This window comes from Xenopus tropicalis, chromosome 6 (assembly GCF_000004195.4).
Source record: "Xenopus tropicalis strain Nigerian chromosome 6, UCB_Xtro_10.0, whole genome shotgun sequence".
In the NCBI taxonomy this organism is placed as follows: domain Eukaryota; kingdom Metazoa; phylum Chordata; class Amphibia; order Anura; family Pipidae; genus Xenopus; species Xenopus tropicalis.
Genome location: NC_030682.2, coordinates 50,506,603 through 50,650,781, shown reverse-complemented (window position 1 = coordinate 50,650,781; position 144,179 = coordinate 50,506,603). Strand labels below are relative to the sequence as shown.

Here is a 144,179-nt window from a genome sequence, read left to right as displayed (position 1 = left end):
TGGCTTGGGGGCAAGTTTTGGTTGAATAAAAAGCATGTGTTCTTCTGTATGCTCCCAGCTCACATAGGTGCTACCAAATAGCCAATCACAGCCCTTATTGTGGCACCTCTGGGAACTTTGTGCATGCTTGTGTTGCTCCCTAACTCCTTTTACATTTGTATGTGGCTCACGGGTCAAACAGGCATCCCTGCTATAGAGCATGCAAAAATTTAAAAAGTTTTGTAACCCATAGCTACCAAGCAGATGACCAGTAAATGCTACTTGCTGTGTAGTTGCTATGGGTTCCTAGACCTGGGGAAAATTTTGTGACTTTTATTACCACTTTGTTTTTGCATAATGAATAAAAATTCTAAGCAGCTTTCGCATGTACATTAATTGAACATTTTAGCTGGTTTAATGTATGTAAATGTACAGCAATTGCTAAAGTAGTATTCTCTGTACTCCTGACTCTTACTCATAAAACAATATAGCAGAAGCCAGCTGAAAAATTGACCTGGAGGTGGACTAATTCTGATCATCATTCTTATCATCTCTGTGCAAAGAATACTGCTTTAGCAATTTCTGTACAATACATCTACATATAATATTAAACTGACTGAAAATGTATATAGCGGCTTGAGGTTGCATTTTCTTTCACTATGCAAACAACAAAGTAGTAATGTAATAAAAATTACAAAGTTTGCCCCTGGCCTAGAAACACATATCAACCACTCAGCAAGTTGCATTTACTGGTCATATGATTGGATTTTTTTCATTACTGTAACAGATATGGGACCCATTATCCAGCTGTAAATTATAGAAAGGCCATTTCCCATAGACTCAATCTTATTTAAATATTTTTTTAAAAATGATTTACTTTTTTTATCTGTAATAATTAACAGTACATTGTACTTGATCCCAGCTAAGATATAATGAATCCTTAATGAAGGCAAAATAATCCTAGTAGGTTTTTTAACATTTAAATTATTTTTTTAGTAGACTTAAAGTAAACCTATACCCCCAAATACTTACCCAACAATATTTTATGCAATATATTTTTATAGAGACCTACATTGTTTGGGGGTATAGAGATCTCAGGGACCCCTGGTCCCAAGCATTCTGAATAACAGGTCACATACCTGTATATTTAAATGTTTAGTAAATTGCTGTTGTAAGCAGTATTCTCTGCACTTCTGACTGACTTTTATTTTTAAAGTGACTTTCTGCAGAAGCCATATGATTAATAGACCTGGAGGAGGAACAACGTATGCAACTTTGTAGTAGAACCAGAGAACAGAAAAGGATACATTGATACTGGTTTCAATTTGAATTACATTTTCAACTAACTTTAAAACCATTGAACTAACATTAATGTATAAAGAGAATGTAGAAGATCTCATTCCATGACAATTTGGGGTATATTTATGAAAAAGTTCACCTAATATCAACAGAGGGGAATTTTCCCAGCACTATATTTACTGTTACAGGTATAGGACCTATTATCCAGAATGCATGGAACCCAGGGCTTTCCAGATAAGGGATCTTTCTGTAATTTGGGTCTCCATACCTTAAGTCTACTAAAAATCATTTAAACATAATTTATACCCAATAGGATTGTTTTACCTCCAATAAGGAATACTTATATCTTAGTTGGGATGAAGTACAAGCTCCTGTTTTTTTCATTACAGAGAAAAAGGAAATTATTTTTAAAAATTTGAATTATTTTCTTATAATGGAGTCTATGTGATATGGCCTTTTCATAATTTAGTACTTTCTGGATAATGGATCCCATACCTGTATAGGATTGTTTTACCCCTAATAAATATGCCCCAGAGCTGTAAACTTTCCACCTGCAGAACTGAGGTTATTTTCATCCTTAGATATATGCCCATATCTTTCAGTTCTTTGTGTATTTTGACAATGAAAACAACAAGGCATTTGTCAGAATGAAGGATAGACAGGCTGATTGAAAGGGCATTTTGCCACTTAGTCATACACACAATATTAAACAAGCATATGAACCATAAAATGGCGTTCAAAAAATCATTATCACCTGATTGCATTATTGACGTCCTGCTAGATGCCAGAGCACAGCAGCCATATTACACTTTCCAAGAGACCATTTTATTTTACAGGAGTCACATTACATCAGTTGGTGTGTGCAAAATGATTGGCATTACGCAAATAGCTATTGTTTAGCTTGTGACTTCAGCCTAAAGTTACTGTATGATCCTTCTGCTACATTCTTTCTTATTTGTGACAGATCAATAAATCTACATCTACAATCTAATATTAGATCTAAACATATAAATATCTGTATAATGCAAGGAAGCAGCTATTGTAGCAGCCCGTTCTTTGCTTAATGCAGCCACATTTTGTCATGTTTTATGCAAATATGGAAATTGCTATTACAAGAAATGTCATCAACTGTAAAAATACATTTTTGAGTGTTGAGTAGTCAGAGTCTAGAAACAGGATAATGACCCTTTATTAGAATATATTATTTGACAGGCTCTTGCACTTGCACGCTAATCTTCATGTTTTAATAGGTGAAATTTTTAATTATTTACAGACTAATTGAAATGACTGATTTCACATCATTTTCACTCACATTTCCAAAACAAAAAAAAGAGATTAATATAACAGATATAATATAATTTAGGCCATAGATGGTGTTTTTGATGCTCCATGTAGCCCACACCTAATTTGGATACATTAAAGGTGATAAAGGTAATATACCGTTCTGCCTCATCCACACCTTTTACTGGCTAGGGGCACACATGTACATTGTAAACTGATTGGTGAGGGTCAAGAGCAAAGATGCCTGCTTTTTGTATTTCGAAGGTCCACGTCTACACCTGGGCCCTCTTGAAGTGTTTGCTGCCCTACTGTTATGCCACTGTCTGTGGTCTACTTTTGAAAGCTTATTTACACACAAAATCACAATTGTGACATGCTAGAATGTCCAAAAAAATTAAGCATGCACTGACGCCTGTCATGAAAGGTATTGCTTTTCAGTTATTGAATTTTTTGTTCCTGTTTGTCTTTTGTCTTCCTTTTTTTACTCCACCCCTCTTTCTTTTCTCCACATTTCCTTTAAAAACTACCTGTGATTTTACTGCACCACTGACATCAACAAATGTTCTATGCCACTGAAATGCGAGGAAAAATGTATGATGTATACATGTATAAGGCATTATTGTAGCATATTTAGTGGAATGCTTATACTCCTTTCTGTTTGTTAATAACTGCAACATTTGTGTCAGTAAAAACTATTAAAGCATAAAAACCTCAGAACCATAAGTCATGGACCTGGGATGTAAAAATATGCTTATACCCTTAATGGGACTGCACTAAGCAATGCCAGGCAGCAGCAGGAAGGGCCAGAAGGTATTGTCCTGTATTAAAAACAGCATAGATGCACAGGAGGAGAGGAAATGCTTGGTTTTGGATTTGACATGCAGTTTTGAGGCCAGTTGTTAAAAAGAATATTACTCCAAAGTACGAAGCTGGGCAGCGGAGCTTATAAAGTGTATGGAAGTTCTTAGTTATATTAAAGTGTTCTTATACTTAAGAAGAGGTGCTTAAAGGACAACTACGCCCCCAGGATGAATGGTTAACCAACAGAAAGCTTATGTCATAATAGCATATTAAATGGCCTATTTAAGGAGAAGGAGTCATTTTGACATGTTACTGCCAATAGATTCGCCACATTAGTGCCACCTAGAACATTATATTTATTCTGCAGAAAGCGTTATCATACCTGAATAAACAGCCCTAGAAGCTTTCTCTGTTTTCTTTAGATTGCAGCTTCCATTTTTGCTTGGTCTTCATAGCTTCATGATGTATAGTTCTAGCCCTTATGGCTATTATACATTCCTAAGGGGGGGGTGGAGTTCTTAGCATTCTTGTGGGAGGGGGGAACAGACTCTGGCCCCAGGAATGAAGGATTTTTCTGAGAGAAGAAGTCAGATACCTAAGGAACATGTTTACAAAAAAGAGACAGGAAATCCTGCATTTCTTTTGATTAAGCATTCAGTTCAACATTTCGGTGAGTGCTTATGGCTGTATTTACTTACTTACTTACTTAGTTTTTACCTTTCCGTCTCCTTTAAAGAATCTTACCAAACCGCAATATATATCAGGAAACATTGCCCTTTTACTTCTTTTTCCTTGAGGCACCATTGTGGTTGTGTGCTCCTTCAGAGATTACCTGACAGGAAATAATGCAGCTCTAATTTAGTAGGAAGAACTGTGGGAGTAAAAGGCAAAACTCTGTCAATTAATGATCCAAGGAGGTGGCTCTTAAACTAAATTCACTTTCCTTTTCACTTTCCTCAGGCTAAACTAGCAGTTATTATTTTAAACAAAAAGGTTGACATTTTTGGACATCTATTTTTATCTATAAAATTGAGATTCATTGCATTTGGTCATACTATGTCCGACCACATAAAAAAGAACAAAGCCACAAAAGGACCTGCTCTGACCCTAATGTTCATCTTAACATTTATGATATATATTTAACCTTTAAAATGTGTGCTACAATTTTATGCACCTTGTTCCATTTTGCCTTATTAATATGATGATCCATTAAATCCTGTGCTGAAAATTAAGTTTGTGATAACTTCCTTTAAGATTTTTTACTTCTTTACATGTCTCAAATTGCACAACCATCCTGCCAATGTTATTAAATAGACTTTCCAATTATAACCTTCCATAGCTGGACACAGTTAAAAGAAGGAATTATATACACAAAAAGGAATGCAGTACAAAGAATGCATCCTTTTAAATTATCAGGAAGAATTTAGAATGATTAATTTGTTTTTTTGATTAAAATGAGGTTTAATTATACAGGTTTTGACAATTTGTACCAGTTAAATATGAAAAAACTTTGAACTTGGATAAATTGTTAGTTTATTTCAATATATGGAAAGTCATTGTATTAACTTAAGTCTGATTCTTCTCGTTTCTCACTAATATCACCCAACAAAACAGCTTCACGTAGCCAATTTTCAGTGCTAATTTTACTGCAAAATTGAATTATATTGGTGTTTATGAAGAGATCCCTCTTAGTGATCATGGATGTAACTGAAACTCACAACAAGGCCTAATTTACAATATGTGGAGCAGGGTGCAAGGTGCAAGGTGCAAATCACCATGTATTTTACTCCCTGCACCTTGTGCTGATTTAGCACAAGGTGCAAATCACAGGCTGTAGAAATCCTATGGACCCCAGTGCTTTGTGAATAAGTCCTGCATTTGCTCCCTTGGGATATATAAATAAGGCTCCCTAGGTTTTACAACAATATATTGGAGGGGCTCTTTAAAGATATCAAAATATGCAATAAGCATAGCTACTGTTCGAACACCATAAATATTTAATGAGTCTCATTTGTTTGTTAGCAGTGTAGTAATGTTTTAACATATGCAGGTATAGGATCTGTTATCTGTAATTCTTAGAACCTGGGGTTTTCTAGATAATTTGGATATCCATACATTAAGGGGCATATTTCTCAGACTGTGAGTTTAGAGCTTAATACATAAAAACTTACCCACATTCTATTTATTCCTATGTAATTATAATAGGGATGCACAGAATCCAGGATTTGGTTCGGGATTCAGCCAAGTTTTGGCCTTTTTTTTAGCAGGATTCGGATTTGGCCTATCTATTATCCTGGCCGAACCAAATCCGTCAGTCAGTCAGTCAGTCATATACTGCCTGCCCCACCGCTATGCCTTAGTCAAAGAGGCGGGGTAGACAATATTTTAAACTTTCCATTCAGCACTCACATTTCCCCTACCTTCTCATCATCTAATTGTGTAACCAGTGCATGGGCAAGGACATCAGGTCCCCCATTCTGGCACATACACAAGATTTTGGGGTGATACAAAGCTTGCCTTAATAACAGTGCCCACAAATTGCCAGCTGACTGCTGGCTGTGATTGTATATTTCCAAGACTGAAGGAAACAAGATTTATATAATTTATATGATATGTGAAGTTAATTTTGCTTAACAATCACAATAGAAAAGAAATTGGAATTATTTCTTAGGGTGACAGGTCCCCAGATTTTGATAATTCTGCCCCTTACTTGAACATGAAATAAACCCAGTAGGATTGTTTTGCTACCAATATGGATACATGCAACTTAGTTACCATCAAGTACAAGGTACTGTTTTATCATTAAAGAAGAAGAAAAGTCATTTTGGCATTTTACTGCCAATAAATTTGCCACATTAGTGCCACCTAGAATGCTATATTTATTCTGCAGAAAGCATTACCATACCTGAGTAAAGAGTCCTAAAAGACAGCAGCTGCCATTTTAAGTAGCTTCCTGCTACAGCTCTAGCGTTATAGCTCAGATCACACATTTCTAAGGGAGGGGGGAGGGCGTTCTTGGCATTCTTGTGGGAGGGGGGAGCAGGAGAGAACTGCTCAGACTTTGGCCCCTGGAATGAAGGATTTTTCTGAGAGAGGAAGTGAGATACCTGAAAAACATGTGTACAAAAAAGGAGACTAGAAATCCTGTATTTCTTTTGACAGAGAAGTCAGTGCAGTGTTTCTGTGAGTGCTTATGGCTGTATTTACATAGACCTTTCTGATAAAGCTTACTTAGTTTTTACCTTTCCTTCTCCTTTAAAGAGAAAAAAGAAATCATTTTTAAAATGTAGAATAATTTGCTTAAAATTAAGTCTATGGGAGATGGCCTTCCTGTTATTCTGAACTTTCTGGATAATGGGTTTCTGGGTTACAGATCCCATATCTGTACTTCAAAATGAATATTTTATCTTTAATCTTTATGTAAGGTTTCATTTTCACGGTTCAAGTTCTTTTCCAACTATTGAGGCTTGCAAGAATTAAACAAGCCTGCAAGTTTCTTTCATTTAAATCCAGTAAAATAAGTTAATTTAAAAGTTTTGAAACACTGTTAAAAATAAAACTTGTTTTAAAGTCTTTTAGTAAAAATTTTTTGTAAAACTCATTTCATGTTCAAATGGCAGAATTGCTGTTTTCTCAATATCAATGACAATCTCATGATACTCTCATGATAAGACGACCACTGATGTATATTCCAGGTCAGGCAACTGTCAGTGAGATAGTGGAGGAACATCATTATATGGTTTTTTCACTGTGACCTCCCCTTATTTGGGGATGTTAGAATTTTGCTGCTCTGGAATGCCCCCATTTTTAAACTTTTTTCCCCTATAAATAACATTGGCATCAAGCATGACTTTTACTAGCCAGGTGGCAACCCTAGTTGTAGAATGACAGTAATCTCTTTGAGGCAAGAGACATAAATTTTGATCCCACCAGGATAAATATTGTGAATAAGAAAAGGAAGATGGGGTCTCTGCACTCCAAGACTTAAGTTAAAAAGAGAAAATCTTTATTGGAACACTATAAAAACAGACACCTGATGCGTTTCGAGTGCATCTGCCATTAATCATAGGCATGTTAGGACAAAAACAGACTGCCCCTACCTTTAGTATAAATATCGATAATGATGGGTCACCAGCATCGCAGGCATACATGCCTTCATTTTTAATGTTACATTTTCTCAACTGACAATTCATTTAACACAAAGAACATGTAACAAAAGGACCCCTGGTGTAAAAAAAAAAACCCCACTCGTTTATTATTATTTGACTTCATTGTTTCATTGTTTTCTTTGTTATATTTACTGTGTTGGTAATGAGATTGAGAAGAAGAGTTTGTTACTGCCTGAAAACAAGTAAAAAAAATGTCGAAATCCAAAAGTGATGTTTGCTATAGTGTTAGTTATTTTGACAGGGCTAAATTGCCTTTAATAATGTGGGGAAAATAATATGCAAATTCCCCTGCAAAACACTGACTGTTTTTTAACAAATATTTGTTTTAACCATTTGTCGTTTGAAGGCTTGCATGGTTACCTGTCACGAATGAGGAATTCTATTGCCTGTACTCCTGCTTTAAATGCTAATTTGTTGACATTCATGTAGATAAGTATTATCAGGTATTGGGAGCAATTTATTTGGTAGCCTGAAACAGGCTTCAGTTCATTTTTTATATGTATTGTTGTTAAGTTCTTGACATTTTTTTTGAAGATTTTATGTGTCAGGTTTTTTTTAAAAATCAAAGTGTAAGGCCTTCAGACACGAACATGTAGGCATGGAGTACAAAGAAACCTTTCTGCTTCATAGCAGAAAGAATCGTGACACAGCCTTATACTCGGAATGAATATAATCAGCTATTTCAGCTAATCAAGACTCTTTAAAATAATCATGATCGCAGCAAACATCCAAATCTAAAACAAACGCTTTAGAGTTGCTTTGTCCTGTGAATTTTGTGACTATAATTTGAGACTAACCACACAATTGTGGGCAGATTATTCTGCCCAAGTAGGTTGCAATTCCTAAATGTACAGTAGTGATTATCAGAGTTTCATTTTAAGCCCCTCTGGAGGTCTGACTATTAGTCAGGTCCCCTTAGCTCTCTCTGCTTTTCATATAGACAGAAACCTGAGGTCTTCTGTACCCCCTATTATCAGTATATAAAAGGAAAGGCATTTCTTAGTTGCATAAAGGAAAACTATACCCACAAACAATATAGGTCTCTATAAAAATATATTGCATAAAACAGCTCATATGTAAAACCCTGCTCATATAAATAAACCATTTTCATAAAAATATACTTTTTTTGTAGTATTTGCTATTGGGTACTCCTAAATAGAAAATTGCCATTTTAAGAATTAAAGGAACAGTAACACCAAAAAATGAAAGAGCTTTAAAGTAATAAAAATATAATGCACTGTTGCCTTGCACTGGTAAAACTGGTGTTTGCTACAGTAACACTACTATAATTTATATAATAAGCTGCTGTGTAGCCACGGGGGCAGCCATTCAAGCTGGAAAAAAGGAGAAAAGGCACAGGTTACATAACAGATAAGTTCTGTAGAATACAATAGTGTTTTATCTGTTATCTGCTATGTGCCTGTGCCTTTTATCCTTTGAATGGCTGCCTCCATGGCTACATAGCAGCTTATTTATATAAATTATAGTAGACTTTCTAAAGTAAACACACAACTTTTACCAGTGCAGGGCAGCAGCACATTATATTTTAGTTACTTTTATACACTTTCATTTTTTGGTGTTACTGTTCCTTTAAGGGTCACCTCCAGGAATCCTATGATTCACAGTGCACACAAACGAGCCAAGGCATACATACATGCTAGGCCCCATCAGCCAATTAATGGACAGAGTTCTGTCTTTTACTTTCGACACCTCTTTCTGTTTCAGTTAAAGCTGAATTATTTCTGGTCATGTGATCTCTGAGGGAGCACACAGCCCTCACTAAATGATGGATCAAGGGAAAGGATGTAAAAGAGCAATATTTACTGATATATATTCCAGTTTGGTGAGATTCTTTAAAGGAACAGTAACACAAAAAAATAACTTTCAACATATCCATTCTAAATACTTTATTAAGATATGTAGCGTTTAAAAAAATGCAATATTCTACATGGTTTTAAAATAAATTGCTTTACTGTGCAGAGCTTGAAAAGGCAATACGGCGACTTCCAGTTTAATCCGGAAGTTAAATGCCGCATTCTTAAGAGTCTATTTTGAGTGATTTATGGGCTGTTAGCAGTTGGGGCATGGAGAGGGAGAGGAGAAGGATCAGAGACATACCGTTCCTTCTGTCCAGCTAAGTCTGCATCGCTGTTTGAAGTAGCGCTGTGTGTGCCTGCATTAGGACAGGGAGGGGGTGGAGGGGGGAGCGGAACGGAAGCGTGGTGCGAGACTTAGGAGTGAACTGCAGCCTGTTCTCTATAAATCAATGCTAAAGTAAGATTTCTAAAAAAACCACTGCTGCTATTGAAATTTTTGTATGATATATTTGATAATCAAAGTGTATAGAAGGGATATTTTGAATGTTAAAAAATTGTGTTACAGTTCCTTTAATAGGTCACTTAACATTATATAAATTGTTGGTTAAGTATTCATTCTGAAGGTTTTCCTTTAAGGTGGCCATACATGGATTCAGCAGCTTATCTGTATGGGCACCTCCGGCGGGCCTACCTGACCAACATCTGGCCTAAACTTAGCCAGATCTCAAATGGGCAGGTTTGATATTTGGATTGGAGGCTGCATAGGTTGGTTGATGTGGCCCTCAGTCCGATGGTGCCTATAGTGAGAAATGATTTTGTTCAGAAGTGAACTTTACACCCTCTGATCTGTGTGACAGGGCTTAATATAAGAAACAAAGTAACATTTCTGTGCTGTGCTCTTCCTATAACAATAGCCACCCTGTTTTTGTTCTTCCATATTCACATACATCTATGGGTATCTCATATACTTTTATATTTTGTCTAAGAAATGGGTCCAATGTATAGGAAAATATTACAATGTGTGAAATTCTGGAAGTTCTGTGTGTTCTTTTTAAAAATAATATCAGCTTCAAATTAAAATCCATGGGGGGACGACCTTAAAAAACAACCAAAAAACCAGAACCCATAAGGTTTCAAGAGGGGTTTAAAAAAGTTAAGTTGTTTTTAAGGTAACCCCCTTGTGGCTTTTAATTTTTCTGCAATTGATGGAAAGACTATGCATTTGCTACAAGATCAGTGAACATCATGAACATAATTAAGCTACAGGGCACATTAAGGCAATATGAGGCTGATTTTCAGCCTGCGGAAAATCAAAATATTGTCTCCGACTGGGTGCAGGCGGCGTGGCGGATATCAGCTGAAAATCGTGACTTCACTGTTCCAGCTGGTATCCACCATGTCTGCCTGCACCCAGGTGGAGACAGTGCTTCTGGGTGCAGGCAAAGTAGCAAACTGGTGCCAGCATAGGAGCTGATTCTCGGTCCGCATTTTCCGCAGGCCAAAAATCAGCCCCATGGGGCACTAGCCTTTTACAGCAGATATGCAATATGCTGTGTAGAATACTGTTGTTTTAGCTGTTACGCAGGAATTAAAACAGGGGTCCAATGCCATTTATTACGCTTCACAGGGCTATAGAATACAAAACATTTCTCATATAAAAAAGATATTTGCTGCTAAGAAACTGTTTTTGGTGAAAAAATGCCAAACTGCCTATATTTTTACTTTTCTTCCTTATTATTAACTTCGACATCAAGCATATAGCAGTTGTTACAGGCAATGGCGGGAATATACCAGCCAGGTTTGTAGGTGCTTGATGAACTGATTCAAACTTTAAATGTTAAAGGTCTATTTATATGTTTTCTTTTTCATTCATTAACAGTGTTCTTTTTACTTTTTTCCACCAGCACAGTAAATCTTGCAACCAATCAGTTATGGTAAAGCAACAGAAGATATGGACAGCAATGGCTTGCTTTCCCAAGATCCATGGCAGGCAAGTATTATATACCTAACTTTACTTCTCCATTCCTTATACATTCCTTTAAAAATCCATTACTCCTGCCAATTAAAGGGCATATATTGTGTCAAAAAGAAGAATGTGTCAATGCATTATAATCCTCTAAATGTAGAAGGAATGTGCTGAGAAAAGTTGTGATAATTTATTGAAAATTTCTCCAAAAACCTTACTATTGGGAGCAATTTGGTAAAAAGTAAATGTATAAACAAGGTATATTTACGCTAAGGCCTTCTTAATAACATTAAACTCATCAGGAGTCTAGCTAGTCCTACTCTCACTTTCATTGACTACATTTTCTTTCCAAGCTTAAAATTACCAAATGGTTGGCCTTTTTATGGACATCACATGGATCAATGGACAGAAGTTGGGAATGATGGAAACTGTGTTTCTTTTAAATTTTGACAGAATTGCAAAGGTCAATTAGGACGTAAAATAAAAATGTATAAAATCATATTTATTGAAGTCATATTTTAGGTTATACAGCTGTCACAAATTCCTCATTTCCCGCCTACAGAAAGGAAGAGAGCATATGAAATAAATGTAATAATAATAGCACATGAATAATGCATCATTTACATCTGAACATTTACTTAAAGTCTAATAGATGACAAAGCACAAACAGTCACACTTATCATGAAATATTTTTTCTGAGACATTTCTGGTATTATCTATTATATCTATAATCCAGCATTATTACACTTACCAAACTCATGCAGCATTTTCACCTTTCACCAAATGCTCATGATACAGGGATAAATAGAATAGTCATTCTTTTACTTTGATTTTCATTGTTTTTATTTTGTCATGTTGTTTGCACAGTGTACAGTGTAACGTAAAGCTAATCCCTGGCATTCAAAATTCTCTTTGGAGTATTGCTCACTTGTGGTTGGAGAGTTTTGTAGAAGGTTTGACTACTGTGTACGTAGTACGGAAGCAGATATAAAAAGATTAAAATATTCATAAATGACCACCAGGAAATTGGAGACCATAGCATTTACCCTTTAAAAATGTGGAGAGAAACTGCCCTTAAAGCTTTCAATTGATTCTGTGTAAATAGCTTGCTGATCGCTGAGAAATGACAAGATAATAATGAATGCCCAGTGTTGCTAATTATTTAAAAAATTCAACAACAAAGCATAAAATGGTCATACAGAGTCAGTTACAAAAATTCCCAATAGCTCTAAAACCCAGCATATGAAAGCCCTTTAGTGCTACTTTTTTGGTGTTCAGCTTTACCTTACGTATTTTGTGAAGTCTGGGCATTTTTTAATGGGAAGAAATTCTTAAAATTCTACTGGTCCCTTAAAGGACAAGGAAAGGTAAAAACTAAGCTTTATCAGAAAAGTCTATGTAAATACAACCATAAGCACTTACAGTAATGCTGCACTAAGTCCTCTATCAAAAGAAACACAGGATTTCTTGTCTCTTTTTTTGTAAACATGATGTTCCAGTGTCTGACCTCCTCTCTCAGAAACATCCTTAATTCTGGTGGCCAGAGTCTGCGCAGCTCTCTCCTATCTCCCCTCTCCTGCTCCCCCTCCCACTAGAATGCCAAGAACTCCCTCCCCCCTCCCTTACGAATGTGTGATCTCAGCAATAATGGCTAGAGCTGTAGGCAGGAAGCTCCTTAAAAAGGCAGCTGCTATCTTAAAACCTGTCACCCATATATAAAAAGCTGAATTATAAAAGTCTTTTTCAAGTTAAACATGAAACCCAAATTCCTTTTTTTAAATAACACATCCATACCCTTTATAAGGACATTTAAAAATCCCAGCTGTCAATCATATATTGCCTGCCCCGCCTCTATGCCATAAACATAGAGGCGGGGCAGACAATATTTTTAGCTTTCCATTCAGCACTTCCTAGATATCACTGCACTTCACACTTTTCCCCTCCCTCCCCATCACCTAATTATGTAGCCAGTGCATGGGTATGGGAATCTGGTCTTTTAACAAGATTTTGGTGTGATGCAAAGCTTGCCTTACTAACAGTGTCCACAAAATGGCAGCTGCCTGCTTGCTGTGATTGAATAGTTCCAAGACTGAAAGCAACAAGATTTATACTATCTGTATAGTGCACATAAGGTTTATTTTGCTCGACTAGCATGATAGAAATTTGGAGTTTTTTCTCAGGGTGGCAGGTCCCCTTTAAGCAAAGGGAGAAAGCTTCTAAACTGTTTACTCAGGTATGTTAATGGTTTCTGCAGAATAAATATACAATATAAATTAACTTTTCTTCTCCTTTAAATATTATGTAATTATTTTTACCACATTGCCATTTATTATTTTCAAGCTCTAGTCATGAAACCCAAGGTAACTGCAGTTCCTTCTTTCAGTGTGCATTGATTAAGCTTGAGTAAAATATACAGCAAACTATGTTATTGGGTTATTCAAAAAGATAAGATTGCGGTGTATGTGTTTTTTGTGGATTTGTTTTTTTAACTAGGGGTATAGATTTCAAGGGGGCATAATGAAAGGTTTTCAGGTCACTGCATTTAAAGCTGTTTTTGTCCAGAAAAGGTGGCAACCCTAGTTGCAGGTAAACTAGTGCCTTTACATCTAACTCAGTGCTTGCAAGTATTGAGAAATGTATCTACATACAGCAAAGGACTCACTGCAAGAGAAGGAAAGATTAGCCTAGAAAATGAGTTGCAGACTTTTTAGGCTTGTGTTTGTACTTCATTAAAGATCTATTAAAAAGCATCCGCTTGCTTGCAGGCACATGAAACAGAGAGGATAGGAGGTTGGCCTGAAAACTCCTGCTTTCACCAGGCTGAGAGCAGTGGAGCCAACGCCTTACCCTAAATGGGAATTTCAGCATTACACTGACTTTAAGGAGCAGATTTATCACTTTCTATTTATTCCTCTGGGATTTTTAGAAGTGTATTTATCAATGGGTAAAAGTCAGAGTTCACCATTTGATAAATGCACTTCTAAAAATCTCATAGGAATGAATAGAAAATGAGTTTTTGTGTGCTAAATTCTAATCTCACATTTTGATAAATCTGCCCCTAAGTATCTTGTAGATGGACCTATTCTAGGCAAGTTTTCAATTGTTTTTTATGTTGTATGTTTTTGAATTATTATAATTTCTACTGCTATTCCTAAGAAGCAAGCATTGCTTTCCGTTTCCCAAGTGTGGGTTCATATGTATCCTAATTTTCCAGCATTTTCACTTTTATTTCCAGTATGGATTTGCATGATTTTTTCGGAGGTTTTGGCTGGTACTTTAAATTGCACTTTAGGACTTTCTTAGCAGGCATCAAGCTTTATGTTAGGAGTTCAATATTTTATAAATAATGAGTTTGGAAAGCTTTCAAAATGGAGCTACAGCTGCATACTGGGAATACTGTTTTTTAAGTAAGATAAAGCCTTAGCCAATTACATTTTATTTGAACATAGCAAACATCCTTTTGGTGAAGCATTTCATGCTGGCATCGATCTCTTCATGAGTCTAAAATTGCAGATTCGGCCATTAAAATGGTAACTGATGATACGATAAAACAAATTCATGCTCACAACTGAACTTAGAGGAATATCTTTTTTCCTATCATTTATAATAGTCACATTACAGTGTTCCGAAATAACACTGGTATATTGTGTATTTAACGATACACTGCTTTTGAGTGCTAGCAGCCCCAACAGGAAAAATATACAGTCAAAATAAATTATTATAATCAACAGATAATATACATCGCAAATAAAGAATTTTATTATATTTCTATTATTATTAACAGATAATATAGATCATAATAAAGAATTTTATTATATTACTACATACTGTATATATACATATATTTTTGGAAAGTACACGTTTCCCGAAATCTAAAATGGGTGCCCATGTCTTTCTACTCCAAAGTACCAAGCCGCAAAGGTTTTCTAAGTTTGTCGATTTTATGACATTTCCAAAAATCACCTCAACACTTCCAATATGCAGTATCTTATTTTCTATAGGACATTAGGTACCAAGATTAAACACCCTAAATATGAACCCCGGGGGTCTACTGAACAGTTTGATGCCCACTACACATAGGTTTATCAAAGCACATGGCATTTAGAGACCCCAAAATATACCACTAATTTCATGGCTTACCTTTACCTAATTCATAAACACATGGCAGTTTTATGTGGGATAGAAACTGCAGAAATGTAGGGTAACCCCTGAAAACCACATATTTTTGGAAAGTAAACGTTCTGACAAATCCAACATGGGTAAAGAGTCCTTTCTACACCAAAGTACCAATCTGCAAAGCTTTCCTAAAGCTAAGGGTTTCTATGACATTTCAGAAAATCGCCTAAAAATGCTGCAATTTGCCGCATTTATCTCACACAATTTCTTGCATACAAAGGAAAATCACCCCAAATAGGAACACCAGAGGTCTACTGAACAGTTTGATGCCCTGTATGCATAGAATTACCAAACTATGCAGAGTACAGGGGCACCCAAATAAAAATAGTGCATATGAATTTTCACATATGACGCTCCGGCTCCTGCAGTTTTTGCACCCGGTATGTGTATTATGTGCCATATGACCCCCTAACAGTATGGAGACCCTAGAAAACCATATATTTTCCAAAAATACACATTCGGACAAAACAAAAATGGGTAAATACATCTTTCTTCTGCAAACTACCAAACTACAAAGCTATGCTAAACAGAACTGTTTTTATAACACTTCTGAAAATCGTCACAAAGCTTGCATTTTGCCCCATTATGTACCCCACATTTCATAACTTATCAACATAAAACACTCTAAATATGAACGCCAGGGATCTACTTAACAGTTTGGGGCCCTATACGCAAAGATTTACCAAACTATGTAGGGTACAGAGGAAGCCAAATTAAAATAAAGCAGACAAAATGTCCATGTGCAAAGACAAGTAACAAAGAACAATGTGAAATGCAGCAAAATTGCTAAAATCCAAAAAAAAATCTAAAATCAATGGGTTTTTTTTCTAGGGATATCTGCGGTCAGAATCACAGTTTGAGTATTTTGGCTTGGGCAAATTAGTTTTACAGACAAAGTCAAGCGGACAACAACTATGCATAACTGAAAATGCAATAAAATGGCTAAAAATGCAATAAAATGACTAAAAATGCACCAAAATCACAGAAAATGTAATAAAAACACAAAAATAATACACAAAAGATATTGCGCAGTGCGGTTAGCGAAGATGCTATCCGCAATGGCAATAAAACATTTTTTTCAGGCAAGAAAAAAAACGATGCTATAAAAAAAAAAAATACAAAATTGCATAAGTGTGTAAGTGTGTGTGTAACACATGGCAAAATGTGTTTTGTGGGCATGTGTTTGAGTGTGCAAGTAAGTGTGAGTGCTGTAACTGCTGTAAATGTGTTAAACCCCCCAACCCCCCCCCCAAAATGTAAGAGTGTGTGTATAAGTGTAAGACTAAGGGGCACATTTACAAAAGCACGAACGCTCAAGCGTTCATGCGAACGCTCCGAGCGTATTTTCGCCAATTTTTTCGGGCGTCCGCACAACTTTTTCGAACGGTGCACGACTTTTTCGGACGGTGCACGACTTTTTCGGACGGTGCACGACTTTTTCGGACGTTTGCACGAAAAAATTGGAAAGGTTTTACCGCTGTTTACAATTGTTCGGTACGAAAATTTCGTGACTTTCGGATCGCCAATACGTTATTATCGTGACTAATACGATTTTTTCGTAAGCATTTTCGTGATATTTGCGATCTTACTAAATTTTCGTTTCCAATACGATTTTGTCCCATTCGTGATTCGGATTCGTGGATTAGTAAATGTGCCCCTAAGTGTGTATTAGTGTAATAAGTGTGTGATTGTGTGTTTGTTTGTGCATCTGGCACTAACCTGGGCACAAACAGCTGGAGATTGTAGGAGGGACAGAGAAGATCACAGGCACAGCAGTCGGGTCCATGTGTGGGTGGCACAGGAAGTGAGGGGGGAGCTCAGGAAGGGGGGGGAGAGCAGCAAAAAACCTGACACATAGAATCTCTGTGTCAGGCTTTTTCCATGGGGCCCCTGGGTGATCGCGCCCCAGGGGCTACTATTTACCCCCCTCTGCTCATTCCCTAGGAGGTTCTTTACCCTGCGCTCCCTCTCTACACTCGGATTAAGCAGGGAGCGCAGAGAACGAGCGCAAGATAAAGAAAACGTAGCTCCTACGTGCTTGGCGTTTAACATCTTTTTATGCCAGCATGTAGGAAATGGTTAAGGCAGGATTGTCAACCAATTTAAAAGATCTACAGTAATTGGCAGAGCTGTGTAAAAGGTAGATCTATCCTTAGATCAGTATGCTTAGTATTTACTATATTAATATTTTATTAAATTTGTTTGTATTGGCCTTGTAGTCTGTATTTTTGCCAACACTTCCCAATAAAAATATATTTTAGCACTAGAGGTTGTGAATTAAATCAAAATGATTGGACTATATGACTCTTGCAACATAGTCCCAGTTATGCGTATTATTTACAAAGGCAGGGTATTATTACTTCCTCTAGCACAGTGCTGTCCAACTGGCGACCCCCCTCTGTGTGGCCCCCCACCTGTCTGGCTGCTTTGATGGCTTACTCTTGTGTAACCTTTAATTGGTATCAGTACTGAGATTAACTGGCCCCCTGCATGGTTCTCACCTCAGATTCAGGCTGTAATCCCCCTGTATTGTTTAATCATGTAATCCCCTGTACTGTTCACACCTTTTAATCTATGCATTGTTTACCCCCTGCAGTGTTCACACCTCAGGCTCAGGCTGTAATCACCCCCATTGTTCAACTATTCACACCTTAGTTCTGTGTGTAGGCAGCATAGGGTAGGCAGAGTATGGCACATAGGCAGCATGGGGCAGGGAGGGTATGGCACAAACAGGCAGCATAGGACAGGGAGGGTATTGAACACACAGGCAGGGTAGGGCAGAGTATGGCACACACAGGCAGGGTAGGGCAGAGTATGGCACACACAGGCAGCATATGGCAGACACAGTATCATAGGGCAGGCAGAGTATGGCACACACAGGCAGCATATGGCAGGCAGAGTATGGCACACACAAACAGGGTAGGGCAGAGTATGGCACACACAGGCAGCATATGGCAGACACAGGCATCATAGGGCAGGCAGAGTATGGCACACACAGGCAGCATATGGCAGACACAGGCATCATGGGGCAGGCAGAGTATGGCACACACAGGTAGCGTAGGGCAGGCAGAGTGCTACCCTATGCTGCCCATGGGAGGTGAACCTGGCAGGGGTTTGTTCTGGGAGTTTGTTAGCTGTTGGAAATAGCCATTAAATGGTCCCTAAGATGTGTAATTATGTACTGGGGGTTGCTGTGCTATCCACAGGGGAAGAGTCATATGGATTTTAGGGTGTGTCTTAATATGACATAATATAATTCTTTCACATATGAATGATGGTTGATATCCCTGCAGTGAGGACCAAGCATTTCGTTTTTTGCTGCACTACCACCATTGTGATAAAATGGGTGTGGTTTGAAGTGGGTGTGGTTTAAAAGGGGGAGTGGCTTCCATTAGCGGCCCTCCACCATGTATGCGCGAGAAATTCCGGCCCTCGGCACCGCAGAAGTTGGACAGCACTGCTCTAGCACATTTAGGTACTGGTACTGACCAGTATACACTTGCAATATTCCACATAGAATAATGTTCCAGGTTTCTGCATTGTTGCATTACAGTAACATTAATATTTTAAGGCCACTGCAATATTTTGGGTTCCAAATGTTGTTTACTTTTGGACCCTAGTGTAGGCTGCTTTTGCTGTTTGAATTTAAAAGGAACCTGCCACCAAGACACAAAAAACTGTATAATAAAAGTCAATGCTTTTCAAAATAACATTAAACCCAAATTCCTTTTTTTATTAGGCAGAGGTGGGTCAGACAATAACTTAACTTCCCATTCAGCACTTGCTAGATGTCACTGCACCCCTCACTTTCCCCCTTCCTCCTCACCATCTAATTGTGTAGCCAGTGCATGGGCCTGGCCATCTGGTCCTCCATTCTATCACTTAAACAAGATTTTGGCATAATGCAAAGCTTGCCTCACTAATAGTGTACACAACTGCCTGCTTGTTGTGATTGTGTAATCCCAGGACTGAAGAAACAAGATTTATATTATTTATATACTGTAAGTAAAGTATATATTGCTCAACTAACTTGATAGAAATGCATTTGGAATTGTTTCTTAGGGTGACAGGTCCCCTTTAAGTTAAATGTTTGTGCCATGTGTGGGCTACGAACTATTGTCCTGATAATTTTAATCGATTGGACAGGTTGGAAAATTTTGGTCAGATAACGATGAAATCTGCGCGTGTATTATCTTTACGGGGACCTACAATGCATTTCCAGGAAGTCACTGTGTTACGACCAGTGTCAGCCAACTATTTCATGTGCAGAACATCCTCCGATTTATCCTACAATTTCAGTCTGAATGTTAGTTTTAGATCATTGCATTTTAACATACAATCGATTTCCAAATGTTCGTGGAAGAAGACTAAAATCTGAACGTGTATCGCCACCTTATGTCTATGTAACAAACTGACAGTAAATGGCCAATAAGACATTCAGGGAGCTTCTATCGTATGCTGATTATTAAAGGACAAGGAAAGGCAAAGTCACTTGGGGGTGCCAAAATGTTAGGCACCCCCAAGTGACTTTAATCGCTTACCTTGTACCCCTGGTGCCCCTGTTAGGAGAAAACAGCACCAACCCGGGGTACCTGTAGCGGAGCACTTCCTCCTTCCGGCTTCGTTTTGGAAGGACTAAACGACAAGCGAATGCGCTGTAGAGTGAAAAGCCAACTTCTCTGTCTAAGTTCGGCTTTTCACTCTACTCCGCATGCGCGCCGCGCACAGAACCAGGAAGGAGGAAGCGATCCCAGCTTCCCCAGGCTGGTGCTTCTTCTCTCCTAACGGGCACCAGCCAGGGGTAGGCGATTTAAGTCACTTGGGGGTGCCTAACATTTTGGCACCCCCAAGTGACTTTGCCTTTCCTTCTCCTTTAAAACAATGTTTATATCTGTTTAAGTGTATTTCATGTAAAAACATGTTTAGTTTGGAATCTTTGTGCTTATTGCATATGGGTGCCTCCATGACAGTAAGCTTACAGGACAGGTTGGCTTCCTGCACACATGCCTGGATATATCTGAACAGTTGCAAACCAAGCAGAAGCCACTCTAATGCATTAAAGCTTGCCTTCAGCAGAAGGCAAACATTTGTAGCACTGGGGGTTGTAAAAGCACACATACTGTATGTAATACCAATATGTAATGCATAAATACACTGAGCCAACAAAGAAGGATTACCTTACACACATCAAACATCCAGGTAGGTTCATTGGTTCCAAATAAATTTGATTTGAAAATATATTTAATTAGATATAAAGATTTATAGGGTTTACACGTTACCCACAATAAGCACACACTAGATATCCTTTAATGTTCGGCTTGATGCTTAATACATACTGTAAACCTCATGGAACACTCACCGCAGAAAGGAAATGATAGGTTTGTAACAGACTGCAACTGCAGGATTGTAACCATCTCCCAGAACCCTTGTTCAGTTGGAGGGCATCATCCTGTTTTAGTGTTACAAGCAAGCTGCTCTTAGACCTCTTTGAGTGCCAGATGGGTGTGCAAATCATTGCAAGGCAGATGCCCGGAGTGCTAATTTCCCTTTTGGAAGAAGCCCAAGAAAGAAATAGGAGACAGCAGTGAGTCTTTTAATTGTATGATTGTAATAAATTAATAAAGTCTTATGCTCAGCGCTCTTTTCTGCTGTAGAGTGGCTTTTTTTATACAGTGCCTAAAGAACCAGTACAAGGATCAGACCTGATCAACCATGCCTGCTGCTTCTCAAGGGAATTGGCTTGAATATTGTTAAATGTTTTCATCATCAGAAACATGATCTTTGTTAAATTATTTTTTTTTTTTTGCTTATCCTAACAATGACTTTTCATGTGGCCCCTTTAGCGCTGTGCTGGTATGATACCTCAAAGCCATACTTACCTGTCTTTAATACATGCAAAAAAGCTCTGCTTTGAAACCTGTACATTTAGCCCTCTACTTTTGTCTTCAATTTGCAAGGAATGTACAATATACACAATACTTGATATAGCTATTGGCTAAAATGCATATCTCTATAGAGTCATGCAATGCTGTGGGTAATAACAAATGTGTGCACCTTAGAACAAAAACAAGAACACATGGGCAGGATATGGCAATGCTGGTATCCAGTGGCACAGCTCTGATCCTTTCTCCTTCTATCTTTTCCTAAATTGGTCCATGTATTTTTATCACCTTATCTTGTGATGTACATCTGCTTTTTCATCCATCTGTCTACCAGAAAACCAATTGTTCCCTGCTAACTATCTGTGACAGGACTCACTCCCTCCTTCTATATGTTTTGCGCATCCCAGTAATACATTTTGTATCTCTAACAGAATATAAACTTGTGGTTGCTCAAACTATTATTTGAGTACAAGCTTCAGAATAAAGGTGCATAGTGTGAACATCCAGCATAAACATGTTCTGTACTCCAGATTAAAAATACAAAAGTTGCTTGAAAATGCTAATGCCTTTGTTTTGGTAAGCCAGTTATATGTGTCATACATATAGGAATTCCCATTAACTATAATGGTAAGCAATCTGTGATTGTGACAATTGAGACAAAAGCAAGTGTTTACTACTGATCTTTGCATGTACGAGCATGGGACCTGTTATCCAGAATTCTCAGGACCTGGAGTTTTTGGTCTTTCCGTAATTTGATGTAGTCAAAAATAATTTAAACATTAAATTAGCCGAACAGAATTGTTTTGCCATGCAGCTTAGTTACTATCAAGTATTGTTTTATTATTTAAAAATGTTATTAATTTAATTAAAATGAATCAATAGGAGATGGCATTCATGTAATTTGGAGCTGTATAATGGATCCCATATCTGTATTAATTTTTTTATTGACAGTATCCTGACATAAATCAACATTGTCTAGCCATACATTTGTCTAAAATAAAGAAGTACCTAGTATAAATGTAAATGGCTTCCCATCCTGCATTTATAAATTTGGCTATTTAAAACATTCCAGCCAAGTAATCTGAGTGTAAATATGGGCATTTTGATATCCAGTGTAAATCCCATTTATATAAATAAGCATAATGCAAATCTGCCATTCTAATAAAACTTTATGCAGTTCCTTCCTCAGGGTATAAGTTTTTTCTTTTTTCATTAAAAATCAGAATAGTTCATCTTAATCCTCCTGCTGCCAATAGACACAGTGTAGTAGCCTTCTGCTTATGCAAATCAGGGTAACTCAGTGCAAACCTTTTACGATAAACAAACATGGGTCAAAGTAATTGCTGCTGCTGCTGCTATAAATCAAGATAAATACGCTCTGTCCTGTAACTATAAATCACTGCTACCCATGTTATTTTTCATTGACTCAAGAACTTCTCACTCAACCATACAGTAAAGCAGGATGTTTCAAGTCAGTCAAGTCAGTCATCCTACAGTAAATGAATAGGATCAGGCTCAGCAGGGTACCACAGCAGTTGCTGTAAATCAGAGCAGACCAACAGTGTCCTGCATTCAGTCTGGTGATCCACTGCAGTCCTTTTAATTCAGGTAATAGCCAGGAGTCCAGTTATGAAAACAGAAAAAGGGTCCTTTGCAATTCATAGCAAATTTTTTGACATACTGTATTACTATGAAAACATGAAAAGGTCAAAATTTTACAGAGTAAGGACCTGTAATTTTTAATCTAATTACTAAAGCAGATTGGAAAAGTTAATTTCTGTTTTGCCAGTATGCATTTTTGGTGGGACTGTTTCCCAAATTATGCTGATGAACCCTTTGATGGGTCTAGGCAGAGGGAGGGCTCAGCTTAGAGGAAAGTTAGGGGGGCATTTATTAACATATTTTTTTTTCCATGATTAGTTTTTTCTGTGGCACAATTTTGCCATCTAAAAGCTTTGCAGGTTATGTTGAAGTCCATGGGAGTTGTCCTAGGCAAATTGTAACAATCTATTTAATAATGGTGTTAGAGGTTTGCAGGGCTTTTTCTATTGTAAATCCACAAAGATTTGTTGAAAAACGTAAAAACTATAAAAAATGTGTAGTTTTTGTGTACTTTTTGTTTTCTTTCCATATTTTAATTCGTTCATGCTTTTTCATTTCAGATCATTTAATAAATGACTAGACATTCGTGGTTTTCGTGGAAATAAGTTTATTTTCAAAAACCTACCTACCTACCTACTTATTTGCTCCCCAGATACAGGCCCCAGATAGAGACCCTTCTGGAAGGCTGCATCAGGGTAAAAACTTATTTGCTGTCCGAGATATTCTTTGGTCAGATAGCCCTGATCAAAGGCTGGACTTTCAGGCAAGTTTGAACTAAAAACTCTGACAAGCACTGTTCTATGGAGAATGTGTCAGACAAGGCTAAGAGCACCTCTCAATCATATGGGGATGGGCTCATCAACCAATTTAATTCATGTGGATTTGCATTTATTAATCCAAAAACTCTACAAATTCATTCTCTCATCTATACTTGTATGTGTATGCATTCATAAGGAGAAAAATACGGGGGCCTCATTTACTGCTTCTGGGTCATTTTCCAACTTTATTTTTACATCCTTTATATTAGCAGTCAAGACTTCGATATTGGTTTAAACTCAGAACTACAAATGTATTTTATAAAAGCTTAGAAAAAAAACTTTTCTTAATGTTCATCATGGAAAACGGTTTTGTTTGTTGATACATATATCGATAATATCTTACTCATCCCTGTAGCTATCTGTGCAAGTGCTAATACTATATTTTCACCCAATATGGATTATATATATCTTGATTAGAATCAAATGCAAGTTACTGTTGTATTATTACAAATACTTTATAAAAAAAAGTGTAATTATTTGAATAAAGTGGAGTCCGTGGGAGATGGCCTTCCTATAATTCAGAGCCTTCTGTATAATAGGTTTCCTTATAATGGATCCCATACCAATATCTGCTTTCCATATTGCTGCCTGCACATTTCCAAAGGTGTTATTAGCTCCCCTTAGTGTGTGGGCGATGTGCCTTGTTATCGTCGTATAGTATTTTAGCGCTTTGGTGGCCGTTTCTTCCTATGCTAGGCATGCCACTTACCAGCTGCTAGAACTTTAAGAAGGACATTGGGACTTGTAAAGAATAAAGTCCAGTAAGCTGCACAAAACTAGCTGAATTCATCCAGGTAATAAAGCCTTTTTTGTTATGTCTAATCCACCACAAAACAAATTAGTGATTAATTATTAAGAATAATTTAGAGGGTTTTTTTGTTACAAATACTTTGATGTTGTATGTAACATTGAGCTGGCTTACTAAGTGGGCTTGCTGAAAGGGTTTGAAGGCCTACAGCATGTAATTAAACGTCTTGGCATTGTGTCTGAAGGGCACTGGCAAAAGTCCAGACAGCATTTTTCCCACTCAAGTGATTTAATTGAAACCATAGGGAAGAAGAATTATTATTGGCAAAAGAAAGCAAGAACCTACACCAAAGGTTTTATGCTATTGGATATGAGCAGACAAGGCGACAAAGCTGATAAAACAGGATTAGCAAAGCAGTTTAGTTGGATGACACACACTGTGTGACAGTCACTACAGAGATGGAGTTTGGCAGGATTAACTTGGAGAGCATGGAGATGAAACAGACAAGAGGACTTTAACCCCTCGCATGCTGACTTTTTTTCTAACTAGTGCAGCTGAATATAATATGGTCATTCAGTCTGTCCTACTTCAGACAAATTAAAATAATGCTTATATATTCTAATGTGGGTCAGTTATGAATCTAGCTTGACAACACAGTGGAATTAGAGTGATGGTGGCAAGAGAGATGTAAAGCGATGGGATTGGGATGCTTTAAAAAGACCATTGGTAAGCCATACAGGATTAGTTTCTATAGCTTCTATAGAGTGCTCTACAGAAATTGGAGATAATTTGTTAAATAATTCCCTGAGCATTTGGTTATACAGGTATCAGACCCCTTATTCAGAAACCCATTATCCAGAAAATTCTGAATTACAGAAAGGCCATCTCCCATAGACTCCATTATAAGCAAACAATTCTAATTTTTCAACATGATTTCCTTTTTCTCTGTAATAATAAAACTGTACCTTGTACTTGATCCTAATTAGGATGTAAATAATCCTTATTGAAGCCAAAACAATCCTATTGGGTTTAATTACTGTTAAAATCATTTTTAAGTAGACTTAAGGTAGGAGATCTGAATTACAGAAAGACCCCTTATCTGGAAAACCCCAGGTCCCAATCATTCTGGATAACGGGTCCCATACCTGTACAGCTGCTGTTCTAGTATTATGGAGATAATGGAAAATTTTGAGTAAAGTCAGGGGTTTCCAATTCAGGTAGAACCAAGTAATATAAAATCACTCTCTACCATTGTCTGTACTGATGTTATCTTGTGTGCAATGTCACCTTTGCAATTTGATATTATCCCATTGAAGTTAGGGTCACTGGCAGTTTTGGTCTTGAAAAAGAGCTGCTGAGCTAAAGCTTGCTTAGCAGTATAAAACCTCTAAAACTAGAAACTGAATAACTTGCAAAAGTGCTCAGAGAAGAGAGTTGCTCTCACTCTGCTTAAATACAGTTAAATATTAACCATTATGCAACTGATAAATGTTACTTTATTCTGTGTTTATTTATTTTAGTCATTGCCTATCTTTCTCTCTCTCTTGCCCTATATGAGGTTGTGTTGGTTACTGTGGCTTCCTTGTCTGGCTGCACAGATTGGTAACACTAACAATTTGATATGGATGACTTGGTGGCAGTTTTTGTTTCCTCTGAAACCACTTACTTACTGCTTTGGTGACTTTTTTTTCCACTTTCTAGGTATTTATGGAGGGTGGTTGCTTTGCATTGGTCTTCAGAAAGGTCACTGTGAGGACCCAAATACTGACTTTATATGTAGTACTCTCTACATTATGAAGGCCCTGGAGTGCTTCCTGCTTGTTGTATACTTTATTATGGTAGTGCTTTTTTTCATCCCATGAACCATATATCATATATATAGAGAGAGAGAGAGAGAAGTACTGCACTTTCTGGGCTTATTTATAATTATCGAATTCAACATTTTTAATGTTACGCTGTGTTTTATGTATTGTATGTGCTGGGCTGCAGATGGATTTTCATGTATGTGTCCTGTATCTTTGTGGTTTAATGTAGATCAGTGTGAGAGGAGACATGTACATGAGACAGCGCAAGAGTCACATAAGCATCTCTTTTCCCACAGCCATAGCTCATTCATATGTGCTTGTAAGCTTGCCTTTCTAATGGTATTAACATAATGAAATGTCTGTATCCTACCAGATCTGCAAGAATGCCCTGGGGCCACACTTTGCCAGTAACCATGTTGTAATTCAAAATTGATTTTGTATGATTGAAATCTATTTGCATATTGCTAAGATGTCACAATACTTCCTTTCTTTTCACTCTTGTACTTTGATGCTTGATTAAAATGGCTGCTGTACACAGGTGAACTATGCCAATACACGCACGCTTGTTGGCTGTAAAGCAGTGGCACATACAGGGTAAGGGAGCAAATTCAGCTAGATTAGAATGAAGAACCTAGTTTTCAATTAAATAAGTTATTGTATGTTTTAACATCAGCGTATAATAAGATAGAGTGCTGTTGAATATGTTGTCATATAACTACATCTTCATAATAGTATTAGTAATCTGACGTGGGTAATATTAAATTGGCTTCTGGCCACCTGCAACTGAAATGCCTGAAAAAGTCATCCAAACTAGACCATTAAGGGATCAGTTACTATGGGTATAGCAGTAAGCGCTAAGGGGTACAAATTTATGTGTTAAGGATCTTGACCATACCAGCAGAATGGTCCAATCTGAGCTCAGTGGAACAAAGGAAATCTGTACTTAATTCTAGCCTTTGAACAGGAGTTAGGCTTTGGGCTCCAGATGCAATCTGCCATTGCAGATATACCGTGAATGGATAATTCTAACTGTGGTAAACTTTAGTCACCATTTAAGATTCCTTATAGTGTTTCTGCCATGCCCTACCTGAAATGAGATTGCTTCAGAGGCATGGCTGCTCAGTGTCAGACTGGATTGACAGGGGCCCACCAGAAAACCCTAGACCATGGGCCCATTCTCCACATTTTCCATTCACCTCGCCCCTGCACCTTCATTGCGTGTGCACAATGCCGTGGGAGGGGGGTCATACCCTACAGAAAACTTTCAGTGACTTCGGAAAACACAAAACTAACTATGGGCTACTAATCTTCCTGTGGGTCATTGCCCTTGCAGTGTTTTAGAAATATTTATCATGCCACTATAAAGTTATATGAATGTATCATGTACTTACAAAGAAATATCAGAATAGCCACACCTTTTTTCTCAGTTTCGTCCCTGCACTGTACATTTGGTAAGGTGGACAAAAAATAAACACAGAGATTCTTAATGCAGACAGAAAATAATGAATCTAAATAGTTTAGATTAAAGTTTTGTTGTTTTTTTTTTTTAATGAATACATCATACTACATAATAGGCATATATTATTTGTTTGTTGCAAGGATTTCTTATATTGAAAATGCTAATCTTTTAGTTTGTGTTTATAGTATGAGAATGTCTGCTGCATGTGCCTCAGGTACAACAGGCAGAATTGGAAAATTATTTCAATGGCTGTATGCTAGTTTCACACCGTCATTTATTACATACAACCATTTTTTTTTTGTTTAAGTTAATAAGGGAAACTGTTGTAGATATAGATGCAAAGTCTTAGGGGGGGGCATTTTCGTTTGTATTTTTTAACAATTCGTATTTTTTGTGCAAAAATTTGTGGATTTTTTTGCAGTGTTTTTATGTGTCAAAACTGTGACAATCCAAAAAAAAGAATTTTGTCCGAATCCTGAACCAAATCTTGGATTTGGTGCATCCTTAACAGGTTTCTGGATAATTGATCCCATACATGTGTACTTCCTTTTCTGTTATCCAGAAAGCTCTAAATTATGGTCCAGCCCAGCTCCCATAGACTCTATTTTAAACAATTTAAATTAAAAAAAAAATTCTCTGTATGAATAAAACAGGAGCTTGTACTTGGTTGTACCTACGCTGCATACATCCATATTGGAGGCAAAACAATCCTATTGGGTTTATTTAATGTTTCATTGATTTTCAGTAGATTTAAACCCTGGTCAGAAGCATTCCAGATAATAAATAAATTCAGGACCTGTATTGGATGGAAGCATTTATGTTCTATAACTTTAGGTTTTGTTAATAGATAATGTCTGTTATTAATATTTAGTAGATATGTGATTAATTGTGTCATCGTTTTAGAGATCACACAGGTGACAATTGTGATCGTAGAAGATATGCTGGTAGATGTTCTTTCTCACTGAATACTTGTTACACAGCATAAACTCTAGCTTATTCATGTCAACAGCGCTATTGACATATATCCCACAGCCAAGGGACATCTTATTGGTGGTAATTTTGAAAGTCGCAATGTAATGTTTAATTGATGAGAAGCATTCCTATAGCTGTTGAATGTTTTTATTCAGCTATCATTCATACACAGAAGAGATTCTGATATGCAAGTGGCTTGTTTGTTCTAAAGGCCATAATTCAAAACTAAAAACACAATAAATTAAATGAATAGTCAGAGCAATATATAACAGCTGTTCTTCATGTTTTATACACAGATTCTGCTCATCAGCAAGAGTAAGACTTCAGCAAGGAAATGGATATTTTCAGTGTATTATGGTGGATGCCAGTGCTTTCAGCTTATAAGGATCACGGTGCGGAGCAGCAGCTGGTGTTGTGAATCAGGCCGTGACCACTCAGAAAACGGCTACTTCACAACACCAGGGTTGCTTCTCACCTCTGCCAGCATTTGGACATTTAAACTACTTCGCAGTGCCTGTAAAGGATGGATATCGACTGTGTCATTTTAATTAGCATTGTGCATTTATATGATTTACTTTGTTTTAGTAAGTGCTTCCATGTGCCAGACCACCCTACATCTCTACAGTTAGCCTGGACATTATTATTAACATTTATTTATAAAGCGCCAACATATTACGAAGAGCTTTACAATAGGACATCCTATCTGTTTCTTATAGGACAACCGCCATGCCATAATACCAACCCAAGCTTCCAATTATTACCTATGCCCTCTTAATTTTAAGTACCAAACTATAATTCTTATTCGCTAAACACCTTATCTGCCAACATTTTGCCACTTATGGACCAATGCCTCCAGCACTGTAAGCTGCAACCAATCACTTGTTTCCATAAGGGCAAGGGTACAGGCCCTGCATTTTTCCCACTTCTCTACCTGCCCGTGTGCCTGCACTGAAAACTACAGTAACCTACTCTCGCCCTGACAGAAAAACGCAAGGCTGAGAGAAGCAGGTCTACGCTCTGTGTACCCTTGCCCTTAATAGCTGGCTATTTATTTATTTAATCACTTTATTCTGTATCTCCTTCCTTATCTGTGAGATAAATGTGATGTTGGAAAATGTAATTTAGGTGGCAGTAATATAAAAATTATGATACAAAATACATTAAAATATATAACCAGGCTGGATAAAGTTTTTTTAAACATTGTAACAGAATAGCAATTTGAAAAGTTTCCAAGAATGTTCTGTAGGATATTCTCTGTGAGTAGAATATATTTTCACTCATTTTACTGCAAAAATATTATGAAAATTATTTCTTCCAAGTGTTGGTAAATCTTGGTACTTAATATATCATATTTTTTATGGTGTGTAAAATATTTATGCCAAAGTGTTGTAAAAATAAATTGTTCTACTATATAAAGCTTTGTTGTTCCTTCATGTGAAATAACCCTACGTATCCTGATCATAAAAATAATCCATCCCAAAGAGCAAATTTGCATATTTAGAAAAGTGTGAATTTTTGTAAGCCAGGATAATGCCTGAAATGGCACCATTCTGGTGTAACCCTTTGGGGCAAAATTAAGGTTGGAAAGTATTTCTAGTGTAAAAACTGTTTTTTGGGTCAAAATTGTAGAAATTCACAGGTAAACCCTTAAAATAAAATAATGTCAGCATTTGAGCTTTCAGACAGAATTGATATGTTGTCAGCTGCCTTTTCCGGCAAGAATGCTGGAGAAGAAATAAACCCTGCACACTATAAAAAGAACATATACTAGAGTAAAAAGCCGAACAACTTTAACTTAAGTCGGCTTTTCACTCTACTGCGCATGTGCCCACCGCATAGTCGCAGATAAACGAAGCAGGAAGCGCATCGCTACAGGTACCCCGGGCTGGTGCTGTTTTCTCCTAACAGGGGCACCAGCCCGGGGTACAAGGTAAGCGATTAAAGTCACTTGGGGGTGCCTAACATTTTAGCACCCCCAAGTGACTTAGCCTTTCCTTGTCCTTTAATAATTGTCCCCCATACTTGAAAAAATCCCACTGCCAAGTCCATGTTGTGTTGCCAAAAGTTCACAAACCACAATTTTCTATAATTACCGCCTGCCCCAAATAGGTGTTAATTTTCGCACAGACTAATGCGATATTTAGCACGTCTATGTTTTGTGAATCATGTGTTAGTATTATTTCTGCGCGAGAATTAACGCAGTGCATTAAAATTAACGCCTTGCGATCGTGCGTTATTTAGCGCATGCCATATGCGACTTAACCCATGCGATAATACTTTAGCAAATGGCGCAGGGTTTTTTTTCACGTCAATTTTAGCGCAAGAAAGCATGCGATAATGTTCCTTTAAAATGCCAGTTATATCCCGTTGAAAACAACCTCAAAAATACTGTTTAGCATACTGTAAGGAAACGTTGTTCTAAGCAACTGCTGGTCCTGACTGCAGTACCAATAAAATAATGTTGCATTCATCAGCTTCCCTTCCATTTCCCACAATGTAGCGCGTATACTTCAGCCTGATACTGTAACAGAGATAAGCAAAGCTGTTGTGTAGATTTAATTCCATATATGGGATGAAAGTCTGGCTAGAGACTCACCTCACATCCTGTTGGAATCATGCAAATATAGCATGTGTGAAGTATACATTTGCATTTCATCTAAAGGGAGGGGAGATCTGTGAATTCCAGAAATAAATCTAGCTAATTATTTGATGTTATATGTCGCAAAGCAGTTGTTCCCAATCCTTTCGCAGAGTAAAAGAATCACAGGCATTTCAAATTCTAAGCTTTAATGTAATAATAATCTTTAGAAGAACACTTCAGGTGCTATATTTCTATCTCTGGTGCGGTTTATTTCTTTTCCAAGTAGCAATCCCAAGGAATTCACTTAAACCAGGGCAAATATTTAAAGATGCAGTACCACCAAAAATAATAGCACTTTATACAGGCTATTTCTAAAAAGTTTCAAATCAGGCAGGGTCTCTCTATTATTTACCTGATAGGGAGCTTTTTTCTGGTGAGCGTGGTATTGGGTCACTATGGAGTTGTTTGCATGAGGGGCAGGTTTGACCCATTTCCTGCCACTGAGACTCATTACTGGTGAGCGTGGTATTGGGTCACTGGGGAGTTGTTTGCATGAGGGGCAGGTTTGACCCATTTCCTGCCACTGAGACTCATTACTGGGGAGTGTGGTATTGGGTCACTGTATGGAATGTGTGTGGGTTTGATTTGGTGTGTTTTCACACATTGATGGCAGGATCTTTTAGCCACTTTTTTAGATAGTGATATCTGAGTTATAGTGGTTCAGGAATCTAGTATATAATCCAGCATTCCACGTGTGTTATAACCCAGTACTGCAATTGTTTACTGACTTTAGGGATTTTTTTCTCCCTTGGGAGTTTGATCCCCCTTACCAGGTAACCCTGCGCTGTTTGATCATTTTAACATTTTATTTTTTACATTTTTCTGTTATTACACATACTCATGGCATGCATTTTATCTATACTGAATAAAAGTTACATTTTAATGAGGAACTTTGAGGAATTATCATACAGAATATTAGGTTTAGCCATAGTAAAAGTGATGCTACAGGGCTGACTATTACATTTTGATGCAGAATGCACTGGTAATCAGGTCACCACATCATGTGATGGTAATTACTTTTGTATGGTGACTTATTTATAAATATAACAGTATATTTTGAGTCAGTCCCTAAACTCAGGCAACTAACAGCAGCACAGAGCATGTGCTGGAAATTAGAAGGATTAACTGGGGCATCTACAGAGGCACAGACCTTCCCTGCTACAGGGCTGTGGTGGTTGCCTTGCTTTTGTAAATAAGTCCAAAACATAATGTGCAGAGTGGAGCATTTCTAGCTATTTGTAAAGGGTTAGTTTCCCTTTGATCTTTATTTCATAAAGATTTTGAACATTTTGTATTCCTATGCTCTGAGTATTTTTTGGGAGGGAATTTTAAATATATATCATTTTATATATATATATATATATATTTTTTTTTTTTTTTTTTTTTTCTAAATCTGCCTGATTTGTTTTACCAAGATATATGATTAAGCATCTAGTACCTTTAAGCAAAGTAGTAGAAGTCTTGAGAACGGTGCTTTTGCTTTTGGAAGAACAGAATAGTGTGTACCACCCCTCTTTCTTCCCATCTAAGTGGATAGCACATGTGGTCAAGTGGTTAGCGTGGGGTGCACCTGTTAATAGTGAAGGAGGAAGTTCAGCTGGTGGCAAACTGTGATGTGGATTCTCACAGTGCTTGCTGCATGTCTGTGTATGCAGGTCCATCATCAGAAATCTTGGTACCCCCAATGAACACAAGCTGGTAGTACCAAATTCTTTTTACAACACCCCTTATATGCATAATGCAAAAGATCAACTAGCAGTTATGTATGTTTTGCTGGGATTATTAGTATAATTATTAAATATATATATAAAATTTCTATTTTTTTTTTTTTTTTTTTTAAATGTATGAATTATATAGGCACCCATGGGCCATCCTGCTAATACTGATATTAACTAATACTAGATATGTAATGCTTAGGTTGCAAAGCTGCCTTCCAAGCATAATGTTGGTTCCATCTATAAAAGTCTCTGTGTACACAATGAGAATAGTCACAAAGCTGGGGGTAGGGTTTGCACAAAGAAGGAGGTAAGGATACAGGTACCCAACACACCACTAATACAACATTAAGTTAGTGGGACTATGTGAAATGCATCTGTGTAAGATGAACTTGTCAAATATCATAAATTTATTTGTATAGCCAGTGCAATTGTTCTCCTGCCAAATACCATTACTCCTATTAATTAATTAATACTGCTGCTTTCTGGGGATCTGTTATTATTGTAATATCAATAATATAATCAATAAAACTGGATATATATAATATCCAGTTTTTTAACTGGATTTTAATTTCTCCTTTGCCTGGTTGTACAATGGAAAAAAAATGAGAGAAATGAAGGCATGTTTGTAATTTATAAAGAATGTTATACATGAAACTAAATGCCTCGGCTTGTCTCCAGCCCACTGGTAAGCTGGCATTCCGATGCAGAAGGAAATGATTAGACAGCATGGCATTGTGCTGCAAGGGAATAGTAAAAACCCAGAGGCTGTGTGTGCCAGGCTGGCATACTCCAATCCAAAAAGCTGGTCTGTAGCCAAGTGCATTCTTCCACAATGACTGTTTTTCCTGGCATCACTCAAACAGAGTTCTGGAACCCCACCATGCTCCATTGGCATGAAAACCTCTACACTGTGTCTGCTGCATTTCGGCAATGAAATGATACACACCCTGAAGCTGTGAAGGTTGAAACAGTGCGTCTAAGTGTAAATTGCATAAAGCGATCAGTCTGTTCTGGTATAAACCATAAAAGCAAGACACTGTGCAGGGGTATCACAGTAGAGAAAGTCTCCTGGCTGCGGCACAGTTAGTTTTGGGGTCCCTTAACATGCTTGCAATGCCTCCTAATGTTTGTGTGTACAACACAAAATATAAAGACTTTTAAAAAAAAATGTATAATTATTTAACAGTGATTTTGAATGTAAGGTTAAAATACTGGACCAAAGCCTTAATAATGAGTCTGTTGTTGGTTGTTTTGCTCTTCTGTTGCTTTCAATACTTACTTACAACAGAGCCATATTTATATATATAAATACTGTATATATATAATAGTCTCTCTAGTGCCTGCAATCAAATGCCAAAAACTCACATAGTGGGGTGCTCAGTTAAATAAATTGTATAGAAAATATATTTTTCAGACCGGCACACCCTTTTTAAAAAAATAACAATATCTTTATTGAGAGCACATTGCACAATGATCCGACATTTCGGTCCTTCTTAGGACCTTTCTCAAGGATTAAATACTGGTATATATATATATAATTTGTGCCTTTCTTGGTACCTTGTGCACCACAAGCAGCAGCACACAGTATCTGCTCTCCATTTGTGTTAGAATGGCATCTTTGCCAGTACACTGCATTATCATCCTAGTTTTTCTTTTAATATTTGGGATGTTCCAGGTTGGGTTGGTCTAAACCATTGGTCCACCTCGGCAGAATTGATAATTTGCCCCATGCCTTTTAAACTATAAGGACACTGTCACGCATTGCTGTTTAATTTCAGCCACCCCATATTGAATGCCTTTATTCTACCTCTCTCCTACAATGGGGAGTAGATATGGACAGCCCAAATTAGTTGACCAGTTACAGTAGGCACTGCCACCCTTAGCAAAATGCATATTATTGTTATTTTCTTAATATTTCTTAGGTTCAAAAGGATTGGTTTATCTCAGTGAAAAACAAGTAAGCAGTGTACACATGGCTAAATCACTACAACAATGATTATTTTAATTGAAGCAGACATTGACAAATGATATTTCAATGACCATGCTTTCAGTCATATTGTCTGGCATGATAGAAACACTGGAAGGTTAGAATTATACTTGAATTGCTGCCACTGATGTCCCAGATGGGATGTTACCAGTCAGAAGCAAAAATGCTGGATCTGATTGCTGGAGATATAACAGGAAATCAGGTCAGAATAACGCTGAATTTCCTCTGCGCAGAGAACCTTGGTGGCCCTTTAACACAGGAAGGTGAAATTGCGGGGTAAGGGAACATTTTTTTATGAAACATAATTTTTTATGAAATTAGAGAAGTTTGAACATGTAAGATTATTTGGTATAAGAATTATTTTTACGTATATAGTGTGTCCTAATACATACACAACAAAGTCTGGCTTGGGTGTATAAAGAGTTAATGGAATTTGGGAGGGGTGTCATTATGGCTTCTGAGGAAGTGGCTAGTATTGGCATGAATTGCATCAAGGCTACTCTCTACCATTGTTAGCAAGAAGTCCGGTGATTTTATTGCTATTTGTCATTTTTGGTGTGGGTTTTTCCTTCCTGCTGACATTTTGTTTTTCTGGAAGTTGTCTGGTGCCACATCTGATTTCTGATTTTGACCTACTATGTGTTTTGCTGGGTAAGCTCCCTGAGATAATTATAGGATTGGTCTCTTTGTCAGCGATTTAGAATAGAGACGTGACCTTTGGCTTAGGCAATTTGTAACTTTTCTAATAGAAGATCTTCTGACAAAGTATATTGACAACTCCCTTTGGATTCCTTGTCAATCTAGATTCTAATCCTGTAACTAAAGTTTCCCCATACTGGCTGTTTATGCGTTCATTGAAGCTAAGAGCTGCTATTTATGCTTCTTTGCTAGTAAGACTAAATCAGTCTGTTTCACAGGTCTAACCTCAAATGGTCTGCCCCTAACTCTTTTTTTTAAGGGGGATCATAAATTAATTTATGTAAACTTCTCTAAGCACTTTTGCAGTTTTCATTTATTATCTTTTTTTAGCATTTTTAGACTGCTAATGCCACAGGAAGTGCATAGAAAGGACAAGACACTTTGTGCCATTAAAACATTTATGAAAAATGCAAAAGTGCACTGAGGACCTTCACACTTTACCCACCTTGATACTTACCTTTTTCTGGCATTTGAAAGGGCAGATTCTTGATCTGCAGCTTCTTTACCATCAGCTTCCCACCAACACAAAGCAGGATCAAGAGAATAGCTCCATCTTTTACCTACCCATATATGACATAACCAGTCTAACCCCCTCTGAATTTCCCACAAATGATCTATATCATTTATATACCCAGCTCTCTCACTGGATACAGGTAACACTCTCTTGGTATATGACTACACCTTTTCTTGGTAAGACATGACAAGTAGAGATTCCAGTTCTTAAAGGAAAACTATACCCCAAACAATGTAGGTCTCTATACAAGCTCATTTTTAAAACCCTGCTTCAACTAAATATATTTTATGTAAATTTATATTTTTTAGTAGTTTGTGCCATTGGTTAAACCTAAATAGAAAAATAATGGGGAGGAGACAGCATCTTCTGCTAAATTAGGAAGTTTTTTAAGTGGCATATGTATCCATAGCAGTTTGGCTCACTATAATCTGTCATATGACATATTAGCTAATTTAGTTTATTTACAGGGTTCTTCCTGTTACAGTTAGAGCTGCATTATTTCCTGTCGGTGATCAAAGTAAAAGCTGTAAAAGGGGCAATATTTACTGATATATATATTCCAGTTTAGTAAGATTCTTTAATAGGCCACTTAATATAATATGAACTATTGGTTAAGTATTCATTCTATTATATTCATAGTTTATAGTGGGATGCTCATCAGAGGTCCTTTTGCATTTTAATGGTGTTGCGGGCCCTGGAGCACAGCAGAAATGTTTTAGTAAGCATTATTTGTTTAAAAATACAACTAAGCTGTTGTTGGACTGCAGCTCCCAGCATGCTAACTTGATAATATGTTAAAATATGCTAGAATGATTATTAGTGTGGTTTAGATCTGCTTAAACATTTCATATTAATAGCAATGTCCCTAGTCATTTTACTCCTCCATTATTAATATCGTTATTAGAAACCCTGACCTTAAATTGCACTAAAATTCTCTGTTAGTCTGCATTTTGCCAGCAGCTCCTACAAAGACAACTTCAGGCCACTTCACTATTTTGCAATTCCTTTCTGCCTCCTGCTGATAATTATGGTCTCTCTTGTAAAGACTAAAAATAGAACGTTAGATCTTAAGGTCTCCTCATAAAACTGGGACACCAGAAAAATTCTAACAATAAATACAGCATTGCACCAAAAGAAAAAACGATGCCACACCTCAGCAAAAGTGTCAACAGAAAGTCGTGTACAACAGATCCCAGCAACCAGCTCTATGGATGACTGCAGTGTCTCTCTATCTGATCGGATGCAGAGTAGCTTCACAGGACCAAAGATGGAGGCATAGTGCTGAATTGCAGCATAGAAATGCTATTTATTATTAGTTATTTATTAGGAAGAAATGAATGTTTTCAGCAGAATTCAAGACATTTATATATGTTCAAAGGGTGGAAAGGATTTTTGATGATGTAAAATATATGACTTGATTTGTGAGTGGTTTAGGTGCAGAATTAAAAAGCCAGATTCATTCTGACTGGAGGCTAGAGAAGAATAAAAATCTAGTTCCATGTAAATATCAAGTAAAGAATGTTGGAAACGTGAATATTTTGGTCAAATTGTGTAAACTATTCAAATAAATTTATAATAGCAGCGGTTTCAGCTATGTTTCTTTTTAAGGTATTAACTGAGTACAGGAAGCAGCACCTTTTATGGATTCTCTTCCCTTTTTCTGTATTAAATTCTTGTATTATCATATTAAGAGCAAAAGAATAAACAGCTTCATCGTTTCAATACAATTAAAGGATATTTAAAATTTCTATATATTGTAAAGCCATGCGCCTTTACAATATATAGAAAGTTTAAACATCCTTTAATTGTATTGAAACGATGAAGCTGTTTATAAGACAAATACTCGGATCATGTAGCATGAGACCCATGTTAACCATGCGGCAATAAAGTTGGTGTGTTTATTGTTTAGGGGTGAAGACATTTCTTCCATAAGCTTTTTTTCTATTGTCTATAGTGTTTTGGTATCAAAGAGCGTCATGCCAACAGTAATTGGAGGAGTACGTTTTGTTGAAAGCGTTTCTCCTCGTATGAGGAATGTAGTAGTATAGTTAACAATTGGGGTTAAGTTAATTTGGCTCCCAGTGATCTCCTGACATATTTTACTGATTGCTTCCCAGAATGGTACCAACGGATTCATTACATCTCCAGCATAAATCATTGGGCATTAACTGTATGTTCTGTCATTTTTCTGGTGTTCTATACCATCTAGCCAGTAATTTGTAGAAACTTTCCTGGTATCGGATTCTCTTCCCATTTATATCCCAGGGCCCAGGAAATTAGGGTTTGATGATATTTACTCTGACTACCTGTCAAACATAAAGTACTGCTCATGCATTAGATATGGAAAACTACCCAGTATAACTGCTTTGCAACATACGTATATGCCTCTTGGGGGTCTGTGAGGTCTGACGTCACTATTTATATGTGTTATCTGACCCATTTAGGGTGAAGACACACAGAGCTTCTTAGTAGCAGCTACTTGTCACAGCTACCAAACTCCAGAAATACCCTGCCATAGACAATACTGAGAATTGCCTCTGCTAAAACACGCATAGAGACAATTATCAGTAAATGATCAGCATTGTCTATTTTAGTAGCCGTGACAAGTAGCTGCTACTAGTAGCTCTGTGTGTCTTCACCCTTAGAAGTGACAAAGTCAATGCAATGTCTGCAGGTACTGTATATTACTAGCCCCCACCTTCCTTTTTTAAATCAGTAAAAAAATACCTCACTAATACTAAAGGTAAAAATAGTTTTTAATTTTCATTTGGTCTTTATTTTAAACTTTATTTTTAATGTTTCAGCATTACAGCATTCCGGCATTAACAGTGTTCAGCGATAGGAGATATGACAACGTGTGTAGCACGCCCTGCCTATAGAGCCAAATATGCCAAACCTTTTCAGATTTATTCAGGTTACTGTTTAGTAGAGTTGGGAGCATTTCCATTTGTGCTGTCCACCATAATCTATTTTCTATAGTGTAGGAGGCATGCCTGTCCAATTTTTATGCTATCAGGCATCTTGTGGTCTGACATAGATGTACAAACCAATATGAACTATTTGTAAGTTGGTTTGCTTTTTAACATTTGCTCATCATTTGTTATTAAACACTATCTGACTAGCGTGAAGTGAGAGATTATGGGATTTGCAGTTTAGCTAAAGCTTTCTGAAACTACTTTGTTTCAGGCCAACAACCAAAGGACAGGAAGTTCTTAATAAAGAGACAGAAGGACTGATTTAACAGGTATAAACAAAGCTTTTACAGTTGCCTTTTTACTTTTTTATGGAAAATGGATTTTCTAACATGCTGAGAGCATTTTGATGGTTTAAAATTATTTGGACATTGAAGGTGAACAACTATTTTAAGTAATAATTTCAAAACCTTTTCTATCACATTAGTTGAGCATGGAATGTGTATTGCGTATTGGAATTGTGTATGCGTGCCTCTTGGAAAACAACTGAATGGTCACGTGCATGCTGTCAGGCTGGGTGTGTGAATAAAGTTGTGCCACATGTTTGACTGGAGTCTGTATGACCTTCATATGCGTAAGACGTGAACTGCTGGTTATCCTTCCTACATGCCTAGTTTTAGTCTCCATTAAACAGGCAATTCATTATTATTAGAACTAGTACCATGATGTATGCAGACCTTCGGAATTATAATATATTAGTTACATAACTCTAAAACCACACACAATGATAAAGATAAGAAATTTCAAATTTCATATCATAAAAGGATATTGAAAAATTAAAGGATATTAGAAGTCAACAGTACAATAAGCTGCTTGAAACTGAATCCCTGTCCTTTATCTGAGAGAGTTTATTAAAGCTTGCTGAGGTTATTAAAGTTTACTATTTTAATTGGAAATTATATTGATTAGTTGCTTATTACCTTATAACCTCCCTTGTTCATCACCCAGATTTGTCTGTTATTCTCATAAGCACAAAGCAGACCAAGCCCTTTTATACAGGTCACAATATGGACTTTGTATTATAATTGTAACTTAGTTCACCTTTATACTGGCTACAAGCAGATTTAATATCTTTATCCAATCAAAATTTCAGTTCACATAAGGCGTTGCATAACTTGATAAAGTGCCTGATGGTAAATGTTTAAGGACTTAACACCGCCACTAGAGGTAACTACAATACTGGATAGTGACAATGGCGAAGAGGAAAAAACTTTTGGAGCCTCTTCTTGTACAGTGCCTTGTATGCTATCCCTCTGAAGAACAAAAAAAGAAAGGCCATTGCAGGATTAGCTGAAAATGTTGTATGTTTATTGGCACCATATGTTTTGAGCCTAAATGACCCTTTGTCAGAGGTTTCCCTTTAGTGGCACGCACAAGGCATTATTTATTATTTATGGTTAAGGTTCAAAGTGTAAAGGTTCAAAACTGATGCAAACTGGGAGTATTTTCTGTACTTGGCACCAAGCTTATGCTGATCTTTCCCTCTAGACTACAGACCATCTGTACATGCAGCACCAACCACATTTGCCAGCACCGTATATACAGTATGTAGGGTTGGGTGGGAGGCAGGACATAGTCCATTCATACATGCAAGTTGTATGTACAAATTGCCAATGCATTTGTGGTATTAAAGAGAGGGGGGGGGGTAACTACTTTGTTCTGCTCTTTTGAAAAGCATGGGGTAAGGTGAAGTGTAAAGGGGCCTGGTGATATGAAGGTTATATGATACACCGTTACTTTTATAAAAGATTTATGAGGATTACCATATATCAGTTCATTACTTCACCTCAGCACCCACTAAACAAGGGGGTGTTGGACACCAACTACTTTGTTTTTGTAAATTTATCTATAAATCTTACCAGCATGTGAAAATCTCTAGATTCAACTCTTTATCTGAGTTTTTTGTGAAAGTATGCAGGAGGTTAAAGTTAATTTTCTTCTTGCATTTGGAAATTATACTCATTAGTTGCTTATAGCTCCAATTTACTCCCTTGTTAATCAGCCAGAATTATTGCCTGTTATGAGTTTGTTAATTGCCTGGTAAATGATTGATAACTAATACTAAGGAATGAGGACCATAATCTTTTCTAAAAGCTATTAGGAATTTTCAGTTAATAGGATTTTCTTTATTCGCAGGCCTGGTAAGTATTTATGCACAGGCACAAATTAAAAGTGCTATGAATCCAGATAAATGGGGGAAGGGAAGCATCTTATTATAATTCATCTTAGCCTGGACAATTTACAAACCCTTCCTCTCCTTTTAGTAAGGCTGGTAGCTTTGTGATGTCTTTTGTTCTTGATAACACTGAATAATTCCACTGCTAAAAGCTAAGTATATTCAGCCAGATGTGTATAAATTGTATGGCATTTCAGGATACGCGTAGTGTTTTCCTAGATACTTACTGAAATTTCTTTTTCTACAAAGCACAGTTTATACTCTGACCATTCAAAGCCTGGTTTTTTTTTGGTTGTTCAAGAGGCAATTTATCCATGCTTTAAGTGCCTTTTACATCTTTTGACACAGTCTCAAGTCATAGAAACCATGTGAATAAAAGTGTGTAACGGTTTTTGATGCTGAAATATTTGGCATCATAATATATGGACTTAAATAAAAACAATATCTACAGATTTTGTAGATTTTAAAACCGGAGACATCCATGCCACCCTTCTCCAACACAACTGGAGTATGCTGGGCTCAAAACGCATCAAGATATAAAGTTCTTATTAAGGCATATCCTTACCACTAAAACTGTGCAGTGAGAAAGCCCATAGAGCCTTGAATCACCTATAAATTATAGCTATATAATAAATAAAGGTCATGCATAATCTGCAAAATATATACAAGCAGATATCACAGATTATAGCTTGTACTTTTTATACCCCCCCCCCCCCTTTTTTTTTTACATGAGCCCATTCAGCACAGTCCTCTCGGAAAAGAAGAATGAACTTCAGAACAGCCTACCTTACCTTACCTGGTTTCCATTCAAACAATGAAATAAACTATGGTTGTGTTGCTATGACTTTGCTATAAACAATGAATTTTTATGGCTATTAAACTTCTTAGTGACTACTAATATTATAATAATAATATTTTATGACAGAGGGTAAATTATTCCCTTTATCATAGAGTGCTTAGTGAAGTCACTGTTGTCATTTTATATATATATATATATATATATATATATATATATATATATATATATATATAAAAATACATATATGGCATACCTGCCAAAAAAACAGCCTGGGGAGTACTGGAAGCTAGATCTAAAAGGGCTCTGGGATTCTCCTCTACTTTAATTATATTAACGCATTTACCTTCCATTGCAAAGGTATTGGCTTATAATTATATTTCCTTTGTGTTATCACTAGTGCTCTGATCCTATGAATGGCTTTATAAAACACATAGCGCCCATAGTATAATTGTAAGTTTACTTTCAGTTCATATCAGTTCATTTTTTTACTTTTGACTCCAAATATGTGAGTTATAAAATAAAAATTGTTGGTAAATTTTACTAAGCGTTAACAACTCAAACATTAACATGGGTTTTGGATTCAACAGTTTGTTGAATTGCTGCAGTACATAAATGCTTTGACTCCAACTCCTCATTTTAAGGTACGGTATGGGACCCATTATCCAGAATGCTCGGGACCTGGGGTTTTTTCCAGATCTTTCCGTAATTTGGTTCTCCTACCTTAAGTCTACGAAAAATAATATTTAAACAGTAATTAAACCCAATAGAATTGTTTTGGTTCCAATAAGGATTAATTATATCTTAGTTGGGATCAAGTACAAGGTACTGTTTTATTATTACAGAGAAAAATCAATTTTAAAAATCTGAATTATTTGATTAAAATGGAGTCTATGGGAGACAGGCTTTTCGTACTTAGGATCTTTCTGGATAATGGGTTTCCAGATAGGGGGATCCGATACATGTACTTCCAACTCCGGGTGCCCAAAATTGCTTCTGACTCCATGTCTCCGACTCCACAGCCCTGTCCAGCACTGTAAATAATTGCTCATAATGTTTCTCTTTGCTTTAATATACACTGGGGAGTCAAGATTCAGATGGGTAGCAGTGCATATAACAACTGTTGAGTTGTACTGTGTACTAAAACCCCACAGGAAATGAGTGGACTGCTAAAAGCAGTTGAACATATATATATCAGTCATGATAAAGGTGCCTATTCAACAAATGCTAGGATGATAGCTGAATGCTAGGAAAGTTTTTATAATAATCAGATCAAACTGCTGTAAATCCTTCTGCATTCCTCTGTTCTACATGTGTTTAATCAGCCCTTTATTTTATAAAAATTTAAGATTATTATTAAATAAGCAATAACATAATATAACTGATATTATATGTGTAGGGGATCGGAGAACTCTTTCCCCTGTTTCTCTGTCTGTGACATCATCCAGCCCGGCTACAGACTGGGGAGGAACCCGATTGGCTGGATGCCCCAGTGCAAAGTTGGGAGAGAGAAGGCGTGCCTAAGTTTGGAGCCAAAAATCAGGGGCGGCCCAGCAGTTTATAAAAAGATCCCCTGTTTTTTGCCAGCTTTTGGAAGAGAGATCCAGTGTGAGTAGCCAGTGCCAATTGTGTGTACAGACTGCAAAGAGAGAAGTTTGCTGGGCTGAGTCCTCTGTGGAATCTCCATGTGTGTCCCCTGGTGAGGACAGGTATTGCCTGCTACATGGGAGTAGTCACCTTTCCAAAGGGGAAGGTACTCTGGTGCAGGTAGCGCTACCTGGGGGGACTTAAGAGCTCGAGGAAGGGACTGAATTGAATAAAAAGTATTGTTGTCTATCCGGATCCAAGTTGGGACTGGGAACCTACAGAGACCGTGCCAGGAGTGGATAGACTGCACAGGTTCCTCAGGGCAGGATAATCAGTTATCCATAAAGTTGATTTACATTCTATTTCAACAGTTATATAAAGTTATCCTTGTTGCAAAGTGTGTGCTAATTATTTCTCCTAGTGGAATTATTTTGCTCCTGAGTGTCCACTACGTAGAGGCACTGCGCTAAAATCTTAGTTTATGGTATCTTTCCCATTTGCAACAAGAACTAAAAAAATCTCCTGTTAATCAAGTCCATACAGTCCAAAGAAGTGAGTGTGCCAAGAAAGGGTTACATATGCTCCTGCTATAACATATTACAGTTGTGAGTGCCAAAGTAAAGTGTACTGTAAGAAATGCAGAAATTATAGATCCTTTTTTTTACTTTGGAAATACCAAAAGGTAAAAGGAAATCCAAAAGGTTTAACCAAAGATCTTAGAATATCATGGTTAAAAGGTGCCTCAGCTTTTGATACGATAATCAGATTTTCTGAAAGGCAGACTTGTTATTCTGTACAAAAGGCTATGCTGGTGAACATCTTGCACTTCACTTTCAAGAAAAAAGGCACAAAGAGACCAAGCATGAAGATATCAGCCTTTAATTTGAAAAATGTTTCTAGGGCTTGTTAAAGAGCTGTGGCACGCCAGCTTCTCCAGTCTAGCAGAAATATAGAGAAAACACACAGAAAGCTGGTATATGGCAGCAGTTTACTCTTTATTTTTTTTTTTTTAAATATATTCAAGGAACGTATTTATAAAAATAATATGCCTTCATATTCATCCAAATATTTAATTATATTTGGAATTGTGTATTTTTGTTTGCCCTGGAGCAGCTTTCAGTTTCAGTGGGGTATCTAGGACCCACTGGGTACCCAAATGAAGGGTCCTTGAGGTACAGGTATAGGACCCGTTATACAGAATGCTCGGGACCAAGGGAGTTCCGGATAATACTTTCCTTAATTTGGATTTCCATATCTTAAGTCCACTAAAAAATCAATGAAACATTAAACCTAATAGGATTATTTTGCATCCAATAAGGATTAATTATATCTTAGTTGGGATCAAATACAATGTTCTGTTTTATTATTACAGAGAAAAAGGAAATCAATTTTAAAAATCTGAATTATTTGATTAAAATGGAGTCTATGGGAGACAGGCTTTCCGTAATTAGGATCTTTCTGGATAATGGGTTTCCAGATAGGGGATCCCATACCTGTACCTTGGTTTCTCCCTACCACATCGAAATCCTGCCCCGCTACCTTTCAGGCACATTACAACACTTGACCTCCACACAACTTTTAATTATCTTTTAACTGCTTAATTGATCCCGAATCATATCCATGGTGTATAAAGCGATCTGCCATAGAGTCCAGTTGGGTAATAGCCCTCATGTGGTCCGAATTGTTTCTGATGACCCGTAGGAATTGTGAATAGGGGAACCCCCTTGAGGTTGACTTAGGGTGATGTGAGTGTGCATGTAGGATGGTGTTCAATCTGTGGCTTTACAAAATAAAATGGTGACCAAATTCTCACCTACCCTAAAGATCTCAAGGTCTAGAAAGTGTACACAGTCAGTGCTACAGTCCATAGTAAGTATGACTGGAGTGGGGGGTTGGTGTGTAAGTCATTCAAATAAGTCACAAAGTCAGACAGAGCAGATGCAAAATCCTGCCAGAGTAAAAAACAATCATCTATATAGCGTTTATAGAATAAAATGGGATTGCCTAGCAGGGGGTAGATATGTTGTCTCTCATAATGTTGCAAATAAAGATTGGCAAAAAAAGGGAATGACATTAGACCCCATAGCAGTGCCTGAGGTCTGTAAGTAAAATGTATTTTTTTAAAGATGAAATAATTATCAAGACAAAATCCAAAAGGGCACATAGAAATTCAACAGGTGGTTTATTTTGGCCTCATTCACTTAGGGCTGAACGTACCACATCAATAACAGCCTTATGTGGGATTATAGTATTCAGGCTGGCCACATCCATAGAGACCAATAGACAGTCAGAAGGAATAGAAAGATCATGTAACATAGCAATTAGATGGGTACTTGTATGGGTCTGGTATAAAAGACAAGGAAAGTTCACCCAGCACACCCTTACCTCCTCCAGCAATTCTTACTCGGTGCACAGCTCAGAGAGTCGGCACCCCAGCACAGTCCAGCAGAAAAAACAATTGACCGGCACAACGAGAATGATGCAAGCGGGGCTTAGCCCCTGCGTGTTTATTCAAGAATAGCAGCAACGTTTCTGGGGCGTACCCCTTCGTCAGGCATGTCTGACGAAGGGGTACGCCCCCCAAAACGTTGCTGCTATTCTTGAATAAACACGCAGGGGCTAAGCCCCGCTTGCATCATTCTCGTTGTGCCGGTCAATTGTTTTTTATTTTATAAGACTCCATTCCCCTCACTGCAGGCTGTAGGAAATGGTCAGGAAATACAGCAACTAGTTGACACAATAAGTTGGTAGCTGAAATAATAGGCCTACAGAGTGTGCTCGGAGGGACTTGTGAATCTTTGGAATGGTATAAATAAATGGAACTCTAGGACTAGGGCTGCATAAGAATTCATAGCATCCAGTCCAAAGCCATGTGGAGTAAGAGTCTTTGGGAAAGTTACGATAAGTAAGAGAGTCAGTTTATTGACCAAAAAGTTCACTATGCTATAATTGTCTATCCAAAAGCACAGTGGCACCACTGTTTTAGTAAACATGTGAACCTAAAGACATCTTGAATATTGTCAAATGGGTCAGCATGATATTCTATGATACTCAATGATAAATGGCAATAACTCTTCTAGAGAGCTACAGTAAAGGCTGATGGTGTTTGATAATTTTCTGGGGCTTAACAATTCATCGAAGTGTTGGATAACAGCAGTGCTGCAGAGCTCTTACATCCCCTAAAACAGAATGGAGGTTCACTGCATTCTGATTAATTGATAGATCACTGATAAAAGCAGTAAAAGCACTTTTTTCCAACAAATGTGATAAAATGTAAATGTCTGGAAATCCATGAGGGATTGTAATACATTTGCTCCATGTGATTGCTAAGAGACTCCATGACACAAGAATACTGTACACATGCCTCAACACAGTATACAAACTGGTTTGAAATGAAGGTGATCAGGGCAGAGATCCAGATTTTGACACTGAGCCTTCTCAATCCTTTTTATGCCCCTGGGTAGGACAAACAGCAAGGAAGGATTTTGTTCTTGGAGGGTATTCTTGGAAACTAAAATCCACCTAATAAGCAGATGGGATGGGGTCATACAGTTTAAATGCTTCTAGGCTGGAGTAAAAATAAATTATCATTTAAATATGTGCTTAGTTTTATATTAAACAAATATCTTCAGTAAAATCCTGCACACTGAGTAAACCGCTCTATTTGGCTCATTATTCTTGGTATTTACAAGGAATTCCAGTGAATTTTTACCTTATGTTTTTGTGTCTAGAGAAATATCCCACTGTTATCCATTTAGTGCCATCTAGTGGCACATTTATGGAACTAAAGTTTATATAGTGCAGGTGTTCATTTACAGATGATTAATAGATGAGTGCAGCTTGTGTGCTTTTGTAGAGTTTTAGAAATACATGACTTTATCCTTAAAGCACTAAGTTATGTTACTGTATGTAATATCTGTATCCATTAATGTGTCTGCGAGTCTCCTCTCTTGAGAAGAAGGGGAAAACTATAGTAGAATACTTCAAACAGTAGGTTAGGTAGTTTACCAGTCCAGAAACCCTTAATATTATAATTATATAATTTTAGATAACCTAACAATCTAGATACTCTGGGCACTTGTTATGACCCTGTGTGGAACTGTTTGGGACTCAGTATACTTGAAAGGCCAGGGCTTAGGGCAATGGCACACAGGGTCCATTGCCAGTCTGTGGATAAGCGCAGAATGACAATCCGCTCCTTCTCAAGGCTTGGCATTTGTTGGCAGATATGGGCTGTGTGTGCCTGCACCCGTGTGAATTCAGTGCTTCCAAAAATATCTAGTATAATTAAATCTAAAGCAACTGGGCTTGTTACGTAATGATTGAATATGTTTCACTACTCATCCGAGCAGCTTCTTCAGTTCAACTGACTGGTATGGGAAGTCCTCAGCATATATACTTTTCCACTAATCCAATCACAATGGCACTTTGTAACTCTTCAGAGAGGGGACATCTGAAACTCACAGAGGTGTGAATGCTGTGGAGTTACTTTGAAAGGATTGCCAATGTATCATGCAACTCTTCAAAACAGGTGTTACTTGTTAGAGTTGCATGAATAGATTTGTGAAGAGTTCTGAAACTGCCGGGGTACAGATGTTAGAACAGCATTGTATGTAGCAGACAGATGGTGTTGAAGTCCCCCGCCTCTGTTTAGGGATGGTTTCTCCACTTTAACATGAATGGCCTCTTTTACACCTCTTTCAAACTAGCGGTCTTCTTTGTCCAAAATATGGACGTTGCTATTTTCAAAGGAGTGTCCCTTGTCTTTTAGGTGTAGAAATACAGCAGAGTCCTGACCTGTAGTGTTCGCCCTCCTATGCTGAGCCATTCGCTTGGAGAGCAGTTGCTTTGTCTCCCCAATGTAAAGGTCTGTGCACTCCTCGCTACACTGGACTGTGTATACAACATTGTTTTGTTTTTCCTTTCAGAACCCTTCACACATCCATTCATGCAACTCTTACAAGTAACACCTGTTTGAAGAGTTGCATGATACTTTGGTAATCCTTTCAAAGTAACTCCACAGCATTCACACCTCTGTGAGTTTCAGATGTCACCTTTCTGAAGAGTTACAAAGTGCCATTGTGATTGGATTAGTGGAAGAGTATATATGCTGAGGACTTCCCATACCAGTCAGTTGAACTGAAGAAGCTGCTCGGATGAGTAGTGAAATGTCTTCAATGATTACCTTACAAGTTTGCTTTAGATTTAATTATACTAGATATACCATGACCTGGATGAATGAAAATCTTCATAGACATGCTTCCAAAAATGTTTTTAAGTGTAGGGGCGCAATCTGCCCCGTGTGACCCAAACTTAAAGTCTTTTATTACAGAACCCCTTAAGGGCATATTTACATATACAACTTTGCACAATTTTCACCACATTTATTTTACTTTTCACACCTTTTTTGGTGAAACATTTACACACCTATATAAAAAAAGGTGCCCTGTAGTGTTTAGTCTCACTCTCTTTGGAGTCCTTGTGCTGCATATTTTATGGAATTAGTCATGTTTACTTCACTTTTCCTAAAAATTTCAATATTTTATGTTAAAGTTGATAGGGAAATAGCAATATGGGTGGCTAAGCAATTGTTTCTATTACAGTCAGTCTACTGCTAGATATACTGTAAAGATGGAACACTAATCTTACTGACATTTCATACACACATACTATTTTTCATTACTGTAGTCTCTTTTTTAGATTTTTCCCATTTACTGTACCATGTCAATTGTTAATGAGAAAAGCGAGATTGCAAAATACAGCTGCATGCTTCATCTTTGTAACTATGGCAACAGACAACCCCTATGTATAATACGAATTTAAAATATGCATTTAAATTGTTCAGTGGTGCTCTATATTTCCTAAAACTAATGGCAGATAAAGTGTGATAGAAATGGTGTAATCTTTTGATACCTATAATATAGTCTGGCATAGTAATGCAAAAAAAAAAAATCCTAACAATCCTGCAAACACCAAGGGGCACATTTACTATGGGTCGAATCCGAGTCCGAATGGAAAAAATTCGGATTGGACACGAACGTTTACGACTTTTTCGTAATGATCGGTAATTTTGCGTAATTATCGTATAGACGTTCCGAAAGTCACGAAATATTCGGACGCTCGTACCGGCGGAAACAGCCTCCGAAAGTCACGATAAATTCGTATTGACGTTCCGAAAGTCACGAAATATTCGTATCGGACGATCGTACACGGCGGACACAGCCTTCCGAAAGTCACGATAAATTCGTATTGACGTTCCGAAAGTCACGAAATATTCGTATCGGATGATCGTACACGGCGGAAACAGCCTTCCGAAAGTCACGATAAATTCGTATTGACGTTCCGAAAGTCACGAAATATTCGTACAGGAAGTTCTCCAGCGACCATTTTACAAGCATTTGGCGCCAATTTCTCTTGTGAGTTAACAGGAAGTGCTCCAGTGGCCATTTTCTTTCTTCACTGCGTTGTTGGAAAGCAAAGGGAGAGGAGGCATACTTGAGAGCTGCTGAACAAAAAAAAAAAAAAAACCTTTTTTGGCTGCCATGGCCCACAGCAGGGGTAGGGAGGAGGAGGAGGAGTGGGAGGGAATGCTTGGGCTGAGTGAGGAGATAGTTGGGGAGGAGGAGGGTTTGGGTGGGGGGGCCCAGGACTTGCCTGAGTTAGGCCAAGAGGAGGTGGAGGAGGTGGCTGAAACTCAGGCAAGTCCTGAGCCCCATGGGGAGGGAAGTAGATGGGGGGTAAGGGTAAGGGTAAGGGCACAAGACCCTTGGGTGGGGGAGGGAGAGGAGGCCCAAGAGGCCTGGGCTAGTGCAGGGGGGGGGCAGTCAGAGGAAGGGGGGGTGCAGGGGGGGAGAGGGGGGGCAGTTAGTGTGGGGGGGGCAGGGAGAGGGGGGGCAGGTAGAGGGAGGGGGGAGGTAGGTAGGGAGGGGGGGGCAGGTAGAGGGAGAGGGGGGGCAGTTAGTGTGGGGGGTGCAGGGAGAGGGGGGGCAGTTAGTGTGGGGGGGCAGGTAGAGGGAGGGGGGAGGTAGGTAGGGAGGGGGGGGCAGGTAGAGGGAGAGGGGGGGCAGTTAGTGTGGGGGGTGCAGGGAGAGGGGGGGCAGTTAGTGTGGGGGGGGCAGGTAGAGGGAGGGGGGAGGTAGGTAGGGAGGGGGGGGCAGGTAGAGGGAGAGGGGGGCAGTTAGTGTGGGGGGGGCAGGGAGAGGGAGGGGGAGGTAGGTAGGGAGGGGGGGCAGCTAGAGGGCAGGGGGGGGGAGTTTAGTTAGGGCTGGCCAGGGCAGGGGGGTGGGTATGGAGGAGGGCCAGCAACCCCCTGTGGGAAGGAGGAGCCGCCAGGTGGTGGTGGTGGAGGAGGAGGAGGGGGGGCAGCAACCCCCTGTGGGAAGGAGGAGCCGCCAGCCGGTGGTGGTGGTGGAGGAGGAGGAGGAAGAAGAGGAGGAGGCAGGGCCCAGCTCCAAAGGCCCCCGCTTTTCCAGTGAGGAAAATTCGGCGATGGTGGAGGAAGTTTTGAGACAATGGGACTATATTTTTGGTGCGCAATCCTGTCAGCTCACTGCTGCCAGAAGAAGGGACCTGTGGCAGCAGGTAGCGGATCGCGTGAGCGCTGTAAGCGGAGTGCACCGTGACCACAACACGGTGTACAAACGCTTCAGCGACCTGAAGAGATGCATGAAGAAGAGGTTCATGGCCCAGAGAGCACGGGCCCAGAAGGCGGGTGTAGGGCCTGTTCTTTCCAGCCAATTCAAGCCCTACGAACGCCGCCTTCTGGATCGAGCTGGTGTAGAGGTATTCGGAGGGCTGCCTGGCGAATACGTGGACACAGATAGGAGACGTAAGTGTTTTTTTTTTTATTTTAAAGCACTTATTTCACGCTGAAGGCACCTATTTAAAGGGGTGGTTCACCTTGAAGCTAACTTTGATTATGTTATAGAATGGCTAATTCTAAGCAACTTTTCAATTGGTCGTCATTATTATTTTTTTTTTTTTTTAAATGATTTGCACTATTCTTCTAACTCCTTGTAGCTTTCAGGGGGGTCACTGAACCCAGCAAGCAGAAAACTATTGCTTTGTGAAGCTACAAGTCCTCTCCTGTTCATATTGCTGTCTCTCATTCAAACCACTCCCTGGTTGCTAAGGTAATTTGAACCCTAGCAACCAGTTGGCTGCTGAAACTCCAAACTGGAGAACTGTAGAGCAAAAACTGACATTGTTATACAATGGCTAATTCTAAGCAACTTTGCAATTGGTCGTCATTATTCAAAAACTACATTAAATAAATAATGAAGACCAATTGAAAAGTTGCTTAGAATTAGCCATTGTATAACATAATAAAAATTAACTTCAAGGTAAACCACAGCTGCACAGTTAGAAGAAACCAAATAATTCACAAACTACAAAATATAATTTGCTGCCCTCTAACTATGCAGCTTTTAAATGGGGGTCACTGACCCTTTAACATTGCTAGAGTCTGAGCGCAACAGTAATACAGAGCTGTAATATAATTATGTTCAGGGTTGGCAGTTTGTCCTCCAAACTGGGCTACTAATTTAAAGCCCTTGGGGTTTTCCAAAGTACAAAGCCGCTAAGGTACAGTTTTGCTGTATTTTTTGGAGCTTTGCCGGGTTTGTAGTTTGGAAAATAGTCACATTTTTTTCCCCTAGTGTGCCTGGCACGCTGCATGCTGGGTAATGTAGTTTTTAGCTTTCAGCCTGAACCTGTCTGTTCTACCCCCTGCTCTATAGGGTATGTGATTGTACTGTTACTTTCTACTGGGATGTGGGGCAGTTCTACCCCCTGCTCCCTGCTCTATAGGGTATGTGATTGTACCGTTACTTTCTACTGGGATGTGGGGCAGTTCTACCCCCTGCTCTATAGGGTATGTGATTGTACTGTTACTTTCTACTGGGATGTGGGGCAGTTCTACCCCCTGCTCTATAGGGTATGTGATTGTACTGTTACTTTCTACTGGGATGTGGGGCAGTTCTACTCCCTGCTCTATAGGGTATGTGATTGTACTGTTACTTTCTACTGGGATGTGGGGCAGTTCTACTCCCTGCTCTATAGGGTATGTGATTGTACTGTTACTTTCTACTGGGATGTGGGGCAGTGCTACTCCCTGCTCTATAGGGTATGTGACTGTACTGTTACTTTCTACTGGGATGTGGGGCAGTTCTGCAGTTGATCCTTAGGCTATAACTCTGGATATATTGGGGCTGCTGAGAGTTGTAGTTCAACACACCCATATGTATATCATGTCTGGGGTCAATGCAACATTGTGAATCTATTTCTGTAGTGAGTTCCCAGCTGGACTGGGCACAGAGGGCAGGGAATTATCAGCCATCCCAGTAACTGGAAAGGGGGGGGGGGGGGCGCAGGACATTGCTAGTGATTGTACGCTTTAAAAAGACATGTTTCCCGTATATCGACAGATATATCTAGAGATCTATAGATAGATATATATATGTGTGTGTGTGTATATAATGTTTTTTTTTGTTTTTTTTTCATTGTTTATATTGGCCTATTTTTGTGCTACTTTCAAAGTGGCTTTAGCCTAGTCTTTGGCTGGTTTTAGAACTGACTGGTTTTGCCAACAAAAAAAACTGCCAAACCGGACCCCAGTATAACCTGAGTGAGGCTTATTTTCAAGAAACCCTTTATTTCATGTTTACCAAATATTTGTTCATTTGCAGCTTGGGTTCCACATGAAAGTCTTAATAGTACCCCAGTTTCCCCACATGCCCCTCAAATACATTCCATGAACTGCAGCTGTTAGGCCTCATTTTAATGATGACAAGTGATTTATCTGTAGTTTTTGAATGGTTTTTGTCTTGTTTTTGAATCTCTGCTAAATCCAGAATGTTTGTGTGGCTTTGTAGTTTGGGGTCAAAACTTGTTCAGCATTTTTTTTTTTTTGCTTTCTGTGAACTTGTAGCTCAAGCGCAGCGCCAAAGGCCCACAGTCCAGGAGAGGCAACAGACCCGGCAGCAGACGCCGCCAGAGGCAGAGGACCAGCCCCAGGATGTCAGTGGAGCAGATGAACGGGACCCTGGGACGCCAGGTAAATATTATTTGGCTAGTTGGTTCACCAAACTGGCAATTTTGCATTTTCTGCAATGTATTCTTATGTCTATGCACTATTTATATTTTTCAGAACACCAAGCTGGACCTTCCCGCCAGTCCTTGTCCCCGCCACCTGTGTCACCCCCCAGGCGTAAGTAACCTCTCTTGCACTTGCACCCTCTGGTGTTGGCAAAATATTACAAAAAGCTGAGTGCTTAGTGCCAGGGCTAGCAGTGGCAGCTTTGAGGGCTTCATAGACATAGCTAAATAAGTGAAGAGTTGCATTAACAGAGGTGGTAATGGGGTGTTATGGTTCTAACAAGGCCAGGGCCTTGGCTTGTGTTGCCCCCAGTTTGTGATTCTTAAAGGCGTCTATAACCCCTATATTGTTTCCCCCACTGAAGGTGTGGGTCAATAGAGCTAATAGAGCCCACACTGTGGTTGTGTCCCAAAAAAAATTTAAACCCAAAAATCCCCCCGCCAACACTGGCCTACCCTCCTGGTGCGGGTGGCCTTGCAGCTGGAGAAATAACTTCTTATGTTTCTGTTTATAGTATGTCTAGAAAATCGGCACTGTTTAAATGATTCCCTTTTAAATGTAATTATTAATAAAAGGTAATAATTTCATTATTAATAAAAGGTAATTTTTACTGGTGGGGTCAGTGACCCCCATTTAAAAACTGCAAAAGTATGTTAAAGGTGAGTCGCCCCTTTTACAGACATGCCAGTCTGACTTCTCTAACTCAGCATGGGGGGGGCAGCTGTGGGTATTCACATGACATAGTAGATAGTAAGGCACGCCCACTCTTCTCAATCCTGAATGCAGTTTGAAAAGAATATTTGATAACCATGCTTTTTTGGAGTACATGTAGGATAATGCTTTCTAATTATTGCGGCTATTGCAGTAGCCGTTGGTTTGGATTCACATATATTTCAACAATATAGGTGACTTTTTAATCATGAATTGACAATTGGACCCCTTTAAGGGGCAGATGTTTAAAAATGTGAGGCTACAACTTCATACATAAAAACTCAGTGATGTTCTATTCATTCCTATGGTCATTTTCTAAGCATAAGGGTGAGTTATTGCTAACTAAACTTTTTTTTTTTTTTTTTTCTTTTTTTTTTCAATCTGTTTAGAATGAACAGAATGTGGGTGTTTTTTTCTGTAAAAAAAATGTCAAATTTTTATCAATCTGCACCATGTTATTGAAAATGCTCTTCTCTGAATAAACGTTTTTTTAAATTCAAATACATGATTTACTTATTTGTTTATACTCTTATCCTAGATGCTGCTGCGAATGTTGCTGCTGCCGGGGGGAGTGGCCAGGACCGAGGACAAGGACTGGAACATCCATCTGCGGAAGGTTCAGTGAGGAATCCACGGGCGTCCCAGGTCGTGGTAGCCGCTCTCAGGCCTGCTCTTGGCAACCAGCGCAGCCACTTTCTCTCTCAAAGGCGGCTGTTGGCTCGTATGATTGGCGAGCAGGCCGCCTTGAGGGTAGAAGTGGCTGGGGTGAGGGCCGAGCTACAGGCCCTCCGCCAAGAGCAGGCAGCTCAGCGCCAGGAGCTGGCAGCTCAGCACCGGGAGCGGCTATCCAGCGAAGAAAGGTTCCGGAATGCTCTGCTGGCAGTTCTGGGGCAGGTACTGCATGCGCCTGCCTCTGCCTCTGCCGGGTCTGCTGAAGGGTCACTGCCTGGGCCCTCTTTTGCACCTCAACCACCGCCTCCAAGTCCTCAGCCTAGGGCAAGGGGGCGTGGGAGAGGCCGCAGAAGAGGGTCTGACCCTGACTGTGGGCCTAGCAAAAGGCGCAAGTAGGTCTCCTATCTGAGTCCCTACTTTCGCCTTGCAGCCTTTTTGAGCCAGACCTCTACACCAACTTGCTCTCTGGCCATGAACTTTTTTATGCATCTCTTCAGGACTCACACGATCCGCTACATGAGCTGACAGGACTAAGCACCAAACAAGTAGTCCCATTGTTCTCAATATTCCTTCACCAAAGCCGAATTTTCCTCACTGAGGGGCACCATAAAAATATCTGGTGGTGCCCTCCCCAATACCATCTGGGAAGCACTTATAACATCAAAGTGCATTTTCTCTAACATCTATGTTTGCCCATTGAGAGTTTGTGCCACGATAACATCTTGTGGCACCCTCCTTAATACCATCTGGGAAGCACTTGGAACATCAAAGTGCATTTGCTCTAACATGAATATTGGGCATTTCCCCAAATACAATGTGGCCATGCCTGTGAATTGGCCTACTTAAACACACACTAATGCAATTCTAACATCCTTAAAAAAAAAAAAAAAAAAGACATTTGTGTTGTACCGACATACCAAAGAAACGTGCCTCCTTCTCCTATGTTGTATGACTGACTAAAAAGGGGTATCTCTTTAAAGTCTTCATTCTCTGCTGTGCAGTCTAATGTGCAAAAGAAACAACTATATGCTTTTCAGGTTGTGTATGTTGTTACTATGCAGTTTATTGAAAGTATGGTTTATATGCAGTCTCCTGCCGGTATATTGTTTACGGAAGGCAGCTTTCCAAGTCCTCCTTTCCCTTTGCTTTCCAAAATGCAAGTCACTAATGCCTACAAGGGTAATTGAATGTTGTACTACTATGCACTAATGCTGCGTGGCTGTCAAAAGCCAATGTCAAGAGAGCAGCCTGGTAAATGTTCTCCTCCTCCTCCGTAATATATTGTTTATAGAGGGCAGCTTTCCAAGTCCTCCTCTCCCTTTGCTTTCCAAAATGCAAATCACTAATGCCTACAAGGGTAATTGAATGTTGTACTACTATGCACTAATGCTGCGTGGCTGTCAAAAGCCAATGTCAAGAGAGCAGCCTGGTAAATGTTCTCCTCCTCCTCCTCCTCCTCCTCCGTAATATATTGTTTATAGAGGGCAGCTTTCCAAGTCCTCCTCTCCCTTTGCTTTCCAAAATGCAAATCACTAATGCCTACAAGGGTAATTGAATGTTGTACTACTATGCACTAATGCTGCGTGGCTGTCAAAAGCCAATGTCAAGAGAGCAGCCTGGTAAATGTTCTCCTCCTCCTCCTCCTCCTCCGTAATATATTGTTTATAGAGGGCAGCTTTCCAAGTCCTCCTCTCCCTTTGCTTTCCAAAATGCAAGTCACTAATGCCTACAAGGGTAATTGAATGTTGTACTACTATGCACTAATGCTGCGTGGCTGTCAAAAGCCAATGTCAAGAGAGCAGCCTGGTAAATGTTCTCCTCCTCCTCCTCCGTAATATATTGTTTATAGAGGGCAGCTTTCCAAGTCCTCCTCTCCCTTTGCTTTCCAAAATGCAAGTCACTAATGCCTACAAGGGTAATTGAATGTTGTACTACTATGCACTAATGCTGCGTGGCTGTCAAAAGCCAATGTCAAGAGAGCAGCCTGGTAAATGTTCTCCTCCTCCTTCTCCGTAATATATTGTTTATAGAGGGCAGCTTTCCAAGTCCTCCTCTCCCTTTGCTTTCCAAAATGCAAGTCACTAATGCCTACAAGGGTAATTGAATGTTGTACTACTATGCACTAATGCTGCGTGGCTGTCAAAAGCCAATGTCAAGAGAGCAGCCTGGTAAATGTTCTCCTCCTCCTCCTCCTCCTCCGTAATATATTGTTTATAGAGGGCAGCTTTCCAAAATGCAAGTCACTAATGCCTACAAGGGTAATTGAATGTTGTACTACTATGCAAGGGCCTAAGACAAGAGGCCAGCACTTACCTCATGTATCTGACTGCTTTTCCAAAGAAACAGATATGTTTACAAGTGATAAATGTTAAATATTGTTTATCATGTCTTTTATTTTTGTTAATGTTTCTTATTGCCTGGCTGTAGGGGCGCAACAAGTGTAATGCAATAAGTGCTTTGCACTTTTTTTTAGCCTTTGTCCTTTACGGGTCAAGCATTGCTGGGTTTCTAATGCCCCCCAGGCCTACAGTAACTTTATATTTCTTGTGGAAATGTTCACATGTTTTGTTTTTAAAAAAAAAAAAAACATCTATACACTTTGTTGGATGTTTGTAAAGTATTGATTTCATATTTATTATGACTGTCATTAAAGAGACATTCAAAATGGCTTTTCTTTACTTTATTTTGCATCATCATTTTCTAGATCAATTTAGTTGTAAAAGGCAGGAAGGTGTAAAGGTGAAGTTATTGCTCCAGTCAGTAAGGGGCCATTGATTGGAGGGAACACAGGCAATGGGATTTCACACAGCTAGCCAAGAGTCGCATCCTTCTGAGTCTCAGCAGCAAACAGCAGTCTCAGCAGCGTGCAGTCTTCTCCCACTGTGAGCAAGTGAGGGAAATTTCCTAAAATAACAATGATTCAGTTAAGCCAAAAAAATTGCTTTTTTGAACCTTGAACACCATTTAATTTCTGTTTAAACAGTCCCTTACTCAGTATTTGTGGGTCCCTTTACAAGAGCGCTTAATCCAAGCATAAGAGGTGGTCAACTTGATAGGGATTAGGGCAGCATCTGGGGCAGTCCCATGGATCCTGGCAGGATGTCTAGTTGGTCTTATCATTCAGAATGCATTTTGTGTTTTGTTTTTTTTTGGCCTGAAAGTGAACATATTATTCTGTAACAAGCAGTAATATTGTTTCTTAAAGCAGAGTAAGTGGTAGTCACCTGAAAGTGGCACTTAGCAGCAAAGGGCACAATGCCTGGTACTTCTCCATAGCAGGTCCGTCTCCCAGATGGTTGGTAACAGCAGTGACAGGTCCAAGCAACAGAAATGAGGTTTTAGCATTTCACGAGCAACATTCAAAAGCACCAAAGGATTCCAGTAGGGGTAGGCACACAACACAGTAGATCCCACAAACCTGAAAGTAGAATTACTTAGTAATGCTAATAATTTAAGGACAAGTGAACCCCAAACTTCATTTAGCCCTAATGGAAAACACAATTAAATTGACTGGGGTTGACTTGTCCTTTAAATGGTTGACTATTTTAACATGACTGATTTTTGTTTGTAAGCGTGTTTACTTACACCAGAAGGTGTCCCGGGAAGGCCTATACTGCTAGGGGCACACCAGCACATCACAATCAGCGGGCTCTTTATAATTAAGAAAGGAAAAGATATGATTACATTTAAAGAGACATTGCACTGAAAATGTGAACAAACTCATCATAAGCATGATAATGGCCATTCATTGTGTGTGCTCTACCTCAACACTGTAATAAGATCCCTCTATATCAGTGATCCCCAACCAGTGGTTCGTGAACAACATGTTGCTCCCCAACCCCTTGAATGTTGCTCCCAGGGGCCTCAAAGTAGGTGCCCATTTTTGAATTTCTGGCTTGGAGGCAAGTTTTGGTTGAATAAAACCCAGTGTAAAGCCAAACAGAGCCTTCTGTAGGCTGCCAGTCCACATAGAGGCTACCAAATAGCCAATTATAGCTTCCATGCTTGTGTTGCTCCCCAATACTTTTTCCATTTGAATGTGGCTCACAGGTATAAAAGGTTGGGGACCCCTGCTCTATATCAAGGCCTAACACCAATCAATCACAGTTGTTTCTGCACTGGCCAAAGTCACTTATGTTCATAATTTACTACAAAAACAAACCAGTAACTAAACATACACATTTTTGTTGTCATCATTCATTTTCTTCTGGTTAACACAGTTGCAAGGGCAAGTTAAACACATTTAATGAGGTATATTATCAAGTGAATGATATGCTCAGCTTACAACTAAAGTGTGAGGCAATCAGCTGATCACGCACGCTTCTCCCCTGTGGTTGGTTATCCATGCGCCTGCCAACATACCCCTCAATCTCAGGTTCCAGAGCATAATTGATGTGTGCGCGTAGGCCATGATCCATTGCAACATTGTGCAACATGGCGCAGACAACAATGATCCCTGAAACCTTAATGGGGGAATAAAGAAGAGCTCCACCAGTGACTGAGAGGCATCGGAAGCGCGACATGAGCACCCCAAACAGGTGCTCAATCACATTGCGCGTCTTCCGATGGGCACAGTTGTACCTACGTTGGGCAGGTGTGCGGGGAAAACGAACAGGGGTCATCAGCCAAGACAGAACCCCATATCCTGCGTCTCCTAGAACAAAGGAAAAAATATGAGTGGAAGCACATCCACCCCTTGATTGAAAAGTTACATACACATGCATGTGATAGATTCCAAGACTGCCTCCCATTTAGCAAATCCCAGCTATTACACATGCTCAGGTGTGAGGAGTTAATTAGTCCATCAGAAACACACAAGTTCAAAGAAATGCTTTCTAAAACTACCATTCCCAAGATGCTTAGTAAAACAAGGGCAAGTAAAGTGGTGTTAATTTGGAGATACATTTTGGAACTATCAAGAACTGACATGATTACATAGTGAAATTCTACTGCACATTATATTAGGCCAATTGTATGCACAGAGGACTAATGGGTGTGTGTCGGCATGACCAATTAATTAATAGTTGTGAAAGTTGAGGTAAAAAAATGGTAAAAAAGTACTTACCCACCAGCCAGCCCTGCGGCTGTGCAATCAATGGCTCCCAGGCAATTTGGAAAATGGCCAATGAGGTAAAAGTCTTGCTTTACCCTTGTCCACTCTGCCTCAGTTGAGGGAAAGGAAATGAGCCTTTGCGAGTGCGGTAGAAGTGCCCTCAGCACTTGCCTCAGTATCCTGCTGAAGGTGGGCTGGCTCATACCGACAAGGCGTGCGGAGACCTGCTGGAAACTGCCACTGCCCAGGAAATGCAAAACTGCAAGCAGTTTGCTTATCCCAGGCAGGGCCTGAGACCATGCCGTCACAGGATCTAGCTCCTGCCTAACCAAATCAAATACCTGCAAAATGGTGGCACGGCTCAGGCGGTACATCCGCCTGAAGGGAAGGGACACCTCTCCAAAATCGACAAGGCTGTCTGATCCTAGCAAGTGGCAAATGAACTGGGGGCTCCTGCTGATCAGCCCCTGCCCCCTCTAAAACCTCTAAAGCTGCCAGCAGTGCTGGAGCAATAACATCATGTTCCATGTTTAGGCAAACTGAAGTGAGTTCTAGGGGTTTTATACCTTTGGCAGCCTTTAACGAGCAAGCTGTGCAGTCTTTAACTCTTTCCTGTTTGTTTATCTGAAAAGGTTAGGGCAGCCTGTAAATGACTATATTTTGCTCTAAACACAAATCACACACAAACTACTCAACTTGAAACTTGAAACTACTCAATTTGAAAGCCATGTATGATTGAAAATCCCTATTTGTATGTATGTATAACTTTATTTATAAAGCGCCACAAGGGTACGCAGCGCTGTACAATCTTACAGAAAACAAAATTACACACAGGGAGGACAAGTGATATAATAAATAAATACAATAAATATATATATAAATAAGTGCCATGTGGTATGAGACACAGTTGCTTTAATTTCCCCTTGAAAGCCATGTATGATTGAAAATCCCTATTTGGTTTAATTTCCCCTTGAAAGTAGTAAAAGGACAGGCTGACAATGGTTATTCACTTTTTGGATTATTTTCGCCTTTAACACGAAAATTTCGGCTATTGAAGGCTTTGGTTACGATTTTTTCGGGTTACAGTCGGATGTAAAATCCGACTGTAGCCCGAAAAAATCGTAACCCAAAAGCGTTTATGAATTCCGTATTTTCGCATGTTTGCGAATTTATCGTGAAATGTTTCCGAAAAAGTCGTAAAAAATACGAAAAAGTCGTAATAAATACGAAAAATTCGTAACAAATACGAAAAAGTCGTAACGAATACGAAAAAGTCGTAAAATACGAAAAAGTCGTAACGGCTCCGGAAAACGATACGAAAGCGCCGAAAAAATCGCAAAATTACCGATGATTACGAAAAATACGGATTCGGACGCAATCCGACCATTCGAGCCATAGTAAATGTGCCCCTAATCATTCTAAAATGTTATGTCATAGTCCTTGGAAAATAAATATAATATATTACCATTCATTTCCAGGGATGAATCAAAATAGGTAATAAAAAAAAGTAAACACTTTATAAAACAAACAGTTCTTTGCAGATGTGGTTCATTGATTGATTGACAACCTATCATATATTGTTCATTTATATTCTCACTTGCTTTCATTAGTGAAGCATGTGTTTCTCTCTTACCTTTACTTATATATATATATATATATATATATATAGCTCCTAAAGCAATTTGTATAAGGGCTAGGCACTTTTACAAACACTGCGCCAGTACAGTAAGCTCATTTTTTATTTTATCATCTAACTTGCAGCCGACTTATAAAAAATAATTGGTTGCTCAATGCAAATCAATATTTTGGCTTATTTTGTGACGACATGGTTAACTCTTGGGCCACTGCAGATGAATCATGGGTAACTGCTTTATGAGACCTTGCCTGAGAAAACAGGTAACCTGTGGTTAGTGTTAGGGCAAGCACTACATCCTAAAATTCCTTGTTTCTTTCTTATTCTTTCTTATTTCCCCACATTTAGCTTATAGCAGTTTACCCTAATCCAAACTCCACCGATCCATGGTAGTTTATGACAGGGATGGCTTGGGCTGCCATCATAAACTTTGGGGCCCCCATAAACACAAGCACGCAGTACCTACATTTTGGCCACGTCCCTTTTCTGTGCAATATAAAGAGCTGATGTAACGCAATACTTTTCATAAGCAGTATAGTTCCATTAATTAATGCAGTAATTAAAAGTCACACAGTTTTTGCCCTAACGTTAAACCCTGCACTCCTTCCTTCCCCCTGCTGTGTGCTGTCATTGCTTGATATTACATTCATTTTCCATAAGTTACGTAAACTGCGTAAGTTTAGGGGTCCAATGATCTTGCTGTGAGGCCCAATAACTATTCAGTAGTAGTTCATAAAAGCAGTAAAAATAATAATGTGCTAATAAGTGAGTCTTTTAATTTGGAGGTCAGTGAAGTTTATATGTAAGTTATGTAAATTGCGTAAGCATAGGGGCCCAATAACCAGTCCTTCTACTGCTGAAAAGTTCATGTAGGAGACACTCATATAATTCAGTAAATAGATCCCAATATAAGTAGCTGATGTTACTCTATAAAAAGCAGTTCAAATAAATATAAAGCGCCGGATTCCTTAACCGGGTGCCCCGAGGTCGCCCCCCCCTGCTTTGCACATGTGCATTTGTGAGAAACTTGCCTTACATGTGCAGCAGGTTAACATGGGTGACGTAACACGCTGTGACTTACCTCTCATAGAGAGTTAAATGGAAATCCGTGGTGGAGACTGGGGGCATTTTTTGTTAATTAAAAAAAAAAGGAAAATACATGCACCCATTATATGGAAATTCTGCTTTTCTAGTTCAGAAAATGCTATTTTGCTTCCTGAGCCAGTGATGGTCCCTCCCTAGACCTGCTCTGCTGCGAAAGAGGTAAGTGTGGGGTGGGTAATGGTGGGTGGCATCGGGGGTCAATTAAAGTTACATAGCATGAAAACAAGAATGTTTCTAAATATATAATCAGTTAGAATTTCTGTATCATTTCTCAAATAATCACAATAATCTTCACTTATCTGTCTATGAAACTAAGGGATAGTATTTTTTACAGTACAGTAGTATTTTTTGACTGCCAAGGCAATAAAATGTTATAAACATATATCATGTTTTCAAATCTGGATATCTTAAGTAAAAATCCTCAGGATTGTGTCATAATGCAACACAGTCACTGATAATTAAACAGGAAGGGTTTGATGGAACCCTGAGTGTCACACCTAAAGGCTTTATAAAACCTTCAAATGCTTCTTGGTACAATCTATGATTTTTAGGGGCATCTATGATTTTTAAGGGGTGAGAGACTTTAGACTTAGAAAAACAGAGCTCTAAAAACCCTACACAGAGTTGTGAAATGTCCCGGTGGCAAAATGGTGAGCTCTGCTTGCACCCTGTGATAAATATACCCCAAACATTCCAGTGAACTTAGCTGCTTGTGTTGAAAGTAATATCCTGTTTTGCCTTAACCTTGACTTCCCAGGGAGGAACTGATATTGATTTATAAATAATAACATTAATGTTTTTCTTTTTCTTGCACTTTTAGCACTGATCCGGATGCCTGAAGACTCAGATCAGCAGTCTAGTTAACTGCATGCACATGAAGTTAAGCAGTACACATTGACAGTAAGAAAACTGAAATGTTTGGGAAGAACCCAACAATGGTGGGGCAGCAAGGGGGGGAGGCTGCAAACATTGTGTAAATACATTTTAAAACTTTTCTGTCTCTTGTGGCCTTCCTTTTACCTATAAAATAGATTCACATAAATTAGTTCTGGACATCTAGCTTAGAACCATGGAGACAAATCAGTCAGCCGTACATAAGACTGAACCATATATACATGCCACTACCAATCAGGGCAGCTAACTCAATTAATTCTCAGTATTTTAATGTTTCTTCGTAAATATCCAAAAACCCAAAATAGACACCATGGTTCAGTCATGGCTCATGCTTCTGCCTATTTACAGCTGCCTTTCACGTCAGGAGGAGCCTTTGCCACTCAGATGCCGCCAAGACTGAAAGTGAGAGAACCAAGGCGAGGAGTAGCTGTAGTCATGGAACAGGCCAGGTACAAAACCAGACAGCACAGTACAGGATCAGGAACCATGAGCGTAGTCAGTTGGCAGTTCTAGAGTTGGTACTCTCTGTAAAGATTCCCTTCTAAATCAAGATTCTGATGATTTTTTTCTTCTCTTGCAGATGTGAAAAGAGTGCTCAGTTTAAAAATTATCCAAGATCTGAAGCTAGCTATGAAAATGCAGTGGACAGGCTGATTTAGGCACCAAGACTTTTCATAAAGCACATGACTGTCAATGCCAATGAACATGTTTATATTCTTGAATGTGGCAGCTCTCTTAAATGGTTGTATGAAAGCATAAAATGGGCCAGGAAAGTATGACTTTTTTCATTAAGTATAAAGGGAAACTATAACTTATTATTAGTAAGGGTTATCTTCTTACACTAATTTTCTCTTAAACAGAATCTTAAATCTGCATATATGCATATGAGGTGTTTTTCCTTTCATTGAAGCATTCACTGTTGTCTGCAACAGAAGTACGTGTTATATGTCAGAACCTTTGTAATAAAAGTGGAAAATACATGTTACCTCCAACTAACTAAGATGAAAACCCCTTCTAAGCAGGGATAGTTTTCCTAATAGATTTATCTTTCTGAAACATCTTTGGCTGTTAAAATAATCTACAGTAAATAAGACAAAATTTAAAGTGTATATGTTTAATTTGTTTTATTATTTCTCCATGTTATTGTACTTAAATAATGTGTATATGTAAAAACAACTATAAAATGACTGTACACAAAATAAAATACAGTATATTGTATAAGGAAAACAGGTTGTCTCCTGCGTTAGAATTGCTTTAGACCTATATTTGCTTTTCAGTGTTAATATTTCCCCCTATTTGTTTCATCTTTCAGTTTCCTTATGGAACGCCCTGCATATTGGATATGACATCTGTTACACTCATACACTACAAAAGATGTGTTACAAGTAAAAATTATTTTATTTTCGGGACCCGCATTGGTGGATGAGAACATATGGGACATCACAACACCAGCTGCAGCTATTAAAACGGTGACATGGCAATTTTCCCTGTTGGCAACTAATCACCTATAAGGACAGGATACATTTATCTATCTTTTATACCCTCCAAATGCTGTGTTTTGTTTGTTTGTTTTTACGATATAGGGTATTTTTACCCAAGTGGTGTATAAACAAAATGTACATTATGTTTTTGTTGCACATAGTTAATTACTATGCTGAGATACTTACAACCTAGTCTTTAGTTGGTTTGGTTGGTAATGTCCAGGGTTAGACTGGGGAGTGCAGGGCCCACCTGGGCTGCTGCCCCCGGGGGCCCCCTCAGTTGCCCATGGCAAACCCACCCAACTCACCCCTGAGCATGCGTGCATGCTCTATTCTTACCTTCAGCGCATCGAAGGGAGATCTGTGGCCGGGGGAGTGCCCACCAGGTTTTTTCCCAGGGCCCCACCAGCCCAGTGTGACCTGATGGGAGTGGTATTTCATCTTTACTCTCTGTAAAGAATCTTTTTCTGGATCAAGATGGAATATTCTGATGATTTTCTTTCTCCTTTTGTAGATGTGAAGAAGAGAGCATTCAGTATAAAGATTATCCAGCATGTAAAGCTAGGCTGTCAACACCAATGGGCATATTTATCAAAATGTGAGTTTAGAGCACAATACAAATTTATTCCTATGGGATTTTTAGATGCATATTTTTCAAATAGTGAGATCTAACTTTCACCCATTGATAAAAACACTTTTAAAAATCCCATAGAAATGAACAGAACGCGGGTGAGTTTTTTTTGCATTAAGCTCTAAACTCACATTTTGATAAATCTGCCCCCCAGACTGAACATAAAGCAAGATGCTAACAAACAAATTTATATTCTTCACTATATCATCTCTCTCAGATGATTTCATGAAAACATGACATGGGCTAGGGAAGTATGGTAAACTATAACTTTTTGGTAAAGTTTATCTTCTTCTGCTAAAATCTAATAGTATAGACACAAAACGCAAGATTTTTCATATTTGCATATGAGCTATTTTTCCTTTCATTGAAGCATTTACCATTGTCTGCAACAGAAGTAGGTGCTATTTGTCAGAACCATTATAATATAAATTGAAAGTACATGTTAGCTCTAATTTACTGTCTGATTAAGATAAAATCCCTTCTCATCAGGGATAGATTTATCTTTCAGAGACAACTTTAGCTGCTAAAATATTTTACAGTAAGTTACAAAAATGTTAAATAAAGTGTATATGTTTAATTTGTTTTATTAACCCTTTAAGTGCCAAGGGACGTAGATTCTACGTCCCAGGTACCAAGGGACCAAAGTGCCATGGGACGTAGAATCTACGTCCAATGGCACTGTCGGGTTTACAAGCGCTGCGCTCGCTTTTAAAGCAGCGCAGCGCTTGTAAAGCCTTCACAACCCCCTAGGCAACGAGCGAATAAGGACATACTTACGGATCCGGTCGCCCAGCCGCACCGATCCGGTCCCTCAGCCAATGACAGCAGTGGACACGCATTGATGACGTGTCCACTGCTGTCCCTTTAAATGTCGCCGCCCCCGCGTCGCCTCTTCACTCCTGCTGAGCACATGTGACTGCTGGAGCCCCCCTGCTGCCTTCCTGCTGCCTTCCTGCTGGATTGGTCGCCCTGATTGCCTGCCTGCATTGTGTGAGCTGAACTACAACTCTCTAACCACTGTTTATTTTGCTTATTTCTATCTCAACTGTCTAAAAATTTTTTTTATTTTTTTTTTTCCATTTCTTCTTCTATCTTTGTCATTATTACACTTTTACACACATACACACTTATTTACAACTTTCCCAAGCACACACAGACACTTACACACACACTTACACTTAGAAAAAAAAAAAAAAAAAATCTTTCTTTCTTTTCTTTTCTTTCTTTCTTTGCTTTCTTTGGCAGTCTTTTTTTTTACTAAAACTTTATTTCTGATCTTGCTCTATAATTATCTGATTTATTTGGTTGCATTTTAGTGTTTTTTTGGCATTTTCATAATTGATTTCTGTTTTTGAATTATTCTATTGCACTGTAACTTTTTTATTGCTATTGGGTGCTGAATTTGCAGTGACGTTGGTGGATCCAGGGCTCTGGCCACTGATTTCATTGCAATAATTGTTCTTCTGTTGGTTTGAGTGGTTTTATTTGAATTTACTGATTTTATGGTGTTTTATCTTTGCATTGTTCTTTATTGTGTATTTAGTGCCCCTAAAAGGTTGCTTTTGCAGTGACGTTGGTGGATCCAGGGCTCTGGCCACTGATTTCATTGCAATAATTGTTCTTCTGTTGGTTTGAGTGGTTTTATTTGAATTTACTGATTTTATGGTGTTTTATCTTTGCATTGTTCTTTATTGTGTATTTAGTGCCCCTAAAAGGTTGCTTTTGCAGTGACGTTGGTGGATCCAGGGCTCTGACCACCGATTTCATTGCAATTATTGTTCTTTTGTAGGTTTGGGTGGTTTTATTTGAATTTACTGATTTTATGGTGTTTTATCTTTGCATTGTTCTTTTTTGTGTATTTAGTGCCCCTAAAAGGTTGCTTTTGTAGTGACATTGGTGGATCCAGGGCTCTGACCACCGATTTCATTGCAATTATTGTTCTTTTGTTGGTTTGGGTGGTTTTATTTGAATTTACTGATTTTATGGTGTTTTATCTTTGCATTGTTCTTTATTGTGTATTTAGTGCCCCTAAAAGGTTGCTTTTGCAGTGACATTGGTGGATCCAGGGCTCTGACCACCGATTTCATTGTAATTATTGTTCTTTGATTGCTTTTAGTGGTTTTATTCCATTTGGTTTCAGTTGTTCTAGAAAGATCCAGAGGTGCTAAGTTCAGATTGTTCTAGTAGTTTCTATTGCCAAAGGTTAACTCCTGGTCATCCCTTGCTGGCTTGAGTTTATCAAAAGGTTACAGTGAGGTTTTTTTTTTCTAGCTTCTCCTATTACAAGTGCTGTCTTGCTTGCTGCTTTTTTTTTTTTTTTTTTTTTTTTTGCTTGCTTGTTTTCACTTTGCCTGCTGATTGCTAGATTTGCAGTTGTCGGTATATTTCTGGCACAATGGCCAAACGGTTTTACAGCATCGAGGAAGCTGCTAGGTATTGCATGGACTCCAGCTCAGAAGAATTTAGCGATTCTGGGTCTGAGTATGTGCCATCTGACCACTCTACTGAGGAATCAGAGATAGACGATAGTGACACGGTTAGCGCAGAGGTTAGTAGTGGTGGCACGCTTACTGCTGAAGAGGCAGAGGCTGGTGGTAGTGCCCAAGATGTACCCATGGAAGTAGAAGAGGGTGAGGGTAGCACTGATGCAGCAGTTGGAGAGCCTGCGTGGGGGCCTCCCTGTAATTATGTCCCTGAAATTCCCCCTTTCACTGCAGTCCCTGGCATCAGTGTGGACACCACTAATTTTGAAATTATAGATTTTTTTAATCTCTATATTACAGAGGCCATCCTACAGGACATGGTCCGTTACACAAATTTGTATGCTGAGCAGTATCTTGCCAGCAACCCTTTACCGGGTTTTTCAAGAGCCCAGGCATGGTATCCCACAAATATAAACGAAATAAAAAGATTCCTGGCTCTTACATTGGCAATGGGACTCGTAGAACGTAATTCTTTAGCTTCCTACTGGGATACCAATACAGTCCTTTCCATCCCTCTTTTTTCAGCCGTTATGCCAAGAAACCGTTATCAAATTTTATTGCGGTTTCTTCACTTTAACGACAACACAACGGCTGTTGCCCCTAATGAGCCCGGTTATGACAGGCTTTATAAATTGAGGCCCCTTATAGATAGCCTGTCTCAGCGCTTCGCAGAGGTTTACACCCCCTCCCAAAATGTCTGTGTTGATGAGTCCCTTTTGCTCTTCAAAGGGCGCCTAAAATTTCGCCAATATATCCCAAGTAAGCGTTCTCGCTATGGGATGAAATTTTACAAACTCTGTGAAAGCAGCACGGGCTACACTAGTTATTTCATGCTGTATGAGGGAAAGGACACTAATTTGGACCCCCCCGGTTGTCCCACTGACTTGACTACCAGTGGTAAAATTGTTTGGGAGCTCATAACTCCACTGCTGGGCCGAGGTTACCACTTATACGTGGATAACTTTTACACAAGCATCCCTTTATTTAGAGCCCTAAATTCTTTGGACACCCCAGCCTGCGGCACAGTCAACCGTAACCGCAAAGGACTGCCCAGGGAATTGCTGGATAAGAAACTGAAGCGTGGAGAAGTACATGCTCTAAGAAGCAATGAGCTCTTGGCCATAAAATATTCAGACACCAAAGTTGTTTTTATGCTTACTACTATCCACGATGAGACCATGATTGTCCAACACAGAAGTGGCGGTAGGCCCTCAAAAACAAAGCCACTGTGTAGTAAAGAATATAGTAAGCATATGGGTGGTGTTGATAAATCCGACCAAATACAACATTATTATAATGCCACCCGAAAAACCAGGGCCTGGTACAAAAAAGCAGCAATTTATATGATCCAAATGGCCCTTTATAATTCTTATGTCGTTTACAAGGCGGCAGTACCAGGCCCCAGATTGTCTTATTACAATTATTTGCTGCAGTTGCTCCCTTCCTTGTTGTTTGGTGATGTAGAGGAGGTTCCTGACATGCCAGGTAATGACAATGTTGCCCGAATGGTGGGTAAGCATTTTATAGCACAAATTCCACCAACACCTAAAAAAACATATGCCCAGAGAAAATGTAAGGTTTGCCGTTCCAAGGGTGTTAGGCGAGATGTCCGGTATTATTGTCCCAAGTGTCCTAGCAAGCCTGCTTTGTGTTTCCACCCATGTTTTGAAGTGTACCATACTGTGGTACACTATGAGAGGACTTGAATTTTGTGTTTTTATAGGTAGGTTATGGTTCTCTGGGTTTGTTGGTGGAATAAGGATTTAGCATATCAGAATAGTGAACTTGGCATGTTCTAGGTTTTTATGCACAAGGTTTCAGGACTCCAAACTTAGCTGTGCTGGCAAAGTGACGCTGTTTTTTATTTATTGAGTTTATCTATTCTGGCAGGTCCGTACTTTACTTATAACTAGGTTATAGATATATGTGATGAAAAGTTTGGTAAGGTGTGTCATATTGGCAAAAGTGTTGTTTTTTTTTTAGTAAAGTAGGGATTTATGGTGTGTGATTTTGTTTTTTGCACAGGTTGTCAGAAAAACAAAGTGTGCTTGTAGCTTGTGGTTGTTTAGACTTGTTCTTGGGCATTCAGATTTTTGTGTTTGAGCTATGGTTATTCAGGCTAGTTGCAGTGTTTCTTTGGTTATGGGGTAGGACTTATATTGTGCTGTTGGTATAGCGAACTGAGGTGCTGGGTGACTGACAGGGCGCATGATAAAACTTGTGGTGTGTGATGAATCAATGAGATGTTTTTATCTCTAAAGCTGATGCCACAAGTCCTTTTACTGGCACCTCAAAAGCATGCCTGTCAGCGCAGTTATCTGTGCATAGTTTTGTATATTACTTTGCATTTCTGGGCAGCATTTAACTACTGTAAGTGTAGGCCTTGAGTTTTTTGCAAAGGTTCTTGAGCACAGGATGACAGATACATTATGGTTTTTTGTGCTTGTAGTACAAATTGAATATCTACTGTATGTTCTGGTTAGGTTACACAAGTTGCAGTGGCTCTCTAAATATAAAAACTTTGCGTAATACTGGTGTGCCACTGGTGACTGCTGCACGGCACGTAATGGTGCACATAATTTTATCTCTGATGCTAATGCCCCAAGCTTTATTGTTGGCACCTAAATTCCTAACCTTTAGTGCAACTTCTAAGGACATTTGCATCATTTATGGGCCAAATTACTATGGATTTTTTGGCAAATATCCTTCTAAATGTGGTGCAGATTTTGTCATTTCTAAAGTAGTGTAGGAAGAAGCAAAAAACTGGTATCATAACACCACAGGAAAGATGGAACTCAAATCAAAGATGCTCCACAAAACAGAAATAGGTGAGTAAAGTAGAATTTAGGGGTTTATTTGGGGGGGGGGGTAAAGTAAAAAACTGCAAGGGGTGCATAGAGTGCATTTTCAGGTTTGGCGGCCATGTACTTATGTGCAACCAGACATATGGGGTGTAATTTTATTCAGGGTAACTTGCTAATTGATACTGAGCAAGTTTTTTGATAGTTGCCGTTGAGATTTTGGGGAGAAATCTAACTTTATATTTTTTTTCAGACCAAGAATGGTGTCTCTAAATAGCTGAAGTTGTCTATTTTTAATCAATGTATAGTTTATATGGGTTTTTTTACAGTTAAGGGGCAATTTTGTAATTTTGAAAAACTTTGAGATGTGCACATAAATTGCAGCCCCATTATTATGCATTGCCCCTGTTTTGGGGCATTTGGTGGCCACGTCTTTATGTGCACCCATACATATGGGGTATCGTTTTATTCAGGGGAACTTGCAAATTGATGTTTAGTAAGTTTTTGGTAGTTGCCATAGAGATTTTGGGGAGAAATCTAGGTTTGTATCTGTTTTTTCCTTGATTTCTGACCAAAGCGCTGACTTCTGCAAGGGACTGCGGCCGCAATTTTCCATGTAGAAAGAGGAGAGTGGCGTCTCTGAATAGCTAATGGTGTGCACTTTTCAGAAATATATAGTTTGTGGGGGTTTTTTTACAGGTATGGGGGGTTAACACTGAAAAACTGCAGGAAGTGCACATAGAGCGCAGCCCCCAAAATTTCAACTGAAATTGCCCTTTTGCATTGCCCCTGTTTTGGGGCATTTGGTGGCCACGTCTTTATGTGCACCCATACATAGGGGGTATCGTTTTATTCAGGGGAACTTGCAGATTGATGTTTAGTAAGTTTTTGGTAGTTGCCATGGAGATTTTGGGGAGAAATCTAGGTTTGTATCTGTTTTTTCCTTGATTTCTGACCAAAGCGCTGACTTCTGCAAGGGACTGCGGCCGCAATTTTCCATGTAGAAAGAGGAGAGTGGCGTCTCTGAATAGCTAATGGTGTGCACTTTTCAGAAATATATAGTTTGTGGGGGTTTTTTTACAGGTATGGGGGGTTAACACTGAAAAACTGCAGGAAGTGCACATAGAGCGCAGCCCCAAAAATTTCAACTGAAATTGCCCTTTTGCATTGCCCCTGTTTTGGGGCATTTGGTGGCCACGTCTTTATGTGCACCCATACATAGGGGGTATCGTTTTATTCAGGGGAACTTGCAGATTGATGTTTAGTTAGTTTTTGGTAGTTGCCATAGAGATTTTGGGGAGAAATCTAGGTTTGTATCTGTTTTTTCCTTGATTTCTGACCAAAGCGCTGACTTCTGCAAGGGACTGCGGCCGCAATTTTCCATGTAGAAAGAGGAGAGTGGCGTCTCTGAATAGCTAATGGTGTGCACTTTTCAGAAATATATAGTTTGTGGGGTTTTTTTTACAGGTATGGGGGGTTAACACTGAAAAACTGCAGGAAGTGCACATAGAGCGCAGCCCCCAAAATTTCAACTGAAATTGCCCTTTTGCATTGCCCCTGTTTTGGGGCATTTGGTGGCCACGTCTTTATGTGCACCCATACATAGGGGGTATCGTTTTATTCAGGGGAACTTGCAGATTGATGTTTAGTAAGTTTTTGGTAGTTGCCATGGAGATTTTGGGGAGAAATCTAGGTTTGTATCTGTTTTTTCCTTGATTTCTGACCAAAGCGCTGACTTCTGCAAGGGACTGCGGCCGCAATTTTCCATGTAGAAAGAGGAGAGTGGCGTCTCTGAATAGCTAATGGTGTGCACTTTTCAGAAATATATAGTTTGTGGGGGTTTTTTTACAGGTATGGGGGGTTAACACTGAAAAACTGCAGGAAGTGCACATAGAGCGCAGCCCCCAAAATTTCAACTGAAATTGCCCTTTTGCATTGCCCCTGTTTTGGGGCATTTGGTGGCCGCGTCTTTATGTGCACCCATACATAGGGGGTATCGTTTTATTCAGGGGAACTTGCAGATTGATGTTTAGTAAGTTTTTGGTAGTTGCCATAGAGATTTTGGGGAGAAATCTAGGTTTGCATCTGTTTTTTCCTTGATTTCTGACCAAAGCGCTGACTTCTGCAAGGAACTACGGCCACAATTTTCCATGTAGAAAGAGGAGAGTGGTGTCTCTGAATAGCTGAAGGTGTGCACTTTTCAGAAATATATAGTTTGTGAGGGTTATTTCACAATTAGGGGGGATTAACACTGAAAAACTGCAGGTAGTGCACATAGAGCGCAGCCCCCAAAATTTCAACTGAAATTGCCCTTATGCATTGCCCCTGTTTTGGGGCATTTGGTGGCCACGTCTTTATGTGCACCCATACATATGGGGTATCGTTTTATTCAAGGGAACTTGCAGATTGATGTTTAGTAAGTTTTTGGTAGTTGCCATGGAGATTTTGGGGAGAAATCTAGGTTTTTTATCTGGTTTTTCCTTGATTTCTGACCAAAGCGCTGACTTCTGCAAGGGACTGCGGCCGCAATTTTCCATGTAGAAAGAGAAGAGTGGTGTCTCTGAATAGCTGAAGGTGTGCACTTTTCAGAAATATATAGTTTGTGAGGGTTATTTCACAATTAGGGGGGGTTAACACTGAAAAACTGCAGGTAGTGCACATAGAGCGCAGCCCCCAAAATTTCTACTGAAATTGCCCTTTTGCATTGCCTCTGTTTTGGGGCATTTGGTGGCCACGTCTTTATGTGCACCCATACATATGGGGTATCGTTTTATTCAGGGGAACTTGCAGATTGATGTTTAGTAAGTTTTTGGTAGTTGCCATAGAGATTTTGGGGAGAAATCTAGGTTTGTATCTGTTTTTTCCTTGATTTCTGACCAAAGCGCTGACTTCTGCAAGGAACTACGGCCACAATTTTCCATGTAGAAAGAGGAGAGTGGCGTCTCTGAATAGCTGAAGGTGTGCACTTTTCAGAAATATATAGTTTGTGAGGGTTATTTCACAATTAGGGGGGGTTAACACTGAAAAACTGCAGGTAGTGCACATAGAGCGCAGCCCCCAAAATTTCAACTGAAATTGCCCTTATGCATTGCCCCTGTTTTGGGGCATTTGGTGGCCACGTCTTTATGTGCACCCATACATATGGGGTATCGTTTTATTCAGGGGAACTTGCAGATTGATGTTTAGTAAGTTTTTGGTAGTTGCCATGGAGATTTTGGGGAGAAATCTAGGTTTTTTATCTGGTTTTTCCTTGATTTCTGACCAAAGCGCTGACTTCTGCAAGGGACTGCGGCCACAATTTTCCATGTAGAAAGAGAAGAGTGGTGTCTCTGAATAGCTGAAGGTGTGCACTTTTCAGAAATATATAGTTTGTGAGGGTTATTTCACAATTAGGGGGGGTTAACACTGAAAAACTGCAGGTAGTGCACATAGAGCGCAGCCCCCAAAATTTCTACTGAAATTGCCCTTTTGCATTGCCTCTGTTTTGGGGCATTTGGTGGCCACGTCTTTATGTGCACCCATACATATGGGGTATCGTTTTATTCAGGGGAACTTGCAGATTGATGTTTAGTAAGTTTTTGGTAGTTGCCATAGAGATTTTGGGGAGAAATCTAGGTTTGTATCTGTTTTTTCCTTGATTTCTGACCAAAGCGCTGACTTCTGCAAGGAACTACGGCCACAATTTTCCATGTAGAAAGAGGAGAGTGGCGTCTCTGAATAGCTGAAGGTGTGCACTTTTCAGAAATATATAGTTTGTGAGGGTTATTTCACAATTAGGGGGGGTTAACACTGAAAAACTGCAGGTAGTGCACATAGAGCGCAGCCCCCAAAATTTCAACTGAAATTGCCCTTATGCATTGCCCCTGTTTTGGGGCATTTGGTGGCCACGTCTTTATGTGCACCCATACATATGGGGTATCGTTTTATTCAGGGGAACTTGCAGATTGATGTTTAGTAAGTTTTTGGTAGTTGCCATGGAGATTTTGGGGAGAAATCTAGGTTTTTTATCTGGTTTTTCCTTGATTTCTGACCAAAGCGCTGACTTCTGCAAGGGACTGCGGCCACAATTTTCCATGTAGAAAGAGAAGAGTGGTGTCTCTGAATAGCTGAAGGTGTGCACTTTTCAGAAATATATAGTTTGTGGGGGTTATTTCACAGGTAGGGGGGGTTAACACTGAAAAACTGCAGGAAGTGCACATAGAGCGCAGCCCCCACATTTTTAGCTGTAATTGCCCTTGTGCATTGCCCCTGCTTTGGAGTGTTTGGTGCCCATGTCTTTATGTGCACCCATACATATGGGGCATCATTTTATTCAGGAGAAGTTTGTCTTTCAAATATGCCTTTGTTAGAAAATTTTTATGAGATTTTTTTTTGTCAAATCCACATTTGATCATGCGTCCAAGTTTACGTTTTAGAAAAAAAAAAAAAATGTCATAAAAAGTTCCAAATTTCACAATGCACTGACAAAAGGTATTTGGCTTTTGAGTGAAAACTACATTGCACCTAGAAACCTGAAGGTCTGTAGTTTCTAAAGATACCAAACATGAGGGGATATTTTAGATTTACATATAAGTTATGCTGCATTAACTGTTACAAGCGCTTTTCTGCTTTGTTCTGGTGTGATATTGTACAAAGTATTGCTTTAGTTTGGGGGTTACTTCTGGACAGGAACTGTGGGGTACCACCACATATTTGGTATCGTTGGACTTGGGAGTATCAGGGCTTTTACAAACAACAAAAAAAAGTGTGTAAAATTAACTTTTCTATGGAAAAAAAACTCAAAATATACAGAAATTTTTCATAATTTTATTTTTTTTTTACATATTTCACCCAAAATACACATCATATCTCCAGAAAAGTTATAAAATTTGGTATGTATGTCGAAGCCCAATTAGTGACGAAAAAAACGATATATAATTTCCCTAGTTTCATGGAGGTTTTTCTACCAAAAAACATTGTTAAAGTGAATGAGTACAAAATGCTTAAAAAACGTCTGGCACTGGGGGGAACCGAAATGACGAATTCGGCTGGCACTTAAAGGGTTAATGAGTATTTCTCCATTTTATTGCACTTTACTTGTTGACAAAATAGTTGGACTGTATACAAAATAAAATATATAGTATAAGGAAAACAGGTAGTCTTCTGCATTAGTATTGCTTTAGGCTTATATTTGCTTTTCTGTGTTAATTTTTCCCCTATTTGTTTTATATTTCAGTCTCCTTGTGGTATGCCCTGCATGTTGGTTGTGACATCTCTTATGCTGAAATACACTACAAACATTGTGTTGCAAGTAAAAATGAACTCTAATTCGTAACCCACATTGGTGGATGAAAACATATGGGATGTATCTATAACAGAAGGGTCTGTATGCTTTTCAGTGTTTTTTCAGTATTTTTTTTTTTTTTAAAAAATATTCAGCGGATCAGGAAACTTTTTTGTTGTTTCCTCATGTATAATTTTCTGTTCAGTGGGGGTTTATATCTTTATAGGCACAGGACCTCTATAGATATACATTGGAGATGCTAACTTTCATATGGGAAGATGAAATGAGGCCTGCATTTTTGGAGATAGAAACCCCTTTCAAGACAAGATTTTATGGCATGGGAGATTGATGCCAAATAAAGGTTAATGATTTGCTTTTTATGCATTTCTGTGTCCTTTCAGAATAAATATTGGATATTTTGGTTGTGTTTTTTTCCCCTCTTGTAAATTTAAAGAAGAGAGAGTTTAGTTCACTATAAAGATTTCTTGGTAGAAAAGAACCATCTAGTATCTGAATGGGATAAAGTAAATAATTGTTCCTCTTAGGAGTTGTATTGCTTTCTAAAAATCCAAATCCGTGAACAAATTTGGCTCTGTTCTCACTATAATGCAAAAACAGGTTGCCTCTGGGCACAGAATATAAAAATCTGACTGTGTTGTTTTTTTATCAGCAAAAGCAGCATCCTGCAAGTGTTTTGGGCCCTGAAGAAAGAAATGTCTAATTTCCATCTAATGAGTGAAGTACAAGGCAAGGTGCTAAGAAAGCTGAAAGCAACAATACTTTATCCAAGAAAAGTAAGGCACAGTGAGATTACTACAAACCTCTGATCCCAGTATTACCATTTAGAAAGCAACTATCTATCATATCTCATCAGAATCTCGCTGTTTGTGGCTGATGTGGTAGATAACTTCAAGAAGGAGTTGGATGGCTTTATAGCAAGTGAGGAAATTAGCTCTTAAAGGAGAAGGAAAGGCTAATAAAGAGTTAATCTCAAGCTGCAGGCATACCTTCAGTTGTTTCAATAGTGCCCTTAAGTCTCCCCATATTTCACCTGTTCAGATAATCAGAAGCCAAACAGGAAGAAAAAAGGCTGAGCTGTGTAAAGAAAGTTCCCATAATGCCTCACTCCTGCACAGAGACTAAGACCAAGTGTATTTGCTCAGTTAGTAAGACTACGAGTCAGCTTCCTGGTGATTGGCTCAGATCACACATTCCTAAGGGGGGGGATGGAGTTCTTAGCATTCTTGAGGGAGGGGGGAGCAGGAGAGGGGAGAGAGCTGCGTGTCTCTGGCACAGGAAGACAGACACAACAAATCTTTTGACAGAGAACTCAGTGCAGCGTTTCTGTGAGTGCTTATGGCTGTATTTACATAGATCTTTCTGATAAAGTTTACTTAGGGGCTGATTTACTTACCCACGAACGGGTCGAATGGAGTCCGATTGCGTTTTTTTCGTAATGATCGGTACTTTGCGATTTTTTCGTATGTTTTGCGATTTTTTCGGATTCTTTACGAATTTTTCGGATCCAATACGATTTTTGCGTAAAAACGCGAGTTTTCCTATCCATTACGAAAGTTGCGTAAAAAGTTGCGCATTTTGCGTAGCGTTAAAACTTACGCGAAAAATGCGCAACTTTTCGCGTAAGTTTTAACGCTACGAAAAATGCGCAACTTTTTACGCAACTTTCGTAATGGATACGAAAAACTCGCGTTTTTACGCAAAAATCGTATTGGTAACGAAAAATTCGTACAGAATCCGAAAAAATCGCAAAACATACGAAAAAGTCGCAAAATGTTCGTTTTCAAGTCGGAACTTTTCCAATTCGGGTCGGATTCGTGGGTTAGTAAATCAGCCCCTTAGTTTTTACCTTTCTTTCTCCTTTAACACAAGCTGATCCAGTTACTAGTCTGATTGTTGCCATCTAAGGGCTGTGGCACACGGGGAGTTTAGTCTCCCTTGTCGTGGGCGCTTAATCTCCCCAATTGATATACATAAGTGGGGTTTTTTTTGGGTTTTTTTTTCCACTTTGGTTCTTTTTTTCACATTTGTTTTCTCACAGCACCTAAATGAAAGGAAATTAATTATATTGATATTTTTATTGATGTAGGAGCGCGGACAGGGTTCGTATATATATTTAATCTCCCCGATATGCCATCCCACCGGCGAGAATGTGAATTGCTGGAGGGATGGTATATGGGGCGCTGTGATCACTGAAGTTGCCTTGAGAGGATACTTCGGCAATTTTGTTGCTGTGTATGTGATCCCACGGCGATTTACATTCTCACTGGTGGGATGGCATTTCGGGGAGATTAGTCACCGGCTACTAATCTCCCCATCTGTCACGGCCCTTAGAGTCAGAAAGGAATCTTTTTCAGAAGGGTTTTTTTTTTGTTTTCCTCTTGATCAACTAGTAGTTAGGCAGGTTTCAAATAGACATAAGGCTTATGCCACACATTCACATAGCTGTGTTAGTAAATCAGATCCTTCATGTTACTACTGGGCTGTTAAAATCATTGCATTTGTAGTTAGATTTATGTTTTTTGTGGTCTCAGTTAAGGTGGCCAAACACGGCCCCAGAGCCAAATGACCAAATTAACCTACATTCGCCTGATATCACCCACCTGTTGGAAGTATGCAGTATGCTTGGTAACATGAGGCACGGCAAAAAACTGCCTCTGGTCATTTTAAGAGCAGAATTTCTGGGGGGTTTTAAAATGGGAATTCAGCTCTTCTAGCCCAAGAACTGCAATTGTGCTCCCTGCAATAGTGATGATCCCTCTTTAGAACTGCTCTGATGTGAAAGAAATAAGTGTGGAGTGGGTAAGGAGGTCACTGAATGTAGGTTCCGTATCATGAAAATAAGAAAGTTTATAAATATAATCAGTTAAAATGTCTGTATTGTTTCTGAAATAATCATGATAACCTTAACTTATTCCCTTCTAAGCAATCAGTCCCTCTTCATTCTATATTTATGCATGTGTCAGAATTAGTGTTTGATTGATGGCTCTAATACACCACTGGTGTGTGTTCTCTTTATAGTGCGTTTGCGCTAACTGTCTTTTAGTCAGCTGTCAGTCAAAATATGACTCCAGCAAGAGACAATTTGTTGAGACAGAGATGCTAATAAATATCTTTATTAATTCAGAAGCATAACAGAATTTTTAATAATTTTTTTAAAAAAAGTTAAAATGGATGTGGAGCACTTTCCTGAATCAACCCCAGGCCTGTGCAGTTTTTAAAGAAAAGGATCGTAGAAAAACATGTTGGCAACATCACTGCACTGATTTAAAGGGGTTCTGTAAAAATAACCCCCCTTCAGTCTGAAATACGCTGAGTCAGTTGTCCTTATGTAGAAAAGGTGCATAAAAACTGTCTGAGTGTTATGTTAATATAAATGTATTTTATTTTTTCACAGATCTGGTTCCACAGACAAAAAGCAAACCATAATAGTCTGGCTGTGTTTCCTATCTGTGTGTCTGCCATTTCCTCAACCCCCCTCTAGACTTTCACAGTAATGTAAACATTAAATAGGGTATACTGAAATAGGGTATACTGAGACTTGATGTCCCTCTGCTTCCCAAAGAATCTGTGCACCACCTACTATGGAGAACAGAGTGACTCATTTTCCCACAATTCATCACTTTACAATAGAGAAAGGTGAGACAGTAGGTTGTATTACACTACTATCAAAAGGGATCTTGGGAAATAGCTTGTTGGAGTTATGATTTCTGTGGAATCAAGTATGTTTGGGTAAAAAAGCAATTATATCTATAGCTGGAAGTATAGATAATTAGATAGAACTGTGTATTTTATCTTTTTTTCTATTCATATTTATGTTCTCTAAATAAGCCAGTTGTATAAAAATATACTTTTTTATTTGTATGTGCTATTGGCTAATCCTAAATTGAAAATTGTGATTTCAAGTATGAAGGGCACATACTGGGGATCATATGATTCACAGTACACACAAACAAACCAAAAGTACATGTTGGTCACATTAGCCAATTAATGGACAAAGTTCTGCCCTTTATTCCCAGACTTCTTCCTGTTACAGGACAAAATGGTGGTTCATGGGAAGAGATGCAAAATGACAATATTTTTTATATTCCACTTTGGTAAGATTCCTTAAAGGAACAGTAACACCAAAAAATGAAAGAGCTTTAAAGTGATAAAAATATAATGCACTGTTGCCCTGCACTGGTAAAACTGGTGTGTTTGCTACAGTAACACTACTATAATTTATATAATAAGCTGCTGTGTAGCCACGGGGGCAGCCATTCAAGCTGGAAAAAAGGAGAAAAGGCACAGGTTACATAGCAGATAACAGATAAGTTCTGTAGAATACAATAGTGTTTTATCTGTTATCTCCTATGTGCCTGTGCCTTTTCTCCTTTGAATGGCTGCCTCCATGGCTACATAGGAGCTTATTTATATAAATTATAGTAGACTTTCTTAAGTAAACACACAATTTTTACCAGTGCAGGGCAGCAGCACATTATATTTTCGTTACTTTTATACACTTTCATTTTTTGGTGTTTCTGTTCCTTTAATAGGCCACACTAGACAATATCAATTATCTGTTGGCTTACTATTCATTATGGAATATAGTTTTCCTTTAAAATGACTTTTTGCAGCTCTCTGCACCTAAACATTGGAATCCTATATTTTGACAGTTCCATAAGCTACTGTACTGGTTACGTTTTGCTAGTTACACTGGGGAAACTTCAGTCTATTTCGCATTCCTGCTTCCACTACCTCATGTGGCGTAGAGCCAAGCAATATAAGCCCATCCCCTTCAATACTAGACAAGCATGGTGGTGTGCATGTAATCTGCTAAAATCTGTTAGAAATGCATAGTTGCAGATTGTCTGTCTGTGAAACTGGGAGATAGTTTTTTTTCAACATATGTCAAGGCATAAATAGGATTAATTGAAATAAAAACATAAGGAGGGCAATCAAATGCACTATAATATGCATTAACTATATCATGTTATAAAATCTGAATATCTTAAGTAACAGAAACCCTCAGGATTGTCTAAGTGTGCCATAAATTGAAGTACATTTTTGTAATTAGAAGCTGCAATCACATCTTGACATGACAACGCAGCCAGTCTCTCAAATCAAACAGGAAGTGTTGGGGAGGGACCACGAGTGTCACACCTGAAGGCTTTATTAAACCGTTTAAACCCTTCATAGTACAGGCATGGGACCTGTTATCCAAAATGTTCAGGATCTGGGGATTCCGGATAAGGGATCTTCCTGTAATTTGGATCTTCATAACTTAAGTCAGCTAAAAATCATTTAAATATTGAATAAACCCAATAGGCTTGTTTTGCCCCCAATAGGGATTCATTATATCTTAGTTGGGATCAGGTACAAGGTTCTGTTTTATTTTATCTGTTATCTGGATAATGGGTTTCCTGATAAGGGATCCCATACCTGTACAATGTATCCTTTTTAGGGACATATTTTCTCAAGGTGTGAGTCTTTGATAAACAGAACTGAGCCTTTTTTTTTTTTTGCAAAATAATGAACTGAACATCTAGTATAAATAAATTTAAAGCAACTGGACTTGTTAAGTAATCATTGAAGACGTTTCACTACTCATCCGAGCAGCTTCTTCAGTTCAACTGACTGGTATGGGAAGTCCTCAGCATATATACTCTTCCACTAATCCAATCACAATGGCACTTTGTAACTCTTCAGAAAGGTGACATCTGAAACTCACAGAGGTGTGAATGCTGTGGAGTTACTTTGAAAGGATTACCAAAGTATCATGCAACTCTTCAAAGCAGGTGTTACTTGTTGAATGAAAATCTTCATAGACAATGAACTGAACAAAATATTTTAGCCTATAGTGTTTAAATGTGGTGTGGATGGTCACACAGCTCTTAGCTGCATATTTAATTTAGTGCAAAGCCAATTAGCAATTAGAATTGTAAGGTCACCTACAAGTTAGAAAACAAAAGCAAAGATCTGATTTGTTGCTATAGGTGACATCACCAATGATGCTGGCTTACACACTATAATAAATATGCCCCATAGTATCTAAAAACCCAATCTGGCTCATTTTTCAGCACTATATCTGGGTGCTTGATGACATGAGGTTTAGGGGTGAGCAGCATGCAGTACCCATGTAATAGCACTGACCATGGGTACCTTCTGACCCAAGTGGATAGGATTTTGATAAACAGAGATTGTTGAAAAATACAAAATTGAGCAGGAAGACCAGAGTAGGTAAGGAGGCATATTGCTTTTAAAATGAGGAAATAAAGTCCGTTTTTACAGCAGATCTCTACAGTCCGGAGTGCTTGATGTTCCTTTTCTAAAACTTTGGTGTGTCTTCCCTTCAGCTGCGGGTTCGGGGCTTAAGCACCCGGACCACCATTGGACTTCGGTGAGCATACTGTTTATCTTGAACGAAATGCCGCTTATGTGATTTATTCCGTGTGTTGGGAGTGATAGACTCAGGGTTTCTACACCCGGGTCTCAACTTTTCACGTGGTATATAATTAATTTAATTAACTGATTTATTTCTGTGCGGTTGTGCACGAGCGGTTGTTCATTGACCTTACTACTTATTTTGTAATTATCTAATTTTTTCACTGGTATTTATTTTACGTTGATTTTTTCCTTTTGAGCGTTCCCTTTTTTGTAATAGTAAGGTAAGGAGAAACACTGGAGATGTTTAAAACTAATAGGAAACCAACAGTGTGTGGCAACAGAGGGGCACAACTAAGAAACAAAAGATGGTGCCAAAATGGCCATAGTGTGTGTGTGTGTGAATATAAAAGGGACTTGTATATTATACTGTACTGGTACAATATTTCAATGTTATATAAATGCAAGCTAATAATACTACGCCCGGCCATACCAGACTGAAATATAACTGAAAGGTGGGGCTTGTAATAAAGTAAAGGCTGTGGGAAAAAAGCAGTGTCTGCATAACTAACGGTCTGCCCTAAACCCCCAAGTGACAAGAGAACACAGCCCATTCAGATTTGTTTTATACCCCGAATATCTTCTTTTGAGAGGGCTGGAAGGCTTAAACAGAAAAGCCCTCAACACAAACAGGCCGAAAACTTTAAAATATGTTTGGCAAACACATCCAATAATAACACTCATGGCTTTGTATGGCAAGTCAAACAGGTATAAACTGCTCCATCTTAAAAGTTAAACAACACTATTACGTTCTTTTTACGTGCGTCATTAACGTGAGAGAAGCGTAGTATGCCGCGCAGGCGGAGCTGAATTTGCGACTTCCGGAAGCGCGCCGAATGTGGGTGTTCCTGTAGAAGGCAGGCCGCGGAATTCCGTTGCGGAGAATTATTTACAGAGTGGGAGCTCGGGTTTGGTGAATGTGTAAATCAAACTCTATTGGATTGCACACATTGTACAGGGGGTGGTTAAATGCTCAGGGCCAGAGATTTAAGGCTTTGCTAGAAGTTAAGCTTGATGTTTGTTTTTATTGCGTTGGTTAACTGAGTTTTATGGTGTGCCGCTAGATCCTATTTATTTGGCTAGTGTGTTTTCTTTTTTTGGGCCTGTGGTTTATTATGACCTTTATTAATAAATGTAATGCAGGTGTGAATCAACCCTACGTGGTGAGTTTATGTGAGCAGTAGGTAACATAACTTCATATTACATTTGTTTTGGACTTAACATGTGCTCTTTTGGCACGTTAACATATTTATAACTTGCATCGCATGTAGCTTTTCTGCAGGATAATAATAGTGTAAAGTGATTTCACTAAAGCACAGATGTTTTTTTACACATTGTAAATGGCAAGGGTTTAGCTTGATGTTTTCTCTTGGGTTGTTTTAAACTTTTGTTGTCCTTGCATGTCTAGTTATATGCTTATTTGGTATTAAGAAACATTTTCAGAGGTAGTTTGTGTTTGTAAAGTAGTATAAAAAGTAAAAATATTTGGGCCTAGAAAGTGATTTTTTTTCTATCATTTTTCTATGTAAACATACCTCTAATGAGTATGTTGCACTCTAGAAAAATTAAGCTAGTTCAACCTAACCGGTCTGAATCCAGCTCATTTGCTAAGATCTGTGATGAGGCTGATACTGAAAAAAGTAGTTCAGTTCTTATCAGTCCAGCTCTCTCTCTACAGTATTCCTCAAAAGCCATTGATCAGGATAGGAGTGTAAAGAATCTGTCAGGTAGAAACCCAAAGGCCATAAGTGGTGTGAATGAGCCTTGTGCAATCCAGCAATGTGGAAATATAGCGGTGTCTACAGAATCTGACTTTATTAGAATGAATGACACAAGGAAGGCAAGACTAGCACTTTCAGATCCAGTTCTTGCTTCTAATGACTCTGGAGAAAGTATTAATGTTTCAAACTTGCCGTCTTGTCAAGTTAAAAGAAGAACCAGAAGGAAGGCAACTGATCTGCGCGGTGCGGAGTCAATTGAAAAAGAAAAGTGTGGAAGTTTAGTAGTAAATCAGGAAGCAGCAATTGTGAATACTGATACTACTGTTCCACTAGATATTGAGAATGTTTACAGTCCTACTCATATGCTAAATCAACGGGGATTGTTGAAAAAAATAGGAAAGAGGCCAACAATTAAGAAGGAAGATGTGAGTAGTGTAGGAGATAGACAAAGATGTTTAAAACTAGCAGGAAAGCAAAGTGGAAAGAAACTGCAATCTGAGCAAAGTGTTGTGTGTGGCAAGGGAAAGACTCAGGAATGTGTACAAATAATAGGGAAAAAAAGAGGAAGGAGGGCAAAAACTGATCAGAGTAGTGAGTGTGGCATAAGTGAGATTCAGCAAAGAAAGAAAAGTAGAAAAAAGGTAAAAACTGATAAGAGTGATGTGTGTTGTTCAGGAGAGACATTGAAATATGTTAATAAAATTAAAAGAGGGAGGAAACTAAAAACTGATCATAAAGTTGTAAGTAGCAAAGGAGAAACACAGGAATGTGTAAAATTAACAGACATGAATCAGAAACCAAAAACTGAATGTTTTGCTGTGTGTGGCACAGAAGAGACTCAGGCTTGTGTAAAACCACTGGGAAAGAAAAAAGGCAGGATACTAGGTAATAGTGTTGGTAAAAATAAAATTAATGCTGGGTGTTATTCAGAATTAGATAAAATGCGTACCGTATATGTTAGGGTACAGCGATTGTCATTGAATAAAATTCCCCAGAGTGCAGGAATCTCCACAGAACATCTGAGGAGTGTGCTGCTTCTGAAGTCTGAGTATAGACAGGAATGTGGGGAAGCAAGAACAGAAGAGAGGAATGATGCTACAGATGTGACCTTCTTAAAAAAGAATCTCAGGAGTCCTAGTAAGGCGCTTTATATTTGTTTAGATGATATTAAGCATGTCAATTGGTTTAACATTTCAATTATACACCTTTTCATTTATGAGTAAATTGTGTAATGGCTTACTAATCCTATCAGGACAACAGTTCTTGAGATGCAGTCTAGGGGCAGTTTTTAACTATCTGTTTTTGTAAGTTGAGTAGTAGTCAAGATGCAGGAAGTTGTAGTTTTCCATGAACTGGAGAATTGAAACTTTTCAGTTTCTAAGTCATGGTTTTTTTTTTTAAATGTACATTTACTCTTGAAATTATTTCTGTCATGTTGTGATTTGAGTTTACTCTCATGGTTATCTGCAGTAACCGGCATGACAAGGTAATGACGTACAGGAAGAGAGTTGGCACCCTTAGCTTTGCACAGTGTAATGCTCTATTAGCCCTAAAATCTAATAATTAAAGGGTTAAAATTAATATTGAACTATATAGTACCTTGTTGCTTTAATTTTTAGCATTTAAGGGCAGTGGCAGATGGGGAGATTAGTTGCCCCTGCTCAAATCTTCGTTGCTGCAAGCAACTTATCTTCCTTCAGTGCCATCCCACAGGCTAGAATGTAAATCGCCGGTGGGATGGCATACACGTCGCTACGATTTCCCGAAGTTGCCCTTGAGAGGTGACTTTGGGAAATCGTAAAAATACGTATGCCATCCCACCGGCCATTTACATTCTAGCCGGTAGAATGGCATTGCAGGGAGATTAGCGGCAATGAAGTTGTTGCGGGGCGACTAATCTCCCCGTTTGCCACTGCCCTAAGACACACAGAGCTATTGATAGCAGATACTGCTACTGAAATAGATAATGTTGATCATTTACTGATAATTGGCACTGTTTACAGTCGTTCGGTACGAAAGTTTTGTGACTTTCGGATCGCCAATACGACATTATTGTGACTAATACGTTTTTTTTGTAAGCATTTTCATGATATTTGCGATCTTCAGAAATTATCGTATCCAATTCGAATTTTTCCCATTCGGGATTCGAACTCGTGTTTTAAGGAATCGGCCGCTCAGTATTGTCTATAGCAGGTATTTTCTGGCATTTTGTAGCAGTGAAAAGTAGTTGCTGCTTAATAACTTCATATCTTCGCCCTAACAGCATGCAATACAGTATTGGTAAAGAGAACCGTGCAAATCTGGCTTTGTTGAAGTCGAGAAAATGTTAAAATATGAAACATGATTAAAACATCAAAATATTTACTTATGTATTTAGTTATGTGTAACAAAATAAGCATAAAGCATCCCATGGGATACAGGGAAGGAACTACTTTAATTATACTTAGGGGCACATTTACTAACCCACGAATGGGCCGAATGTGTCCGATTGGGTTTTTTTCGTAATGATCGGTAATTTTGCGATTTTTTTCGGCGTCTTTAGGACTTTTTCGTATTTTTTGCGAAACGTCGCGCCTTTTAAGTTTTAACGCTACGAAAAAGGCGCGACTTTGCGCGCAAGTGTTAACGCTACGAAAAACTCGCGACTTTGCGCAACTTTCGTAATGGCTACGAAAAACTTGCGTTTTTACGCAAAAATCGTAAAGACGCCGAAAAACTCGCATTTTTACGCAAAAATCGTAAAGACGCCGAAAAAATCACAAAAAATACGAAAAAATCGCAAAATGTTCGTTTCCGATCGGAATTTTTCCAATTCGGATTCAAAATCGTGTCTTAGTAAATCAGCCCCTAAGTATAGTTGCCACCTTACCTTTTAGGGCAATGGCACACAGGGTGATTAGTTGCCTGCTGTTAAATCTTTCCCCTGGAATCACTGGTGCTGACCAAGTTGTTTGTTCATAAATGGTAATTAGCCCCCTTTAATGCATGGAATGTGCAATATTATTGCTGATTGCTCTTTCACATGCCAGCTTCTGTAGCCCTTTGGCCTAATAAACATCTATGAGTTTGGACAGAATTCAGTATAACTGATAGGAATATGACTGCAAAAATGGATTGATGGACTTTCATTTACTTGCAGTGCAGTAGCCTGCGAGTTATAACAGTCTAATCCAATATTGCTTCTTTGGGCCAGTGTTAAATCAAGCTCTGCATTTGTTTCTGCAGTGCCAATAGTACATCTTCCAATGTGTATTTTGATAATTGTTTTCTTAAGCTTATAATATTCAGTTACCATGGAGGCAAATACTTAATATTTATGCTGCAGTGCATGGTTTCATGTAAAAGTTTAATATGTGATGTGGATGTGCTGTTTTAGCTGGTGTAGTGTGGATAAACGTCCTTACTTATTTAGCTACAATGTCAGTGTTTTTATGAATATTTAAAGGGGCAGTTCACCTTTTAAGATAACTTTTAGTATTTATAAAGTATGTTTTAGTATAATATAATGGCCACTTCTTAGCAATTTTTCAGTTGGTCTTATAGTTTTTGAATCGTTTACATTTTTCTTCTAAATCTCTCCAGCTTTCAAAAGAGGGTCACTGACCCCAGCAGCCAAAACCTATTGCTCTGTGAGGCTACAGTTTTATTGCTACGTTTTATGATTCATCTTTCTTTTTAGCCCCTCTCTCATTTATATTCCAATTTTTCATTGAAACCACTGCCTGGTTGCTAGGATATTTGAACCCTAGCAACCAGATACCTGCTGAAATTCTATACTGGAGAGCTGCTGAACGTAAAGCAAAATAGGGTGTTTGTCCATATATTTTTATAGAGTAGCTGCTCTTTTTCTTAGGAGGTCAGTCAGAAAGTTAAAATAACAGTAAAAGGATCCGTATTAGCTGAGGTACCTGAAAATTGCTGTTATATTTTTAAAATAATACTGTAATAAGTACCCAGTATCTAGGTAATTGTTTGCAGGCAAATAGACTGCATAACCAAGCTCATCACCCTTAAAACACCATAGGTATATGTTTTCTCCTTTGCAACAATGCATGATGAGCATGCCTGGGAGTTGAGGGTGAAAGAATGGCAGATTGAAATTCAATACACACGTAATGAATAGTAGTGGTGCCATGTAACCCTGCTTATCCAGTTCCAAGTTAGTCTTACACTAGGTTACTTTTCACACATGTACAGTAGTGCAAAGGCCCTTGATTTTGTGATTTTCAAATCTAAATGTGACAAATACACATTTAAGCAGCAGGGCGTTTATTCTCTCTCTCTCCCTGGCCTGACTTTAAGGGCTCTGGCACACAGGGAGATTAGTCGCCCGCGACAAATCTCCCTGTTCGCAGGCGACTAATCTCCCCGAAATGCCATCCCACCGGTGAAAATGTAAATCGCCGGTGGGATGGCATATGCGGCGACTAATCTCCCATTTTGCCAGAGCCCTAACTGTGTTGAGTTGTCAATTAGCACAAAGTGTTTATATATATATATATATATATATATATATATATATATATATATATATACATATACAATCCAAATAGTGTCAGCACTCCAAGGCTCAATATCCTGCAGGGTGCACAGCCAAATGTGAGCATGTAAAAAGTAATAATCATCCGTGTCCGGCACACGCTTTCAATACTTTGTCAAAAATTTATTGAAAACATATTGTTTAAAAACCGATGTTTCGGTCCTATATATATATATATATATATATATATATATATATATTTACACAATTGCATTAAAGGCTAGCAAAAGGGAAAAGTGAACGAGGGGGTTGAATGCCTGCACAGCTAAGAGATCTTAGGTTAGTGGTCTGCCTCGCAGGACCATCACATTTTACTCTTAATGTTAGAAAATGCATCTAAATGCCCTTATGTCAAATCTAATGTCTAATTATTTTTGATTAAATTCAGTAGAAAATATTTTGCATTCTTGCTTTTAATTGTGAAAATAAGCTATTAATATTCATTTCATTTTTTTCTTTAGGACAGCAGAAATGCTGTGGATTCCCTTGTGTTTCAGAGCATAAGAGGAAAAAGGAGAGTGCACAGCAGAAAACTTTATGTTCTACACACAACTGTTATTTCACTGTTACAGATCCAGCACACACGGTAAATGGAATAACGTGCATGCAAAATCCATTGCTTGAAACAGCAAACAATAGAAAAAGTAAATGTTCATATGGTGGTTCCCAGTCTTTTCTAAATCCTGTAGTGAAATTGCATAACTGCAGCAACATGAAGAGGCTTATACGTTGCTCAAATCTGAGGGTAAGCAGTTCCAAAACTGAGAATACATGTCCTGCAGCAACAGTAAAAGAACTTGATCCTCAAAAACAATTACCTTGTTCTGTTAACACTGTAAATTCAGTTATCAGTACAGATTCTACTGTTGGAGGTAATCATTCCAAAGAACTGGAATCTATTGCACATGGCTTGGCAAATAGGAAAATTAAAAGAATATTAAAAGTAAAGTGGGACTTTGGAAAAAAAATAAGGAATTCTGCAACATGCTCTACAGAGCGTACTCAAGAAGACTCTGCAATATCTGTCAAACAGAAAACAGGAGACCTAAAATATAGTGGTAATCCTACTGTCAACACAGACTCATCAGATCCTTGCATTGGTACTTTGGAAAAGATTATTGACGAGATGAACAATAATAAAAGTGACTCTGTAAATTTTAACTTGAAGGATGCCCTTTGTGATCAAAGCACAAGTCAAAACAAAAAGGAAAGTTATGATTGCCTTCCGGTACAATGCAGGACTACACAATTACCGTTTATGGTTTCAGAGTGTGAAAGAAAGGATAGGGAATCCCTTGACATAGAGTGTTCTGCACTTATTAGAATGTCTGCAAATGAGTCAGTGGTCGATGACTATTCAGATTTTTCACTTACTGAGGAAAATGTTAACTTTGTAAATAATAACAATATAAATGAGCATACAGAAGAATGCAAAACCTGTTCCTGTCAGAGAACAATCCCATTTACTGGGAAAACCATCTGGAAATGTTCTTGTGCAAGGACGTGTGTATGGGCTTTCCCAAGAAAAAGAACTTCCTCTTTACCAAGTACAGATATACTGGGATTTGACTCTGAATTGTCTTTTGCCCCTTATTCCACCAATATAAAGTCTTTATTTCAGGCTAATGAAGCAGAGCCATTGCAGAGCACAACTGATGACACTGACAGTGACGGGATATGTAAAAAACTAAAGTTAGATTTCATTTCAGAAAATGACGCTCTTATTCTTAAAGATATTGATGATGACATTTTGTCTCACCCTCCAACAGAAACTTTTGAACTACCCAATACTGTAATTGAGAAGATATGTAATATAACTGAAAATGTTTACTCACTAGGTGAAGTTGAAGACATGTATAAAAATTTAGATGGTTGGCCATGCAGTTCAACTATTATTCAAAATACTATAAATAGTCTTCCTCTCCCGCTGCCAAACAATGACAAAAGTGAGCACTTTACCACTTCTGGCACTTATTCTGAAATAGAACCTACTGTAAAAACAGTTGAGGAGATGGCCCTGAGCAGTTCTTTTGAAAACTCTGATCCAAGTGTTTGTTCCAGAGACAGCTCCACAGAACCTGAAAACAGTTCAGAGACTGTGCTAAAAAGTACTCAATATGAATCTCCAATACATGATTGTTTAGACAAGCATAAAAAAAACACTAATGTTGAGGAAGTGTTATCCTTTTTTGATTGTTTACATGAAACTACAATGGATAACGCCTGTCTAGCTGAGGAAAATTGCACCAGACAGATTAATAATACTGGTGGCCCATTAGATGATTCACATTTGACACTAAGCCATGTAGAATCTCCAAAGAAAAGCAAGCTTGTGGAATACAAAAGTAATTTAGATGTGATAAAAGCTTATGAAGAAGATGTACTGTTTTTAGATGTTGTTCCAGATGATCCAGAGCTTTTTGGGACTCCTGAAGATCCTTACATAAGTCCAATTTGTAATGCTGACAACAAAGAAAATAATAAACGGAATAATCTGAGTGCATTAATGTGTAACCTTCAGGAACAGGAGAGCGCCCATATCAATGAAAGGTATTTTGTAAGAGAATGGATAGTAGGTGCAACATGTCTAGAATGTCTATAAAGCTGTTGTTTATATATCCTTCTGTTTCTTGTTCCTGAGTGATCCCTGTTTGATAGTGTTATTGGCTGCCATAGGTAGTGCATTTTTTTGTTCATACGAGTGGCATTTGTCTACAGATAGGTAAGGGCAATCTTGACTGCTGAAATAGTCTCTGAAAGCAGAAAAAGCATATCCTATAACGTTAGCCTTAAGGGCCATTACTGATTTACAAACATAGAAACTAATCAACACATTTAATTTATCTAGCATTAGTAAACTGTTTAAAGCTAATTGCTGATTTGACATTGGCAGTTGTACTTGAGCAATCTAGCACTTATTTTTAAATGAGCTCTGTCATCTCTCAGTATGTCCATTGGAAAAAAAGAATATACATTAATAGCAAGTTTAAAGGACAAGGAAAATTGGATTCAACAGGGGGCTGCCAATATGAGGCACACCCCCAGTGAACCAAAAAAAAAAAATGCCCTGACCCAGACAAGAGCAGCACTTTGGCACTTTTCCCAAGCATCCCTAGTAATGATTTACATGCATAAGTAAAATCAGAACAGGGAACATTTTTTTCCCAGGAACACCCTGGGAACAATTAGAGATGGCAGTGTGGTGCTCTGATTTTACACCAGGCCGGTGCAATTTTTTTCCAACACTGACCTAGGAAAAAAGTGATTTTATTTCACTGTTGATGCCTAACATTTTAAACATGGTTAATAAAATATTTTCCATAAGTTTTTTTTTTTTTTTTGTTTTGTTTTGTTTTGTTTTTATAAACTTGGCTTGGTCATCCTATCCTAGCAGAGAACATTACCTTGTACTACCAACCCATTTAGTGCCAAATTAGTCAGATTTATGTCTAAAAGTTGCATGTTCTTTCACTTGCATCATCTATGGGCTGAAAGAGGGGAATAATCACGCCCACTGGGATATTTTTTATTTTATTGTTTTATCTCCAGTGTTTAAGACCTGGGATTTTTCAGATACTGGTCTTTTTCTAATTTGGAGCTCCAAATGGCGTAGCTAGTTAAAGCAACAGTAACACTAATAAATAAAAATGTTTTAAAGTAAAATATAATATAATTAAAATATGATATACCGTTGGCCTGCATCTGGTAAAAGTTGTGTGTTAGCTTTAAAAACTATTATGGTTTATATAAACAAACTGCTATGTAACCATGAGGGCATCCATTCAAGCAGGTAAAAAGGAGAAAAGGCACAAGTTACATAGTAGATAAAAGATAAACTGTGTTGATTGCCATTGTGTAATACAGAGCTTATCTTTTATCTACTATGTAACCTATGCCTTTTCTCTTTTTTTCCAGCTTGAATAGCTGCCCCCATGGCTACACAGCAGCTTCTTTATATAAACTATAGTAGTTTCTGAAGCCAACACACAACTTTTATCAGTTCAGGGCAATACTACATAGTACACTAATTACTTTAATACACTTTTATATTTTGTGTTACTGTTCCTTTAAATTTAAAGAGGGATAAATAACACAGGTAATAAAAGAGAAGGTCTTATCTGCACACCCTTGCACTCCAGTGAAGAGAAGCTTGGTGCACAAATGCTGGAGGGATTGGCACCCTCCTGGACAATCGTAGACAAGAATAAGCACTGGCACTCAAAGCAGGTACAAGCTTATTCTTGTCTAAACACAGGTAACATGGCAGATAACAGATAAGCTTTGTAAAACACCGTTGTATTCTACAGCTTCTACCTGTTGTCTGCTAGGTATCCTGTGCCTTCTCCTTTTTTCAGCTTGAATATCTGCCCCCATGGCTACATAGCAGCTTATTTATATAAAATATAGAAGTGTTTCTGAAGCAAATACAACTTTTACCAGTGTAGAGCAAGTTTGTTATATTTTAATTACTTTAATACACGCTTTCATTTTTTGGTGTTTTGGTTCCTTCACTACTAAGCTGTGAAAAATGCACCAGTCCAGCGTGCTGTTTGCTGAGTGCTGCAATTCCACTTTTTTTGTTCTCCAAGTTGTCCCTGTGCCAGTTGTAGGGGGGCACATGTGCAATAAAGAAATCTGAGAAAAAGTTTTGTATGGAGTATACACTTATCCAATATTTTGTGTCAGATAAAGTCTGACCCACAAATTCTGATCAAGGTGCCCTGTGTTAAGCTCTAATTATACAATGCTACCACAAAACCATATGCCTTTAGAAAGCATAATATACTTTAATTTAATATGGTGAAATATTTTTGTACACAGAAATAACACACTACAAATAATTTTAGGTCTTCTACGTTTTCAAAAATTAATTAAAATTATCTTGAACATTTTCAACCAAATTCAGCCAAAATTTGCATGCTATAGATTTATTTACTTATGCAGTGCCCCATGTTTGCAGAACACACAAGTGTATTTAAAGGTGAAAAATGTACAATTGCTGGGGAGTGCCATGTTATGCATCTGGTGCATTTTATGAAGAAGGAAGTGGTAGGAAGTAAACAACAGTTTGGCACACCCCAGTGATTATATCTCTTTATTTTCTGTAATGTTCTGCAAAAACTTAGAATGGTAATGTGACCAATGTTCAATCTAAGCTGTGCAGAGCACACAATAAATGTTGGTGTGCACACAGAATTCTATGAAATCACATTTTGTATTTTGTTACAACCCACCCACATTTTTGTGCAAACCGGAAAATGAGAGGGATCATTGAAGGTGACCCATGGATGCCAGGTTTATTTGGTAAATAGATACAAACACCTAACTTAAATAAGGCCAAGTGACAGTTCTTGCCTTGGTACTGGTCATTCCCTGCCTCATCTGGCCATAGTCTTACCTTGAGCTGTCTTTACTAATAATGTCACATTGTAGTTAAGAGAGGATATTGATGGTCATGTAAACCCCCATCATAAAATTTTAATTGCACTCTGTAAATACCTGACACGTGGTAATTTGAAAGTTGACAATAAGTCTTCAGCATCCTCTTAATCACTTGGCATCCATTCTCATTTGTTCACCCACTTGGCCACCGGGAGAAACTTTTTATGCAGTCTGTAATAATGCAGCGGTGCTGGACAGGGGATGAGATTAAGGTGATGGTGGAAAGGCACTCTTCATATATCTAGTGTAAGTTAAATTAGCGCTTACATGTCCTTTAACTGTAAAAATTGGAGATTCGTTGTTGGAAAAGGGGTTGTACACCTTAGATTTAATTTTTAGTATAATGTAAGGAGTGATAGTCTGACAATTTGCAGTTTATGGTTTTGGGACTATTTAGATTTTTTGTGCAGCAACTCTTCAGTTTGGAATTTCAGCAGTTATCTGGTTGCTGGGGTCCAAATTACCCTAGCAACCAGCAATGGTTTCAGTGAGAGACTGGGGTGTGAAAAGGGGAGGGCCTAATAAAAGATAAAGAATAAAAATTAACAATAACAATAAAATTGATGCGTAACCAAGCAATGGTTTTTTGGCTGCTGGGGTCAGTGACCTGCATTTGAAAGGTGACAAGAGGAAAGACTAATAATTCAGAAACTATACTAGATAAAAAATGAAGACCATATGAAAAGTTGCTAAGAACTGACCATTCTACAACCTACTAAAAGTTAATTTTAAGGTGAACCACTTCACATTGTGTCATACACATCCATGTACACTCACATAATGGTAACTGTTTGGGGAAGGATGCCAAATGCATTGTAAGAGCAGTGAAAATTCTGCAGCTTTGTCATGTCACTTATACTTTTCTGTCCAAATGCATTTGTTTTGGGTAGAGTAATAATGCTGTACTTACAGTACACTTGATTCCCTAATAATAGGAAAAAGGCCCTTCTGGGTGCATGTTTCAGGTCAGTGAATTTTGAACACACCTTTGAAGGACATGTAAAGCCTACATTTGCCTACAATGTATATCAGTTGGGCACGTCTCCCCCCACCCAAATGGCATCATTTGTACTGCATATATCCCCTCTGCTTGCCAGCACCATCACATTTTCCTAAAGCCATTGGCCATTTTCCTCTGACACATAATCATTTACATTTAAGTCTGCAAACAGAATACACAAACAGACCCTTATTCAGCATACATTTCAACAAGAATACAGGCAAAACCGATATCTTTCATAAAAGTTCTGCTTTGTTTGACCACTGTAATGGTAAAGCTGAGATCAGGAGAAAAAATTGAAGCAAACAGCTAGAGCTGAGTTTCTATGGGAACCAGCAATGCCATCTCTTCACTGGCTGCTAGACTGAAGGGCGTGTTTAGTAATCTGAGTTTAGAACAACTGAGCATGCCCACAAGCCAGGAATCAAAGCAAATTCCTGAGGGGGGGGCGAGTGGGTTACAGGAGAAGAAGGAAATCTAAGTGATTAAGGGGATGCTGCAGCCTTACTATTAACCTCTGGATAACCAGTGTGTTGAAAGATTTCAAAGAGGCTGTTCACTGATTACATTTTTGTTTGTGGGGTTTACATGTCCTTTAAAGCCTTAGGCGTTTTAAAAGTTTATAAAAGGTTTCCTCTGTCAGGAGTTTGCAATATTTGTTGAACATTGTTTGTTAGCATTAGAAGCTGTAACTGACAGGCTGAGAAGGGACAGTCAGGTTGGCAAAACCGTCAGGTTTAGGAACTTCAAGTAACAATTACTTACAAAAGCAAAACAAAAAAACCCATGGCCATAAAGGTAGTTTTTAATGTACATTCATATTTTGATTTCGTATTTTTTCCGCTTGGGAGACAAGAAAACTGCATGGGTATGGTACACTTCAGTTGCCCTCCATCTCATACCAGGGACCCCAGACTTTCTCAAATTTAGTAGGTGTGGCCCTTGTTCTGTATGTAAGTTTATAAAGGGGACAGAAATGATTCTGTTTAAAACAGTCTAAAAAGGATAAAAATGATACTGTCCAGGACTCCTAACAAGCTGGTTGCAAGAGCAGTTACAGTAAAAAAAGTTAAATTAGTTGAGAGGTAATTAGTTACTGCTGTCCAGAACTTGGAAATGTGATCTGTTGAGATATGAGCCATCTGGTGTAACCATTGTGGTGTTATGTAAAGATGATGAAAGGTTTTGTATTGAATAAGTCTTCTTTGGTGGAGATGAGATGCGATGCTTTTACATAGCATCTGTTGCCTCTTCCCGATCATTTTGAGTGAGCTCTGGTATTTGGGAGTCCACAATTCCTTTTGTACAATGAAAGGGTTTGGGGCCTGTTAAAAGCAAGTTTTTTTTATAGACAATAAAGTCTGTTTAGTTGGGATGTGGGAAGGGATAATTTGTTCCATTGTAAGAGAATATTAAGTAGCAAGGGTAGTAAATTGGCTCTCTAGGATAGGATAGTGCCTGTAAGAATTTGTAAAAGGGCAGGACAGGTTTTTAAACTTTCTCTTGAATCTGTGTGTGTACGTGGGGAAGGCTGAGTGTTCCCTAGGGTCTGCTAAATATTTAATATTATGGCAGGGCCAGAAAATAAAGTGATATGAGGTGCGGTAGCTACATATTACCCCAGAGCGGTAAGTTGGTCGTGAGCAAGGGTGATGGATGCTTAAACAGTATGAGTGCTATGGACCGAGCTTTGTATGGGGTGGTGAGAGTTGTTGGAAGTGGAACTGTATCTTTGGAGTGCTAGTACAGGAAGTTTCGTAGCCATTCCAAGGAGGCAAGTATCATCGCCTGGAGTTGCATATTTGGGTTATAGGGTTCATGGCCAAAACACCACTGTAGACAGTGAATCTGAGGTATATCTTGGCCATCTTCTGTGAGGGGAGCACACCATTTCGTCCAGGCTGATCTGGGGGCCAGTTGTTTCATATGTAAGGCAAGAGGATTTAGTAAAGATTTTGGCAGAAGGGCTTAGGGATGTGAGTTTGGATATTATGTAGTATTTATAAAAGTGTCCCATACTTTCATATATTTTTTTAACTTAATATCGTACTGTGGAGTAGTTATCTAATAAATTACATCCATATATCCTGCAAGTACTGGATACCCAGATATCATACAATAGTTGACCAGCCTGCAGGCTAATCAATTGGGTAAATATTAAGTGTTCAGCATCAATTAAATATAGCTTTAATATATACATTTACACTACTAAAAAAATAGTAGTTGACATAAAAGGCATTTATAGAGATACATGTAGTAGTAGTTTTCATCTTTTCTCAGATAGGTAATTGTCTATTTTATAACTTTGCAGCACAAATGATGCCAGCCCTGAGGAAAATGTAGAAGAGAGAAGTACATATTTTGCAAAAGTAATCACTGGTAAGAACCGAAACATTATCATGTATAGCTGTTTTCTTTTGTTGTTTTACCAAAAAATTTGCAAAACTGTGAAATTTTGCCAAAGTATATTGGCAGGAAGTTACATTACATTGCAGAACTTTGCAACAGCATATGCATTTGCCCTACCTTGTTAGAGAAGCCTCTCTCCGCTATGCTAGTGTCAATCTATGTGCCCCAAAATCACAAAAAACAGCTACCAGGGAGTTCACTGTAGCAAAGGGTTAAATGTGTAACTTGGTTTTTAATGGTAAGTGAGAACTACTTAGCAGCCCTTATTAGTAAGGGATGAAACATATTACAGGTATAGGATCCCTTATCTGGAAACCCATTATCCAGAAAGTTCCGAATTACAGAAAGGCCATCTCCCATAGACTCCATTATAAGCAAATCTAATTTTTAAAAATGATTTCCTTTTTCTCTAATTATAAAACAGTATTTGTACTTGATCCCAACTAAGTTATAATTATTCCTTATTGGAGGCAAAACAAGCCGTTTGGGTTTATTCAGTATTGAAAAGATTTTTAGCAGACTTAAATTGTGGAGATCCAAATTACGGAAAGATCCCTTATCCGGAAAACCCCATGTCCTGAGCATTCTTGATTACAGGTCCCATACCTGTACCTATACAATGTTCTAAGCTGATCTTGTTTACTTAGGAAGTTACTTTGCCAAAGCTAGGTACAGGCCCTCATGTCTGACTAAAGGCAACATTCCATATATCGGAGACCTACACAGTAGCTCATTTTGGACTAACATAAAAAATGTACCATATATTTAGCTTGTATAGAATAAAATTACAATGTGTTCATTAGTACAACCTAGTTTAAAATTATTGAAGTGACAGTTCAGGTATCGGACCTGTTATCTAGAATGCTTAGGACCTGTGGGTTTTCCAGATAAAGGATCTTTCTGTAATTTGGATCTCCTACCTTAAGTCTACTTAAAAAATCATTTAAACGTTAAATAAACCCAAATAGGATTGTTTTGCCTCCAGTAAGGAGTAATTATATCTTAGTTGCGATAAAGTACAAGGCACTGTTTTATTACAGAGAAAAGGGGAATATTTTTTAAAAATGTGAATTATTTGATTAAAATGGATTCTGTAGGAGATGGACTTTCCGGTATTTGGAACTTTCTGGATAATGGGTTTCCGGATGAGGGGTCTGATACCTGTTTTGTTAAGCTGAGCCAAAGGAGGACATTTATTCATACTCATGATTTCTACAGATATTTCTTTTTTAGTTCAAATGTTTACGGTGTTGGGGGTGTCTTGCAGTCAAAAACATGACTCTCAACCTGGCCAAAGTACTGCATGCATTATTATCCTTAAGGTGGCCATACACGTGGCGATCTGACGATGTTTCGTGCGACCATCGGTCGCACGAAACATTGTCAGATATGCCACACACCATTCAGGGCTGAATCGGCAGGTAAGGAGGTAGAAACAATAGGATTTCTACCTCCTTCTGCCGATTCAGCTCTGAAGGGAGATTTTGATCAGACGCCTTCTAAGGCGCCCGATCAAAATTTTCCAACTGGTCCGATCGGCAAGTCGGCCGATATCAGCAGGTTCCTGCGATATCGGTCAACTCGCCGACATACCATACACGCACCGAATATCGTACGAAACGAGGTTTCGTACGATATTATCGGTGCGTGTATGGCCACCTTTAGGGTTATTTTATTGTATGCTATTTGGCACAGCTCCCTCTTTTGGATGCTGTTGGTGACCTGTTGCTGCATCACATAACACACTTAAAATGAAAACTGGTTAGTCTAGAAGTTTAAACATGCAGAGATATTTTTCATTTTGGCACTAGAATCATGACGAGAGTGGTTGAATTTGACCCAGTGAGCACTATTAGTAAATATTTACAAAAAGTTCTTGCAACTAGTTGTAGTGTTTAAACATGTAGATTTATGTATCAACAAAAATGTGTATACTTTTCAGATCTAGAAGTTAATGATGATCCTCTCATCATACATAACACTTTGGAAAAGAACAGTGAAGATTTTTATGATGGTGGACAGTTTGATTTTGAGGCGTTCAGAGATCTTGACACAGATAAAGAGGTAATGTCATAGAACTCTGTGTAGGATATTCTTGTTGCTTTTTCTTAAGAAATTCCTGTAGTTGACCACCAAGATGTGCAAGTAAAGAAAATGCTTGGGGAATGTTCCTCTAATCTTATACATTTAGGGCTCTGGCACACGAGGAGATTAGTCGCCCACGTAAAACTCCCTGTTCGCGGGCGACTAATCTCCCCGAGTTGCCTACCCCTGCCATCCCACCGGCGAACATGTAAGTCGCCGCCGGGATGGCAGACGCGGCGGGGCGATTTCCTGAAATGTTCGCCGGTGGGATGGCAGGGGTAGGCAACTCGGGGAGATTAGTCGCCCGCGAACAGGGAGTTTTGCGCGGGCGACTAATCTCCCATGTGCCAGAGCCCTTAGAGGCTGATTTATCAAAGTCCGAATTTGGGATCTTAAAAAGTACGATTGCAAAGAATTTTTGTTAAATACGATAATTTCTGATGTGTGGTAATTGTGCAAAAAATCATATCGTGGTCGTACGAAAATATAGTCGTGCGATCCGAAATTTTTGGATCCGAACGATTGTAAACGCCGCAAACACCTTTCTGACTTTGATTCTTCAGTGCATGATTTTGGAAGCTTCCCATAGAACTCAGTGGCACTCTGCAGCTCCAACTTGGCCAAAGGAAAGTCATGATACCGAAGCTTGAATGAATAACGAAACTTTATTGTCGTTGCGAAAAATATGATTTTGTCGCACAAATTGACACAAAGCATGAAAAGGTTGCGGAAATTAACGAAAATATTGTGGAAAATACGCACAGTTCTAAAACGTAGAAAAAAATACAAATTTTTTGCATTCGGACTTTAATGAATAGGCCCCTTAATGTAGCACAGCCTAGCTGGGATAGCTAACGCTATGGGTGAAGATTGCTTAAAAATGCTTCTCTAGGATTTCTGCATGTAATATGTCTAAGATGTAGAGATTCCAGCTAATGCAAAGAGGCAGGTTTCGTGCAGATACTGGGAGATTTCCCACTGGGCGTTGAAGAGCCCCGTGTGATAGGGCCGCAAGAGAAGTAACTAAGATAAAGTGATAACATCTTAAAAAGGAACTATTCTGAAAATGAAAATTTTATATAACCTTCATCATACTAAAATAAGAAATGTTCTAAATATAATCAGTTAGAAATTATGTTATCTCCCTGCCTACAAGAGGTATTAGATTTATTAAAATCACCAGAAAATCTGTGTCTCTACATGCAGAATTTGTGCCAAAGTCATATATTGTGTTAGATTGTTTGTGCCTGAATCAGTTATTTGAGTTAGCACTAATACATCTGCTAGGAAGGAGCCCCCCAAATGTAACTGTCATTCACAAACTAACACATCCAATTTTAAGCATTTAAGTTAGCCGTGTTAGCTGAAATTTTTTTAGGTGAAGGAGACCAGGAGCAAGCAGACAAGCTAAAATTGAGGGCATTTTAAGCAAAAAGTAAAAAACTAAAAAACATTTTTAAATATAAAAATAGTAAAAGAAAAAAAAAAGTGTTGGGACCATTGTTTTCAGAGGAGATACATTGGTGGATGAAAACAGAGAAACAGAAAATGTAAACTGTTATTGGTCTAACTTATTGTTAGACCAATTTCTAATGGTACAAGTATTGGTGGCTGGTTCAAAAGAAGAAGCAACGGTATTACAAAAGTTTATCTCTGTATTTACCAAACCATTTAACGTAAATTTTGAGCATACATTTTAATGAGGTTGCAAATAATTCTCATTTTATATTCTTCAGATTAAATATGCTGAAAAGAATTCATCTGAAAGCGGAAGCAGGTTGGTTTTAAAATAAACCTAGTTCAAATGTTCCTGTTGATGAACTATTATTTATCTTTATGCTCACTGTTTGTTAACTTGGAAATTAATATGTAAACTTTCAGTCCATTTTGCAACCACTGCTTCTCCAAATCTTGTTTCTCTGCCTTGTGTAACCTTGTCCTAGCTTTCCTCTCGTCGCTTACCATAGTGTTCATTTTTTTGCTACCACAACCCTTTCTCTGGCACAAGGCTTGATTCATTTGTTGCTTTTCTATAACTTACCCACTCATAGACAAATCTGTGCACTCTGCAGATTCCAACCATATCTTTATGTTTCCACGGATCTTACTTCCAGCTAACTTGTGTTGCTAACTGTCTTTTTACTAGCTAATATCCATTTTGAGAAATGGCAAAATCTTTTGGAAAACAAAAAGTGTCCAATGTTTTTATAAAAGTCTTGAAAGCATTTAGTCAGGATGCAGAAATTAAGCCATTCGTATTATTCGTTCTCTGAAATAGGACTATAGTAATTACTGTAGTATAACAAACAGTATCACCATCAAAGCCACAGACCACACCTAATACCAAAAATGACCGTGCTTAATGGTTAAACAGTATCTTAAAATATTTTGTCCAACTCACAGTTCTGCTGTAACATTTGCATACTTTTCAGGTAGATAAAAAGAGGACTATTTATTTTGTGTATTTTATTTTTACTCTCAGTTTTGAAGAGTCCTTGTCCAAGGATACTTCTCCGGGGTCCTCTCATTCCAATAGCCGTCGTTGGAGAAGAGATCCCTCACATACCTATAAGCCTATGCATTGGATGAATGGTAATACTAGAGTTTCCTGGCCAGCAGCTGGCAATCAAACTTACATTGTCTACATAGAAATATATTTTCCAGTAATATTATGAACACAAAACGTATAAATATTTTTTATTTTAAAAAAAATTATATTGTGTTAAACTTTTTTTTTAGCTCATAATTAATTTGGGATATTTTAAATTGAAAGGGAGTCTGGTAGAAACTGAGCCCTTGGATACTACTGTTTACATTCCTTTATTTTTTACATTTTTTTTTTTTTTGCATTTCAAGAGTCTGTAATTAGTCATCCTTTTTTTTTTTAACAAGCTTTGTGCTTCTTATAATCCGTTATTATTTTCCTTTGCATCAGATTTGTGCAATAGTCATTTTTAGGCTCGAGTGGAATTGGAGAATTTCAAGCACCTTAATGATTCTTTAAAATGAAAGTGATGATAAGTAGAGTCTCCCATTATCTGGGAGGACTGTGGTAGTATTCTCTAGGTACTAAGTACTAAAATGCCCCTAGGTTTGTCATCATGCATTCATGTTTTAGGAATACATATTGGTGTTTGCTTTAAGTGATGTAGTAGACTTTTTCACATCTTTACTTAGATTTCAGATACTCTGGAAAATGCATGGGATTGACGGATGTGATTACTTTGGATCAGAAAGAACAGAGGAATATTGATAATCTCTTTTACGTAAGTGTATCAAATTATAATTGCAGCAGGACAAATTATGGAAAATAGTATTTATTTCAACAGCTCTAGTTTCTGTTGAGGCATTATTCTTGCACTGTTTAATACCATCAGATAAATTAAGATTTAAAAAGGATCCTGTGTAGCATCGTAATTCATCCTCAAAAGGACTTGTTATTAACAATCATTGAGCAACATGCATGAATATTGTGCTATCTGAACTTTTCAGTAAGTATTTTATAAATGTTTGAGATATGGTGAATATTTAAGTTGTATTTGAATATGTTTTATCACAAGGTTGTAGAGAGAAAAAAGTTGGTTAGGTTGGCTAAAATTCATAGGAGGGGAGCCCAACCCATTATTTTACCTGGTTGGAAACAGGTGATTAATGTTCAAACTAATATCCATTATTATTTTTTAATTTTGCAGCTCTGGGTGGGTAAATGTTTTTTAATCACTGATTTTTTTTTCATCTTGTTCTTTGTTATGCTTCCTCTTAGCAATGGCAGCTCAGGGTTTCATGATCATGTCACATATAAGACATTGATATCAAATTAGTTTTGTTTATTCTTAATACTTTTGTTTGGTTGGGTAGTTTTAAGAATTACAATACAAAAGTTTCTGACCTTATATGATATAAAGAGAGCAGCCTTTCAAGATTTTAGATTTCAAATGTGACGTTAGCCTTAGGCATTTAGTGCCCTATTTAGTGTAAGAAAATAAAAAACATAATTAACACAAGCCCTATTCATAGAAATCATGTTGAACAAAACTTTATACTGCCTTATTTAATGGGTAGTTCACATTTAAATGAATTTTTTTTAACAGGTGTCTGTGGGACACATAGGATATAGCATCTACCACCAGGACGACCATTCTATCCAGCCTGAGTTGGATAATAAATGCTGGAAAGCCTTAGCTCACGTGAAGCATTGCTTGCCCTTTTTTTAGAATGTTGTTCGACACCAGAGCCCAGGGTATTTTCCTTCCATCGGACAAGGAAGCAAGGATCCAATAATTTGCATACCAACTACTGCGAACATGCCACAGTCAGACTCGCCATGCAGGTGTTAGGCTCCATGGCATCTGCCAAAGATGTGGTCCCGTCTGCCCAGTTGCCATCTCCTGGATCTCTAGTGAAATATTCTAGACCAGTGGAACTGCACCTCTTTCTCGGGGGTTAGTTCTACTCCCAGTACAAACTTGGTCTTAGTGGTTCAACCCCACATCTCCTGGGGTTCAGATGCCAGCCTTTATGGCTGGAGTGTCAGGTCCTTAACTGAACCACAATAGCCCCTACTGACGCCAGCTTTCATGGCTAGAGGGTCAGGTCCAACGTTAGGTTCTTATCAGAACTGCAGTGGCGTCTCCTGATTACTAATGTCAGCCTTCGCAGCTAGGGAGCTGTCCTCTGCAACAACAATGACACAGGGAGTGTGCTCCATGTCAGAGTCTTCACTCTCTGTATCCTGGAGATAAGAGTGGTGTGTCTAGTTCACGTCCACTGGCAAGACCAGCTCAACCCTGATGGGAAGTCTGCCACATCCTATCCCTACAGGACACATCAGTCATATTTATCCTCAACTCCAACAACTACCCAGGCAATTGGTCTCTAAAACCGGAGATTTTCAAGGACATGGCAGACAGGTGGGATCTACCAGAGGTAGATCTCATGGCCTCCAGTCAAACCCACAGGGTATTGCAGTTCATTTTATGTCACGACCCCTTAGCTTAACAGTCAACGCTCTGACAGCACCATGGAACATAAATCTGGCATACGTGTTTTCACTGTTGCCCCTAATCCCCAGGATTCTCAAGACCATTATTCTTGCAGCTCCTCATTGGCCTGGGAGAGCCTTGTTAACCAATCTGGTGACCCTCATAAGGGCAGCCCCCTTGCCTCTTGCAAAGGTGTCAGACCTTCTCTCTCAGGGACTGTCTGTTACATGAATCACAACACTTATAAGTTTAATGGTATGGCTGTTGAGGTGCTAATTCTCCCCTGTAAACGATTTTCCCCGAAAGCAGTGAAGGCAAGGATGGATGCTTAAAAGCCGGTTTCTTCCAGGATCGTGTCTTGAAAATTTACAGGGAATGGTGTACCACCCAAGGCGCATCCTTTCAGACCTTTTCAGAACCAAGCCACTGCAGAAAAATTTTTAGAGGTGTGACTTTGTCTTACATTCATTTCTTTACAAAATTCAAATGTCAAGGTCTTTGCAGCTTCCAATCTCCATTTTGGCAGGAAGGTTCTTCAGGCTGCGATTGTTTAATAGGCTGAACCTTGCTTTTTCTTTTGTGAATTGGATTGCTTTGGTTTGCCCCATTGGTCCCTGTGTCCCCAGATACCTATTAGAGAAAGGGGGATTTTGTGTTACTCATCGTTAAATCCCTTTCTCTTCTGACATCTGTGGGACACAGGACCACCCTCCCAGGAAGCAGGTCTACTCTGGATTGTTTTCATCTCGATTATAGTTATTCTGGTTCAATAAATTGCTGTAAATTACCACTCTGTTAAACAAAAAGTGAGCAGGAAGTAGTAAGGGGTATAGCAGCAGGGAGGAGGAGTCTTCCTTCAGTGTCCTGCCTTCTGGTGGTGAATGCCATAACCCATAGTCCCTGGGTCCCACAGACTTTTGAAGAAAAAAGGATTAAATGGTGAGTAACAAAAAAATAAATATATCCCTTTGTTAGTATATTGTAGACATTGATATTGATAGGTGATATTCTGTGGCAATTTGTAATTGGTCCTCTTTATTTTTTGTGATTCATTAATAATTTAGCTTTTTTTGTTTGGCAGCTCTCTGGTTGTTACTGTATGTTTTACCCCAGTGGTTTGTATGAAAGTCTGGACGTTGAATATGAGAGGGCCTAAATAGGAAAACAGGCAATAAATAGTAACAGTAAAATTGTTTCACGAAGTGTTTTGGATGCCTCTCTTTAAAAGTTGGAAAAAAGCCATAAGAGGAAGGCAAATAATTATTTTTTTTTTTTTTTTTTTTAAATGAAGACCAATTGACCAATACTCTAACAGTGCTTTCCAGCTTCTGTGGAACCGAGGGCTGGAATTTTTCTGGCCTGTGTGGTGGAGGGACGATAATGGAAGTCAGTTTTGACTTTTTTAAATCACACCAACTTTAAACTGCATCCACTGTTCCCTCTAAGCTGTTAAGCTGGTCATACACGCACCGATAATATTGTACGAAACCTCGTTTTGTACGATATTCAGTGCGTGTATGGCAAGTCAGTGAGGCGACCGATATCGCAGGATGCTGCTGATATCGGTCCACTCGATGGTCGCACGAAAGAACGAAAATCGCCGCGTGTCGCCACCTTTAGCTTGTGCACGTGCACACAGTAAATTGTGGTGTGTAAAAAGAATTTTGTCTGAAAACACATCATTTTCTACTGCGCACACCAGTTTTTTAAAGTGTGTACACGGTTTTAAAAAGTGCACACAAATGAAATTTTTTTATGTACACAGCCAAGAAGAAATTACAGGGAACATTGACCATACCAATGTTAACACAAACATTTTTAAGAGTCTATCCACATTAATGGTGGTAGCACACCAAAAAGACAAATGGTTGGTGCTCACTACAGGAATATCACCTATCACTCATATGTGAAAAAAGTTAATTGAAGGGATACTGTCATGATTTTTATAGTATACTCTGTTTCTAAATTACACTGTTTACATAGCAAATAATTCACTCTACCATTTAAAATTGTATTCTTAAACCAAAAAAATGTTTTTTAGCTGTAATATTGGTGTGTAGGCAGCCATCTCCGTGCATTGTGCCTGAGTCTGAGCTTTTCAGAAACAGCCAGCGCTACACGTTAGAACTGCTTTCAGGTAACCTATTGTTTCTCCTACTCCTATGTAACTGGAGGAGTCCCAAGCTGGACTTGGATTTCTTACTACTGAGTGCTATTCTGATATCTACTGGTTGCTGCTATCTTGCTACCTTCCCATTGTTCTGCTGATCGGCTGCTGGGAACGGGGTGATATCACTCTAAGGGCTCTGGCACACGAGGGAGATTAGTCGCCCACGACAAATCTCCCTTGTGGGCGACTAATCTCCCCAATATGACATCCCACCGGCGGAGATTAGACGGCCGCAACAAGGGAGATTTGTCGTGGTCCAGCTTATCTCCCTCGTGTGCCAGAGCCCTAACTTGCAGCTCAGCAGTAAAGTTTAACTGAAGTTTGTCAGCGCACAGGTCACATGGCTGTGGCACCATGTGAAATTGCAAAATTAAATATAAAAATAGCTGTTTGTGTTTTTGAAAAATGGATTTCAATGCATGATTCAGCTGGAGAAGCTCTATTAACTGATGTGTTTTGAAAAAAACACATTTTCCCATGACAGTATTCCTTTATGTCATATTAAGACATATACTTAAATCCATCTGCCACCTCCTCAACTGTGGGTAGCACAGCAAGCCCAAGCATACACACCTTAGGGGACCCCCTAACAATTATTTCAAATGATAACAAACTTCCAAAACAAACCCCCGCCAGGATCACCTCCCACAGGCAGCATAGGGCAGGCAGTGTTTGGCACACACAGACAGCTTGGGCAGGCAGTGTAGGGAAGGAGACAGGGAAACCTATTGATAATAATTATTAATGAGAGACTGAATGGACACATGCAGATTTACTGCTTAAAGTGAAACTTTATTGCAACCCACACAACACGTTTTGGGCATCACAGGCCCTTTTTCAAGAAAAAGGGCCTGTGATGCCCGAAACATGTCCTGTGGGTTGCAATAAAGTTGCACTTTAAGCAGTAAATCTGCATTTGTCCATTCAGTCTCTCATTAATAATTATTACCAATTATTACTTGGAGGAAGAAATGCATCTGGGTAATTTGTAGATGAAGATCATTGTTAGGATCAAAACTTTGGTATTATGGTAATCTATTTTTTTGTAAAGCTAAACACAAAATGCCTCTTGTGGTTCAAGATGATAACATACTAATGCCAACAGTGCAGATCAGGGTTCCAGAATGAACTGATTCACACAAGTACTCTTCAGTTTCCAGATTCATATACTGTATATTACATCCTGGAATGCTTTGAGCTGAGTTCCCCAGTTTCTCTCTTCTATTGGTTGACATGTGCCAGCTGCTCTTTTCCATTCATTTCTTGTATATGATGACTGTAAGAAGCTACTGAGCTGTAAAAGGCAGATACCTTTCATCTCCAGCTATCCTGCCTAAGACTATAAAGATACTAGATAAAATATATTCTCTCTCTCTGCAGGATTTTACACCTATACAGAAGACCTTTTTGCCCATTAGATACTGCAAATATTTTTTTAATACTTTCCGTGGATGCATTAAACCAGATTGTATGTACCAGCACGTACCATTCCAAAGGGATGAAAAGGTAATATCTTGTTTAAACTATGCAAAAGGGTAGCTCGATACATTAATTGTGCTATACATTTCATAAGTTTTAGAGCTTTAGTCACCCTAATTTTCTTAAAGGGGCTGTCTACCTTTGAGTTAACTTTTAATATGATGTAGAGAGTAATAATCTGAGACAATTTGCAATTGGTCTTCAGTTTTAATTTGTAGTTTTTTTAAGAATTTCAGTTTTATTCAGCAGCTCTCCAGCTTGGAGTTTCAGAAACTATTGGGTTGCTAGAATTCAAATTACATTAGCGATCAGAGTGTGGTTTGATTGAAAGGCTGATATATTAGTAGGAGAGAACCTAAATAAAAAAAAAAAAAAAAATAATGTAAAGTGACTAACATTTAAACTGCCTCGCAGAACAATAGTTTTTTTGGCTGCTGGGGTTAGTGACCCCCATTTGAAGGCTGCAAAGATTTAGAAGAAGGCAAATAATTCAAAAACTATGAAAAACAAATAACGTAGACTAATTGATGTTTTCTATATCATACTAAAAGTGAAGCACCCCTTTAAAGTAAAACGTCTACATTAGTTAAATCTCACATTGTAACTTAAAGGGAAATTCGTTCACCTGTAAGAATGTAGATATGCAGTAGTGGATGTTTTTTTTTTTAAACAATATCATTCATTTATTTCCTTACATATAGGGGTATATTTATCAAGCGGTGTAAAAAGTGGAATGAAGCTTTACCGATGATGTTGCCCCGAGCAAACAATCAGCAATTAGATTTGGAAACCAAAGCAAAGGTCTGATTGGCTACTATGAGAAACATCACTGGTAATGTTTTACTCCACTTTTTACACCGTATAATAAAAAATACTCCATAGTGTACTAGGAAGACAAACATAGCAGACATTCATTACCTTGTGCCCCAAGTTGTTGTTAGAGTACAACTTCCTATATACTTTTACCTTGATAATGTAGTAATGAAGAATTTGTGGAGTTGTACATGGTGCTGTATTTCCGAGCTATGAGTTCCCTAGAGACCGAGCTATGAGTTCCCCTTTAAGGATAAATTATTTTCCTGTACCAAGAAAGAGTTTGATCAAATTGTTGAAAAGGGCCTATTAATGAAAATTTTAAAATAAGCCCCCGGCCACACCGATGTATTACACCTAACTGTTGATCAAAATCTGAACCTTCCCTAAATCTTGAAAGGAGCAGTTGAGTATAAAAATGGGGAAAATAGATTAAGCAAAAAAAAACAAACCAAAATGTTTTCAATATAGTTAGCCAAAAATGTAATCTATAAAGGCTGGAGTGAGCAGATGTCTAACATAATGGCCAGAACACTGCTTCCTTCTCTAAGCTGTTAGCAGTTAGTCACTGACAAACTAAGGTTAGAGAGCTGAAAGCAGGCAGTAGAGTTCTGGCTATTATGTTAGACATCTGCCCACTCCAGCCTAACTATATTGCAGATACGTATCCATTTTACCCAGTTTCATTTTTACACTGAACTGTTCCTTTAAAAGCTACCCTTTGGTAAAATGAAATGATTGGTCAAGGTTTTTTTTGTTTGTTCTTTGTGAGTGAAGTAGAGAGCGACAAATGTAGCAGGAGCAGTAAGCATTTTGAGAGGTGCTGTGAGAGTGTAAGACATTAGGGATGTAGAGCAGTTAAGTACTAATGAATTTTCCACGTTTTAGCTTTAATTTTTAATATTGTAATGACACTTAACCCTTTACATGCCAGTCAATATAGAATGTACATTAAAGACAAAATGCCAGTGTTTTGGATCCTGTGTTTACAGGTTTCATTTTTTTCTATGCCGTTCTTCTAGTATATGGTGTGGCAAGATCAAAAGGTACGGAAAAGTTTGTACACAGAAGGCTTATGTTATGGTGTTTTTTTGTGTGTTTGGCCTTGAAGAAGCTGCCAGTACCTCTGGACAAAAGCTTAATTTTCACTTTCCGCAGGCCACATTTGGTACCTAAAAATACCATTCCAAAAAATTATAATTTTGAGCATTGCAAGCTGAATAGGGCCATAAGCAGTACAACTCCCCAAGATTCTGCATATTCTGTACTCGAGTATAAATATACTAAATGCCACCATAAGTAATCCTCTGTAGTAAGCATGATTCTATAGAAAATCTTGAAGATATGTGGGTCCTTTGAAATAAATAAATATATTAGATCTAAACCTCTGCTGTTACAGAAAATTAGGGATGCACCAAATCCTGGATTTGGTTCGGTATTTGGCCTTTTTCAGCAGGGTTTGGATTCGGGCAAATCTACGGTCCTGGCCGAACTGGATTGTAGTTAGTATATGCTAATTAGGATTTGGAAGGGTTAAATGTCCGTGAGAAGAATGGGAGTGAAAATTTTTTCGCTGTGTGCGCACCGACATTTAACCCTGCCTGATCCTAATTAGCATGTGCTAATTTGGTGCATCCCTACAGAAAATAGCACAACAGTAGTACTATTCTAAAATATAAAGGCATTAAAGTACATGTTAATGGGAAGAAAATTATACAACAACAGTATACTTTTAATCACAGTTGGATACCCAGAGATTTCCAAAGACCCCCAGCAGAACTTTGTCGGCGTATTCCAGTTCTGTCTTTTTTTTTTGTATTTAGAGCTATAAAACACAAAAACTCTGGCAGGTCTTGAAAGCTCAGGTTCTCCAGAAAAAAACTATGCATATTTTTCCTACCTAAACTAAAACCCCCTCCCCAGGCCCCTAAAATGAGAGAGCGCAAAATGTTCAAAAAAAATCTGGCAAGTAACAAATATGAAACACTGCTGGCTTTTAAAGGGTTAAAGCCTCATGAATATAAACACCTACAGTGGGGCTTAAAAAGTTTGTGAACCCTTTAAAACTTTCTATGTTTTTATGATTGTGACCTAAAACAAAATCTGATTTTCAGATGTAGATGAAGAAAACTTAGTTAAACAAAAAATATTGTATTTAATCATGTTTTTATTGGGGAAAAAAAAATATCCCAAAAAAAACTTTCAAGCACCACTGTTCATATCACTGTGTTCTTCATAAAATAGATATGTTTAGCCACTTTCAGCATGCAAATTCATTTTATAATTTCTCCTTGATCTATAGGTGTGCATGGAGGTGATTCACAAACTTGTGAATGAAAATCACACAACATTATTAAAACGTGCTGGTATGTATTTTATTTCATGCGACATTCATATGAATAACATGTATGGGGATACAAAAAAGGTTGTTCTGAGTCAATTTACTATTGTTCTTCATTTTATTTATTTTTTTCAGCAGCCCTCCAGTTTGCAATTTCATATCTTGTTGGTCAGTGGGTCAGGGGTCAGTTTACCCTAGCAACCAATAAGTGGGTTTAATGGACTAGACCAGTGCTGTCCAACTTCTACGGTGCCGAGGGCCGAAATTTCTCTAGCGTACTTGGTGGAGGGCCGCTAATAGAAGCCAGTTTTGACCACTCCCCTTTTTGAAACCACACCCACTTGAAACCACACCTATTTTATCACAATGGTGGTAGCACAGCAAAATCCCAAATGCTTGGTCCTTACTGTGGGGATATCAACCATCATTCATATGTGAAAGAATTATGTCATATTAAGATATACCCTTAAATTCCATATGCCTCCTCCTCCACTGTGGATAGCAGAGCAACCCCCAGTACATAATTACACACCTTTGGGACCATTTAATGGCTATTTCCAACTGCTAACAAACTCCCAGAACAAACCCCTGGCAAGTTCACCTCCCACAAGCAGCATAGGGCAAGCAGAGTATGGCACACACAGGCAGCACTCTCCTGTCCTATGCTGTCTGTGTGTGCCATACTCTGCCTGTCCTACCCTGCCTGTGTGTGCCATACTCTGCCTTCCCTATGCTGCCTCTGTGTGCCATACTCTGCCTGTGTGTGCCATACTCTGCCTGCCCTACCCTGACTGTGTGTGCCATACTCTGCCTGCCCTACCCTTCCTGTGTGTGCCATCCCCTCCCTGACCTATGCTGCCTGTGTGTGCCATACTCTACCTGCCCTATGCTGGCTGTATGTGCCATACTCTGCCTACATTACCTATGTCTGAGGTGTGAAGAAGTGAACAATGTGAGTGATTACAGTATGAGCCTGAGGTGTGAACACTGCAGGGGGTGAACAATGCAGGTATTAAAAGGTGTGAAAAACACAGGGGATTACATTTTTAAACAATACAGATGGATTACAGCCTGAATCTGAGGTGAGAACCATGCAGGGGGCCAGTTAATCTCAGTACTGATACCATTTAATGCTTACTCAAAGGCAAGCCATCAAAGCAGCCAGACAGGTGGGGGGCCACACAGAGGGGGGTCACGGGCCGCATGCGGCCCGCGGGCCGCCAGTTGGATAGCACTGGACTAGACTATTATACACGGTTAAGTGATAAATAGTAATAGTAGCCTTACAGAGCAATAGTGTTTTGGCTGCTGGGGCCCATGTAAAAGATATGAAGTCAGAAGTAAAGATTTCTCCACATAGCACTTTCTATAACATGCTAAACATAAACTTAAACCCCTTTAATGATAAAATATGAATAAAAAATTGGTACATGGTCATAAAACCTTTATTTACACCCGGACCCAGTGCTAAGGGACTGTTTACAAACATTTGTTACAGAAATTTGTAAAAATTGGTCTGACCACTCAAAAGGTATTGTATTTTTTTTCTGGCACCAGCTGAACACACACTGTTTTGTCATTTTTTTGGACATTTTGGATTTCATTAAAAAGAAAGATTTTTTTTTTTTTCTTTAGTCTAATGAAAGAAAAAAGGGGGGGTTCTATAATATTTTGACACTTTTTCATCTCAAAAATTATGTGTTAGTATTTCCTAAAATATTTTTAAAAGGGTACATCTGGGGCAGAGCCAACAAGGCAACCTGCATTTTACAAGAGCTCCTCCTTACTTACCAGAAAAATACAAGTGGCATCCAATGTCAAGCCTAAAAATCTCCCTCCGGTTGTGAGGTAACAAAAGAAGATAAGCTTGCACACAAAACCTCACCTCAAGTTGTGCTGGCTCTTTGCTATACTCCTGGAGTTCGCATACACCCCAACTCTTCACTTGGTTGGGGAAAGGGCAAAGACTGCCTCATCTGCGCCATCCAGAGTGCAAGATACCAACAGAAACCTAGTCTGGTGCAACTACTGTTACCTGGCTTGTGAGAACTGTTGCCCCTGAGTGAAAGGATTGCAGCCCGCAGGCTGCCATTTTGAGGAGGCATAGACTTGTTCAGACCTGCATGGTGTAACACCGATACAGCACATCTCAGACCACATTGCATCACCATGCATCGCCCATAATAGGAGCTGTGCTGTCCTTACAGATAGGTGCGCCACTTCTGACTTCATATCTGAAATGGGTGAAACACCACGTGGCAGCCTTTCAGCTTGGCGGGCTGAACGTACTACAAGCCAAACACCATGGTTTGCAGGGTAAAGTAATGATTCTGCAGAGAGGAATGTTTTCAATACCAGCATTCTTACCCTAAAATGTTAGCACTAAGGCTTGTGCCTGGACTGGGGAAAATGTTAATCTCCTGCAAAACTTACCATAACTAAACCACCCTCAGCAACTGCACTTGGCCACCTGGGACACTATGCAAGGGGCCCACTCCCATCCCTTTGACCTCATTTTCTGAGGCTGTGTATGTTATCCCTGGTTATTCTGCTCCTACTGCATAGTTCAGGAGTTTAAGTGCATACACTTTATAGAGCATGGGTAACACTAAGGGGACTGTATACCAGACCCAAAGGACAGATACTGTTACTGTTGAAGCTACAGGAAATGGAACCACCTCCCCTCTACTGCCACTGGGGCAGGGCTTTTCTTTAATCCCCACTCTACGAATCTGGACCTCTGCAGGCTATTCCAGCCCAACTGGCCTTTTATACAGCAACACTCAAGAGTCCCATTAACCTAAAAGTAAAGGATTTTTTTTTCTCCTTCTGTTTTATTTCTTCCCTTATGTCTGATGGGTGTCACATTTTCCTACTAGACTGTTATTACCTCATCCACAAAGACCATATATTACCAGAAACACCATAACAAACACTACAACAGCTACTTATTAGAGTCGACTAGCAACATTCTGTCCAAAGTGCCACAAAATGCTGACGGTCAACTCTTTGGGGACAAACCCTACCTGCTGTAGCCTTCTGGCTCCTATCTCCCCTAGACTGAATAACAAAGACTCTGCAGACAGCTGGAAACCTACATAATAAAAAGGCCAGCAATGCCTGGTAACTCCGCTGCACAGAACAAAATTGTGACACTATCTGGAAAGTCTGGAGACTTCCCACCTATACCTACCACCCCCCTCCCTTTTTTTTCATTTTGTTTTTTGCTTGATTTTTGTTTTTTGATAATTTAACTTTGAATGCCCATAAATTTATTGCATTATCATGTGTTACCACTGATTATACAGGCTTTTAGAAATAGCAGCTCTCCAGGTACAGGGCCATATGATAATATTGCAAGACTTCTAAGCCTCGACTCCCAGGCAGCAAGGGAACACTTGGGTTTACCCTCAGAAAATCAGCAATACAGTGAAGGAATGAAAGAAAAAAAAATATATATAATATATATAGTATATATATATTACATTACAAATATGTATGTTGGTATAGTAGTGTGTGTGGTTAACATTTAGGTTTGGCAGGCAGTAGCATGTGAGGTAGGGCCAAAATAACATACACTTAGTAGTTGTCTGTCTTTCTTTGACAAATACTCCTACTGAGGCTTATTGATTGGGGATTATTTTTTGTCATATACATGCTTTTCACAGTCTGTCAAAGCCAATAGTAAAGCACAAACTCACAAGTGCAGGAGGTCCTTAGAATCTACTTTGCTAGGATAGTTATAGGATCCATTATCCAGGAACCCATTATACAGAAGATTCCAAAGTATGCTAAGGCCATCTTACATAGACCCCTTTTGAAGCAAATCTAATTTTAAACACATTTCCCTTCTCTGTGGTAATACAAAAGTGCTTGGTGATGGCAACCAAGCTGCATGAATCCATATTCCTAACCCTATTAGCTATTAGCATGCTTAAATTATGGAAATCCAAATGACAGAACGACCCCTTATTCATAAAATACCAGGTCCCAAGCTTTCTGGATAATTGGTCCTATATCTGTATTTAAAGGACCTTTTTGCCATAGATTATAGGTTATAGATTCTGTTCGGTTGCACACACAGCCTTAATGGACCAGTAAGATGTGTTCTTGTGAAAACCTTTTATATGATGCAGACGTACTTCTCCTTTTTATTGTTTTTATTATTGTAGTGCATATGCTATTACCGGTTGTGTTCTCATCTGGGGACACCTGGTTTGTTGTATTCATGATCTGCCCAAATAAGCCCTAAGAAAATGGTTACTGGTATTACAGGTAGGGGATCTGTTATCTGGAAACCTGTTGTCTAGAAACCTCCAAATTACAGGAAGGTTATCTTCCATAGATTCTATCATCATTAAATCATTCACATTTTTAAAAAATATTTCCCTTTTCTCTGTAATAATAAAACAGTACCTCATATTTGATCCCAACTAAGATGTGATTAGTCCTTTCTGGAGGCAAAACAATTATTTTGGGTTTATTTAATGTTTAAATTATTTTTAGCTGACTCAAGGTATGGAGATCCAAATTATGGAAAGATTCCTTATTCGGAAAACTCAGGGTCCCGAGTATTCTGCATAACAGTTCCCATACACGTATTAACAAAAACAAATGATGCTTTCTAAAAACGATGCAGGTTTTTTGTTTCATTAAGAGTGTACATGCATTTAGAGCATTTTACTTTTTTTTTTTACAGGCTAATAAAATAAATGCCTGGTTTTGCCAGAGGTTGAATATATGTAAATATGTATACTTTCATATACATAGGAGAATTCTTTAATAAAAGTTAAATCAATATATACATTTAATTTTTAAAAATTAGAAATGCCATTCCTCAGATATCTGGCCCTGATGATGGCATAGTAACAATTACTAAATACAAACACTATCCATTTAACAGTAATATACATTAGCATTATCAAGCATGCAGCCTGCAGGGTCAAAGAAATCAGTTGTATTTTGTTGTATAAAACTGATCAATAGCTGCAGGATCCAAAGGTTGAATGTCTTTGGTTGATGGGTAGCTGAGAAGTTTAAAGAATAGTAAAAATGTAGAAATAAAACAATAAAGGAATGTATTTCTAGTATTTTGTTATAATGCTGTATTATATTATCATTGTAGATACCACAGAAATTAATGGCTTTTTTCTTTAATAATATACCAGTTTGGATATTTACTGCCTACTACAGAATGTATATGCCTGGTGTTCATTATGACTCAAATCTGCTGACCAAAATGCTCCGTGCCTTGTATGTTCGTCAGATGTGGGGAGATGTATTTCAGTTGTTGGAAACTGGTGCCAATGTCAAAATATTGGTAAGTTAATTTCAGATGTCATTACATGAACGTTCTCAATCCCTGTCAGTTGCAAGCTACTTGAAATGATCCTGCATTTGAGTATATGTTCTTTTGCCGTAAATTCAGACCTACTTTATGGGACCCATAATTAAAGGGGAGATATGGTGAAAATGAAAATTTTATATAAGCTTCACCATACTGAAATAAGTAACTGATTTATTTCAGTATGATGAAGCTTATAATATATTTTCATTTTCGCCTTACTTTTCCTTTAAGGTGGTCAAATCAAATGATCTGATCATTTGATTTTTTGGATGAGCTGAGTATTATCAACCATGCTTTAATATGTTGTCCATAGCAAAAAAAAAAAAAAACAAATTTAATCATATTTTCTAGAACTATGCACAAATTACTGAATCTTCCTCAAAAGAGTTGGCCAAGTACTGAATTAGAATTTTAATCAGTATATTAAAATATGAGGAAAATGTAAAAATCATAATCTGTGAACAAATCTGTAGCAAATCCAGGTCCTCAGGCCCTAGTGTTGCAAAACACCACCATCCCACTCTTCCCTCTGGGGGTCACATCACTAGTGTAAATAGTCACACAGTTTATTAACAATTCAGCTTGTATAAGGGTAACGTATTGGTTTTTGAACTGCTGATTGAGTTTACTTTTTACATTTAGGGCCTCCCTATTTTTAGGGGTCGACAGGGAAGGGAACGCCCCTTTGGTGTGTCACTGAAGTATTACATGGTTTGCAACTAATAAAATAGCAGGGTTCATCTCGCTTAAATAAGTCCTGTTGTGCCAATATTTCTCTTATTTCTTCCCCACTGTTTCTCTGCTGATTATCTCATTAGAATGTTCTGTGATCATTATTCCTTATCACTTAAGCATTTTCCCTGTTTTGCATGGCAAACAGACAAGTTGGAGTTTGACACCACGCTGTCAGGGGGCAAACACAGCAGGAATATAAACGCTGTTGGGGCTCATCAGGTCACTTCTACCTCTGGAACTCTCTGGGAGACTTTAGAGAGGTTGTCTACCTTTGAGTTAACTTTTAGTAGTATGTAGAGAATAATAATCTGAGACAATTTGCAATTGGTCTTTTTTTATTTGTAGTTTTGTAAGTATTTCAGTTTTTGTTCAGCATCTCTCCAGCATGGAGTTTCAGCAGCTATTTGGTTGCTGGGATGCAAATTACCTTAGAAACCAGGGTGTAGTTTGAATGAAAACTGATTTCTGAATGGGAGATGATGAGAATAGAAAAATAAGTAATATTGACAATAACAATTAAAGTGTAGCTTCACAGAGCAAATAGAAGAGGCAAACAATTCAAGAACTATGAAAAGCAGATAATGAAGACTAATGGAAAAGTTGCTTAGAATCTGCCTTTCTATAACATACTAAAATTTAACTTAAAGGTGAACCGCCCCTTTAAAGGCTGTTAGCTAGCCCTGTATCCAAATGTCCAGGTCAAGTTACTAATCCTAGCAGACCCAAGTAACTCTTCAAGAGCAGCACTTAACATTCTGCAAACAAAGAATCAGAATCCACACCAATAGTACAGGTATGGGACCTGTTATCCAGAATTCTTGGGACCTAGGGTATTCCGAATAAGGGATCTTTCTGTAATTTGGATCTCCATAATGTTTCTGCTAAAAATCATAATTATCGAATAAACCCAATAGGCTTGTATTGCCTCCAATAAGGATTAATTATATCTTAGATGGGATCAAGTACAAGGTACTGTTATATTATTACAGAGAAAAAGGAAATAGTTTTTAAATATTAGAATTATTTGCTCATAATGGAATCTATGGGAGATGGGCTTTGTGTAATTCTGGATAATGGGTTTCTGGATAAGGGAACCCATACCTGTAATATAATAAGTGTACATAATAGTTTATATATTGAGTAATAAATCAAGTGAGTGTCACTGTCAAGTTTTCTAAGGGAGAAGGAAAAATAATGTGGCACAAAAAGGTAAACATTGATTAATTTTATGATTATTTTATTTTTCAGTGGATTTCCCAACTACTTGTAGCTGTTTTACATTATTGGGATCACTACAAATGTAGGAACATTTGTCCAAATAATGAATTTTGACAAACTATAAGTCATTCCTGCAAAAGTTATTATTGTGGCTGAGCTCTTAGAGAGAAAGTACAGATGGAATCATCTAAAACTAGCCATACTAAGACTGATATAAGCTTCCAACTCAGCCTGGCCAGTCTGCTCGTTGTTGGCCTGTGTATGGGGCCTTCCTAACAGCCTGTCTGACCAATATCTAGCAGAAAATCTCCCTGTCTGCCAAGAGGTGCATCGATCTGTTGATGAGATCATTTTTTTTTTTTTTTTTAATAGAAGGGTCTTCATAGACCTACAATTACGAAGCTATGAGCGAGATCTGGCCCAGTATGAGGTGGACCAGAATTGGACAGGCAAACAGATCTTTATATTCCCAGCTTTGCTACTATACATGCAAAGGTTAATGTGCATATATAAGTAACTAAATTTGGTATATTTTAGCAATGTCCCTATGTATCCACTTGTTTCTTAAGAGCTGATGTTATAACATTTGCATATTATTGACTCTTGTTACAGCCCTCCTCTGAAATGCTTATCAGGTTATTTGAAAATATTGGCTCTACGGGATTAACAGCAGCTGTACCTAGTTTAGTGGATGTATTCTGCAAGGTATGGCTCTTATTTAAGATAATTTATTCTGTTATATTTTTTTAATTGAAATGTACCAGGTATACAACATAAGATGAAATGCAGTTATGTAAAAGGAGACATTTTATATAAAGTTCATATTCAGTTATAATATTCATTGGGAGGAGCCAGCAGAGCAGGAACAGACTGCCTCTGACATTGCAGAGCCCCGCCCACCCTATGCATATGCACTGCACTTTAAGTAGCTATTGCTCTGTTACTGAAGTCTGTCAGGGCCAGCGGCCCCAGCCACATACTGAAGAGTCTAAGCCGGAAGTTTGCAAAAGGGCTGGGTATAGCACAGTTTTAAAGCAGTTATGGACATATTTTGGGAGGGCGGGGGGAGAGGAGCGAGCAGAGCAGGAACAGACTGCCTGTGACATTGCAAACCCCCGTCCACCCTGTGCTTATGCACTGCACTTTAAGTAGCTAATTGCTCTGTTACTGAAGTCAATCAGGGCCAGGGGCCCCAGCCACATACTGAAGAGTCTAAACCGGAAGCTAGCAAAAGGGTTGGGTAGAGCACACTTTTAAAGCAGTTATGGACATATTTGAACCCAAAGGTATTAAAATAAAATCACTTCTATTTTACATTATTTTACATGGTTTAGTGCATTGTAAAAATGTATGGTATACGTCCCCTTTAAAGGGGTTGTTCACCTTTAAATTCACAATGATGTAGACAATTATGAGAATATTTGCAATTGGTTTTCATTTTTTATTTATATATGGTTTAAAGTTATTTCTCTTCAGTTTGAAATTTTAGCAGCTATCTGGTTGCTAGGGCCTTATTTATCCTCACAACCAGGCAGTGGTTTGAGAGACTGGAATATGAATAGAAGAGAGAGTCTGAATAAAAAGTAATCATATAACTGCAAGTTCACAGAGCAATAGTTTTTGGCTGTTGGTGTCAGTGACCCCCATTCAAAAGCTCAAAAGATGTAGAAGTTGGAGGCAAATAATTTGAAAACTATAAAAAAATAAATACTTACCAATTGCAAAGTGCTAGGAATAGGACAGTCTATAATATGCTAAAAGGTGGCGTTAAGGTGAACCACCCTTTTTAATTAGACACCCTAGCCTACACTGAACTCTTCTTGGAAGGCTTTTCTCTAGGTATTGTAACATTGTTGGTGGGATTTGTTTCCATTTAGCCATAACATTAATTAGATTGGGGTTGTTTTCTCTGGAAAAGAAGCAGACATTATTACTCTGTACAAGTACATTAGTGGGGGATTATAGGCAGTTGGGGGATGTTCTTTTTCCCCATAAAAAGGATCAACGCACCAGAGGTCACCCCTTTAGATTAGAGGAACTTCCATTTGAAGCAGCGTAGGGGGTTTTTCACGGTGAGGGCAGTGAGGTTGTGGAATGCCCTTCCTAGTGATGTGGTAATGGCAGATTCTGTTAATGCCTTTAAGAGGGGCCTGGATGAGTTCTTGAACAAGCATAGTATCCAAGGCTATTGTGATACTAAAATCTACAGTTAGTATTAATAGTTGTGTATATATATAGTTCATGTATGTGAGTGTATAGATTGGTAATTATAGGTTGTGTGTGCCGGGTTTACTTGGAAGGGTTGAACATGATGCACTCTGACCTGAGCAGAATAAATGTGCGCACAAGTTCAGAATGCAAGCATGAAAGAATTTTTTTTGCACACACATAGCTGAGAGGGAATTAGAAGGAACATTAAATATAGGCATTATTTATTTTACCAGTAAAGTCAAAGCTTTGTTTGACATTTTGTAGTCAACCTGACATTTTATTCATGCTTTACGTAAATATATTATATATTTTTCCCCAACATTTTGACTTCCTTTAAAATTTTCTCTATGAAATTCTGTAATTAATATGTTTGGTTTTTGATCACTTCAGTGTATGTTGATTTGCTGGTAGAATTTAAACCGCCCAGTGTGTATATGTATTTGTTAGACAAATTTTTATTTGTAAGTAAACATTTATAAAAACATTACTGTGCTACTGTCCTACAGCTTGTGGAGGCTGGAATGATGATGAAGCCAGAGCAAATCAACATGTTAATAACAACACTGAATAATCTCCAGGCAACAAAAAATTATATCAGTGTCATTTTAGACATAAAAACAAGGTGAGAATATTGGTTATAAATTGTATAAAACTGGCAAATCTATCTTTATGTAATGTATGGATATATGATTATATAGATTCATTTTGTCTCGAAAGTCTTTGAAAAAAAAAAGTAGGCCAATTGCAAATTCTCAGAATAACATTGTTCACATCACAATAATAGCTAAGTTAGAGGTGACCTTCCCTTTATGTGTATATTTTTAGTAAAAAAAAAATCATAGTTGCACAACACTGGCATTAAAGTAACAGTAACACCAAAAAATGAAAGAGCTTTAAAGCAATAAAAATATAATGCACTTTTGTCCTGCACTGGTAAAACTGGTGTGTTTGCTACAGTAACACTACTATAATTTATATAATAAGCTGCTGTGTAGCCACGGGGGCAGCCATTCAAGCTGGAAAAAAGGAGAAAAGGCACAGGTTACATAGCAGATAACAGATAAGTTCTGTAGAATACAATAGTGTTTTATCTGTTATCTGCTGTCTGCCTGTGCCTTTTCTCCTTTGAATGGCTGCCTCCATGGCTACATAGCAGCTTATTTATATAAATTATAGTAGACTTTCTGAAGTAAACACACAACTTTTACCAGTGCAGGGCAGCAGCACATTATATTTTAGTTACTTTTATACACTTTCATTTTTTGGTGTTACTGTTCCTTTAAGATTAAGTGGGAGAGTTGCAATCCATCAGGATTAATATGTAGCTCATCCAATACTTTGTAGTAAGTGGGAAATAAATAATGTCCCATCCTAACTACTTAATTAGGCCATAGTTATTAAGTAAACCATGTGTTATATGATAATATTGCTTTTAGGAAGTCTAATTGGTAAAATCATCATCACTTTGTAAGCTTACTTCATGTTTTGCAGGAAAATTGTGTTTCTAAATGTCTTAATATGAAAATCTTACAAACTTTTCTCAGCTCATAAACATGCACATTGTACGTACGTAATAAACTGGTTTCCCTGCAGTGGCTGTCTCCTGCATTTTAACAGCAGGGGAGTGCAGGAAGAAACCCATCCCTTTCTGCCTATGTTTTTAAAAAAAAAAAAAAAAAAAAATGGATTGGTTTCAGTCCCCCTTGTCATGTTTAGCAGCCCCATAAGGACTCATACTGATGAGTGTTCCTTCCTGGGCTTTACTGTGGTGACGTTCTCCTGTGTTCCACCATGAGGGAGTGCAGGAAGGTGCACACACAGATGCATGTAAGTGCCGAACACAGGTGGAATGTAGTATGTTGTGTTCCACCTGCTTTCAGCGCTTACATGCATCTTTGTTAGTGCAGCCCCATTAGAAAGGATTGGATGGTTTTTTTTTTTCTTATAGTGGAACACAGGGGAACGCTATATACCCTGTTCCAAATTATTATGCAAATTATATTTTTCTCATTTACCAATATAATTGATGTAAATAACAGCATAATTCTCATGTTATCAACTATTAAGAGTATAATTCAATTTTACTGAACAAACCTCCTAATGATAACAGTATTTTTTTTAAGAATAAAAAATGAGAAAAATATAATTTGCATAATGATGTATATATGTATGTGTGTGTGTGTGTGTGTGTATATATATATATATATATATATATATATATATTTATATATATATATATATATATATATATATATATATATATATATATATATATATTATATATATATACACACACATACATACATACATACATACATACATACATACATACGTGTGTGTGTGTGTGTGTATGTATATATATATATATATATATATGTATATGTATATATATATATATATATATACCATTCTGTTTTGACCATAACAGTAAACTGGTAAAAACAAATGTGTGAATCAGTGAAATGCTAACAAAACCCTGTGTGGACACCTAAAATATGTATATATGTATAAATATAATGTGTATATATGGTTAAGTAAACTTCTTATGTCGTACAATAGCAGGTTCATTATTCACTATATAATGAACAAATTCAGGCTTGCATTACATTGAAGAAAAACTGATAGTTATTTTTTTATGAATGTCATTACTCTCACAAAGCTAGTTTTAAAACAATGCTAAGTTCTCTTTTTATTTTATGCAATTATTTCCTAAGATTTACGGTAAAAAAAAAATGTCAATCATTTTGTAAAGGTTTTGTTTTTTTATTCAGAATGTAAAATCAATGTTTTTTCATAAATATTTTAAGTAATTTTGTTATTGCCAGATGAGGAGGGGTTGTAACTCCTTTATCATTTTTGTAGATTACCTCTGTATTATGTTTAAAAAGATGCCTAACATTGCACTTGCACTACTAGATGACACTAAATAAAATAGCTGTTACATGTGTTTTCCTGGGAAAATGCATTATTTTTACTTTTTTTGACTGTTTTTTTTTTTTTTTTTTCCCATAAAGAATTGAAATGCAGCTTTCAGAAAAGAACTGGCTGTGTAACTTGGATATAGCAGTTGCAGAAGTTGGGGTATGTAGGTTTTATTTTAAAATTCCTCCAGGGCATTCCTTCTATAATTTCATCTGATTATCTTTTTTTATTTCTGTCTTTTAAGTAATAGATAATATGAAGTACAAGTATAGGATCTATTATCCAGAATGCTTAGGACCTGGGGTTTTCTGGATAATTATCTTTCCCTTATTTGGATCTCCATGCCTTATGTCTGTTAAAATTCATTTAAACTTTAAATGAGCCCAATAAGGCTAGTTTTGCCTCCAGTATGGATTTTTTATATCTTAGTTGGGATCAAGTACAAAGTACTGTTTTATTATTAGAGAGAAAAAGGAAATCATTTAAAAAAAATAAAATTACTTGATTAAAATGGGTACTATGGGAGTAAATTTCTGGATAATGGGTTTCTGGATAATGGACCCTTAACCTGTAATTCACATAACATTGTAACAGATTATTCCCTTTGGGAAAGTTGTATGGTGGTACAGGTATGAGATCCCTTATCCGGAAACCAGTTATCCAGAAAGCTCCGAATTACGGAAAGACTGTCTCCCATAGACTCCATTTTAATCAAATAATTCAGAATTTTAAAACTGATTTCCTTTTTCTCTGTAATAATAAAACAGTACCTTGTAATTGATCCCAACTAAAATATAAATAATCCTTTTTGGATGCAAAACAATCCTATTGGGCTTAATTAATGTTTTTTATTGATTTTTTTAGTAGACTTATGGTGTGGAGATCCAAATTACGGAAACACCCCTTATCCGGAATACCCTTAGTCCCGAGCATTCTGGATAATGGGTCCTATACCTGTATATTAGATGATTGGTGTGCTACATGGTAATGGTAATAAAACAACAACCAATACCTATGGTACACAATGCGTTAACTGGTGTTGTAGTTTGTCAGAAAACATCAGCTGTTAGAACCCCTCATCTGCCTGTTTATTGCTAATGTTTCTGAATGACAAGTACTGTGTGTAAAGCACACAAAGCAGAGACACAGACATACACTACAAAACATTTGTGTTAATTGGGTACTAGAGATTTGAAGTAAACAGGTGTTGGACCAGGTTTTGAATATGTGTTGCTGGTATCTTTTCCCTTAAGTTTATGTCCCACAATTGAGTGAAAGATTTTCAGTTAATGTGTGCCTCTTATTTACACACTGTTGTAATGACCGATTGTCAAGTGATTGCTAAGTTGCTCTTGTATGTTTGAGAGAGAGGCCTCAGCCTATGGTAACTAGGAAGTGAGGAGATATGGCAGGAGAGTGAGTTAGGAGGGAGGAGAGAGAAAGGGGAAGGGGGAAACAGTGAGGGCTCTTTGTGTCACATTAGGTAATGCACTGTTTCTAGTATTTGTCTCTGCAACTCAATCCATGGGAGCCACAGTAGCTTGTGGTTATAGCCTGCAGTTGTGCCCTTATGGCCCCATCGATCTTTAAGACGAGCATCGGGTGGGTAAGAGGGACAGTCATTCTGAAGCCCACTGCTCAGAGTTTTGTGGCAGTAAGTATGTGGGTAGCCTGCTTGTAAAGGTACAATAGGGAGTGTATGTATCCTTAATGCAGTGATCCCCAACCAGTGGCTCGTGAGCAACATGTTGCTCACCAAACCCTTGGATGTTGCTCTCAGTGCCCACAAACCATGTAGTTATTTTTGAATTTCTGACTTGGTGGCAAGTTTTGGTTGAATAAAAACAAGATTTACTACCAAATAAAGCCTCCTGTAAGCTGATAGTGTGCATAGAGGCTCCCTAATAGCCAATCTCTGCCCTTATTTGGCACCTCCATGGACTTTTATAGTGCTTGTATTGCTTCCCAAGCCTTTTAACATTTGACTGTGGCTCACAAGTACGGAAGGTTGGGGATCCCTGCCTTAATGTATATAATGTTATGTTGCTGAATGTGCTACGTGCAAGGGGGCCCTGTCACCAGAGTAAAAATTAAAGTAAAATTCGCAAAACATCTCTGCTATACTCTGTTTCACGCTTGGTCTGTCCCTGTGATTCCCATAGTGCACATATAGTATGTGGCAAGTACCACCAACTTCCTTGGGAACATAGTGTGGGGCTTGTTGGTGAATTCAGAGTATTCTTGTTTCATTCACAAGTAGTGCATAAGCTGCTTTATCTGACATAAGCTGATTCAAGTCCAACCTTAATTGGTTAATATAAATTTTCACCCTTTTTTGTAAAGTAATCGTTTCCCCCAATCCATTCTTATGTTATGTCCTGGTGTATATTTTCCAGATCCAAAAAATGTATTCTGAACTCTCTTAACTCCCTTTTCAGTATGTCTTTTCTTTCCCTTCTTTTCTAACCTGTACATGTAAAACTCAAAACTAGGTAAGTGTCCCTGTCCTTAAACATATATACAGGATTTGTGAAGAAGCTAACTATAATTTACATTTATTTTTACCCAGCATTGTAAAGAAAAAAATGATTGGAAGAAACTAGGAACATTATATCTTAATCTGCGTACAGGGTGTGAGAATGTGACTGATCTTAAGAAGTTTTCTAATTGCATTGTCGGGGCGCTTCAGAAAGTGCCAAGGAATGATAAATCTGAAATTCCATATTGTGACTTTGCAGACACAGGTAATTTGTATTATCAGTTAATATAAATATGTATTATTTTTGCAGTTAATAAACCATTTTTAATTAAAAGCATTAATAGGTATATAAAAAGAAATATGGGACATGCAGCACTGGGGCAAGGTAACATAGCCCTACTAAGTTGTTGGCAGCAGGATTGCCACCTTGTTTGTGCCAAATATGTGACACACATTCAGTAGGGGAATGATTGTGGCTAACGTCCATTGGGGATTTTGTTGTTAAAGATTTGCCAGTGTTTCAAGTTTATTGTCATATACAAATAACAATGAAGCATCATTACTGTAATTAAATTTTTTTGACCCGTGTTCCTCCCAACTTTACATAGACAAAAAAAAAAAAAAAATACAAATATTAAATATAATAGTGTGCAATAAAGTTACAAGTATTTACAAAAAAAAAATGCAATGAAATATTTGAAATTGTGCAGTGAGGATTTAAAGTGGCTTTGCTTAAAGTGACACTGCGAAGAGTCCAGTAGTTATGGGGAGTGTGTGTTGGTTTGTGCAGAATGTCAGCAGTTCAGAAGCCTGATGGCTTGTGGGTAGAAACTGTCTCTGTATCTGCTGGTGCGGGTCTGGATGCTCCTGTACCGCCTGCCTGATGGTAGGACCGTGAGAAGACTGTGGCTGGGGTCAGAGAGGATCTGCTGCATCTTCCTCCTACAGCGCTGTCTGTAGAGGTCCTGCATGGCTGGCAGTTCAGTCCTGGTGATGCGCTGTGCTGATCTCACCACCCTCTGCAGAGCTTTGCGGTCCAAAGCATTACAGCTGCCATACCAGGTTGTGCGTATTCTGGAGTCCATGCCGAACCTCCTCAGGCGCCGCAGAAAGAAGAGCCGCTGTCTTGCAGCTTTTGTGATCACACCAACGTGGTGAGACCAACTCAGATCCTCACTGATATTGATGCCCAGGAATCTGAAGCAGCTGACTCTCTCCACCTCTGCTCCCTCAATGTGAATGGGGGTATGGCCTCCTCCCTGCAGTCTCCTATAATCCACAATGAGCTCCTTAGGTTTGCTGACGTTGAGCAGCAGATTGTTGTCACGGCACCATGATGTCAGGGCTCTCACCTCTGCCCTGTATGTCGACTCATCTCCATTAGAAATGCAGCCGATGATGGTGGTGTCGTCTGCAAATTTGATGATAGTATTGGAGCTGTGTGTTGCTGTACAGTCGTGGGTGAACAGGGTGTACAGCAGGGGGCTGAGCACACATCCACCGGCGCTAAGTGTCAGTGTGGATGAGGTGATGTTGCCGATCCGAACCACCTGAGGTCTGTTTGTCAGGAAGTCCAGGATCCAACTGCACAGGAAGGAACTGATGTTCAGGTCACGGAGTTTCATGACAAGTCTGGATGGTACGATGGTGTTGAAAGCGGAGCTGTAGTCAATGAACAGCATCCGCACGTATGTGTTACTCTGGTCCAGGTGGGAGAGGGCAGTGTGAAGTGCAATTGCTATGGCGTCGTCTGTAGATCTATTTGACCTGTAGGCAAACTGGAGTGGATCAAGTGAAGCAGGGACTAAAGTTGTGATGTGAGCCTTGACTATACGCTCAAAGCACTTCATGGCAATAGAGGTGAGTGCTACTGCGCGATAGTCATTTAGGCAGCTCACATTCATTTTCTTAGGGACAGGGATGATGATGGTGGTCCTCTTAAAACATGTTGGGACAGCAGACTGGAGCAGGCAAGTGACCCATTATGTGAGATGATTCCTGCCTAATCATGTTTAACTCCACATCCTTTTTCTGTAGAGTTGTGCATTCTGAAACTCTTTTGTGTCTTACTTTCAGATGAAATGTGAGGCGTCTTTGTTTTTTTTTATAATGAATGGTTACAGCTATTACTTGAACTTACCTTTGTTGTACCTTGTGCAGTGTACAAAGACGCCCAACTAAGTGAAATTGACAAAAACATTTTGGGAAGGATTGGAATATCCATCATGTATCACTATTACAGAAATAAACAATCGCAAAAGGTACTTGACTTTACTTGGGGTAAAATAGCATAAATGTATACATGTGTTAAATGAATCCAAAATAAATAGTTTACAGTAGATGTAGAATAGGAATAAAGCACCTAATGCAGCTGTTTCCAGAAAGTCTAAAAACCTCTGACCTAATATGCCACAGCTAGGGGCACATTTATCAAAGTACGAATTTCAGACATTAAAAAGCAAGATACAAAAAATTTGTATTAAACCGGATATTTTCTGATTTGCGCATAAAGTACGAAAATTTTGTATCGTGGTCGTAGGAAAACATAGTGGTACGATCCGAAAATTACTACATTTTCGTATCCAAACAATCGTAAAAGGCGCAAAAAACTTTCTGACTTTGAACCTTCTGCGCATGTTTTTAGAAGCCTCCCATAGGACTCAGTGGCACTCTGCAGCTCCAACCTGGCCCAAGGAAAGTCACGATACCGAAGCTTAAAATGAATTCTGAAACTTTCGTACTCGTTGTGACAAATATGATTTTGTCGCACAAATTGTGGCAAAGTACGAAAAAGTTGTGCGAAAATACGCACAGTTCTAAAAAAAAAAAATACAAATTTTTTTGTATTCAGATTCAATCGTACTTTGATCAGTGTGCCCCCTAAAGGGAAATACCTCATAAGCATAATGTAATATATGCATGTATGTTTTTATGCTAAATACCTTTATTATTATTTCACATATGCTTGGAATTAACAATGGCACCTGTAAATGTCTTGCAACCGCATTAATGCCTCACACCCAATTCCTACATTCTTAATAGGGAAAGAGGGTGCTCAGAAAACTTCAGGAAATGCAGATTAATTTCACAGTCCTAAAAGGACTCACAGGGGAAGAGAGTAAAGCTACGCGCTGTCAAGTTGTGAACACAGCTGTAGAGATCTTCTTGAACTGTGAATACTTAAATGGTGCACTGGGGGTTCTACGAGGTGAGTGCAGTTTTGTGTGTTGTTTCTTGGAGATTAAGATGCGAGTACCACCAAATGCAAAATATGGAATAATATGCAATAAAGGGAGACTGGGATAAAGCTTTAACAACACCCAGTATAGTTGTTAAATATTAAATATGGAAGTCAAGGAGGGTCAGGTCAAGGCACTCTATTAACATTGAGTATTTAATGCTATATTACAGCAGTGTAATAAAATATACATATATTGCTGGATTGCAACCGTTGTGTGAACAGTTTCTTTAAGAAATCTTTTTGATGTAGATTGCTGCATAGTTTGTTGCAACTCGATAAATACACATGATTATACAGTACCCATAAGTTTTAGTAGCCAGACTACTAATTTGTAATGTTCTATTTACCCCAGAGTCAGAGTGGATCATTAACACACAAGTGTGGCCCTGTGAAAGAATGGATGTGCTGAAACGACATAACCTGTTGTGTACAATTGCACAGAAAACACTGAATAAAAACATGTTTGATGTGTGTCTTGAGGTCCTTCAGAATCTGCCAGGACTGCAGTGCTCATTAAGTAAGTCTAACCATTTGGATTTCAAGTCCAAAACAAGTCAGTGGTGCATTTAGAGAAACACTGCAATAAAGTGCAACTATAAATATAGTACTACAACAGTTTAGTAATACCTTTATGTTATTAATAGAAGGGGTCACAAGAAAAGTTGCATATCGGCAAAATAGAAAATGTCAAGGCTTTAAGTACCTCTTCCTTACATATTCAGCTAATGCATGCTGAACAGATCACTTCTCTTTATTATAAGTAGCCATAATGTAATGGTTGGCTTGGTCTGCCTTTTTTGTTGGTGCTTTTTTTAATGTACAAACACCCCTCAGATGTCCTTTGCTTTATCTAAAACATCTGGTTGTATGCTACCTCTCTTGCTATGGGCACTTAAAGACCTCCTACTTAGGGTTAAGCCATCAGCTGCTGCTACTCAAGTCTGTGGCCTTTTTGGTCTTGGCATTTAACTCTTATCAGCAAAAGCTTGTTTGGGATACTAGGCGTGGTAATTCAACAGCAAAATTACTAGATGCTGGAAAACCCTTCCTTGCACCAACCACCTTCTAAAATGCAAATACCATTGTGTAAGCAATCCAGGGTCAATGAAAGTGGTTTGCCAATTTTGTGATCATAAATTTCTAACTATAAACCCCTGTTTTTGAAGAAGTATTCATTTGCGAAAAGTAAATTATTGACTTAGGGTCAGAGAATATACAAAGCATAGAAATGTTGCTCATACCACAATTCCAATAAATAGGATTCAGAGGTGTGGCTTATATTAATAATAAACCATACTAAACTGAGGCACAACATATAACTCAAAATTAAATCTAAATGGAAAACTTTGGGTAAACCCACATGTTAATGGGGAACTTCTACAATTGATAAATTGAAAGTTTGGGGCAACTTTCACATGTAACGCAAAGGTTAAAGAGGAAATTTCACATTTGGTAAGAGACACATGGTTTATACAAAGTATGCATAAGCTGCGTGCATCAGTCATAATAATAACACATTTGTTTTACGTAGTTAGAAGAGCTTAGAACTGAGGAGAGCTCATTAAGCAGAATGTCTGCTGTGATTAAGCTTTATTATAGACTATTTTACTCACAAAAAAAAAAAAGTGTGTTGTCCTGGAATGGAAAAAGACCATAGGGCTTATCTACCTGCTTGGCAGCTTGCACTTTTCCCCCACAGTGAGTTGCATGTAAAACTGCTTTATTAAAGGCACTTCTGCACTGCTGCTCAGTTCTTCCTGCCTTCTTTTCCGAATCAGGTGCTGGTGCATATTTGCTGAACACCAGAAATGACACCAGATAAACATATTTTAAATATTATTTTAAACGTGTTTTAAATATTTGGCGCAATTGTGCTCAATTTGCTATGAAGTTGTGTCAATTTTGGAGAATAAGATGCAACTGCAGTAGGCACTCGGCAATTTTTTAAGTTTAAAAAACTCTTACGTTTAAAGGAGTTTATGTAATACCTTCTTCTCTTTGTTTCAGCGGATGTGGATGTCTCTCAGTACAGCTTGCTTTTCAACAAACTTTTGTCATCCTGCATAGAAAATAATACACTTGGTGTATCCTCAACTGTGATAGATTTTATGATTGCAAAAAAAATACCACTTGACTTTTTCTTACTGAGAGCACTAATCACATCCTTGGGACGAAGCTGTCTATGGCTCAGAGCAAGAGAACTTTATAAATGTGAGTTGTTTTTTTAAAGCAAACTTTTACCACAATGTGAATGAGCTAAATTTGCCCTTACATAAAGATAGTCACACGTGGCACACATTATATCCGTATCAAACTATTATTGGGGACTGGGCGCAAACGGAGTCAGGTTGCCTCCTGATGGAAGCACAGGAGTAGGAAATTTGGTCGGATGTAGGGACTATATTAAAGGAACAGTAACACCAAAAAATGAAAGTGTATAAAAGTAACTAAAATATAATGTGCTGCTGCCCTGCACTGGTAAAAGTTGTGTGTTTACTTCAGAAAGTCTACTATAATTTATATAAATAAGCTACTATGTAGCCATGGAGGCAGCCATTCAAAGGAGAAAAGGCACAGGCACATAGCAGATAACAGATAAAACACTATTGTATTCTACAGAACTTATCTGTTATCTGCTATGTAACCTGTGCCTTTTCTCCTTTTTTTCCAGCTTGAATGGCTGCCCCGTGGCTACACAGCAGCTTATTATATAAATTATAGTAGTGTTACTGTAGCAAACACACCATTTTTACCAGTGCAGGGCAACAGTGCATTATATTTTTATTACTTTAAAGCTCTTTCATTTTTTGGTGTTACTGTTACCTTTAAAGAAGGGAGAACAGTTCTCAGGCACATCATCCAGGAACAGTACAATGGGAGTCAGAAACAAGGGGTACAAAATAAAGACACAGTCTGAGTCAGATTACTGACAACACGTGTAAGTTAAGGCTGGGTTCTTTTAGCAAATGTTTAGGGAACATGCAAGGGATCAAAGCAAGCAGGGGCAAACATAGTCAGATAATATACAGGTGATCCAGACAAAGAAGGCTGCAAGACCTATGAGTGCTGTCACTGTTGCTGTTTATCATCTTTGTTCCTCTACTGCACACATGCAGTGCCCAGGGAAGCCCTGTAGAAGAGGCAAGATGGGGGCTAGGAGCTCAGTAGTGTAGTATTTTGGGCTAGTGTGCCTCTCTCTCTTCAGCAACTGACTGGAGCTGCATCCCCCTTGCCTCTCCCCCCCTGCCAGCACCGCCGCTAGTTATGTCCCCCGTTGCCTCTCCCCCCTGCCAGCACCGCCGCTAGTTATGTCCCCCATTGCCTCTCCCCCCTGCCAGCACCGCCGCTAGTTATGTCCCCCGTTGCCTCTCTCCCCTGCCAGCACCGCCGCTCGTTTCCCCATGCCTCTCCCCCCTGCCAGCGCCGCCGCTAGTTATGTCCCCCATTGCCTCTCCCCCCTGCCAGCACCGCCGCTAGTTATGTCCCCCGTTGCCTCTCTCCCCTGCCAGCACCGCCGCTCGTTTCCCCATGCCTCTCCCCCCTGCCAGCACCGCCGCTAGTTATGTCCCCCGTTGCCTCTCCCCCCTGCCAGCACCGCCGCTAGTTATGTCCCCCGTTTCCTCTCCCCACTGCCAGCACCGCCTCTTCCCCCTGCCAGCACCGCCTCTTCCCCCTGCCAGCACCGCCACTCGTTTCCCCATGCCTCTCCCCCCTGCCAGCACCGCCGCTTATGTCCCCCTTGCCTGTGTCTCATGCTGCTATGCTGCTGCAGACGCTAGGGGGAGCCTCCTGTTTCTGCGCATGCGCCGCCTCAGTTCTAAGTCCTGGAGTCTGAGGATGAGCGATGCATTATGGGAATCTTCTTTACCCAGCTCAGCGTTTTTCCTTACTGTTTGGCTTCAGATCTTCTGAACAGGTGAAATATGGGGAGACTTAAGGGCACTATTAAGACAACTGAAGGTATGCCTGTAGCTTGAGATTAACTCTTTACTAGCTTTTCCTTCTCCTTTAACGCAGTGATTTTTCCTGCTGTCTACCTCCATCGATTTCAAGACCGTGTATAAGCATTAGCATTCTTTTTTTTGTTTTGTTTTTTGTTTATTTTTTACTTTTTACAAGGGACGTTTGTTATTATGCATTATATATTGTAATAATTTTTGGGGTTAATATTGCAGGTATCTGCTGTACTTTTCAACTAATACAAATGTCCGTTTTTTTGTCTTATTTTTCTATACCTTTTCCTCCCAGGCGCTGTTTTGTTGGGTTGCTACCCGCCCATGGAAGGAAATCTGTATCGTAAAGTGCTCTTCATCCCCTCATTCCTTTCTGAGATAGAAATGCTGTTATCCATTGAAATTTTCATGGTGTCAAATGCCAGTAGTATTCAGTCACCAGGAGGCAGCCATCAGACTCTGCAAATCATTCTCAAAAGGTTGGTTTACACACATAAAAAGCACACAGCAGAGCGATACACTTACATTAAAAATACATCCAGGTTTTCACTGCTGTATTTTCTTTTATGTTCAGTTTAGTTTCCAGAATCGTTAGTGGCAATTGAATTATTCTCAGCTTTGTTAATGGGATAAACAACCAATATGATAGACTTCCAGAAATACATTACAGTGTAGTAATGTGGCTGCTGGGGCTTTATTCTTTACTACTGTACTACTGTTGATTAACAGAGAAAAAAGTCTGTACTTCTACTGAAGGCTTCTAAAAGTACAATTACCTTATATTCTTACGTCATTGAATTATCACACTGCAATTGTATGCTCAAGTTTATTACATGATGATTTCCCAACCCAAAATCACACATAACAGTTCATCACATCAATATGTCAATCACTACCATATTAGTCATTATAAAAACTGCCTGAAAAATATGTTCATCAGTTGGGTAAGTCAGTTCTGCATACATAACAATATTATGGTTAAGATTGTACACAATGCATACAGTGCAGTTCATGATTTTTCTCTGTAATCATAAAACAGTACAGGTATTGGACCCCTTATCCGGAAACCAGTTATCCAGAAAGCTCCGAATTACGGAATGCCCGTCTCCCATAGACTCCATTTTAATCAAATAATTCAGAATTTTAAAACTGATTTCCTTTTTCTATGTAGAAATAAAACAGAACCTTGTAATTGATTCCAACTAAGATATAATTAATCCTTATTGGATGCAAAACAATCCTATTTGGGTTTAATTAATGGTTTATTGATTTTTTAGCAGACTTAAGGTATTAAGATCCAAATTACGGAAAGACCCCTTATCCGGAATACCCTTGGTCCCGAGCATTCTGGATAATGGGTCCTATACCTGTACCTTGTACTTGATCCCAGCTAAGATAAAATTAATCCATATTGGAAGTAAAACAGTCCTATGTGGGTTAAAGGAGATTTCATGAACTAGATTTATGAACTGTGAACAATCTGAAGCATTGTATTGTTATGTATTTGTGTGCAGAATTGACTTACCCAATTGATAAACTTATGTTTGTATGTATGTAACTAATGTTACAGAGTTAATGTCTCTTTTTAAACTCTGCTAGTAAACTTAGAGAAATTTGTCTTTCCATGCCCAATCCTTTCTGTTGTGAGATGTATTGTAATGTGTGGCATAATGTTCTATTAAAAAACAGACATACTTTGCTCCAAGTCATCATTATAATGTACTCTGTAAAGCATCCCTGTGACCTTTCAGGATCCAGATGGGATATTCGGATAGTTTTTTTGTTTGTTTTTCTCCTCTGTGTTTTTTTTTTCTTTTCTCTTAAGGTCACCATACACGGGCCGATTACAGCTTATCGGCCCGTGTAGGGGCAGAACCGAGGGGCCTGGCCGACCAATATCTGGCCTGAAATTGGGCAGATATCGATCGGCCAGGTTAGAAAATCCAGTCGGATCGGGGACTGCATTGGCTCGTTGATGCGGTCCCTGAACCGACTGCCCCATTGCTGCGTGCAGAATTCGATTGTTTGCCCCCCGGGCCAAACAATCAAATTCGCCTACATGTCTCCCCGTTATCGCCACCCGTAGGTGGGGATATCGGGTGAAGGTCCGCTCGCTTGGCGACATTGCCAAGCGAGCGGATCTGCCCGTGTATGGCCAGCTTTACAGGTGTCTGTGGGACACAGGGACCATGGGTATAGTATCTACCAGCAGGAGACAGGATACTAGAAGAGGAGAATCCCCTCCTCCCTGCTACTATACCCCCTGTAACTTCATTAGAGAGCCAGTTTTTTCTAGTGTCCTCAGGAGACAGGATCCTTACAGCTATCTCTGAATTCTGCGGCCAGATTATTCTGGCACCAGGGGTCGACCTATAGGGCCTATCTGCAGTTCCCTCCACAGGCTTCCCCCTACGTGGGACACAAGCACCGGGGCCAGTAAAACTCTCTGGAGCGGGCCACACAGATATCCCTGCCTCTGACCTGTGAGTGCAGACGCTGTCCGGCTCTTCCTCCTCAGCTGTTCCCCAGGTCTGTTTTTCCCCGCTCCTAGCCAGCCTGCCCTGTCCTTCTAAGCAGCGGGTCCCTCTCGCCTTAGGACCTCTCAGCAGTCCCTCTCTTGGTTCCCTTGCGTTCCACCGTGGCCCCATGCATTCCACCGTCTCTTCCGGATGACGTCACAACGCGTCGCCATTTTCTGCGCGCCTTCTGTTTGCGCACTTTCCTTCTTCGCGCACTTTCCTTCTTGGCTCCGTATTACCTCCGATCCTTGGGTACACGGAGTGGTATCCTCCGGCTATCGCCTCGAGTTCCTCTCCAACCAACCAGGCAGGTTCTTCATGTACCGGCTTTATCAGGACCCACTCAGACAGTCCGCCTTCCTCACCATTATCCAAGATCTCTTGGACGAAAGAGTGATCATGCAGGTACCTCCGGAGGAGAGGTTCCGGGGGTTTTACTCCAACCTCTTTTTCGTCCCAAAGCGAGACTGTTCCTTTCGGCCAATCCTAGACCTCAAGAAGCTCAACACCTTCCTTCGCTTCTCTCGGTTCAAAATGGAATCACTCAGGTCAGTGATTGCAGCCATGGGCCACAACGAATACTTAGTGGCTCTGGACATAAAGGACACCTATCTCCACGTTTCCATTTTCCCTCCCCATTGGAAATACTTAAGATTTGCGGTCAAGAACCTCCGCTTCCAGTTCACAGCCCTTCCCTTTGGGCTTACTTCGGCGCCGAGCATCTTCACCAAGATCATGGCGGCGGCAGCGGTGGCCCTCAAGTATCAGGGGGTGTCCATTACCCCATATCTGGATGACCTTCTTCTCAAGGCACCATTTCAGGCCGCAGCGACATCCCAGTTGGACCTGGTCACCTCAACTCTAACATCTCTGGGCTGGAAGATCGCGACTCACTCCATCTCGTCAAATACCCTTCTTGGCCATAATCTTCGACATAGCCCCACAGAAAGTATTCCTCCCTCCAGAGAAGATCTCTCGAATCCCAGGACTTGACGCGCCGTCTGATCCACTCTCCGTACCCGTCCATCCGATTTGCAATGCAGGTGCTGGGGTCCATGGTGTCCTCCATAGAAGCCGTGCCCTTCGCGCAGTTTCACTTACGCGACCTTCAGTGAAACATCCTGGATCAGTGGACACGTACCAGCCTGATCCTTCCCAAAATGAGGGCCTCTCTCACATGGTGGCTCAACACACCCCACTTAGCCAGGGGACGTCCTCTTCAGGAACCTCACTGGCGCCTCCTGGCCACGGATGCCAGCCTCAAGGGCTGGGGAGCAGTTCTGGACCACCTCTTGGCCCAGGGGACTTGGTCGAAGACCGAAGCTCTCCTTCCCATCAACATCCTGGAGATCAGGGCAGCCCGCTTGGCACTGCTGCACTGGCAACACCTTCTTTGGGGTCAGGCCATCGAAGTGCATTCCGACAACGCCACCACGGTCGCCTACCTAAATCACCAAGGCGGAACCCGAAGCTGTCATGCTCTCAGGGAGGCATACCTCTGGCATGGCTCACCTGGAAGACAGTTTTTCTGCTGGTCATGTCCTCGGCATGAAGGGTGTCCGAGATCTCAGCCCTTTCGCATCTCCAGCCATACCATGTCTTCCATTCGGACCGGGCCGTCCTCAGAACTCTGCCTTCCTTTGTGCCTAAGGTCGGTTCATCCTTCCATATCAACCAGGACATTACTATTCCGTCCTTTTGTCCCCAGCCATCTTCTCCCAGAGAGGTGGCCTTGCATTCTCTGGACCCGGTCCGGGCGCTAAAATTCTACCTTCACCGGACCAAGGACATACGTCAGTCCTCATCCCTCTTCATTTTGCCTTCCGGCCTCCAAGGCTACCATATCCCGTTGGATTAGGGAAGCCATCCGCAGAGCATACATTGCCAGAGGGAAACAGCCACCTCTTCACCTTAGAGCTCACTCTACTTGGGGAATTAGCACCTCTTGGGCATTTAGAAACAGGGCCTCAGCCGAACAGGTTTGTTGGGCCGCTACATGGTCCTCTATCCATTCCTTCACTAAATTTTACAGATTTGAGATTTTTGCGGCATCTGATGCCCATTTCGGGAGAAAGGTGCTGCAAGCCGCAGTTGCCTGAAACCGCTTCTCCCACCCTTTTTCTATTGGGGCAGCTTTGGTATGACCCCATGGTCCCTGTGTCCCACAGACACCTGTAAGAGAAAAGGAGATTTTGTGATAGCTCACTGTTAAATCCTTTTCTCTTAGGACGTCTGTGGGACACAGGGCTTCCCCCCCTGAATCTGTACTTCTGGAAAGTTTTCTGCTTATGTATATAGTTATGTTATACTGTCTGTTACTTTGTTGACAAAACTGGCTCTCTAAGGAAGTTACAGGGGGTATAGTAGCAGGGAGGAGGGGCTTCTTCCTCTTCTAGTGTCCTGCCTCCTGCTGGTAGATACTATACCCATGGTCCCTGTGTCCCACAGACGTCCTAAGAGAAAAGGATTTATTGGTGAGTTATCACAGAATCATCTTTTTTTTCTCTTGCAGATGTGAAGAAGAGAGAGTTCCGAATAAAGATTATCAAAGAGGTAAAGCTAGCTATCAAGATGCAGTGGACCGGCTGATTCAGGCCTCTAGGCTATCAACACCAAGATTATTCATAAAGCACCTGACTGTCAATAATGCCAATGAACAGGTTTATATCCTTGATTACGGCAGCTCTCTCAAATGGTTGCATGAAAACATGAAATGGGCTGGGAAAGTATGGCTTTTTCAGGGGAAAATATAACTTGATATCAGGAGGTTTAACTAAGCAAGTAATGAAAATTTTAAATTAAAGTGTCTGTTTAATTTGTTTTATTAATGTGTATTTTCCACTTTTATTGTCCTTATCTGTTGACAAAATGGTTTAAGACTGTACACAAAATAAAATATATAGTATAAGGAAAACAGATTGTATTCTGTATTCGACTTGTTCTAGGCTTGTATTTGCCTTTTCCAGTGTCTCCTTTTTAACTGTTTTATTTTTTCACATTCTGTGTACAGTTACTCTTTAAAAACCATACTGCATAGTTAAAACAGCAGGAAAATCTGCAGAAAAAGTGTTTTGTAATATATCTCTAGTGCTGCGCCTGTTTTCATTATTGGCTTACATATGCTTCAGGGTGGAGTGGGGGTTATAGCTCAACATGTTAAATGTATAACTTGTATTACTATTACACTGTTTACATTCCAAATATTTCACTCTACAATTTAAATTGTTTTCCTGAACCAGCAATATTGGTGTGTATGCAGCCATCTCAGTGCATTGTGTCTGAGCTTTCAGAAAGAGCCAGCGCTACACATTAGAACTGCTTTCAGGTAACCTATTGTTTCTCCTGCTCAATGTTCTTTCAGTACTACCCAAGTTGCATAATAGCTAAGCAGGGTTTCTCCTGCTTGAGTGCTATTCTCATGTCTACCAGTAGGTGGGCCTGATTGCCCATTGCATGTTTAGCATTTCACACATTTTGTGAAACCCTTGTGAACTCTACAATGCTGAAATCCTCTCCAGCCTTCAGGAAACCTGCTTTTTGGAAGGGTAAGGACAGTGATCCCCCAACCAGTGGCCTCTGAGCAACATGTTGCTCACCAACCCATTGGATGTTGCTCCCAGTGGCCTTTAAAACAGGTGCTTATTTTTAAATTCCTGGCTTGAAGGCAAGCTTTAGTTGGATCAAAATATGTGTACTGCCAAACTGAACCTTTTTTTTTTTTGTTTAACTTCATTTTGCATTTTAACAAAAGGGAGAAAAAAGTATATTATACATTCATATTCTTATGTTTTTAAGCTAACAACAAGTTCTTGCTGTATCATACAATTACACAGTTTATCTTTGGTTGTATACAACATCATATATATAGTCAATACTACATTGTCCTAGTAGATATTGTTATCTGTGTGGTAGGAGGGGGCTAAGCTGAACCTTTTGTTGTCTGCCAGTCCACATAGGGGCTACCAATAGCTAAACATAACCCATGTTTGGCACCCCCAGGAAACATTTGTATCTTTCTGTTGCTCTCCAACTCTTTTCACATTTAAATGTGGCGCACATGTGAAAAGGGTTGGGGACCCCTGGGTAAGGCAGTTTGGGCTGTCAAAAATCACTGTCCTTCATTGTATTTAAGGTGTGAGGAAGTAAGCAAGTGAGGAAATACAGGGTTATGGGTGATAGCTCTTAATCCTGGGTCTATTCTGATTGCCATCTTGGAGTCAGAAAGCATTTTTCCCCTCTGTGGCAAATTAGAGAGGCTTCAGATGGGGTTGTTTTTTTGTTTTTTTTTGCCTTCCTCTGGATCAACTAGCAGTTAGGCAGGTTATATATAGGCATCATGGTTGAACTTGATGGACGTGGGTCTTTTTTTTTAACCTAGCTTACTATGTCTAGTATAAATAAATCTAAAGCAACTGGACTTGTTAAGTAATCATTGAAGACGTTTCACTACTCATCCGAGCAGCTTCTTCAGTTCAACTGAACTGAAGAAGCTGCTCAGATGAGTAGCTCATAGTCGCTAGCTTACTATTTTTGGTGCTTAAGTTCCCACTGCTTCTCACTGCACTTAATATACTTTGGGTGCCACAGCCCTCTGTCTCTCACTGCATTTAATGTATTAAATGCCACTACTTCTAGTCCCCACTGCATTATATATTTAGGATTTGGAGTTATTGCTTATAGAAGTCAATGTATCATTATTTACATACTGTGTGTATATACCTATATATCCTTTACTTTACAAGCTAATGCAGGCTAATGGTACATGGGGCAGTTTTTTTCAGTGTATTTTAGTTAGAGAAATACCTAAAGCAACCCAAAATTATTTGGACAGAGTATAGAAAGTTTTGTCTGTTTACGGATTCACTGAAATCCAGGACAGTTCCAGCATTACTATTAGCCCTTGGAGGCACTATCAGTTCAAACAGCTGAATCTTTTAACACAAGAGTTGGGGAGCAGCTATCTTGTTACCAATTCTGCTGATCGGCTGCTGGCCGGGGGGTGATATCACTTCAACTTGCAGCTCAGCAGTAAAGTGCGACTGAAGTTTATCAGAGCACATGGCTTTAGCAGCCTGGTAAATGAAGAATATGGCTAGCCCCATGTGGAATTTCAAAATTAAATATAATTAATGGATTTCATTACAGGATTCTGCTGGAGCAGCTATATTAACTGATGGGTTTAAAAACATATTTTCCTGTGACCGTATTCCTTTACTGTAAATTCATTCTAGATTCACCTGCACTTTCAGTACCTTGAGTCACATTGAACGTCTGTTTTTTCAGTAGAAGGGTCACTTAGGAAAATATCTTGATGTACAAACTTGGCGTTCCTTTATCTGCCATCTATAGACTAATAATAACACTGCACCTAATGGCTGTAAAATTAAGCTATTACAATAATGTACCATAGTAAATTCCTCAGGCAGCTCCCTGTTATGACATGCAGAGAAGTGCACAATAATCAGTGTCCTCATACTTAGCCATATGTATAATAGAGAATAAATACAGTTATATTCATACTTTGAATTTAGAGTGGGCAAAGATTAACTTGTATGTATACCTCAGTTTATATGAAAAAAACATACCAAGAAGTTTAAACTCGGCCTCTGGAGATCTCCTGGGCAGTGTCCTTAGCTGTCTTGTGCATCCTGTATAAGGTCTAACAGCAAACATACAAAGTAGCACACACACCTCCAGAAGGGTTAAAAAAAAATTATACATATATAAATATCTTTTTGTAGAGCAGTTACAATACTATCCAAACATGTTTCAGACCCACTGGGGCCTTAAAGGGGTGGTTCACCTTTGAGTTAACTTTTACTATGTTACAGAATGGCCAGTTCTAAGCAACTTTTCAGTTAGTCTTCATTATAGTAGTAGTAGTTTTTGAACTATTTGCCGCCTTCTGCTAACTTTTTGCAGCTTTGAAATTGGGGTCACTGACCACCCCGGCAGCCAAAAACTTTTGCTCTGTGAGGCTATAGATTTATTGTTTTTGCTACTTTTTATACTTCATATACCAACCTTTCATTTAAAGGTAATTTGGACCCTAGCACCCAGATAGTTGCTGAAACTCCAAACTGGAGAGCTGCTGAACAAAATGTAAAAAATAAAATAAAATACAAAAAAATGAAGACGAATTGCAAATTTGTTAACTCAGAGGTGAACAACCCCTATAATCATAGGCATATAATAAAAGAGCCACAAAACAAGCATTTCATAAGAAACATGCATGCATGTAAACCTTAAATTATCCTACCATATGCATAAGCTGTGCACACCTTCCCTACCCAAACAGCATAATTTGTACTGCTTATATATTCTTGTTCTCTGGCACCATCACATTTTTCTAAAACACCAAGGCTCACCAAAAAGTTGATAAAAAAAAGCATCTTTCTTAGTAGATTCCCAGACTAACTGGGTCAAGGCAGTGCTAGTTAAAGGAGACATATTGGATAAATGGAAAAAACCCTAATTTTGTAGTCCGTAATGAATAATATATGGTGCTGGTTTCACTTAGGGCTAAAAATTAATCCTATCTGTAAAAATGGCACCTATAGTTCTCTCTCCATGTTTCAGACGAACGGTCCCTGCCAGAAGCACAGCAGGAGGGGGAAAGCCAATCACGGCCCTGCAGTCACACAAGCAAAGACAGGCTTCAGTTCCCTATCAGGTCAGCCTAGCTGCTGGTTCCTATCCTACAGTGCAGTGTACTGAGAGCTGGCAGGCCCCCTAAACATCCAGAGAATTTCAGCCGGCAGGAAGTGGAACAGATGGGCGGGACTATTGGGGTTTTGGTGGCATTTGTCATTAAATCAGTCCGAAACACAATTTTTTATTTTTTTTTTAAAGCACAATCCTTCTATATTTAGAAGAGTATAATTCACTGGTACATTATTAATTTTTATATGATATGTCTCCTTTAAGGGGGCTTTTATAGCTGTCCTTTAACAGACGTGTTTGTAGCATACCTATCAGGGCTGGCCAGTTGGGCTCAATATGGCCCTGCACCGGGGGAATAAGCATATAAAGCTGTCTAGTCTGCTCCTAACAACTCCCAGAAACGCTGCACTGAGTTCCCTGTCAAAAGATTAGTTGTGTCTGTTTTCCTCTGCCAGAGACACGCAGCTCTTAGCATTCTTGAGGGAGGGGGGAGCAGGAAAAAGCAGAAAGCAAAGAACTCACTCCCCCCCCCTTAGGAATGTGGATCTGAGCCAATCAGCAGGAAGCTGACTCATAGTCTTGGCATTATGGGAGTGAGGCATTATGGGAACTTTCTTTACACAGCTCAGCTTTTTTTCTTCCTGTTTGGCTTCTGATCATCTGAACAGGTAAAATATGGGGAGACTTAAGGGCGCTATTGAGAGAACTGAAGGTATGCCTGCAGTTTGAGATTAACTTTTTATTAGCCTTTCCTTCTCCTTTAAACACAAAGTGGGCACTGC

General features: G+C 38.8%; 1 protein-coding gene, 1 long non-coding RNA gene and 1 other non-coding gene across 7 annotated transcripts; all 3 read left to right on the top strand.

Annotated features, from left to right (window-relative positions):
• The first annotated feature begins 29,164 nt into the window (after positions 1-29,164).
• Positions 29,165-29,249, top strand: mir138 (microRNA mir-138). The gene has a single exon (NR_049583.1). It is a non-coding gene; the product is annotated as a microRNA mir-138 (primary transcript).
• Positions 29,250-62,956: 33,707 nt separating this feature from the next.
• On the top strand, positions 62,957-65,616 carry LOC116411540. The gene is made up of 4 exons (XR_004223180.1): positions 62,957-63,292; positions 63,954-64,033; positions 64,376-64,476; positions 64,608-65,616. It is a non-coding gene; the product is annotated as an uncharacterized LOC116411540 (long non-coding RNA).
• An 11,792-nt stretch (positions 65,617-77,408) lies between these two features.
• topaz1 (testis and ovary specific PAZ domain containing 1) lies at positions 77,409-139,650 on the top strand. 5 transcript variants are annotated; one of them, XM_031903276.1, is made up of 21 exons: positions 77,409-77,480; positions 89,850-89,974; positions 91,782-91,938; positions 98,142-98,209; positions 100,182-100,303; positions 102,061-102,101; positions 102,807-102,916; positions 103,502-103,590; positions 108,857-108,982; positions 112,071-112,134; positions 117,278-117,429; positions 120,022-120,114; positions 122,127-122,242; positions 124,635-124,701; positions 127,112-127,286; positions 129,182-129,282; positions 130,064-130,229; positions 130,615-130,779; positions 132,270-132,473; positions 134,511-134,694; positions 139,247-139,650. In XM_031903276.1, exons 2-21 carry the CDS (start codon positions 89,926-89,928, stop codon positions 139,485-139,487), a joined length of 2,490 nt encoding a protein of 829 aa, XP_031759136.1. In that variant the 5' UTR covers positions 77,409-77,480; positions 89,850-89,925; the 3' UTR covers positions 139,488-139,650.
• Positions 139,651-144,179: the final 4,529 nt, after the last annotated feature.

Coding starts and splice junctions, on each gene's coding strand:
- topaz1 (XM_031903276.1), top strand. CDS start 89,926: ATGTTCTACACACAACTGTTATTTCACTGTTACAGATCCAGCACACAC. Junction 91,939..98,141: donor AGCGCCCATATCAATGAAAG/GTATTTTGTAAG, acceptor ATAACTTTGCAG/CACAAATGATGCCAGCCCTG. Junction 120,115..122,126: donor TAGTGGATGTATTCTGCAAG/GTATGGCTCTTA, acceptor ACTGTCCTACAG/CTTGTGGAGGCTGGAATGAT.